This window comes from Heterodontus francisci, chromosome 48, assembly GCF_036365525.1.
Source record: "Heterodontus francisci isolate sHetFra1 chromosome 48, sHetFra1.hap1, whole genome shotgun sequence".
Taxonomy (NCBI): domain Eukaryota; kingdom Metazoa; phylum Chordata; class Chondrichthyes; order Heterodontiformes; family Heterodontidae; genus Heterodontus; species Heterodontus francisci.
Window position 1 is genome coordinate 11,915,244 of NC_090418.1, and position 144,179 is coordinate 12,059,422.

The window sequence follows — 144,179 nt, forward strand, 5'->3', positions numbered from 1 at the left end:
TGCACTGTCTGAGAGTGTGGTGGAGGCAGGTTCAGTGAGTGTTTAGAATCTGGAATGCACTGCCTGAGAGTGTGCTGGAGGCAGGTTCAGTGAGTGTTTAGGATCTGGAATGCACTGTCTGAGAGTGTGGTGGAGGCAAGTTCGGTGAGTGTTTAGGATCTGGAATGCACTGTCTGACAGTGTGGTGGAGGCAGGTTCAGTGAGTGTTTAGGATCTGGAATGCACCGTCTGAGTGTGTGGTGGAGGCTGGTTCAGTGAGTGTTTAGGATCTGGAATGCACTGTCTGAGAGTGTGGTGGAGGCAGGTTCAGTGAGCGTTTAGGATCTGGAATGCACTGTCTGAGAGTGTGGTGGAGGCAGGTTCAGTGAGTGTTTAGGATCTGGAATGCACTGTCTGAGAGTGTGGTGGAGGCAGGTTCAGTGAGTGTTTAGGATCTGGAATGCACTGTCTGAGTGTGTGGTGGAGGCTGGTTCAGTGAGTGTTTAGGATCTGGAATGCACTGTCTGAGAGTGTGGTGGAGGCAGGTTCAGTGAGCGTTTAGGATCTGGAATGCACTGTCTGAGTGTGTGGTGGAGGCAGGTTCAGTGAGCGTTTAGGATCTGGAATGCACTGTCTGACAGTGTGGCGGAGGCAGGCTCAGTGAGCGTTTAGGATCTGGAATGCACTGTCTGACTGTGTGGTGGAGGCAGGTTCAGTGAGCGTTTAGGATCTGGAATGCACTTTCTGACTGTGTGGTGGAGGCAGGTTCAGTGAGCGTTTAGGATCTGGAATGCACTGTCTGAGTGTGTGGTGGAGGCAGGTTCAGTGAGTGATTAGATCTGGAATGCACTGCCTGAGAGTGTGGTGGAGGCAGGTTCCGTGAGTGTTTAGGATCTGGAATGCACTGCCTGAGAGGGTGGTGGAGGCAGTTTCAGTGAGTGTTTAGGATCTGGAATGCACTGTCTGACTGTGTGGTGGAGGCAGGTTCAGTGAGCGTTTAGGATCTGGAATGCACTGTCTGACTGTGTGGTGGAGGCAGGTTCAGTGAGTGTTTAGGATCTGGAATGCACTGCCTGAGAGGGTGGTGGAGGCAGTTTCAGTGAGTGTTTAGGATCTGGAATGCACTGCCTGAGAGGGTGGTGGAGGCAGTTTCAGTGAGTGTTTAGGATCTGGAATGCACTGTCTGAGTGTGTGGTGGAGGCTGGTTCAGTGAGTGTTTAGGATCTGGAATGCACTGTCTGAGAGTGTGGTGGAGGCAGGTTCAGTGAGCGTTTAGGATCTGGAATGCACTGTCTGAGTGTGTGGTGGAGGCAGGTTCAGTGAGCGTTTAGGATCTGGAATGCACTGTCTGACAGTGTGGCGGAGGCAGGCTCAGTGAGCGTTTAGGATCTGGAATGCACTGTCTGACTGTGTGGTGGAGGCAGGTTCAGTGAGCGTTTAGGATCTGGAATGCACTGTCTGACTGTGTGGTGGAGGCAGGTTCAGTGAGCGTTTAGGATCTGGAATGCACTGTCTGAGTGTGTGGTGGAGGCAGGTTCAGTGAGTGATTAGATCTGGAATGCACTGCCTGAGAGTGTGGTGGAGGCAGGTTCAGTGAGTGTTTAGGATCTGGAATGCACTGCCTGAGAGGGTGGTGGAGGCAGTTTCAGTGAGTGTTTAGGATCTGGAATGCACTGTCTGACTGTGTGGTGGAGGCAGGTTCAGTGAGCGTTTAGGATCTGGAATGCACTGTCTGACTGTGTGGTGGAGGCAGGTTCAGTGAGTGTTTAGGATCTGGAATGCACTGCCTGAGAGGGTGGTGGAGGCAGTTTCAGTGAGTGTTTAGGATCTGGAATGCACTGCCTGAGAGGGTGGTGGAGGCAGTTTCAATGAGTGTTTAGGATCTGGAATGCACTGTCTGACAGTGTGGTGGAGGCAGGTTAAGTGAGTGTTTAGGATCTAGAATGCACTGTCTGAGAGTGTGGTGGAGGCAGGTTCAGTGAGTGTTTAGGATCTGGAATGCACTGTCTGAGAGTGCGGTGGAGGCAGGTTCAGTGTGTGTTTAGGATCTGGAATGCACTGCCTGAGAGTATGGTGGAGGCAGGTTCAGTGAGTGTTTAGGATCTGGAATGCACTGTCTGAGAATGTGGTGGAGGCAGGTTCAGTGAGTGTTTAGGAAATGGAATGCACTGCCTGAGAGGGTGGTGGAGGCAGTTTCAGTGAGTGTTTAGGATCTGGAATGCACTGTCTGACTGTGTGGTGGAGGCAGGTTCAGTGAGCGTTTAGGATCTGGAATGCACTGTCTGACTGTGTGGTGGAGGCAGGTTCAGTGAGTGTTTAGGATCTGGAATGCACTGTCTGAGAGTGTGGTGGAGGCAGGTTCAGTGAGTGTTTAGGATCTGGAATGCACTGTCTGACAGTGTGGTGGAGGCAGGTTCAGTGAGTGTTTAGGATCTGGAATGCACTGTCTGACAGTGTGGTGGAGGGAGGTTCAGTGAGTGTTTAGGATCGGGAATGCACTGTCTGAGAGTGTGGTGGAGGCAGGTTCAGTGAGTGTTTAGGATCTGGAATGCACTGTCTGACAGTGTGGTGGAGGCAGGTTCAGTGAGTGTTTAGGATCTGGAATGCACTGTCTGACAGTGTGGTGGAGGGAGGTTCAGTGAGTGTTTAGGATCGGGAATGCACTGTCTGAGAGTGTGGTGGAGGCAGGTTCAGTGAGTGTTTAGGATCTGGAATGCACTGTCTGAGAGTGTGGTGGAGGCAGGTTCAGTGAGTGTTTAGGATCTGGAATGCACTGTCTGAGAGTTTGCTGGAGGCAGGTTCAGTGGGTGTTTAGGATCTGGAATGCACTGTCTGAGAGTGTGGTGGAGGCAGGTTCAGTGAGTGTTTAGGATCTGGAATGCACTGTCTGAGAGTGTGGTGGAGGCAGGATCAGTGAGTGTTTAGGATCAGGAATGCACTGTCTGAGAGTGTGATGGAGGCAGGTTCAGTGAGTGTTTAGGATCTGGAATGCACTGTCTGAGAATGTTGTGGAGGCAGGTTCAGTGAGTGTTTAGGAAATGGAATGCACTGTCTGACAGTGTGGTGGAGGCAGGTTCGGTGAGTGTTTAGGATCTGGAATGCACTGTCTGACAGTGTGGTGGAGGCAGGTTAAGTGAGTGTTTAGGATCTAGAATGCACTGTCTGAGAGTGTGGTGGAGGCAGGTTCAGTGAGTGTTTAGGATCTGGAATGCACTGTCTGAGAGTGCGGTGGAGGCAGGTTCAGTGTGTGTTTAGGATCTGGAATGCACTGCCTGAGAGTGTGGTGGAGGCAGGTTCAGTGAGTGTTTAGGATCTGGAATGCACTGTCTGAGAATGTGGTGGAGGCAGGTTCAGTGAGTGTTTAGGAAATGGAATGCACTGTCTGACAGTGTGGTGGAGGCAGGTTCAGTGAGTGTTTAGGATCTGGAATGCACTGTCTGACAGTGTGGTGGAGGGAGGTTCAGTGAGTGTTTAGGATCGGGAATGCACTGTCTGAGAGTGTGGTGGAGGCAGGTTCAGTGAGTGTTTAGGATCTGGAATGCACTGTCTGAGAGTGTGGTGGAGGCAGGTTCAGTAGGTGTTTAGGATCTGGAATGCACTGTCTGAGAGTGTGGTGGAGGCAGGTTCAGTGAGTGTTTAGGATCTGGAATGCACTGTCTGAGAGTTTGCTGGAGGCAGGTTCAGTAGGTGTTTAGGATCTGGAATGCACTGTCTGAGAGTGTGGTGGAGGCAGGTTCAGTGAGCGTTTAGGATCTGGAATGCACTGTCTGAGAGAGTGGTGGAGGCAGGTTCAGTGAGCGTTTAGGATCTGGAATGCACTGTCTGAGAGTGTGGTGGAGGCAGGTTCAGTGAGTGTTTAGGATCTGGAATGCACTGTCTGAGAGTGTGGTGGAGGCAGGTTCAGTGAGTGTTTAGAATCTGGAATGCACTGCCTGAGAGTGTGCTGGAGGCAGGTTCAGTGAGTGTTTAGGATCTGGAATGCACTGTCTGAGAGTGTGGTGGAGGCAAGTTCGGTGAGTGTTTAGGATCTGGAATGCACTGTCTGACAGTGTGGTGGAGGCAGGTTCAGTGAGTGTTTAGGATCTGGAATGCACCGTCTGAGTGTGTGGTGGAGGCTGGTTCAGTGAGTGTTTAGGATCTGGAATGCACTGTCTGAGAGTGTGGTGGAGGCAGGTTCAGTGAGCGTTTAGGATCTGGAATGCACTGTCTGAGAGTGTGGTGGAGGCAGGTTCAGTGAGTGTTTAGGATCTGGAATGCACTGTCTGAGAGTGTGGTGGAGGCAGGTTCAGTGAGTGTTTAGGATCTGGAATGCACTGTCTGAGTGTGTGGTGGAGGCTGGTTCAGTGTGTGTTTAGGATCTGGAATGCACTGTCTGAGAGTGTGGTGGAGGCAGGTTCAGTGTGCGTTTAGGATCTGGAATGCACTGTCTGAGAGTGTGGTGGAGGCAGGTTCAGTGAGTGTTTAGGATCTGGAATGCACTGTCTGAGAGTGTGGTGGAGGCAGGTTCAGTGAGCGTTTAGGATCTGGAATGCACTGTCTGAGTGTGTGGTGGAGGCAGGTTCAGTGAGCGTTTAGGATCTGGAATGCACTGTCTGACAGTGTGGCGGAGGCAGGCTCAGTGAGCGTTTAGGATCTGGAATGCACTGTCTGACTGTGTGGTGGAGGCAGGTTCAGTGAGCGTTTAGGATCTGGAATGCACTGTCTGACTGTGTGGTGGAGGCAGGTTCAGTGAGCGTTTAGGATCTGGAATGCACTGTCTGAGTGTGTGGTGGAGGCAGGTTCAGTGAGTGATTAGATCTGGAATGCACTGCCTGAGAGTGTGGTGGAGGCAGGTTCAGTGAGTGTTTAGGATCTGGAATGCACTGCCTGAGAGGGTGGTGGAGGCAGTTTCAGTGAGTGTTTAGGATCTGGAATGCACTGTCTGACTGTGTGGTGGAGGCAGGTTCAGTGAGTGTTTAGGAAATGGAATGCACTGCCTGAGAGGGTGGTGGAGGCAGTTTCACTGAGTGTTTAGGATCTGGAATGCACTGCCTGAGAGGGTGGTGGAGGCAGTTTCAGTGAGTGTTTAGGATCTGGAATGCACTGTCTGACAGTGTGGCGGAGGCAGGCTCAGTGAGCGTTTAGGATCTGGAATGCACTGTCTGACTGTGTGGTGGAGGCAGGTTCAGTGAGCGTTTAGGATCTGGAATGCACTGTCTGACTGTGTGGTGGAGGCAGGTTCAGTGAGCGTTTAGGATCTGGAATGCACTGTCTGAGAGGGTGGTGGAGGCAGGTTCAGTGAGTGATTAGATCTGGAATGCACTGCCTGAGAGTGTGGTGGAGGCAGGTTCAGTGAGTGTTTAGGATCTGGAATGCACTGCCTGAGAGGGTGGTGGAGGCAGTTTCAGTGAGTGTTTAGGATCTGGAATGCACTGTCTGAGAGTGTGGTGGAGGCAGGTTCAATGAGTGTTTAGGATCTGGAATGCACTGTCTGAGAGTGTGGTGGAGGCAGGTTCAGTGAGTGTTTAGGATCTGGAATGCACTGTCTGAGAGTGTGGTGGAGGCAGGTTCAGTGAGTGTTTAGAATCTGGAATGCACTGCCTGAGAGTGTGCTGGAGGCAGGTTCAGTGAGTGTTTAGGATCTGGAATGCACTGTCTGAGAGTGTGGTGGAGGCAAGTTCGGTGAGTGTTTAGGATCTGGAATGCACTGTCTGACAGTGTGGTGGAGGCAGGTTCAGTGAGTGTTTAGGATCTGGAATGCACCGTCTGAGTGTGTGGTGGAGGCTGGTTCAGTGAGTGTTTAGGATCTGGAATGCACTGTCTGAGAGTGTGGTGGAGGCAGGTTCAGTGAGCGTTTAGGATCTGGAATGCACTGTCTGAGAGTGTGGTGGAGGCAGGTTCAGTGAGTGTTTAGGATCTGGAATGCACTGTCTGAGAGTGTGGTGGAGGCAGGTTCAGTGAGTGTTTAGGATCTGGAATGCACTGTCTGAGTGTGTGGTGGAGGCTGGTTCAGTGTGTGTTTAGGATCTGGAATGCACTGTCTGAGAGTGTGGTGGAGGCAGGTTCAGTGTGCGTTTAGGATCTGGAATGCACTGTCTGAGAGTGTGGTGGAGGCAGGTTCAGTGAGTGTTTAGGATCTGGAATGCACTGTCTGAGAGTGTGGTGGAGGCAGGTTCAGTGAGCGTTTAGGATCTGGAATGCACTGTCTGAGTGTGTGGTGGAGGCAGGTTCAGTGAGCGTTTAGGATCTGGAATGCACTGTCTGACAGTGTGGCGGAGGCAGGCTCAGTGAGCGTTTAGGATCTGGAATGCACTGTCTGACTGTGTGGTGGAGGCAGGTTCAGTGAGCGTTTAGGATCTGGAATGCACTGTCTGACTGTGTGGTGGAGGCAGGTTCAGTGAGCGTTTAGGATCTGGAATGCACTGTCTGAGTGTGTGGTGGAGGCAGGTTCAGTGAGTGATTAGATCTGGAATGCACTGCCTGAGAGTGTGGTGGAGGCAGGTTCAGTGAGTGTTTAGGATCTGGAATGCACTGCCTGAGAGGGTGGTGGAGGCAGTTTCAGTGAGTGTTTAGGATCTGGAATGCACTGTCTGACTGTGTGGTGGAGGCAGGTTCAGTGAGTGTTTAGGAAATGGAATGCACTGCCTGAGAGGGTGGTGGAGGCAGTTTCACTGAGTGTTTAGGATCTGGAATGCACTGCCTGAGAGGGTGGTGGAGGCAGTTTCAGTGAGTGTTTAGGATCTGGAATGCACTGTCTGACAGTGTGGCGGAGGCAGGCTCAGTGAGCGTTTAGGATCTGGAATGCACTGTCTGACTGTGTGGTGGAGGCAGGTTCAGTGAGCGTTTAGGATCTGGAATGCACTGTCTGACTGTGTGGTGGAGGCAGGTTCAGTGAGCGTTTAGGATCTGGAATGCACTGTCTGAGAGGGTGGTGGAGGCAGGTTCAGTGAGTGATTAGATCTGGAATGCACTGCCTGAGAGTGTGGTGGAGGCAGGTTCAGTGAGTGTTTAGGATCTGGAATGCACTGCCTGAGAGGGTGGTGGAGGCAGTTTCAGTGAGTGTTTAGGATCTGGAATGCACTGTCTGAGAGTGTGGTGGAGGCAGGTTCAGTGAGTGTTTAGGATCTGGAATGCACTGTCTGAGAGTGTGGTGGAGGCAGGTTCAATGAGTGTTTAGGATCTGGAATGCACTGTCTGAGAGTGTGGTGGAGGCAGGTTCAGTGAGTGTTTAGGATCTGGAATGCACTGTCTGAGAGTGTGGTGGAGGCAGGTTCAGTGAGTGTTTAGGATCTGGAATGCACTGTCTGAGAGTGTGGTGGAGGCAGGTTCAGTGAGTGTTTAGGATCTGGAATGCACTGTCTGAGAGTGTGGTGGAGGCAGGTTCAGTGAGTGTTTAGGATCTGGAATGGACTGTCTGAGAGTGTGGTGGAGGCAGGTTCAGTGAGCGTTTAGGATCTGGAATGCAGTGTCTGAGAGTGTGGTGGAGGCAGGTTCAGTGAGTGTTTAGGATCTGGAATGCACTGTCTGAGAGTGTGGTGGAGGCAGGTTCAGTGTGTGTTTATGATCTGGAATGCACTGTGTGAGAGAGTGGTGAAGGCAGGTTCAGTGAGTGTTTAGGATCTGGAATGCACTGTCTCAGAGTGTGGTGGAGGCAGGTTCAGTGAGTGTTTAGGATCTGGAATGCACTGTCTCAGAGTGTGGTGGAGGCAGGTTCAGTGAGTGTTTAGGATCTGCAATGCACTGTCTGAGAGTGTGGTGGGAACGGGTTCAATTGTGGCTTTCAAAAAGGAATTGAATAGTTATCTGAAGAGAAAAGATTTGCGTGGCCATGGGGAATGGATGGGGGAGGGGGACTAGCTGAGCTGCTGTTGCAGAAACTCGGCATGGACCCGATGGGCCGAATGGCTTCCTTCTGTGCTGTGACCATTCGATGAGTGTATGATTCTGTGAAAATGCCATTGATAAACTTTTAGAATTGATTCAGATGTTATAATATGATCAATGACCTTTTTTTAAACTAGATTTGGGCTATATAAATTGGCGCAGTGGTTAGCACCGCAGCTTCACTGCTCCAGTAACCCAGGTTCAGTTCTGGGTGCTGCCTGTGCGGAGTTTGCAAGTTCTCCCTTTGACCGCGTGGGCTTCCGCCGGGTGCTCCGGTTTCCTCCCACAGCCAAAGACTTGCAGGTTGGTAGGTAAATTGGCCAATGTAAATTGCCCCTAGTGTAGGTAGGTGGTAGGGAATATGGGATTACTGTAGGATTAGTCTAAATGGGTGGTTGTTGGTCGGCACAAACTCGGTGGGCCGATGGGCCTGTTTCAGTGCTGTATCTCTTAATAAATAAATAAAATGCTGTGCATGAACTTTTGTAATAGATTGGGGTTTGAAATGCAATAAATGATTTTTTATGAACAGATTCGGGATTTTAAATGTTGTAAATTAAACTTTTTTAATTGATTAGGAGTTTAGCAATATGATTAAACTTTTTTTTTAATAGATTAGGGATTTAAAATGCGTTTTTAATAGTTTATGTGATAGATTAGGGGGTTTATGAAAGCTGTAAATTAACTTTTTTAATAGATTAGAAGTTCAGAAGCTGGCTGAGCGTGTCTACCCTGAGGCACAGTGTGGCTTTCGAGCAGAGAGATCCACCATTGACATGCTGTTCTCCCTTTGTCAGCTACAGGAGAAATGCCATGAACAACAGATGCCCCTCTATGTTGCTTTCATTGATCTCACCTAAGCCTTTGACTTCGTCAGCAGACGTGGTCTCTTCAGACTACTAGAAAAGATCGGATGTCCACCAAAGCTACTAAGTATCATCACCTCATTCGATGACAATATGAAAGGCACAATTCAGCATACCGGCACCTCATCAGAGCCCTTTCCTATCCTGAGTGGTGTGAAACAGGGTTGTGTTCTCGCTTCTTCTCCCTGTTGCTCTCACTTGCGTTCAAGTCTTCAGAAGAAGGAATTTTCCTCCACACAAGATCAGGTGGCAACCTGTCATAGAGTGAAGACCAAAGTACGGAAAGTCCTCATCAGGGAACTCCTCTTTGTTGACGATGCTGCATTAACATCTCACACTGAAGAGTGTCTGCAGAGACTCATCGACAGGATTGCGGCTGCCTGCAATGAATTTGGCCTAACCATCAGCCTCAAGAAAATGAACATCATGGGACAGGACAGGACGTCAGAAATGCTTCATCCATCAATATTGGCGACCACGCTCTGGAAGTGGTTCAAGAGTTCACCTACCTAGGCTCAACTATCACCAGTAACCTGTCTCTCGATGCAGAAATCAACAAGCGCATGGGAAAGGCTTCCACTGCTATGTCCAGACTGGCCAAGAGAGTGTGGGAAAATGGTGCACTGACACGGAACACAAAAGTCCGAGTATATCAAGCCTGTGTCCTCAATACCTTGCTCTACAGCAGCGAAGCCTGGACAACGTACGTCAGCCAAGAGCGACGTCTCAATTCATTCCATCTTCGCTGCCTCCGGAGAATCCTTGGCATCAGGTGGCAGGACCGTATCTCCAACACAGAAGTCCTCGAGGTGGCCAACATCCCCAGCAAAAACACACTACTGAGTCAGCGGCGCTTGAGATGGCTTGGCCATGTGAGCCGCATGGAAGATGGCAGGATCCCCAAGGACACATTGTACAGCGAGCTCGCCACTGGCATCAGAACCACCGGCCGTCCATGTCTCTGCTTTAAAGACGTCTGCAAACGCGACATGAAGTCCTGTGACATTGATCACAAGTCGTGGGAGTCAGTTGCCAGCGATCGCCAGAGCTGGCGGGCAGCCATAAAGGCGGGGCTAAAGCGTGGCGAGTCGAAGAGACTTCGAGTTGGCAGGAAAAAAGACAGAAACGCAAGGGAAGAGCCAACTGTGTAACAGCCCCGACAAACAATTTTATCTGCAGCACCTGTGGAAGAGCCTGTCACTCCAGAATTGGCCTTTATAGCCACTCCAGGCGCTGCTCCACAAACCACTGACCACCTCCAGGCGCTTACCCATTGTCTGTCGAGATAAGGAGGCCAAAGAAGAAGGAGTTTAGAAATATAATGAAACTTTTTTAATAGATTAGGGATTTAAAATGCGAAACATTAAGTTTTTAATAGATTAGGAGTTTAGAAATGCGATTGATGAACTTTTGTTTAATAGACTTGGAGTTTAAAATGCTCCAAGTCCATTTTGGGTGTGTGCAGGTTTTGAATTCGTTGTCGCGTTTCTCTTGTGGACCGAGGCTGCACCCGTAGTCCTGCTGGCCCCGCCCCACCCTGACCCCATTGGTCGCCCCCACTGTTGACCCCGCCCATCACTTTACGGCTGTAGCCCCGCCCCCGCCGGCGCCATTGGCTCCGCCCACCACCGCCCCGTTCCCCCCGACGCGCGGCAGCCCCGCCCCCTCTGGCCCCGCCTCCTCCGACGCACCGTTGGTTCCGCCCCTCACGGGCCCCGCCCCGCCCCTGGCGGTGATTGACGGGCGATGGCGGCGCGGCGGCTGTGAGGGAGAGTCAGCGAGAGGGAGACCCGGAGAATCGACCCGCCGCCCCGGCCCCGGCATGTCGGCCACGGCCCGCCGCAAGCAGGAGGAGAAGCACCTGAAGCTGGTGCGGGAGCTGGGAGCCCGGCCCCACAACCGGCAGTGCTTCGAGTGCGAGCAGCGCGGCCCAACCTACATCGACATCACAGTCGGCAGCTTCGTCTGTACCTCCTGCTCCGGCATCCTGTGAGTAATCCAGCCCGAGGCCTGCGGCCTGGGGCCTGGGGCAGTCAATATATCCAGGGCCCGAGGCCTGGGTCAGTCAGCCTACCCGGGGCCTGGGAGGGGGGGGGGGGACAGGGCACAGTCAGTATATAGACTATCCAGTCAGGGTGTGCCTCCTCCTCTGGTATCCTGTGAGTAATCAAGCCCGAGGCCCAGAGCCTGAGGGCAGGGATAGTCAGTCTACCCGGGGGGGTGGGGACTGGGACTGGGGGAGAGGTGGGGGATGGTCACTATCTGCATGGTCAGTAATGGCCGGCACAGACACGATGGGCCGAAGGGCCCCCCCCCCCCCCCCACTCCCACTCTCTTGTGTTGTCCGGCTCTGTGACTCCGATGGACTCAGGGGTTGTGGCCCAGGTGGGTCCGTGGCCCGGCACTGGGACAGTCCCTGCCCCTGGGACTGGGGACAGGGAAGGCAACGTACCAGGAGACTGGGGTCTGGAGGACAAGGATAGTCAGTGTCCCCGGGCCGGGGCAGTCAGTTAACAGAAGGACTAGGGGACGATGGAGGAGGGGGTGGTAGGGGATTTGGGGATAACTAATGTATACATTATCCAGTCAATATCCACCTCCTGTGGCATCCTGTGAGTACTGGGGGAACGGGGCAATATCTACATTATGCAGTCTATATATACCGCCTGCTCCAGCATCCTGTGAGTTAAATACCCCAAGGACAGGCAGTGTATACTTTACGCGGTCATAAGTTGTGTGGTCGTTCTATTTCAGTGCATTATACAGTGGGGGCAGTCATTATCTGGAGTATGGAGTGATTCCATACATTATGCACTCATTACGTCCCAGGGCTGTCGTCATATACTGTGATTATGTACAGTATACCATGTACAGTGAGCATGTTCAGTGTTCTCTGTCTACATGGCTCATGTCGGGTATGCCAAGAGTGTAACATGTTTGTGGGGATCATATGCAGAGACTGTATCCACTATACTGAGTGTTGCATGTATCGAGGGATGATATGCAGTATACTGAGAGTTCAGCTCTAATGCAGTACAGTGTGAATACAGCACATATACAGGGATCATAAACAGTGTAGGGGATCATAGACTGTATACTGGAATTGCATGCAGTGTGTATGCAGATTACTCTGAGTGTAGCACCTATACAGGGGAACATACAGTGCACAGAGAGAGGGGGGCGGAGAGGCTTTGATTGCTAAAAGCATGGCCGCCAGTGTTGGATTGCTGGAAAAGCGGGGATGCGAAAGAGGGCAGAATTGGGGGAGCGCAGAGATCTCAGGGCTGTAAGGCTGGAGGAGATTAGAGGTATGGAGGGTGAGAATTTTAAAAATGAAGATGCTGCTTAACTGGGAGCGCAGTGGTAGGTCAGTGAGCGCTGAGGGTGGTGGCTGAGTGGGACTTTGGTGTGAGTTAGTGTGTAGAAAAGTGACATAAGAATGTAATCAAGCCAAAATTGAGGCTGAGCTGCTGAAGTTTGTTGTGGATGAGAGACTAGCCAGGGAGAATTGAAAGGAATAATATACAGCCTACTGGGCATATTGCACATGTACCGATACTGTACCACCCCAATATGTCATCGATTACAGACTGTCACAAGGATTATAGTGAAACTTATGGAAATTTTGCCCTGTCTACTTGAACTAAGAGCAAAGTGGTGTCTGGAGAGTGCGGTTTGAGCTGCATTGTACCAGAGTGGAGCATTAGAGGGTACGCAATTTGAGGTGATGGGGCATAGTCGAAAATAGCCATTATCTACGCAGCCTCACCTCTTAAGTTCAGGCCAGCAGTTCTGTCTTTAGAAGAACACAGAGCCTCCGGTTCCATCTCCTATCCTCGATGTGACTGGGACTAACAGCTGAGAGTATCATAGTGCTACCAGAGGAAGCTGCAGAATCACTAAGATTGAGCCAAGACGTGCTTGCTTTGGGAACACAGGGCAGGTACATGAACTAGGCCAGTGGGAGGCCTGTGCGTGAGAGTCTAGGAGAGCAGAACTAGCAGGAACAGATGAATGAAACCACAATATCACTTCGACTTGTTGGGGTTTTGCCTTGATGTGTCAGAGTGAAATTCAGTGCAGTTTGTTACTAAGGATGGGTCATAATGTCACAATACCTGATGCACTGTTAGAGAGAATAAAGGGAGACGGAGCGAGAGACAGACAGACACGGGAAGAGAAAAATAATGCCTTTACCTTTGCATTGCTAATGTTCAACAGTAGCCAACTTGCATTTATATAGTGCCTTTAAAATAAAACTTGCCAAAGTGCCTTCTAGGGGCGATTATCAAACAGAATTTGACACTGAGGCATGTGGTGACATAAAGATGGCCAAAGAGGATAGTTTTAAGGACTGTCTTAAAGGAGGGGAGAGAGAGAGAGAGGTTTAGGGAGGGAATTCCAGAACCGAGGGCCCAGGCAGCTGAAGACACAGCCACCAATAGTGGAGCAATGGAAATCGGGGATGCAAAAGAGGCCAGAATTGGAGGAGTGCAGAGATCCTGAAGGAGATGTCAGAGAGTGTGTGTGTGTGTGAGTGAGAGAGAGGAGGCGGGTGCAGATGAGGCCATGGAAGGATTTAAAAACTAGGATTAGAATTTCAAAATAGAAATGTAGGTCAGTGAGCACAGTGGGTAATGGGTGAACAGGACTTGTTGTGAGCTGGGAGACGGGCAGCAGAGTTTGGGATGAGCTCCAACTGAGAGAGGGTGCAAGCTGGGATGTCAGCTCGGAGGTCATTGGAATAGTTGTATCTGCAGGTAACACATGCGTGGGTGAGGGTTTCAGGAGCAGATGAGCTGAGATGGGCGATGTTACGACTTTGGAAGTAGGCGGTCCTGGTAATGGAGAGGATTACAGGGCCGGAAGCTCAGCATTATAATAGGACATCAGGCGTGTGAGCAATCTGGTTCAGCCTCAGTGGCAACAGAGAGGGATGTTCAGTTGAATGAAACGCTATTTTATAACAACAGGGTGTTATGAAATGCAAGGCATAATGTACTCGTTGAGACTCCGGTGTTTAATGTGTCCTGTCTCTTTAAGGACTCATGGTGAGGCTTGGCAGGATGACTGCTAGTTGATGAGCGATTTAGGGATCGCAAATTTCATGTAAATGTCCCACTGCAGGCCTGATAAAACCAGCAGGAAGCAACAGCCTACATTGGCACTTATGGAATAAGCCTTTACACAGCCAGCATGAAATAATTGCCTGTCTTTCCAGTTTTTCAAAATACTTCTGACACTTTAAGTGGAATACCTGAAGAGTGACTGAATTTTGATTGGAGGTGAAAGTGTATCCAAAATAGCTGACATAGCATCAGAGAATCGTGCAGCACAGAAGGAGGCCGTTCAGCCCATCAAGTCAGCGCCAGCTCTTTCCCCATAATCCCTACAATTTTTTCTCCTTCAAGTATTTATCCAGTTCCCTTTTAAAGTTACTATTGAATCTGTTTCCACCGCCCTTTCAGGCAGCGCCTTCCAGCGGTATATGGGAGACAGGGAGACTTACAACGATGCTGTCACCGGAAGCTTTGTGTATGACTCCTGCTCCCGATTAAAGGTCAGACTTCCATTTATTTGGTCCTTTCACGTGCTCACATCCCAAAGCTCTTCGCGGTCACTGAAGTCCCTTTTAAATCTGAGATTGATTAAATTTTTGTTATCTGAAGGTATTTAAGGGATATGGGGCAAAGGTGAGTATCTGGAGTTAGTTCGCGAATCAGCCATGATCTCATTGAATGGCGGAACAGGTTCGAGGGGCTGAAGTACTCCTGAAGTGTTCCTGCGAAGTACTCTGAAACATAACTGCTTATGTTGCATAGACAAACAGAGCAACCAATTTGTGCACAGCAAGGTCCCACAAACAATGAGAAAGTGAATGTGGGCGAGTTGTGGACCAGGTCACTACGAGAAGTTGCCTTCGCTTCCGACCTTGTCAAGCGATCTTGAACATTGATTAGAACGGGCTGATGGGGCTTTTGGTTTTATGTCTCACCCAATGGGCAACATCTCCAGCATAGCGGCGTTCAGTACTGCGTGAGACTTTGTGCCCAAATTTGAAGCCGGATTTTAACTTGTCTCTAGTTGACGCTGTGGAGACAAGACTGTAATATATTGTGCAGCTGAATCTAAAAATACATTAAACTCTACTCAGCGATGCACTGTTATCTTGAGAGCTAATTTAATTAGTCCACAATATGACACACACAGCATTTATTTTTAATTGCATTGCTTTCCGAAGCCATGAGCTGTTAACAATGCCAGGTGTGACGATCTCCAGCATCTGTCCCACCGCGCAGTCGGGTGTCAGGAACTTCTTTCTGGTGTGTTTCTGGTATTACCTGGAGCCCTCAGTTAGTTGACATACTTTAGCCTATCATATGTCTGTGTTCGTGGCCTTTCTGTTAATCACCTATTGATTATCACTCAACGCTGTTAACTACATTATAAGAATTCTTGGAAGCAGTGGGAATACCTTTATCTGTAATGTTCTCTCCTGAAGATGCTTTCTCTGGGGTACAGTCCCACAGGTGCTGAATACCTTCCTGTATCCTAACCCTCACCAAGTCCTGTTCAGCCATCACCCTCTGTGTTGTTGACCTATGTTGCCTCCTGGGCCAGCAACACTAGATTTAAAAATTCTCCTCCTCGTGTTCAGGTCCCTCCCATGGCCTCGGCACCCTCCTTAACTCTGTAATCTCCTCCAGCCCTACAACCCTCTGAGATTTCTGTGCTCCTCCAATTCTGGCCTCATGCAACTTCCTGATTTCTACCATTGGCAGCCGTGCCTTCAGCTGCCTGTGCCGCTAAGCTGTGGAATTCCCTCCCTAATCCTATCCACCTCTCTCTCTCTCCTCCTCGAAGATGCTGCTTAAAACCTACAAGCTTTTGGACACCTGTCCTAATTGCTCCTTATGTGGCTCGGTGTCAAATTTTTGTTGATCAACTCTTCTCTGAAATGCTAAAGGCAGGGTGGGGCTTCTGTGAGTTGTGTGGCACGTGTTCGTGTGCAAGTGTATACGTGCACACATATCTGACAGAGCCTCGTGGCCTGTCCTCACCCACTGTCCAGGAGCGGGAGAACCCTTGGCTTACTTTTCTTCCCTCCTCTCCTGCACTGAGGCCAATTGTAGAACCGCCCAGAGGTGTGATCAACTGACTCCACACAGACTCGGAAATCAAACCTTCACCTGTCTCTGAACCGCACAGCTCAACCCCTCACTGCTTTCAGCAGCTGAACCACCATAGAGGCTGCTGTGGGCTTACTGGCACCGTGTGGAGTAATCTGAAGTGAGGAAAGTGGAAGGGAATGTACATTGCCTAGTGGGAGGGACCTGATTATTAATCTTTGAACATCAACATTACAGCAATCACCTGCACATTGTACTCCAGGGCACTCAACTGTATCAGGTGAATGAAGAGTGAGCTTGCCAGCTGTTGCTGCTACGGAAAGTGCTGAGGGTGGGTGGCTTGTGTCCTTGAATTTATATTCCACCCCCAACCCCCCCCCCCCCCCGCCATTCACAATTGTTTAAAGTATTGTTTTTGCTCTTTCCTTAAGGTGTTTCCCTCCCGCTGGCTGACAGATCAGGCAAGGCACCCTCCGTTTTGACCTCCAGCGTTCTGCCCCTCCACCCAGCAGCTGAGTCAAGTGGCTCAGCGAGTAGCACAATCGGCCCCAAGTCACAAGGTTGTGGGTCCGAGCCCCATTCCAGAGACTTGAGCGCTGAATCCAGGCTGACGCTCCCAGTGCCAGCACTGTGGGAGGTGCCGTCCTCCAGATGAGACGTTAAACCGAGACCCTGACTGGTGCCTCAGGTGGACGTAAAAGTTCCCACTATTTCGAAGATGGGCAGGGTTCTTGTGAAGCACAAGCGCACTTGTCAACATTTATTCCTGCACCCAACACCTCAAAATCAAATAATCTGTTATTCCATTGCTTTTCTGTGGGGGCCTTTCTGTGTACGAACTAGTTGCTTCATTTGTTTACATAATAAGTGATTAAACTTAAAAGCTGAAGCATTTTGGGATGCTTGAGATAAGGTGCTATATAAATGCAGCCTATGAGTGTGGTGTGTAGCCGTTGCTCACACTCTCGTCCTATAAAAGTGCTCATTGGGCTTTTTGTTTGGCCTTGGTTAAAATATTCCCCCCCCCCCCCCATGCATTTCTATAGCCCCTTTCACGACCTTAGGGCGCTCATAGCGCTTCAAAGCCTATGCAGTACTTTTGAAGTGCAGTTACTGTTGTAATGTAGGAAGCGTGCCAGCTAATCTGTGCACAGTAAGCTCCCACAAACAGCTGTGACATGACATAACCAGATAATCTGTTTCTGGTATTGTTTGTTGAGGGGGAGACGATGGCTAGGCCACCAGGGGGAGCTTTCCTGCCCTCCTTTGAATAGTGCCGTGTGGTCTTTTATGTCCAGCTGAGGTGTCTGGTGGGTTCTCGGTTTCACATCTCATTTGAAATACAGCGCAGCACTCCCTCACTGCAGGAACTGGGAGTGGCAGACAAGATTGTTTTGTGCTGAAGTCGCCGGAATGGGGCTCCAACCCTACTGACTCCGAGGTGAGAGAGTGCTACCTACTGCGCCATGGTGGACACACCCGTCCTCTGTGTCATGCATCATCCGTAGTGAAAAGTCCAGGCCAGGATTGGCACAGAGGTCCCCTCCTCATCTGCAAGGTGCTGCTGAAGGCTCTGCCCAAATTGGCAGCAGTTTTTGCTGTCATTAATCTTTCCCACCAATCGCATCTGCTGAAAGCCTTGACTCTGGTTGGGGTACAAGTTCAAGAACTCAAGCAGCCCTCTGGTACCAGCTATTTCTGTGTCAACCCGGAACCTGAATGTTGGCGAGCTGTTTGACTATGTACCCAATATTGTCCTCGCTACATGTTTACAGGTGAAATTTCGAACTGGGATCATTGGACAGGAATAAAAACGAGAAATGCTGGAACCACTCAGCAGGTCTGGCAGCATCTGTGGAAAGAGAAGCAGAGTTAACGTTTCGGGTCAGCGACCCTTCATCGGAACATGCTGACCCGAAACGTTAACTCTGCTTCTCTTTCCACAGATGCTGCCAGACCTGCTGAGTGGTTCCAGCATTTCTTGTTTTTATTTCAGATTTCCAGCATCCGCAGTATTTTGCTTTCATTGGACAGGAGTCTGGCTGACTTCAACTCACCCCACTGTAGCTTTAGGGTGTTGCGATGTATCTCAAATTCCCATATTTGTTGGAGTTCAGGAAAGGCACCCGCACAGATGGATGTTTTTATCTGTTCAGAAGAAGGGTCACTGACCTGAAACGTTAACTCTGCTTCTCTCTCCACAGATGCTGCCAGACCTGCTGAGTACTTCCAGTATTTCTTGTTTATATTTAAGATTTCCAGCATCTACAGTATTTTGCTTTTATGTTATTATATTGGATGTTTTTATATATTGTTTGTAGATATTTTAAGGTGTAAAAGCCTTATTGCAACAGCTAACCACCAAATAGGATTAGAACTCCGCCTCCCCCCCTCAGAAATTCTCTGACAATAGCTCACATTACAGGGGTTTCCTGTGGAGATGCATTTGTGTGTGCACGTGCGTCTACGTGTGTGTGCACATGCGTCTACATGTGTGTGTGCACGTGTGTCTACATGTGTGTGTGCACGTGCGTCTACATGTGTGTGTGCACGTGCGTCTACATGTGTGTGTGCACGTGCGTCTACATGTGTGTGTGCACGTGCGTCTACATGTGTGTGTGCACGTGCGTCTACATGTGTGTGTGCACGTGCGTCTACATGTGTGTGTGCACGTGCGTCTACATGTGTGTGTGCACGTGCGTCTACATGTGTGTGTGCACGTGCGTCTACATGTGTGTGTGCACGTGCGTCTACGTGCGTGTCTACGTGCGTGTGCACGTGCGTCTACGTGTGTGTGTGCACGTGCGTCTACGTGTGTGTGTGCACGTGCGTCTACGTGTGTGTGTGCACGTGCGTCTACGTGTGTGTGTGCACGTGCGTCTACGTGTGTGTGTGCACGTGCGTCTACATGTGTGTGTGCACGTGCGCGCGGGATATTAGTACAGTTATTTTTAATGCAGGGGTTTGTTAGGATATTGAATACCTGACCAGAAAGAATGGTGGCAGGAGATTTCTGAATAGCATTTAAAAGGAAAGTGGAAAAATAGTTGATAAAGGTAAAAGTAAGGAGGAAGGGCTGGAGAATGGGGCTCCGTGGATGGCTCTTTCAGAGAGAGAGAGAGAGAGCCAGCAAAGGCGCAATGGGCTGAATGGTCCCCTCCTGTGCTGTAAAAGTTGATGTGTACATACTCTGAGTGATAAATTCGATTGCCTGATCAATGCTTTGCAAATGTTCGAAGGGACTGTGTGGATTGTAAAATGTAGTTGAAGGAGATTTTTCTAACTCTGTTTGAAACAACTTTGGTGACCTTTTCTGCTGTGGGCCGATTACATAACGCAGTTCTTAAAGGGGATTGTTTTTTTTTTGCCTGTTTGCAGGAGAGGCCTGAACCCCCCTCACCGAGTGAAGTCCATCTCCATGACAACCTTCACTGAACAGGAAATTGAATTCCTTCAGTCGCATGGCAATGAGGTGAGTTAGGAACTTGGTGGGAGATCTTAGTGCACGGGTTGGGGAGAGGGGGGGTGGTGGGGGGGGTGGGAATTGGAGGTGGAGAGTTAGGGCCACTAAAGGGAGAAGAATATGCAAGGCTCTGGCCAGCTTATGTAATGCTTCCCAGGCTATTGAGAACTGTTGTACAGTGCTGAATTTTGCCATATGACCAGGAGTTATCAGCATCCACCCTGGATGCAGAAGGGGAAGAATCCACTGCAGCTCTGACTCCTGATTGGATGCTGGGTTGTTGAGCAACTACTTCGGGCAGAGCCAGCCTGGCTGCACTGTGCAGGTTGATGCTGACGCGATGTAAAAATGCCTTCAGTCTCACGGCTGCATTTCCCCCCCCCCCTCGACGGCAGTAGACTTATGGGGTACAGTTCCATGGGTCCTGGGCACCCTCTGGTACCAAACCCAAGGTGTGGGCATGGGCAGTGAGAAAGGTCAGAACAGGAGGAGATCATTCAGCCCCTCTAACTTGCTCTCCCATTCAGTTTAGACCACAGCTGGTTTGTATCTGAATTCCATTTAACTGCGTTGGTTCCGTGACATTTGCCTAACAAATCTCAATCTCAGTTTTGAAATTTTCAGTTGACCCCCCCCAGACTTTTCTAGGGGAGAGAGTTCCAGATTTCCACTCCCCTTTGTGTGAAGAAGTGCTTCCTGACATCACCCCTGAAAGGCCTGGCTCCAATTTTAAAGTTTTACCCCCTTGTTTTGGACACTGCCCACCAGAGGAAATATTTTCTCCCGATCGACCCTGTCAACTCCTTTAATCACCTTCAGCACCTCAATTAGATCACCCCTTCCAAGGCCAGTATCTCCTTCCTGTGGTGCGTGCCCAGGATTGAATGCTGTGCTGTAAATGTGGTCTAACCAGAGCTTTACATAACTGTAACTGTGAACATCGACAGACTTTAACAGTGACTCAGATCACTTGCTACTCTTTGCATGTGACACCTTTTGTCCTTTTCTTTTTCCTGTTGTTTCATGTCCTCACTCCACTTGGCACTTGCGCTTCTGCAGCTTTACAGATTGGATACAGAAAGATTACACGCCTCTGTGAAACCTGTCCTCGTAACTTAACCCTTTTAGCCCCTGTATCAGCCTGGTGATCCTGCACTGCACCCTCTCCAAGGCCAACGTATCCTTCCTGAGGTGCGGGACACAGAACTGAACGGCTAAGCTTTCATGCTCCTCTATTTTGTCCCATATTGGAAGACACTGCAGTTGTGCAGTTTTCTGCGGCTTGGGAACAAGCTGCAAGGACTCTTGAAGAGTTTAGCATCTCCTGCATTTCTTTCTTGGTGTGTTCCTGTAAATGACACTGGATGCCCAAGGTACCTGTATGCTGTGAGCCCAGGCAAGCAGGTCCCTGGATCCTGTGCAACTCAGTTCTACTTGTGCACATAGTTCCTACTTGCTGGTTTGTTCTGTTTGAATTTCTTTGGCCTGAAGTTTTGTGAAGGCTTGTTCTGAGTGCTGTTGCCTTATTGACAAACTGAAACCAACACAAATTCGAGCAACTGTTACCATTCCTGCTCTATTGACTCATTCCCAATGCAAAAGTCCACTTCCACTGGCAAGTTCTCCTTCCTTACGCGTTGAAGCATGACTGTTATCACAAAATGAAAATGACTGGAACTGCAGCCCAAAGAGTGAACGATAAACCCTTCTTCTGTTGGGGTGTGCACAGAAAATGAAAAAGGCTGCACATGTATATTCCTGATCTCGAAATCAGCTGCAAATATCGTTATAACATGGCATGTAACTCTGGCTAAAGCTATGAATCAAGTTTATTCAGAAATATGATTACACAGAAATAAGATCCCTCTAGAAATAAACCCTAGTTCTGGGTTTGCTTTCTTCATGATATTATTAAGCTGTGGCTTTGTACACCCATTTAGATTCTTATTTTTCAAGTAATGTGCCTTATTCCCAAGGTATCATTTCTATAGTCTGGTATGTGAATGGTGTTTATGCTCCACACGAGCCACCTCCCATCCTTCCTCATCCTACCAGTGTGCCCTTCCATTCCTTTCTCCTGCGTGTTTATTCAGCTTCCCCTTAAATGTATCTCTGCTATTCAGCCACTCCCTGTGGTAGCGAGCTCCACATTCTCACCACTCTCTGGGTAAAGAAGTTTCTTCTGAATTCCCGATTGGATTTATTTGTGACTGTCTTATATTGATGGCCTCTAATTTTGCTCTTCCCCAAAATACGAAACAACACACACACTCTCTCTCTCTTACTCTGTCTGCTGTATCAAAAGAACGTTTAAAAAAAAACAATTATCGTTAATCAGAGCTGGCAATCAAAATAGAGATTGCAAAGGCTTGGTTAGACAAACTAACAACTGTCCAAGTAGAAGACCCTCTGATGGTGTACTAACTGCAATCAGTGGGCTTGCATCTGCCCTCTTCCATTCATTGACACTTGTTTCATAAGAATTCCCCAAAATGGAGCAGCTATTATTCTCAAATAATGAAGAACTTAATTAGTAAAGATTAAAGGTTGACTAAGGCGCCAAACTATATGAACAACTTCACATACCAGGCTGTAGAAATGATACCTTGGGAATAAGGCATATTATTTGAAAAATAAGAAACTAAATGGGGTAGAGGAAGAAACTGTTCTGGGTGTACAAAGGCACAGCTTAGTAAGACCATGAAGAAAGCAAACTCAGAACTAGGGTTTATTTCTAGAGGGATAGAATTGAAAAGTCGAGAAGTTGTGCTAAACTTGTGTCGATCCTTGGTTAGATCACACTTGTAGTAATGTGTACAGTTCTAGTTGCCATCTTATAAAAAAGAATATAGGGGCACTGGAGAGGGTGCAAAAAGGATCTGCTAGGATGATAGCAGGACTGAGAGGTTACACCCATCAGTAAAGGATGAGCATGCTGAGTCTCTTCTCTTGGAGGCTAAGTGGTGACCTAAGTCTTCAAAATTATGAAAGGTTTTGATGCAGTCGATAGAGAGAGAGAGTGTGTGTGTTGTTTCGTTTTTTGGGGAAGAGCAAAATTAGAGGCCGTCAATATAAGACAGTCACAAATAAATCCAATCGGGAATTCAGAAGAAACTTCTTTACCCAGAGAGTGGTGAGAATGTGGAACTCGCTATCACAGGGAGTGGCTGAATAGCAGAGATACATTTAAGGGGAAGCTGAATAAACACGCAGGAGAAAGGAATGGAAGGGCGTATTGATAGGATGAGGAAGGACGGGAGGTGGCTCGTGTGGAGCATAAACACCATCACGGATTGTTCGGGCTGAATGGCCTTTTCTGTGCTATAAATTCCATTATGTTATGTAATCTATTTTAAAGGAAAATTTGGCAGACTTGCCTTTCACATCCTTGGGATGTCCCAAAGTGCTTTCCAGCCAATGAAATATGTTTCTTTGAAGTGTAGCCACTGGTGTAAGGTAGGAAATATGGTAGTCCATTTGTGCACAGCAAGCTCCCACAGACAGGAATGTGACAACGAACAGACAATCTGTTTTTCAGTGTTTGTGGTTGAGGGATCAATATTGGCCAGAACAACAAGAGACACTCCCCTGCTCCTTTACGTTCATCTGAGAGGACGGAAAGGGACCCAGTTTAATGCCTGATCTGAGAGATGGGGCCTCTCACCGTACAGCACTCCCTCAGTATTGCACTGGGAGTGTTGGCCTGGAATTCACGCTCAGGTCTCTGGAGTGGGGCTTAAACCCACAACCCCACAACCTTCTGACTCCGAGGCAAGGGTGTTACTCACAGCCAGGAGTGTTCTCAGTATAAAGGCACTGGATCGCTGAGTGACGCTGAGTCTCATGACAGTCACCTCCGGAGTCTCACCGTGCTTAACTCCTGCAGCCAATTGGGACCTCCTCGGGTTACTTGAGATTAGTTGAGCTGCTATTTGACACTGTGGGTTTGGTATCGGGTTTTGTAAGTCTACACCTGCAGTATAGTATCACATTGTTTGTTTGAGGGAGTAGGGAAAGGAGGATCTTGCCAGTGGTACATTTGAGTCCGTGGTTTCGATGGAATGATGTCTGGAATCCTTCTGACAGACGAGTTGGGGCAGCATTCGCTTATTTTAAATTAACCTCACCAGTCTGCAGTGCAGCCCTGAGACTCTGGGTGTACTCTAGTTGGAGGTAGGAGCCATTGGTCTGCACGCTTGACTGTCCTGTTTGAAACAATTGTGGTTTTCCTTCACGTCTCTCTTTTGCAAGGACTTGGTCTCTGTTTTGAGCTGATCAGGGTGAAGCCTTTGCATAAGAGACATTTAAATCTTTTGTTCACCTACAAAAACAAGTGCTCTATAGTGTCCTGGAGACATGGGTGACAGATTATTGCCCTCCCTCAGTTGCCCTGAGAAGGTCTTGGGTTTTCTCCTTGAACCTCTGCGGTCCGTGTGATTAATGGTGTTGGGTCCAGGAACTGCAGGATACTGACCGAGATATTGAAGAGGATTTGCTGTGTTGTTTCTGGGCTGCCAGTTAAGTGTAACGTGTACTTTTTGTGCTCTGCTCACGTGAGAAACAGTCACCGCTTAGGAAGTATAGAAAGAAAGACTTGCATTTATATAGCGCCTTTCACGATCTCAGGACATCCCAAAGCGCTTCACAGCCAATGAAGTACTTTTTGAAGTGTAGTCACTGTTGTAATGTAGGAAACGTGGCAGCCAATTTGCACACAGCAAGATCCCACAAACCGCAATGTGATTATGATCAGGTAATCTGTTTTAGCGATGTTAGTTGAGGGATAAATATTAGCCGGGACAATGAGGAGAGCTCCCCTGCTCTGCTTCCAAATAGCACCGTGGGATCGCTTACGTCCAGCTGAGAGGGCAGAGGGGCCCTGATTTAGGAGAGGGTGCTTTGAGCTGTATAAACTCAGCTGAAGTGCTGGTGGGCACAGGTTTGTCACTGACGGTAGAACAGTTTGAGGTGATGGGTTAAGAGGATCGCACAGGAAGCGTAACAGCTTTTCAGTGAGAATTTTCTTCACTGTGGAGTGCATTTAATGACACACTGAAACATCACGTCCTGACGGTGGTGTGTTAGCCTTCAGTAAACGTTCATCCTCTTTTGCTGCTTATAGTATTCGCATGGTTCCAAGTTTTCCCTCTTACGCTGGAACTTGTATGAACCTATTCAATCGGGCCATTTATTTTTCCGTCAGTTTTCGCCTTCGTTTTGTTTAGACTTCTTCTCTCGTCATCTTGCCTTCTTTCTGGATGCGCAGTTCCTGGCCCAAGGACTATCATTCAAACGGGACCCTTGATGATGAGGCTCAGCGGGATGTTGGCCTGTGGGGATATAACAGCCCAAGCTTCACCCAGTGACCCTACATGCGCACCCATAAGTTTGGGGAGAGTCGGGGGAGTCCCTGTGTAATAATCAGGACATCACGTAAGAAATAGGAGCAGGAGTGGGGCACACAGCCCTTCGAGCGTGCTCCGCCACGCAGTAAGATCACGCCTGATCATCTACCTCCACTCCACTTTATCATTGGCGGCTGTGCCTAGGCCCCAAGCTCTGAAATTCCCTCCCATGACTTCTACATCTGTCTGCGTGTCAGCCATGGCCCAGTTGGTTGTACACTTGTCTCTGAGTCAGAAGGTTGTGGGTTCCAGTCCCACTGCAGTACTTAAGCACAAGATGCAAAGCTTTGGTGCTGCACTGTCGGCGATGCTGTCTTTTGGATGAGACGTTAAATAGAGGCCCCATCTGCCCCCTCGCGTGGACTTAAAAGAACCCATGGTGCTATGAAGAAGAGCAGGGGAGTCCTCCCTGGTGCCCTGGCCAATATTTATCCCTCAACCCAGTTCACAAAAACAGATGATCTGGTCATTATCACATTGCTGCTTGTGGGATCTTGCTGTGTGCAAGTTGGCTGCTGCCTTTCCTACATTACAACAGTGACTACACTTTTTTTGAAATAAAAAGTACTTCATTGGCTGTAAAGCACTTTGGGATGCCCAGTGGTCACGAAAGTGCAAGTCTTTAAAACATTCCTTATTTTCAGAAGGCATTTGACAAGCTGCCACATAAAAGGTCATTGCGCAAAGTAGGAGCTCACGGTGTAGGGGGTAACATATTAGCATGGATAGAAGATTGGCTGGCTGGCAGAAAACAGAGAGTATGCATAAATGGATCCTTTTCTGATTGGCAGGATGTGACGAGCGGAGTCCTGCAGGGGTCTGTACTGGGCCTCAACATTTTACAATTTATATCAATGACTTAGATGAGGGGAGCGATGGCTTGGTAGCTAAATTTTCAGATGACACAAAGATAGGTAGGAAAGTATGTTGTGAAGAAGACATGAGGTTGCAGACCGATATAGATAGGTCGAGTGAGTGGGCAAATATCTAGCAGATGGAGTATAATGTGGGGAAAATGTGAAGTTGATCACTTTGGCAGGAAGAATAAAAAAGCAGAGTATTACTTAAATGGAGAACGACTGCAGAATTCCGAGGTGTAGAGGGATCGAGGTGTTCTAGTGCATGAGTCACAATAAGTTAGTATACAGATACAGCAAGTAGTAAAGAAGGCTAATGGAATGCTATCCTTTATTATTTTATTGAAAATAAAAGTAAGGATGTTCTGCTTCAGTTATACAGGGCATTGATGAGACCACCTCTCGAATACTGTGTGCCGTTTTGCTCTCCTTATTTAAGGAAGGATGTGAATGTGTTGGAGGCGGTTCAGAGGAGGTTTACGAGATTGATACTTGGAATGAGTGGGTTGTCTTATGAGGAAAGGTTGGACAGACTGGGCTTGTTTACACTGGAGTTTAGAAGAGTGAGGGGAGAGTTTATAAGATCCTGAACGGTCTTGACAAGGTGGATGTGGAAAGGATGTTTCCTCTTGTGGGGGAGTTCAGAACTAGGGAGCACTGTTTTCAAATTAGGGGTCACCCTTTTAGGACAGAGATGAGGACAACTTTTTTTCTCTCTGAGGGTTGTGCAATTTTGGAATTCTCTGCCTCAGAAGGTGCTGGAGGTGGGATCACTGAATATTTTTAAGGCGGAGGTAGATAGATTCTTGTTAGGCAAGGGAATCAGAGGTCATTGGGGATAGATGGGAGTGTGGAATCTGAGACACAAACAGATCAGCCATGATCTTATTGAATGGTGGAGCAGGCTCGAAGGGCCGAATGGCCTACTTCTCCTAATTCGTATGTTCGTAACCTACCTCTTTCATGTCCTAATATCTCCTATGTGACTCGGTGACAAATTACGTTTGTTTATGCTGCTGTGAAGCGCCTTGGGATGCTTGACTCTGTTAAAGGCGCTATATAAATGCAAGATGTTGTTGCCTGTTATCCATCCATAACCCAACTCTGGCATTCAATTGTGTGTTGACATGAGCGATATTAGCGAGGAATGACCATCAGAAAATGTTATCTTTATTTGCATGGTCTGACTATCCATCCTTGTTTCTCTGGGATCCTCAGGCTGAAGCAGGAGGATGGGATCTGTGTCCCGCCATTTTGTAGCCCCAATCAGTTCTGCACCATCTTTAGTATAGATGTTGAGGGCCATTTAGCATGAAAACCATAATGCCCACAGCCCCCTCCACTGAGCCATTGGGAAAACTCCCAAGTGGAGGAAAGGAGATCACTTGTGTGGAGCAGGTTTTGCTGAACTAGCTTTAAAAGCCGGTCTGACCTGACTGCCGTCTTGGCCTCGTCACCCAATCTCCAACCTGCCCTTCCTTGCCAGGGCCACCCAGTTCTGTGCTGCTCGTTATTCAGGCCCATCCGGTCTGCATCCTGCCCTTCCCACAGCGATGAGACCAACCTGGTCCAAGCAGCCGGTAACCTTCGGGGTGGCCGCGACCGTCTCCCTCCTCGCCTTCCCGAGGATGGTTAACTGTTCCAACCCCACTCTTATCGATTTAGAAATTGTGCTCCGGATGTTTCCCGAAGGCTGACAAGCTCCACCTTGAGATTGAGGTGGTTTTCTTTTTCAGCTCCAGAGTTGGAAAGCAGCCCAGTGTTTGTACAGTCAGTTTTGTTTGGCTGCGGTGTGCATTTGCTGTGCCAACAGTGCCAAGTCCAGTGAAACCATAGTACAGCACAGAAGGTGACCACTCTGCCCATCAAGTCTGTGCTGGCTCTTTTGAAGAGCAATCCAGTTCGTCCTACTCCCCTGCTCTTTTCCCATATTCCTGCGATTTTTTTTTCTTCTCTCCGTTTCCCTTTGAATCTAACCTCATTTGTATCAGGCAGTACATTCCAAACCCTAACCACTTGTTGGGTAAAAAGGTTTTTCCTTGTGTTGCTTCTGGTCCTTTTGCCAGTCACCTTAAATCTGTGCCCTCTGGTTATCTACCCTTCTGCCACTGCAAACAGTTTCTCTTTATTTACTCTATGTAAACCCTTCATGATTTTAAAGACCTCTCTCAGATCTTCTCTTGGCTTTCTATGCTGAAAGCAGAACAAACACAGCTTCTCCAGTCACTCCATGTAACTAATCTCTCATCCCTGTGGAAGAACCATAGAAACTTGCAGCACAGAAAGAAAGACTTAAAATTTATATAGCGCCTGAGAGGGTGGGCGGTGGGGTGGGGTCTTGGTTTAACATCTCATCCAAAAGACGGCACCTCTGACAGTGCAGCAGTCCCTCAGTACTGCACTGAGAGTGTTGGCTTAGATTTTGTGCTTCAGTCTCTGGAGTCGGACTGATTCCAAGGCAGGAGAGTGCTACCAACTGAGCCGTGACTTAAAGGAGGCCCTTCAGCCCATTGGTGTCTGTGCTGTCAATTCAAAACAAATCTCCTGCCTGTCCCTGTCTCTGCCTCTCCCTCTCCCTCCCTTTCCTTGCATGTTCCTCTGCTTCAAATACGTATCTACCCAGCTCCCAAAAGCTGCAGTCATCTCTGTATAGGCAGATCAATGTTTGAACCTTCTCCACAGAGTGTGCCTCACTTCACGAACACAGCTTGTGCTATTTAATATTTTACATTGCCAAACCTGTCTTGCTAAATTCCATCTGAGATTTTCGCACACTGCCCTGTGTTACGCAGCTGAATGTTTAGGGTTTCTGGATTCCAGTTTAAACTAAAGATCAACGCCCAAGTGAAAGTTATTTTTAGAAAATAAAAAATTCACTGGGAAAGTGCTCCTCCCTTTTCTTCACTCCTTTTGCTTTAAGGAGTTTGCAGTCTGTGTACTCACTGGGCTGGTCATGAGACCTGGTGTGAGGTCAGTGCAGTGAGCATTCAGTGAACAGATAAGAGTCAATGACAACACCAATAAGAAGTTGCATTGAAATAGCGCCACTTAGCAAAGTAAAAGGTGCTTCACAGGACCCTAATCAAACAAAATTTGACCCCAAGCCAAAGAATTAGGACAGGTGACCGAAAGCTCGGTAAAGGAGGAACATCTTAAAGGAGGAGAGCGAGTTGGAGGTTCAGGGAGAGAATTCCGGAGTTCGGAACCCAGGCAGCTGAAGGCACGGCTGCCAATGGTGGAGCAATGGAAATCGGGAGATGCACAAGAGGCCAGAATTGGAGGAGCGCAGAGATCTCGGAGGGTTGTGAGGCTGGGAAGGAGGTTACTGAGATGTGGGGGGGGCGGGGGGGGGGTAGGGGGTAAGCCATGGAAAGATTTGAAAACAAGGATGAGAACTTTAAAACTAAGATGTTGCTGGACCGGGGTCTAATGTTGGTCGGCAAGCACAGGGTGGGGGCTGATGGGTGAACAGGACTTGATGCGGGTTGGGACACGGGCAGCAGAGTTTTGGTGAATGTTGTCATTTTAACACTGGACAAAACCAGAGACTGCAGTCCCACGTGCTTTCAAAAGCTCTTACCGGTGGCCAATTTGGCAAGCTATTGCCAGCAATCCGCTTATCGTAGTCCTTCCTTTCCCCTCCTGACTGTGCGCCTCACTTCCATGGTGATGACTGCCTTCCAGTGTCTCGGTCAAGCGATAATTTTTCAGGGGAGTCTTCCGACTATTCGACTGCCGAGTGGGGGTGGAGTGTCAGACCAAAACTGATCATGCCCTGAGCTAATATTCACATGATTCCCCTTTCCAGCAGTGGCCAGTGGATATTAGGAGAATCTCCTGCTGATTTTTTTTTTTGTTCCCATTCTTGGTGGGGCGGGGAAAATCCTCAAATCCTAATTCTCTGCAGGAGCCGAAAGCTGATTTTTGCAATTAAAGATTGCACTCCCCAAGCTTTGCTGCTGCTGCCCCATTTCAGGGGGGGACTGGACTTGACTGCCCTTCATCTGCTGCCACTCGCCCCCACCTTTACCTTCCCGCCAATGCCCACTATCTACCAGACCCCCTGCTGATGGAACACACCTGTCCATTTCCATGTGTAAGTAGATGGCAGAAATTTGCCACAAGCTGCGCGTCTTATCACTCCAAAAAAAATAGGACCTTTTGACTGCCTGGCTCTCCCCTGTCCCTCCGGCGCCAGGTTTGCCCAGGAGCCCCTGATTTTTCCATCTGTTCCTCTCAGCAGCCCGTAACAAGATATGCCGCCTCCTGCTGCATTATTCACTGCTTTCCAACAGAGTCTCGCTATCCGAGCTGCACGCTTTCAGCTCTGCAGAAAGCAGCCACGTCAGCAGCTGCTACTTGTGTGTTCATACTCCATCACTGATGTGGTGAAGTACATGACAGCAGTGAGTCCACTTCAAAAGTACTTCGTTGTGACGATGTCCTATGGTCGTTACAGGCGCTATGTAAATGCACCTGGCTTGCACCACACTTTATCACTGGTACTTGATTCGCTGGTTATTTTCAAGAGTGGTGTTTGACTGAGAGTAGGTAACGGAGTTAATGTACAGGGCTGCTATGCTGTTTCCCTGAACCTGTGATACACTTCCACAGATGCCAGTACCTTATCCAGTCATCTCGTGTATGTCCAGACGGAGTACATTGACAGGCTGGTCGACCGCAGTGTGCATCATAACCCATATAATCTGTTTTAATGTTGGTCGAGGGATGAATGTTGGCCAGAACTCCCCTGCTGTTTTTTGGAATATTGCCATAAGGATCTTTTAATTCTGCCTGAGACGACAAACAGGCCCTCGGTTTACGGTCTCGCCCGAAAGGCGGCACCGCCAACAGTGCAGCACTCCCTCAGTACTACAGTGGGAAGGTGAGGCTGGGTTTTGTGCTCGGGTCTGCGGAGTGAGACTTGAACCCCTGACCTTCTGACGTGGAGGCTACCGACTGAGTCACTGACACGTAGCAATTAAACCAGTTGTTACTGCCAAGCCAGCTGAAATGAGCTGACTCATTACAGACTGGGGATTGAGCCTGGGGCCTTGTGGCCTGTGGCTCACATACTCTCTGCTCAGTGAGAATGCATGGAATGGGTGTTTCCCAATTACGAAGAGCTGTCAGTGTAAAGAGGAAGTCTCGGTTGAAACCTTAAGAAGCAGAGGAAATCCTGGCTGCAACTCCAGCTTTTTGCGCTCACTCTCTCTCTCTCATTTCTCTCTCTCTCTCTCTCTCTCTCTCTCTCACCCTGCTCTTTCTCTTCCTTCCTCTTGCTTGCTCTTACCCCCCCCTCCCTCCCTCCTTCCCCTGCCCCACAGCAGTCTCCTCTTCTCCAGCCCCCGCTCCTCCTCCGCCAGCCCCCTCATTCCCACTCTTTCCCCCCCCCCCGCCCCTTTCTCCTCCACCCCCCTGCCTCTCCCCACCTCAGTACCACAATGGGGCATCAGTCTAGCCTACAAGCAGCCTATGTTTCGTGGCTAGTTCCATAGTGGGGTTTGCGGTGGCCAGCTGCTGTGTTGGGCAGGACGGCTGCCAAAGCTGATGCTGGAGACTGAAGGAGAGAAGGAGTTGTGTGGTTAAAGGACAGTGAGTTGATTCCGACACAGCAAGGACACAGGGAGGAGGTCCAGCATGTGGGAAATGTGTGAAAGCTTCGCCCTGAGGTGATGGTAGCTTTTACACCTGAGATTTCAGCAGTCTCCTCCAGGCAGTACAGACATCAACACCTGCCGCCCGAGAGAAAGTCAGTCAGGCGTTGGCAGCTTCGTAATAAGGAAGTTGTGAACAAGGAGATGATTTGCTTAATTTGTGACAGTTTGCGGTGAAGGTCATTGAAGTGGCATGGTAAATGCGTTCGTAATATCATTGAGCAGACACTGTGTAAGCAAGGAACACAGGCCAGTTCCTTCAAATGGATTCCAGAGCGAGCTACATTTGTCATCATATTTACACCTCCTCGCTAACCGCCCCGTTCCCAAAAGCTTTTAGTAATTTTAAAAGATAATTTCAAACAGCAAAAAACCGCAGATGCTGGAATTCTGAAATAAAACCAAAAAAAGGTGCTGGAGAGCACTATAGCAGGTCTGGCAGCATCTGTAGAGAGAGAAACTGAGTTAATGTTTCGGACCGATGGCCTCCCCTCAGCACTGAGCCATGTTAGAGTTTGACTGCTTTTATGCGAGTACAGAGCCAGGGTTAAGGGGAATTGGGGGGGAGGCGCGCAAGGGAAGGTCTGTGGAGAGATGGAAGGACACAAGGGGATGATAGTGCAAGGGAAAACGCCTCTTGGGTAGGGAGAGAAACCTCTGCACGAGCACCTCTTGTTCCTCTTGCAGTGCTGCTGCTGTGTAATGCTGAGTCTGCGGTTGTTTTATCGATGATATATCTGGGAGAGCAGGTTCCCATGTGTTCACAGGGAGTTGGATTCAGATTGCTAAGAGTGCGTTCTGCAGTTGGCTTGACAAGGTTCTGTCAGGGTGTTCATATGAAGGGAGGTGTGGGAACCAGGGTGTTTCTGTTGAATGGGGGGAAGGGGAGCCGAGTGTTCCTGCTGACGGGGGGAGAAAAGGTATTTATACTGTGAACTGGGGGAGGGAGGCGGGTGTTCATATTTTGAACTGGGGGAGGCGGGTGTTCATATTTTGAACTGGGGGAGGCGGGTGTTCATATTTTGAACTGGGGGAGGCGGGTGTTTATCTTGTGAACTGGGGGAGGCGGGTGTTTATACTGTGAACTGGGGAGGCGGGTGTTTATATTGTGAACTGGGGGAGGGAGACTGGTGTTTATATTGTGAACTGGGGAGGGAGACGGGTGTTTATATTGTGAACTGGGGGAGGGAGGCGGGTGTTTCTATTGTGAACTGGGGGAGGGAGGCGGGTGTTTATATTGTGAACTGGGGGAGGCAGGCGGGTGTTTATATTGTGAACTGGGGGAGGCGGGTGTTTATATTGTGAACTGGGGGAGGCGGGTGTTTATACTGTGAACTGGGGAGGGAGACGGGTGTTTATATTGTGTACTGGGGAGGGAGGTGGGTGTTTATATTGTGAACTGGGGAGGGAGGCGGGTGTTTATATTGTGAACTGGGGAGGGAGGCGGGTGTTTATATTGTGAACTGGGGAGGGGGGTGTTTATATTGTGAACTGGGGAGGGAGGCGGGTGTTTATATTGTGAACTGGGGAGGGAGGCGGGTGTTTATATTGTGAACTGGGGAGGGAGGCGGGTGTTTATATTGTGAACTGGGGAGGGAGGCGGGTGTTTATGTTGTGAACTGGGGAGGGAGGCGGGTGTTTATGTTGTGAACTGGGGAGGGAGGTGGGTGTTTATGTTGTGAACTGGGGAGGGAGGCGGGTGTTTATGTTGTGAATTGGGGAGGGAGGCGGGTGTTTATATTGTGAACGGGGAGTGAGGCGGGTGTTTATATTGTGAACGGGGAGTGAGGCGGGTGTTTATATTGTGAACGGGGAGTGAGGCGGGTGTTTATATTGTGAACGGGGAGTGAGGCGGGTGTTTATATTGTGAACTGGGGAGGGAGGCGGGTGTTTTCCTGTGAACTGGGGGAGGCAGGTGTTTATATTGTGAACTGGGGAGGGAGGCAGGTGTTTATGTTGTGAACTGGGGAGGGAGGCGGGTGTTTATATTGAGAACTGGGGGAGGTGGGTGTTTATATTGAGAACTGGGGGAGGCGAGTGTTTATACTGTGAACTGGTGGAGGCGGGTGTTTATACTGTGAACTTGGCGAGGTGGGTGTATATATTGAGAATCGGGGAGGTGGGTGTTTATATTGAGAACTGGGGGAGGCGGGTGTTTATATTGAGAACTGGGGGAGGCGGGTGTTTATATTGAGAATTGGGGGAGTTTGGCCTTTATTGGTAGCAAGATGTGCGTTGGGTGTGCTCTGCGAGCGAGCCACTCACTCTGACAACTGTGGCCCATCGGAGAAAAGATGGGAGGTAAACTGGTTGATTCTCAGAATGAAGACTGTATTTGTCATAGAAACGGGTTCCTGTTTACACAGCATGCCAGGGAGAGGATGGACAATGGCTTGGGTGTTTTGCCAACTGAACTGAAAAAGGTCATTTGGAAGTTACAAAATGCTAATGTGCAGTATCAGGCTCCCACATAGCCTTGTGGTTGTCACCATACCTGCGTGCACTGGTATCCTGCACAGACCCCAAGATGCCAGTATCAGTTCTAGGGCACAGCTGAGGCACTGCCATTGGCTGCAGTGCCAGGTGGAGGGGGAAGCGGTCGGCTGGGGGACCATTCCTGGCTGCATCCACAATGAGTTCCCATTTTCAAGAGCATGCGTGCATTGTCGAATCTTGCAGCACAGAAGGAGGCCATTCGGCCCATTGTGCCTGTGCCGACTGTTTGAAAGTACAATCAAACTAATGTCGCCCTGACCCACCTGCCCCACCACCACCTCCACACTCCAGTCTGTCTTCATAGCACTGCCAATTTTTCCCCTTCAAGTATTTCTCCAATTCCCCTTTTGAAAGTTGCTATTGAATCTACTTCCACCGCCCTTTCAGGCAGCGGGTTCCAGATCACAACAACTCACTGCGTAAAAAGAATTCTCTTCATCTCCCCCTCCCCCCCCCGGTTCTTTTGCCAACTATCTTATATTACTAAACCTCCTGCCAGTGGAAAGTTCCCCGTTATTTATCTTATCAGTTCAGCATGCATGGAATCAGTCTTGGCTCTCCACAAGAGACAGAGTAGATAAAGAACGACTAGCACTTTTCACAACCACCGGATGTCTCAAAACACTTTACAGCCAGTGAAATACTTTTTCAAGTGTTGTCACTGTTGTAATGTAGGTGATGCAGCAGCCAATATGTGCACAGCAAGATCTTGCAAACAGCAATGTGATACTGACCAGATCATCTGGATTTTATGATCTTGGTTGAGGATCTTGGCCAGGACAGCTTCCCTGCTCTTCTGCAAATACTGCCAAGGGATCTTTTGCACCCACCGGAGAGGGCAGATGGGGCTTCAGTTTAACGTCACATCGGAGAGGCAGCACCCTCTCGGTATTGCACTGGACTGTCAGCCTTGATTTTGTACTCAGGTCCTGGAGTGGGATTCGAACCCAGAACCTTGTGACTTAGAGGCAACGGCCGACACCAAAGAGAAGCTGTTTCCAATGGCTGAGGGGGCGATAACCAGAGGACACCGATTTAAGGTGATTGGCAAAAGATTGACATACTTGAACAAATTAGCATTGAAAGGGAGGAAGTATTAGCTGTTTTAGCGGGCTTAAAGGTGGATAAGTCCCCAGGCCCAGATGAGATGAGGCTGTTATGTGAGGCAAGGGAGGAAATAGCAGGGGCTCTGCCACAAATTTTCAAATCCTCTCTGGCCACAGGAGAGGTACCAGAGGATAGCCAATGTGGTACCATTTTCAAGACGGGTAGCAAGGATAAATCAGGTAATTATAGGCCAGTGAGTCTAACATCAGTGGTAGGGAAACTATTGGAAAAAATTCTGAGAGACAGGATTAATCTCCACTTGGAGAGGCACGGATAGTCATCATGGCTTTGTCAGGGGGAGATCGTGTCTAGCAAACTTGTTTGAATTTTTAGAGGAGGTGACCAGATGTGTAGATGAGGGTAAAGCAGTTGATGTAGTCTGCAGGGACTTCAGTAAGGCTTTTGATAAGGTCCCACGTGGGAGATTGGTTAAGAAGGTAAGAGTCCATGGGATCCTGGGCAATTTGGCAAATTGGATCCAAAACTGGCTTAGTGGCAGGAGGCAGAGGGTGATGGTCGAGGGTTGTTTTTGCAAGTGGAAAGCCTGTGACCAGTGGTGTACCACAGGGATCGGAGCTGGGACCCTTGCTGTTTGTAGTGTACATTAATGATTTAGACGTGAATATAGGAGGTATGATCAGTAAGTTTGCAGATGACACAAAAATTGATGGTGTTGTAAATAGTGAGGAGGAAAGCCTTAGATTACAGGATGATATAGATGGGCTGGTAAGATGGGCCGAGCAGTGGCAAATGGAATTTAATCCTGAGAAGTGTGAGGTGATGCATTTTGGGAGGTCTAACAAGGCAAGGGAATATACAATGGATGGTAGGACCCTAGGAGGTATAGAGGGTCAGAGGGACTTTGGTGTACTTGTCCGTAGATCACTGAACAAGGCAGCATAGGTAGATAAAGTGGTTCGGAAGGCATATGGGATACTTGCCTTTATTAGCCGAGGCATAGAATATAAGAGCAGGGCGGTTATGATGGAGCTGTATTAAAAAAACTAGTTCGGCCACAGCTGGAGTACTGTGTATAGGTCTGGTCACCACATTATAGGAAGGATGTGATTGCACTGGAGAGGGTGCAGAGGTAATTCACCAGGGTGTTGCCTGGGATGGAGTAGTTCAACTGTGAAGAGAGATTGGATAGGCTGGGGTTGTTTTCCTTGGAGCAGAGAAGGCTGAGGGGGGACCTGATTGAGGCATACAAAGTTATGAGGGGCATTGATAGTATAGATAGGAAGAAACTTTTTCCCTTAGCGGAGGTGTCAATAACCAGGGGGCATAGATTTAAGGTAAGGAGTAGGAGGTTTAGAGGGGAGTTGAGGAAAAATGTTTTCACCCAGAGGCTGGTTGGTATCTGGAATACACTGTCTGAAGAGGTGGTAGAGGCAGGAACCCTCACAACATTTAAGAAGTATTTAGATGAGCACTTGAAACGCTGTAGCATACAAGGCTATGGGCCAAGTGCGGGAAAATGGGATTAGATTGGATGGGGTGCTTGATGGTCGGCGCGGATGCGTTGGGCCGAAGGGCCTGTTTCTGTGCTGTATAACTCTGTGACTTTAACCAGTGCTGACATGTGGAGCATAAACACTGGCTTGGACCAGTTGGGCCGAATGGCCTGTTTCTGTGCTGTATCGTGCTCGGCTTCTATGCTGGTAGACTTGCTGTGTATCTCCAGCATCCTAGCTTTACCCTTTTTAATTTTGTCCTTGTCTGGAGATTTGTCATTTGACCTGGGTGAAATACCAGCGATTTCAGATCTGCTGCTAGTGCCAGCAACAGTACACATTGAGGTGGCAGAGTAAGACTTTCACTCTGGAGCCATTGCTTGCATCTGTTTTGAGAAGTGTCCGTCAAACCTCAGGCCTGACGGCTGCCGTGCTTAAAAAGTACCAGGGGAAAGGAAAGCCCATTCCTTCCCGCTGGTCTCTTCTGACCTCGGGAGGAGCTGCACGTTTTACAAGCAGCCGCCTGTCTACAGGGAAACATCCCCAGCTGCAAGCAGACACCCTCCGACAGTTCACTGTAAGTAAACATTAACAGACTTGCCGTGAGCAATGCCGGAGGTGATGGACTAGATTAATATAGGAGTATCAATATATTAAATGCACATGGTGACCGATGCTGCTTGTTCCGACACAGGACAGTGTTGTTTGAGTAGACTCAATCATTGTGCCTACGCGCTTGGCCCACGGTACCCATCGCTCCAACTGAGGGGGGGATTCACGGGGGTGGGGAATTATTTAAATGGAAATTTATGTAGAATTAATCAAATAGGCTGAAGTCTTGATCATTAAGGGTTAGAGGCAGCACCTTGATAAATTTTTCATCCTTCATCTCCATGGCCTCGACACCGGCCCCTCAACCCCACCCCCCGGCCATATCTCTCATTTCCTCCAGCCCTACAACCCTCCGAGATTAGATTAGATTTAGATTAGATTAGAGATACAGCACTGAAACAGGCCCTTCGGCCCACCGAGTCTGTGCCGACCATCAACCACCCATTTATACTAATCCTACACTAATCCCATATTCCTACCAAACATCCCCACCTGTCCCTATATTTTCCTGCCACCTACCTATACTAGTGACAATTTTATAATGGCCAATTTACCTACCAACCTGCAAGTCTTTTGGCTTGTCGGAGAAAACCCACGCAGACACAGGGAGAACTTGCAAACTCCACACAGGCAGTACCCAGAATCGAACCCGGGTCCCTGCAGCTGTGAGGCTGCAGCGCTAGCCACTGTGCCGCCCCTGCGCTCCTCCAGTTCTGGCCTCTTGAACGTCCCTGATTTCCATTGCTCCACCATCGGTGGCTGTTTCTTCAGTTGCCTGGGCCCTAGGCTCTGGAAAGCCCTCCCTAAACCTCTCTGCCGCTCTCTCCCTCCTCCTCTAAGACGCTCCTTGTGTAAATTCAAGATGCTGCAGAATTTGATAGAGTGCAGATACCGGAAAAGAAAAATGAAGGTAGAAATGTAGAGAGCTGACAGCCTCCAGGGGGGAGTTATTTATGATATACCTGAGACCGGTGTGTTGCTGATTTAAGCAGATCTGGTTATTTTCTGTAAGTAGAATCCTGATTGCACGATGGTTCTGGGTGGAGAAAGTCACTTGATCCACCCGAACTTGGCCATTCAGGCAAAACGCCTCCAGTACTCCCTCCCCTGCCACCTCGCTGCACAACAATTCGATGTTTGGATCTTCACTGCCCTCCCCCAGAAGTCTGTTCCACACTTCAATCGCTTTTTGTGTGGCTGCAGACCATCGGCCAGTTTGAACTTGCATTCCCTTGTCCTGATCACAATTACTTTGAGGTAGATGAGGTAGAAAAGAGTGATGTTTTCCTGCCAGCCGCCAAGGCTGAACGGTGCCTGGCTTTTCTTCAGAACTCTCGTGCTGGAGGATCAACAGCAATAACTACCCGCATTTATGTAGCGCCTTTAACGTAGTGAAACATCCCAAGAGGTTTCAGAGGGGCGTTATCAAACAAACTTTGACACGAGCCGAATCGGGAACTATTAGGGCAGGTGACCAAAAGCTTCAGCAAAGAGGTGGGCTTTAAGGCAGAGAGAGAGCGAGAGAGAGAGAGAGGCGGAGAGGTTTAGGGAGGGAAGTCCAGAGCAGCTGAAGGCATGGCCGCCAGTGGTGTAGCGATGGAAATCATGTATGTGCAAAAGGCCAGAATCGGAGGAGTGCGGAGTTCCTGGAAGGCTGGAGGAGATTACAGATATAAGGAGGGGGGCAAGGGCTCTGGAGGGGTTTGCAAACAAGGATGAGAATTTTAAAATCGAGGTGTTGCTCAACCAGGAACCAATTTGGTTAGTGGGCACGGTGTTGGGGAGTGGATGGGTAATGGGTGAATGGTACTTGGTGCGAGTTGGGATACAGACAGCAGAGTTTTGGATGACTCCAGGATCCCCTTTCAGTGGCCGAAGCCTGACTCAGTGCAGCTTGATCACAGCGCTGTGCAGCTCTAATGTGGCAACCTCTGACTTGTGCCCTGCTGCAGAAAGGAGCCCTCCTTCATGCCAAGGAAATGGACCCGATCTATCGTTCCAGTGTACTAATTGTACACTGGGTAGGAGCTTTTACATAGAATTAGCAGCACAGAAACAGGCCATTTGGCCCATCTGATCCGTGCTGGTGTTTACGCTCCACACAAGCCTCCTCCCACCCCCTACTTCATCTCACCCTATCAGCATATCCTTCTATTCCTTTCTCCCTCACGTGTTTATCCAGCTTCCCACTAGATGTATCGACACGATTCACCTCAACCACTCCCTGTGGGAGCGTGTTCCACATTCTCACCACCCTCTGGGGAAAGAGGTTTCTCCTGAATTCCCCATTGGATTTATTAGTGACTGTTTTATATTGATGGCCCCAAGTTCTGGTCTCCCCCCACAAGTGAAAAATACCTTCACTACATCTACCCTATCAAACCCCGTCATAATTTTAAAGACCTCTGTCAGGTCATTTGTCTGTTCTGTGCTTTCCTGACAGTGTTCGGTCCGTAGCTTTCTTTCTTTAAAAAAATATTGTCAGGTTGTGTAAAAGGGAGGGGAAGGGGATGCGGTCAGAGTGTAGGTTAACTTGTGAGACCTGACGTGGAAGTGGGAGGGAATGGGAGTGTGGATGACTTTTATCATCGGGGCTGCCTGTTTTCTGTGGAATGAGTGAGCAAGGGATATTTGTGGACTAGTACATAGCTCTGGTGGGGGGGGGGGGATGTCTACAACAAGGGGGCTGAATCTTAAAATTAGATCGAGGCCGTTCAGGGATGATGGCAGGAGCTATGCAGGGTACTGGAAATCTGAAACACCTTTCCCTCAAAGACTGTGAATTTTGGGTCAGTGGAAATTTACAAGGCTGAGATAGATGGATTTTTTGCAGGGTTAGGTTAGCGCGATCAGCCCTGATCTAATTGAATGTCAGAATGAGCTGAATGGCCGTCCTTGGTTCCTGTTATTCCCATGTATTTACGTGCTGTGCAACTTGGATGTAGTGGTGGAGGGGATGGGGGTGGCAGTGGCATTGGGATCCCCGTTATTTCGCATTTTTAAAAAATTCATTCATGAGATGTGGGCGTCGCTGGCCAGGCCAGCATTTATTGCCCATCCCTAATTGCCCTTGAGAAGGTGGTGGTGAGCTGCCTTCTTGAACCGCTGCAGTCCATGTGGGGTAGGGACACCCACAGTGCTGTTAGGGAGGGAGTTCCAGGATTTTGACCCAGCGACAGTGAAGGAACGGCGATATAGTTCCAAGTCAGGATGGTGTGTGACTTGGAGGGGAACTTGCAGGTGGTGGTGTTCCCATGCATCTGCTGCTCTTGTCCTTCTAGTTGGTAGAGGTTGCGGGTTTGGAAGGTGCTGTCTAAGGAACCTTGGTGCATTCCTTTTCTACTTGGTGAGTAGCTGCAGTGCATCTTGTAGATGGTACACACTGCTGCCACTGTGCGTCGGTGGTGGAGGGAGTGAATGTTTGTAGATGGAGTGCAAATCAAGCGGGCTGCTTTGTCCTGGATAGTGTCGAGCTTCTTGAGTGTTGTTGGAGCTGCACCCATCCAGGCAAGTAGAGGGTATTCCATCACACTCCTGACCTGTGCCTTGTAGATGGTGGACAGGCTTTGGGGAGTCAGGAGGTGAGTTACTCCCCTCAGGATTCCTAGCTTCTGACCTGATCTTGTAGCCACGGTATTTATATGGCTACTCCAGTTCATTTTCTGGTCAATGATGACCCCTAGGATGTTGATAGTGGGGGTTTCAGCGATGGTAATGCCATTGAATGTCATGGGGAGATGGTTAGATTCTCTCTTGTTGGAGATGGTCATTGCCTGGCACTTGTGTGGCACGAATGTTACTTGCCACTTATCAGCCCAAGCCTGGATATTGTCCAGGTCTTGCTGCATTTCTACACGGACTGCTTCAGTATCTGAGGAGTCATGAATGGTGCTGAACATTGTGCAATCATCAGCGAATATCCCCACTTCTGACCTTATGATTGAAGGAAGGTCATTGGTGAAGCAGCTGAAGATAGTTGGGCCTAGGACGCTACCCTGAGGAACTCCTGCAGTGATGTTCTGGAGCTGAGATGATTGACCTCCAACGACCACAGCCATCTTCCTTTGTGCTAGGTATGACTCTAACCAGCGGAGGGTTTTCCCCCTGATTTCCACTGACTTCAGTTTTTCTAGGGCTCCTTGATGCCATACTCGGTCACATCCTTCAGGCAGGGGGGTTTATATGATGATGCAACCCCCTCTTCCCCTCTCCAGCCAGCTGATGTTGTGTCCAGCGAGGATTGACACAGATCCTGCCACGGCTTGCGAAGGTATGACAGCCAAAGGCCACCCCTGCCCTGTGGCTCAAACTAGAGTGCGTCACCCTGGTCTGGGTGATGAGCCATTCAGGTCTGAAGAGCAGAGCTTCGGGTCGGCTGCTGTCAGTGCGGACAGCAATTGAGCTGTCGATGCTAGGGATCGGTTGAACTCTTCGAGACTCGGGTCGATTTTCGTTGGGCACGGGGAATGGTTGGATAAGGGAGCCAAGGCAGGGAAATGGAGTTGTGGTGTCGATCAGCCATTATCTGACAGAATGACGAATGGGCCCGAGGGACTGCAGAGTCCGCTGCTGTTTCCATGAATGTAAAGTTCTCTCGCCATCTGTCCGTTGGTCCTCCATCCTGGCAATCTAATCCTGTTCCAGAAAAGTCTCACTTGTTCAAACTGTGGAGACTAGCAAGAGACAGACGACTGCGTGCACAGAGACCCACTCTGGAAGTGGCCGCAGTTGAGGCCTGGCTTGTGGCCTCCTCGAGCGGTAATATGGTGCTTGCTAATTGGAGTTACTGCCAGTAAGTAGACGACTTCTGGGCTTTTTCCATCCATTCTTGGCAGCGTGGGAGCAACTGAAACCCACGTAACCCGATAACAAGGAGTTAATCATCAAACAGTGCAGCGACATCCCAGCCGTGCACACATTCCACCTCACTTCAATAAAACTCAGTAGACCAGCACTGATTCCCGCTAAGGCTCTCCGTTATTGCAGGAGAATACAATTGTCCATTGAGGATTTGCTCCTGAGGTTGCAATGAAGACTGCCCAGTGCAAACTTGTAGGCTCATGAACGATATGAATGATTATTTTTCTGCCTTGCTCCTCTGAATGTTGCCCAGAGTCAGCAATCATATTGAAATCTAAACTCACTGCTTCACGTCTCGCTCTGAACTGGTTCGTTCTCCGGACTTTGAAACTTTCTCTCATTCCCACAGTCCAGAAATGTTTAAAGCCAGGGTTGGCACCATTTGAAAGCATTTCACGATTTACTTTTTTTTTAACCCCTCCCTGTCCTCCCGCAATCTCGCTGGTGGTCTGCACTATGGCCTTTGACCCTTCCCCTTGGTTTCATAATGAAGACAAATGGCCAATGCCCAGTGGGTGTTCCTGGCAATGCTGATGCAGGAATCTCTCTCCCAGGGCTGCAGTGAAATACCACATTCAATGCTTAGCCGCCCTACAAGTCTTTCCACGTTACTTTTCCGAAAGCAAACACATTTTGTACAGAAGCTCTCTTTCAGGCTGTGCCTACTTTCTGCTCCACCACCCCACCCCACCACCCCCCCCCCCCCGCCCCACTTACGTGATGTGGCCACTATGTTAGTCGCTGTTGATTGAAATATCAAAAATTTACACTTCTATAGCGCCTTTTACACAGTAAAACTCCCAAAGTCATTAACAGGCACAAATTGACACCGAGCCACATAGGGAGATATTAGGGACAGGCGGCCAAAAGCTTGGTCAAAGAGCTAGGTTTCAAGGAGCGTTTTAAAGGAGGAGAGAGAGGCGGAGAGGTTTAGGGAGGGAATTGCAGAGCTTGGAGGTCTAGGGAGCTAAAGGCACAGCTGCCAATGGTTGGGCGAAAGAAATTGGGCTTCATAAGTATAGAATTGGAAGAACAGAGAGTTCTTGCAAGGTTGTGCGTGGGGGGTAGTCGGGTTGATGTGCTTGAGGAGCTGTAACTGAAATGACCTTTTGTCTGTTTTGTAATCGTACTGCCAGCCGTCTGTCTGCTGTCTTGCTGCAGCTTATCCTGCTCTCAGTCCTGCTCACCACCCCTTTCCTGTATCGCTGTGACCTCGCTCCTTGCCAAGGGTTCTCGGCTGACTCTCCCTACCACTGCGTCCAGATGCTCATTCTCCGATTCAGGTGCCTCGTGCTTTGTCTAAGCAATCTCCTTCAGCCGGCACCTTCCGATCAGGAATTACAGCTTGTTCCCCGCTCCCTCTCTTCTTCCGAGACTGATCTCTGTCCCAACTGCTGGTTGGGAACTCTCTCCCAAAGCAACTTCACCCAGCTGCTAGCATTGTCTCCTGCAGAATCCTCCTGTAAACCTCTCACTTTGGCCGTACTGTAGGTTCCCCTCTGGTACACTTAACTGTAAAGCGCTTTGGGATGACCTGAGGGGCTGTATCAATGCACGTCATTTTCTTTGCTGTCCTTGTAATCTGGGTTACTGTTTCTTGGGCACCAGACACCCTTTTTTGACTTCTCCTCAAATGGCCATTCTCTCTGCATGAGTGTCAGCAGGATATTTGATTTTTTGGGTGGGGGGGGGCATCGCAGCTGGGCCCGGCCTCGCCTGAAGCTGACTTGCGCGTCACCTCTCAAGTCACGCGAGAGCGATCAGGAGCTGATGTCTTGAGAGACAATGTACAGATGCGCGCGTGTCTGTGGAAGGAAAGCTTAATCTTTGTGTTTGATTTCTCTGCACAGGTGTGTAGACAGATTTGGCTGGGCCTGTTTGACGCCCGATCGTCAATTATCCCAGATTACAGGGATCCACAAAAAATCAAGGAATTCCTGCAGGATAAATATGAGAAGAAGAGGTGGTGAGTAGTCGTGCTTTATATTGTCACTGTGCTGAGGGCGATTTCAGTTACTGAGGCTCTGCGTGTTGCTGTAATAATTTAGATGCAGGTTGGATGAGAAGTCGTGCCTAAAGGAACACCTATTTCAATTTCAATTATATATTCCTTCCCGATATTTACCCGTCTCCTGAAGATGCTGCCCAGCCTAGGGAAACGTGCTCCAGGACGCCCTTTGGTAATTTTCCCAACTAACCATTTTTCGTGTGAATCCAGGCTGCTATTTAACTACAGTGTGCATCTCAAGCAGAAATGATCCTGTCCTCCTCCAAATACCAGCAGCAGTCACTGGACAGAGACTGGGGATCAGCAGCAGAAACCCCAGCTGATCATCTCCCCTGCCTCCCCCCTTTCTCCCTTCCCTGGGGTCTCTGAAATCAGTCAGCATCGGCTGGGAACCAAAGCCGGAATCTTCCTGCTTTAGCGTCTTTCACTCAAATGCTTTCTTCATCGTCGGGGGAAGTTAGGTTGCGAAAACAGATGAATTTTGCCCTCAAACAAGTGGATTTCCTGTGGCATTGTGCATGCTGAAGCAGAGGGTAGATTGTAGTGCAGCCTCTGCTGTGTGATGTTTACCGGATGTGTGCACTGCATGATTACTGTTGCATGGGTCTATAATATACTAAACAATATTAGGATTTGGAATTGCTAAACGGGTGCTGTGAGCTGAAAGCGATGCGGGAAAATGTGTTGTCGGCTTAATATGTTCCAGTTTCGAGAGCAGATTCCGTCTGCCGTTCCCGTTAAATGCAGTCGGTCTGGTCTTTAATTGCAGGTATGTTCCTCCAGAGCGTGTAAAGGTATCTGCAGCCACGTCTGCTACGACTTCCCTTAGCAGCAGGAGCAGCACGCCCGACATCAAACCCCTCAAGACCCTCATGGGAGAGTCCGCACCAACCCTGAACATCACGAGAAGCACCAGCCAGGTACCAGGCAGCGGGAATGTTGGATGTTTTCCCAGTTCAAGAGCAGCAGCGACAGCTTGCAATTATGTGACGCCTTTGGGTGCAGTAAAGTGTCCCGAGGCGCTTCACCGGAGCGATTGTCAAATAAAATTTGACACCGAGCCACATGAGGAGAGCGAGGCGGAGAGGTTTAGGGAGGGAATTCCAGAGCTCTGGGCCTCAGCAGCTGAAGACACGGCTGCCGGTGGTGGCATAATTAAAATCGGGGATGTGCACGAGGCCAGAATTGGAGGAGCGTAGCGATCTCGGTGTGTTGTGGGGCTGGAGGAGGTGACAGAGATAGGGAGGGGTCAGGCCATGGAGGGATTTGAAACCAAGGATGAGAATTTTAAAAGTTCCTCCCCTATTCTCCCAATAATGCACGGACCTTGCTGGAAAGCAGTTGCTCGGGCTCTGGCCACCCTCCAATACCTTGTCTAAGTGGCTGCTCTTCACCAATGAGCTTCATTTTGGCTGGCTATTTGACTGTGACGGGCATCCCGATCCTAACCTCACTTGATGTTCGCACAAGTGCCACGTTCCCTCCTTTAGACAGAGGTTGCGGAGCCCAACTACAGCGTCTCTACCTACTGAGTCGGAAGGTTGTGGATTTAAGTCCCACTCCAAGCACTTGAGCCCATATTCCAGGCTGACACTTCAGTACTGAGGGAGCGCTGCGCTGTTGGAGGTTCTGTAATTTGGATGACATGTTAAACTGAGGGCCTGTCTGTCCCACCAGGTGGATGTGACAGATCCCTTGGCCACTATTGGAAGAAGAGAGGGGCGTTCTCCTGGGTGTCCTGGACCAATGTCTATCCCTCAACCAACATCATTTAAAATAAGATTCTCCGGTCATTGCCCTGTTGCTGTTAATGGGATCTTCCTGTGCGCAAATTGGCTGCCGCATTTCCTACATTACAACAGTGACTGTAAAGCGCTTTGGGGCATCCTGAGGTGGTGAAAGGCGCTATAGAAATGCAAGTTCCTCTACTTTCTTTACCAATCCACTGTGGCACCTTGTGTTGCATCAACCAGGCCACAAAGTTTGTAGCAGCTGGAGGTTACCAAATTACCACCGAACGTAACGCACTGGAAGTTTTAACTTCCCGATTCTACATCGCTGAGCCATCAGAGCATCGTCTTTGTTCCCTACCTGCCCAGAAGGGAATTAAATGTTTCTCCCCAATGGGTCAGCTGGTGACTGCTCAGTCAGTATGATACTGAGCCGCATGGGTCTGACAAGCATCAGGCTCACGTGAACAGGAGGAGGCCATTCAGTCCCTCAAGCTCCTTTCGCCGTTCAGTTCGATCATGGCTGTTCTGTACCTCTACTCCATTTACTTGCCTTTGAGTCATAAACTCTTAAACCTTCACGTAATCAAGATCTGTCGATCTCCACCTTGAAAGTTTCAGTTGCCCTGCTCCCCACATCGGCAGCTTTTTGGGGGAACAGTCTTGTATATTTGCACCTCCCTTGCTGTGAAGAAGTGCGTCCTGGTTTCTGAATGGCCCAGCTTGAAAAGCTAACGCCCCCTTGTTCTGGACTCCCCCACCAGGGAGAATAGTTTTTCTCGATCTGCTGTGTCAAGTCCTTGTAGCTTAATTAGTTCACCCCTCAATCATATAAACTCAAGGGGAGCCCAAACCAGGTCTATCGATCTTATCATAATTTAACTCTTTTATTTAAAACCCCCCCAGGTCACTCTGGTGAATCTGCGCTGCACCCCCTCAAAGACCAGTATCCTTCCTGAAGTGTGGTGTCCCTGAATGCAGTTACTCCAGATGGGGTCTAACCAAGTCTCTGTACAACTCAAGCCGAACTTGCACTCCTTTGTATCCCAAACCCCTTGAGATAAATGCCAACATTGCAGTCACCTTTTTGATTACTTTAGAAACCTGTCCCCTAGCTTTTAGTGGTCTGTGTACATGGACACCTGCATCCCTTTGCTCGTCCACAGTTTCTAATCTTTTCCATTGAGAAATATGTTGCAGTTTGTCTGTCTTGGATCCAAAGTAGATGATCTTGCACTTGCATAGAATTCCATCTTCCAGCATATTGCCACTCTCTTAATCTGTCTATGTCACTTTGTAACTTAGAAGATAAGAAATAGGATCATGTGTAGGCCATTTGGCCCCTCGAGCCTGTCCTGCGGTTCAGTAAGATCACAGCTGATCATCTACCTCACCTCCACTTACCTGCCTGATGCCCATATCCCTTGATTCCTTTAGTGCTGAAAAATCTATCAATGTCAGTCTTCAGTGTATTCATCGATCGACCGTGCAGAGCCCTCTGGGGTAGAGAATCCCAAAGATGCACAAAATCCTCTGAGTGATGAAACTTCTCCTCATCTCAGTCCTAAATGGCCGACCCCTCATCCTGAGTCTCTACATCTCCAGCCGCTGGTTAGGCAGCCTCTCTGCGTGTACCCGGTCAAAACGTCTAAGACGTTTTTTACATTTCAGTGAGATCAACTCTCATTTTTCTAAACTCCAGAGAATACAGGCACATTCTACTCAATCTTTCCTCATGGGACAACCCGGTCATCTCAGAAATCAATCTAGTGAAGCTTTGTCGCACTCCCTCTAAGGCAAGTATGTCTTAACTTACTGCTCTTATCTACATGACTTGCTGATCCATTAATGGCCTAGCAGTGTCCATGTTCTTCAAGGGGATGATTGTTATCTAGGACATCCTACCCTTCATGTAGTGATGTGGGATCTGTTTTATGCACCCTCCTGAACAAACAGATGGGGCCTTCCTAGTCTGTTCTAAAAGGCGGAACCTCTAAAACTGCAGCATGCTCTCTGCACTGCACTGAAGTCTCTGCCTAGATTATGCACTTGACTCTTCACTTGCCTGAATGAGTTCAGCTCCACCAATACCCAAGAAGCTCCAGGACGAAGCAGCCCACTTGATTGGCACCCCATCCACCACCTTCATCAAATCACTCCCCCCACCGCTGACGCACAGTGGCAGCAGTGTGTACCATCTACAAGATGCACTGCAGCAACTCGCCAAGGCTCCTTAGACAGCACCTTCCAAACTCACGACCTCTACCACCCAGAAGGACAAGGGCAGCAGATGCATGGGAATATCACCACCTGCAACTTCCTCTCCAAGCCACACACCATCCTGACTTGGAACCATATTTTTTTTTATTCATCCGTGGGATGTGGGTGGCACTGGCCAGGCCAGCATTTATTACCCATCCCTAGTTGCCCTTGAGAATGTGGTGGTGAGCTGCCTTCTTGAACCGCTGCAGTCCATATGAGGTAGGTATACCCGCAGTGCTGTAAGGAACAGAGTTCCAGGATTTTGACCCAGCGACAGTGAAGGAACGGCGATATAGTTCCAAGTCAGGATGGTGTGTGACTCGGAGGGGAGCTTGCAGGTGGTGATCCCATGCATTTGCTGCCCTTGTCTTTCTAGTTGGTAGAGGTCGCGGGTTTGATTTGATTTAGATTTTAGATTTAGAGATACAGCACTGAAACAGGCCCTTCGGCCCACCGAGTCTGTGCCGACCATTAACCACCCATTTATACTAATCCCACATTCCTATCACATCCTCACCTGTCCCTATAGTCCCCTACCGCCTACCTATAGGGGAAATTTATAATGGCCAATTTACCTATCAACCTGCAAGTCTTTTGGCTGTGGGAGAAAACCGGAGCACCCGGAGGAAACCCAAGCAGACACAGGGAGAACTTGCAAACTCCACACAGGTAGTACCCAGAATTGAACCCGGGTCGCTGGAGCTGTGAGGCTTCCACTGTTGTCTGAGGAGCTTTGGTGAGTAGCTGCAGTGCATCTTGTAGATGGTACACACTGCTGCCACTGTGTGTCGGTGGTGGAGGGAGTGAATGTTTGTGGATGGGGTGCCAATCAAGCGGGCTGCTTTGTCCTGGATGGTGTCGAGCTTCTTGAGTGTTGTTGGAGCTGCACCCATCCGGGCAAGTGGAGAGTATTCCATCACACTCCTGACTTGTGCCTTGTGGATGGTGGACAGGCTTTGGGGAGTCAGGAGGTGAGTTACTCGCTGCAGGATTCTAGCCTCCGACCTGATCTTGTAGCCACAGTATTTATATGGCTACTCCAGTTCAGTTTCTGGTCAATGGTAACCCCTAGGATGTTGGTATTGGGGGATTCAGCGATCATAATGCCATTGAATATCAAGGGGAATATCACTGTTCCTTCACTGTTGCTGGGTCAAAATCCTGGAACTCCCTTCCTAACAGCACAGTGGGAGTACCTATACCACATGGACAGCAGCGGTACAAGAAGGCAGCTCGCCACCACCTTCTCCAGGGTAATTTAGGGATGGACAATAAATGCTGGCCTGGTCAGTGGCACTCACATCCCATGAAAGAATTTTTTAAAAAATGCTGGTGTTGTGCAGCCACTTCATTAGCAGCTGAGGAGAGAGATGCAGATTTGAGCCTAGAAAATGGTACAGCACATGAGGAGGTCATTCGGCCCATTGTGTCTGTGCCGGAGCTATCCAATCAGTCCTGCTCCTCCGCCTTGTCCCCATTGTCCTGCAGGTTAGTCCTCTTCAATTACCTACCTGTCCACTGCCTTTTGAAAGTTTTTGTGGAATCTGATTTCACCACCTTTTCAGATAGTCTGTTCCGTATCATAACATCTCCCTATGTGAAATAATCTCTTCCCATTAATCTCCTTGTTTCCCCAGTGGTTTTTTTTTTTTTTGCCAATTACTTTAAATCTCAGTGCTCTGGTTACTGACCCACTTTCCAGTAGAAATAGTTTCTCACTACTAGCTCCAGCAAAGCCCCTTGTAATTTTGAACACCTCTCTTAAATGTCCTTTTAACCTTCTCTGTGGGAACAATCCCACCTTCTCCAATCTCTGCACACAACTGATGTCCCTCATCCCTGGTATCATACTGGTAAATCTCATCCGCCCCCCCCCCCCCCCCCCCCCACCTCTCCAAGGCCTTGACATCCTTCCGAAACTTGAGCAAAATACACGCAAAGCAGACAGTGGATATAACCCTTGCCCCTCTCTCAGCCTTTCCTTCTCTCTCTCGTTCACAGGCGTCATTGCTTAGAATCTTACGGCACAGAAGGAGGCCATTCAGCCCATCACGTCTGTGACGGCTCTTTGCAAAAGCTGTTCAATTAGCCTCACCCTCCCCTGCCCTTTCCCCATGAGCCCTGCAAAAATGTTCCTTTTCAATTATTTATCTCATTCCCTTTGGAAAGTTACTGTTGAATCTGCTTCCACCGCCCTTTCAGGCAGCGCGTTCCAGATCATCATACTTTGCTACGTTTAAAAAAAAAAAATTTCTCCCGATAGAGGTCTTTTTGAAACCTCAACGTGCGTTTCTGTCTTCAGTTACTGATGGCTCTGCTGTGTGTTTTCAGAATTTTCTGTTAAATTAAGAACAGCTTGGTACAGCGCAAATGCTGGCCAAACAAGGAGCTTTGAGCTGAAGGTAAGGAAACTGTTATGACTGTCCCTGGGCAGGCAGGGTGCGGACACCTTATCTTATCTTAAAAGCTATTCTAAATTCCTTTTCAAACTTCTCAAGGGAAGGATCTCGATGATACAGGGCAGAAAGCATTTCATTTTAACCAGCCTGTGTTGGCGTCATGCAGTGCAAGGCTGAGTGCAGCAAGGCTCAAGGTGCAGATTGTAGCTCCCTCTGGTTCTCCCCCGCAACCTTCCTCTGCTCCCATCTCCGAAGAGTGCCCACCCCCACATCCCCACCACACCGGCTTGATATGTTTCCTGTTCTGTACCAGCCAGCCTGTGGCCTCTCCAGAGACTTGACAGAATCCAGGCTGACAACTCCCAGTGCAGTACTGAGGGAGCGCTGCTCTGTCAGAGGTGCCGTCTTTCGGGTGAGGCATTCAACCGAGGCCCCATCTGTCCTCTCAGAAAAGGTTCCACGGCCACTGTCAGAACAAGTCAGGGGAGCTCTCTGCCCACCCCCCAGTGTCCTGGGGCCAATATTTATCTTTCAGTCAACATTGCTAGAAACGTAGATGATTTGTCTCATTGTGTGTGGGATCTTGCTGTGCGTAAACCAGCTGCTGCGTTTCCTACATTCCAACACTTCAGAAATACTTCATTGGCTGTGAAGCACATTGGGACGTCCTGAGCTCATGAAAGGCGCTATTGTAAACGGTGGCACGGAGTCAATTCCCCCTTGGCCCCTTTATTCCCTTCATCCACTTGATCCTGGCCGTCGCGTGGGACTAAGTCCTCTTAATTCAGGCTCAGGCTGGGTGTTTGGGATATCGGGGTTACAGGAGAGCCACCCTCCACCTAATCCACCAGCTACTGTTAATGGCTTAGTACAAAGAGGGGGAAACTGAGTTCTTTCTTTAACTATCCATTTACTTTATTCATGTGATGTAAGAATAAGGCTTATACACTTGGTTAGACAAAAGCATGCAACTCAAACTGGGTTATACAGTTAAGAACAAAGCTAGCTAGAATTGATAAGCACACCCACTAGGTTCCTCTGACCTTTCCCTGACCTAGTCACAGAAAACAAAGGATAATACCCGAAAAAGGGGAGAGCTGACGCTGGCCAGGCGTTCCGTTCTCTCTTTTACGTCGTCGCCGCGTTGCTCACGCAGGGTCTTGCACTTCCGCGATGGTTGGTCTCCGGAGTTTCTCGCTGGCTCTATGCCTGAGATTCTCCATACTTATTCTCTTTCTTATCTCTTCAAACTGTGCTGTTTCTTTCCGGTTGGTTTAGGCCTGCTCACCTCGTTCGTATCTTCTCCTTATTGGCCCAGGCCCAAAGACCCCGGTATCACACCGTGTCCAAATAAGGCTCTATTCCTGTGATCTCTCCCTTGTCTGTCACATAAATTAATTAGTTCAAACTGGTTTTTACCAGCACTAGCCAGTGTCTGAGCTCAGGTTACTTGAGTTTACAAACAATCCAGCAGTTTGTAACAGATTCTGTACTTCTTGCAGCCCCTGGCCAACACTATATAAATGCAAGTGCTTCCCTTATTTCTTTCAACAAAACTGCCGGTTATACCCTTTGAGCACGTGCGTTCCCATAGCTTGATAGAGACTGCAAAGCTCAATGTACTGAGGACCGTGACTGCCCGCAGACTGATTTGAACCCGGGTTGCAGGGTAAAAGAGACATTATTCATCAGTACATTTGAATGGAATGTCCAGGTTTCTGCACCGGGATATGTTTGACATGGTCCTTGGGGTGTTTCACTATGCTGAAGGCACTATGCAGGTGCAAATTATTGTTGTTCCCATTGAAGAAAGAATTGCATTTATATAGCGCCTTTCACGACCTCGGGGTGTTCCGAAGCCCTTTGGCGGCCAATTTGTGCGCAAACTGCAGTGTGGTAATGATGAGATCGTCAGTTTTAGTGATGCTTGTGGAGGGATAAATATTGGGCCCAGGGGCTGGAGCTGCTGTTCGTAGGCCGCAAGGCTCTGTGTTTTACCTCCTGTTTTCTTCACTCCACCCCCTGACTCCCCTCCTAGGTTGCCAGCCAGGCACCGATGCAGCAACAAAATCAGCAACAGACAAAGAAGTCGCAGCTTGATCTTCTGGCGGACATTGGAGGTGACCCTTTTGCTGCCCCCGCACCTCAGCATGCTGCTGCACAGGCCTTTGGGGCCTTCCCCGGCTTTGGAGGTAAGATTTTGTGTATTGAACTGAAACTGGGGGGGTGGTGGGGGGGTTGGCGGGAGGGGTTGCGCCTCCCCCATCCCCTCTTACCTCCAGCAGTTTGGTCTATGAAAGCTACTGCTGTTTGTGTTGAGTTTCACATGTATCTGCTGAGTGCGCGAGTCTAGATGGCGGACTATTCGACCATGAAGGGACAGTGGCAGCAGAACCTGGTTTTATCATTGTCCGATGCCTCGGACCAAGGGGCGAGCGTCGGATGAAGACGCACCAGGCTCAGCTGCGACGTCCCTCCCACGGTTGAATAGCCTGCCAACGCTCACCAGATTCCAGAAGGTGGTCATGATTAGGAGTGAGAACCCTGTTTTTTTCTCTGGAGCGCCTCAGGCAGGATGTATTAGCCTTGGAGGGGGTGCAGTGCAGATTCACCAGAATGATACCGGGGTGAAAAGAGTTAAATTACGAGAATGTAAGCTTGGCTCATGTTCCCTTGAATTTAGATGGTTGAGGGGTGATTTAGTTGAGGTCCTTAAAACAATAAAGGGATTCGATAAGCTGGGTACAGAAACAGTATTTCTGTCCCAGGCATGATTCTCAATGGAGGGATTTATATTGGCCATGCTCACACGTGTGTCGGAATACGTGTCAAATATACCCGTGATGTCAGTTCAGCCTCTACGACTGAATAAAACAGGTAGAGGTCCAAGGTTGTCCCACGTCTAGAAATGCGAGTGCTGGATGAAAGTGCCCTGCAGTTGCAGCAGCAAATGGTTCCGTTTTCCTTTCAGCTCAGCAAACAGCACATCCGGGTTTCCCCGGCTTCAATGCGTTCACCGGCGGCGGAGGTCCGGGCAGTGTTGGAAATTTCCCCTCGGCCAACCAAGCTGCTTTCCAGGCCCAGTCCGCAACCTCAGGTATGGCACCTTGTAACATTTACTCAGCTCCTAGTTTGTCGGGGCCTTTAAATTTATGAAGGACGTTGATAGGGTAGATGTAGAGAAGATGTTTTCCACTCGTGCAGGGAGTCTAAAACTGGGGGCCATCAATATAAGACAGCCACTAATTAATCCAATGGGGAATTCAGGAGAAACCTCTTTCCCCAGAGAGTGGTGAGAATGTGGAATACGCTACCACAGGGAGTGGTCGAGGTGAATTGTGTCGATACATTTAAGGGGAAGCTGGATAAACACATGAGGGAGAAAGGAATAGAAGGATATGCTGATAGGGTGAGATGAAGTAGGGGGAGGGAGGAGGCTCGTGTGGAGCATAAACACCAGCACGGAGCAGATGGGCCGAATGGCGTATTTCTGTGCTTTCATATCACTTGGTCTCACACGCACATACACACTCTCTGGGACACACAGCTTATAATCATATAACATCTTTAATGTAATAAAGTGTCCCAAGCTGTGTCACAGAAGCATTATGGAACAGATTAGAATCCGAGGTACGTGACCAAAAGCTGAATTAAAGAGGTAGTTTTTAAGGAGTGTCTTAGAGGAGAGAGGCAGAGAGGTACGGGGAGGGAATTCCAGAGCTTTGGGTCCAGACAGCTGAAGGCACGGCTGCCAGTGGTGGAGCGATTAATATCGGGGATGCTCAATGGACCATTTGTGGACCGCATGGATCTAGGGAGGGTTATGTGGATATGGAGGAGGGCGAGGGCATGAAGTGATTTGAAAACCAGGATGATAATTTTAAAAACGCTTGACCGGGAGCCAATGTATATTCGCGAGCACAGTGGAGATGGGTGAGCGGGACTTGGCGCGAGTTAGGGCACAGGCGGCAGAGTTACGAATGACCTCAAGTTTGCAGAGGGTAGGATATGGGAGACTGGCCAAGAGTGTGTGGAATAGTCAAAGACTAGAGGTAACAGGTTTGGATGAGGATTTCAGCAGCAAATAAGCTGAGGCGGGGGAAAAGTCGGACGGTGTTATGGAGGTGGAGATGAGAGATCTTAGTGGTGGTGCGGATGTGTGGTCGGAAGCTCATCTCGGGGTCAGGTATAACACCAAGGTTGCGAACAGTCTGGTTCAGCCTCAGACAGCTGCCAGGGAGCGAGGTGGGGTTGGTGGCTAGGGAGCAGAGTTTGCGATGGGGACCAAGAACGGTGGTTTCACTCTTCTTGGTATTTTGTTGGGGGAAATTTAATCTCATCCAGTGCTGGATGTCCGACAAGCAAACAGCCAGTTTAGAGGTGGAGGAGAGGTAGAGCTGAGTATGGTCAGCCTGCATGTGGAAACTGATTTTGGATTATGTTACCTTGGGTCACACAATCCAGCAGGCCTTGGGTGTGTCATCCAGATCTCTCTTTTTGTGTACTAGCCTATGAATGGTGACATGGCTGTTCGACCAGAGGGGGCATCGCAGCCCTTGGTTATAGTGCCTGCACGGTGCGCTTTCCGGCAGGGGTCACCTGATCGCAAACATGAGCCTTGGCTGGTTGTTACCCTCTCTCTCCCTCTCTCTCTCTCTCTCTGTCTCCCCCAGTAATAACTGAGGTCAAGTGTAAACACCGCTAACAATATTACAATGGGGGCGGAGTGGGGTGCAGATTCAACCTGAAACCTTCCTGGTCTGTCTAGCTCAGTACTGCAGTGATGGGGGGAGGTGGTGGGGAGCTCTGTAGCTACTATCGGATGTTTTGGTGGTCTTTAAAATTAGGGCAGGTTTAAAGTGTGTACATGGAGAAACTGTTTCTGCTTGTGAGCGGGTTCACAGCCAGGAAGTATAAATATAAGGTGGCCATGGCAGATCAAATAAAGAATGTCGGAAGAAATTCTTTACTCAGAATGTAGAACTTGCTGCCATAGGAAAGAGTGTTGATGTATTTAAGGTGAGGCCTGATGTATGCATGAGGGAGAAGGGAACAGAGGGACATGAGGGCCGAGTATGGGAAGCTTGTGTGAAGTGTTAGCACCAGGATAGACCAATTGGGCCCAAATGGCCCGTTCCTGTGCTGTAAATCCTGTGTGGTACCTAGTCAAAAAGTACCACTTCACAGTGAGACTTGTCCCCCACTCTTTTTATTGAGAGGAGGAATGGAAGGATGCAGGATGCGATCATTTGCAGCCTCGACACTTGCCATCGCCCGACTTGGAGACTTGAGAGCTCGGATCCCACTCGGAGCCTATTTGAAGCATGCTGCTTCCCAGTCTACAACATCAGGAGTTTTGGGAAGTGAGACTCGGAGGAATGTGGGAGGAGGGGTAGGAAACACAAAGTGACTCTTGCCGCTCTGGCCCTGACCTCCCAACAGCTTCTGTTGCAAATTCTCTGAACAGTATTTTTCTCGTTAAATATTGTTCTGTTTGTATTTTGACTTTCCCAGATTATAGGGGTCTTCAGGGTAGAGAATGAAAGTATTAAGGTACTTGCTAAAAGGTAACAGCTTGCTCTCCCAAATGCGCAGCCCCTGAAGTCTACCAGTGTCGCACTGCCAACTGAAGACTAGGAGAGATGAGAAAGTGGCTCAGGGCAACTCTGCCACTTTATCCCTAGCTTCAGCTTCTCTCCTTGAATGAGACTAAGTCGGGGACCATGTGCACCACTATTTCAGCTCTGTGATGTGTACGGGAACTTGCAGTGATGGGGTCCATGTCTTTCCCTTCACAAAGACAGCGACTCTTGCTGGGTGTAGTTCCAGGACTGTCAGTAGACTTCCAATACCTCACTTCCCTGCCCCTCGCCCCCATTAGCTTAGTAGTGAAAGGGGGAGGGAAAGGAAAGCAGCTGTTGCTACCTTTAACCATTCACTCCCTCCACCACCGGTGCACAGTGGCAGCAGTGTGTACCATCTGCAAGATACACTGCAGTAACTCACCAAGGTTCCTTCGGCAGCATTTTCCAAACCCACGACCTCTACCACCTAGAAGGTCAAGGGCAGCAGACAAGCTTTCCAAGCCGCACACCATCCTGACTTGGAACTATATCGCTGTTCCTTCATCGGCGTTGGGTCAAAATCGTGGAACTCCCTCCCTAACCGCACTGTGGGTGTACCTAGACCACACGGACTGCAGCGGTTCAAGAAGGTGGCTCACCTCCAGCTAGGGGTGGGCACTAAATGCTGGCCTGACCAGTGACGCACCCATTCCGTGAATGAATCTTTAAAGAATGGAGTGAATATTGACACCACTGCTGCTCATGCACAGGGTGTCGCTTGAGACCGTTCTGACTGTTGGTGCTTTGCTGAGTCGAAATGCTACCCATTGTTGAGTTCTGCACTTAGTCATGTGGAGAACTTCAGTGCAGTCCTGCCTGTCTACAGCCTGTTGGCATCAAGTTACTCGTTACACCACTTCATTAATTGTCTGCACACGAGGGGGTTTCTCACCATCTTTCTTGACGGCGTTGGTGAGTGCCGGGGTTGCGGTTAACATCCTGCGGTCTTGTGGAAGGGAGGTGGCCGAGAGTTAGGCCCCTTTGTGCAGTACAGCTCAATAGTGCTGACTGCATCACATTATTCCTTCCAGGCAAAGTGTTGGGTGATGTTTGTCTCCCCACAACATCTTGGCAGTGCAACTGCAAATCTTGTTAAATTACACTGGGTGGTATCGCTAAGTGCAGGCATTATATTTTTAACAAAGTGCTGCCTCAGCTGAGATGCACCAACTCCATACAAACTGAGGATGGAACATGGGACCTTCTTTCCTGTACTTTTTAGTACCAGCTTCTACTGATCAGACATCCAGGCGAGTAATTGAAACAAATCTGAGCCTTCAGGTGTTGTAAGTTTGAGACCTATATTGGCGAATGTGTCTGGATTAGGGAAATGTGCTGGGTCGGTGGGGTGCAGGTTAATCAGCTTCCTCCTATCGGTTCAGTTTGAAAACAAATGCTTCAGTACCTCCCTGCCACTATACAACCACTACCACTACCTTCAATCCTTTGGCACAGCTCTGACTCGGGAGAGTTTTCACTTCTGATTGGCATCCAGTGGCTCCTTCCTCCATGTGGGCATTGGTGCCTTGCCTCTGTGGTGGAGTAGCTGCTGGCACATGTTGCCTTGGATGAAGAGCTGGAGGGCGGCCAGCACTCGTGATGCCCCCCCCCCCCCCCACCCACCCTTCCCCACCGGTCCACGCAGCAAGAGCCAGGAGCTGAATAGAGAGGGGGGTCGGGAGAGAATGGGATATGGGATCAATGGGTCAGGCAGCAGAGGAGGGGGGTCTCCATGTAACCAGAACCTAAGAATCTGCATCTTTGGTAGAGGAGGGGAGAAAAATGAGGGGACTACATTTCCCCGGGCAATGCTTGGTCATTTATTTAGCTTTCCCTGGCATCTGGTTCCCCAAAACATTTGCCGTGGGACCAAAATTGGCATCTCAGAGCTCAGACTAAGGCCTTGCTTTTCTTTGACTCAGCAAGTAACTGTTTCAGTGCGGACGTTTTAAGGAACAGGGTGATCTTTTGACTGGATGATTGTCTGTGTATGTTAGAGTGTCCGGGTGAACGCAGTGGCTGTCTGGGTTGAATGTGCGTGTGAGAGTAGTGGGTCTGGCCACGTGTGTCTGTGTGAGTGAGTCATTCGCACGCTTTCACCATTTGACTTCATTGTTTTCCCATCTTGTGGACAGGGAGTTCCACTGGTGAATTGAGCCTGATAAGATTGTACAAGGATCCCATCTGTGGACTGCAGTACTTCGGCGTGATGGTTGTAATACAGTGATCCTCAGCCTGAGTAGTCTTTGGTTTTGATCTGAATGCTGTTGACTTGGTGCCCATCTTGCAGTGGTTGGGGAATGGTGAGGTGGGGCGTGGCGAGGAACGGGGGTAGGGTAAATCCAGGGTCACCAGATGCCTTACCCGGGGCAGAGTTAACACAACACACAGCATCCCACAAACCCAGTTTTGATTCGACGCTATATCAAACCCCCTTAGAAAGCTCTAAGTGGCGGAACCGTTGGACTTGGAGACTTGCGAGGCTGTGCGTGCCCCCGTGTAAACATTGGTTCTTGTGTCAATTTTTTTTATTTTTGTTGCTTTGTTTTTGTTTTTATTTTAGTTTTTTTTCCTCCCATTCCTTTTTGTTTTCTTCATTTGCAACAGGTGGTTCGAGCAGCGCTAACTTTGCAAACTTTGATACCTTCCCAAAATCTTCCAGCACTAGTTTCGGATCGTTCAGTAGCCCTCAGGCCACGTCCGTGCCCGCAAGTTCAACGGTCACCACCTCCGGTAAACAGGCCGCCTCACAAGCCGACAAATACGCGGCGCTTGCAGATTTAGAAAGCATCTTTAATACCCCTAAGTCCACTCCAGGTAAGCTACAGTGAAATGGTGGGGAGGGATCTCGGGTGGGGGGTGGGTGGCGTTGGCGGGGGAAATGACAAGAATTCCAGACAGATGAGAGAGGCGAGCGTGTGGGCGTGGAGTCACGCAGGCCAGGGAGGTCCCCTCGTCCAATTCCTGGTCGGTCCTGAGTTAGCTGACCTCGGGTCAGGCCGGCATTTGAGGTCCTGTAGTTGTCCTGGAATAGGAAGGGAGATATTGGCCAGAGTTTGCACTTCTGATTTAATCAATCAACCTTCTGACTTGGAAGCAAACTTGTGCATTGGATTTGACCATAACAGCTGTTAGAGCGATCTGCAGCGGCGCTTTGCACCTAAGGCTGCCTCTTCGACCGAACCGTGTCTTGCTTGACGGGGGAGGGGCTGGTGGGGGCACTTGGGATCTCGCGTCACACAGCACTGGCAAAGAGGGCTGCCCAGTAAGACCATCCCTAATAAGGATTTGTTCCACCGGATCCATCCTCTGGATGAGATCCGAACATACGAAATAGAAGCAGGATTCGGCCACTCGGCTCAGTGGTTAGCACCGCAGCCTCACAGCTCCAGGGACCCGGGTTCGATTCCGGGTACTGCCTGTGTGGAGTTTGCAAGTTCTCCCTGTGTCTGCGTGGGTTTTCTCCAGGTGCTCCGGTTTCCTCCCACAAGCCAAAAGACTTGCAGATTGATAGGTAAATTGGCCATTATAAATTGTCACTAGTGTAGGTAGGTGGTAGGGAAGTGTAGGGACAGGTGGGGATGTTTGGTAGGAATATGGAATTAGTGTAGGCTTAGTATAAATGGGTGGTTGATGTTCGGCACAGACTCGGTGGGCCGAAGGGCCTGTTTCAGTGCTGTATCTCTAATCTAATCTAATCTAATCACTCGGCCCTTCCAGCCTTATCCGCCATTCAATATGTTCATGGCTGAACTGATTACTCCACATTTCCACCTACCCCCGATAACCTTCCATCCCCTTGCTTATCAAGAATCTATCTATCTCTGCCTTAAAAATATTCAAAGACTCTGCTTCCACTGCCATATTGAGGAAGAGAATTCCAAAGACTCACGACCCTCAGAGAAAAAATTTCTCCTCATCTCTGTCTTAAATGGGCGACCCCTTATTTTTAAACAGTGGCCCCTAGTTCTAGATTCTCCCACAAGGGAGGAACATCCTTTCCACATCCACCCTGTCAAGACCCCTCAGGATCTTGTATGTTTCAATCAAGTCGCCTCTTACTCTTCTAAATTCCAGCAGATACAAGCCTAGCCTGTCCAATCTTTCCTCGTAAGACCGCCTGCCCATTTCAAGTATTAGTCTAGTAAATCTTCGCCGTACTGCCCCCAACGAATTTACATCCTTCCTTAAATAAGGAGACCAGTACTGTACACAGTACTCCAGATGTGTTCTCACCAATGCCCTGTGGAGCTGAAGCAGAACCTCCCTACATTTGTATTCAATTTCCCTCGCGATATACGATAACATTCTATTAGCTTTCCTAATTAGGTGCTGTACCTGCATACTAACCTTTCGCGATCATTGCACTAGGACACCCAGATCCGTCTGCATCTCAGAGCTCTGCAATCTCTCGCCATTTAGATAATATGCTTCTTTGTTATTCTTCCTGCCAAAGTGGACAATTTCATACTTTCCCACATTATACTCCATTTGCCAGGTCTTTGCCCACTCACTTAACCTATCAATATCCCTTTGTACCCCCCCCCCCCCCCACCCCCTTATATCTTCACAAGTTACTTTCCTACCTATCTTTGTCTCATCAGGAAAGTTAGCAGCCATACCTTTGGTCCTTTCATCTAAGTCATTTATATAAATTGTAAAAAAAATTGAGGCCCCAGCACAGATCCCTGTGGCACACCAGTTGTTCCATATTGCCAATCAGCAAATGACCCATTTATGTCTACTCTCTGTTTCTTGTTAGCTAGCCAATCTTCTATCCAATGCTACCCCCTACACCATGAACTTTTATTTTCTGAAATAACCTTTGTGGCACCTTAAATGCCATCTGGAAATCTAAGTACAATACATCCACTGGTTCCCCTTTATCCACAGCACATGTAACTCCCTCAAAGAACTCCAATAAATTGATTAAACATGATTTCCCTTACACAAAAACATATTGAATCTGCCTGATTAACTTGAATTTTTCTAAATGCCCTGCTATAACGTCTTTAATGATTCTAACATTTTCCTTAAGACAGATGTTAAGCTAACTGGCCTGTAGTTTCCTGCTTTTTGTCTCCCTCCCTTTTTGAATAAAGGAATTGCATTCGCTATTTTCCAATCTAATGGAACTGTCCCCAAATCTAGGGAATTTTGGAAAATTAAAACTAATGCATCAACTATCTCACTAGCCACTTCTTTTAACACTCTCGGATGAAGTCCGTCAGGACCCAGGGACTTGTCAGCCCGCAGCTCCAACAATTTGTTCAGTACCACATCCCTGGTGATTGTAATTTTCTTGAGTTCCTCCCTTCCATTTCCTGACTTACAGCTAATACTGGGATGTTACTTGTATCCTCAATAGTGAAGACCAATGGAAAATATCTGCTTAATTCATCTGCCATCTCCTTATTATCCATTATTAATTCCCCAGACTCACCTTCTGTAGGACTAACGCTCACTTTGTTGGCTCTCTTCTTTTTTAAATACCTATTGAAACTCTTACTGTCTGTCTTTATATTTCTAGCTAGCTTTCTCTCATACTCTAATTTTACCTTCCTTATCAATCTTTTAGTCATTCTTGCTGTTTTTTATATTCTGTCCAATCTTCTGACCTGCCTCCCATCTTTGCGCAATTATAGGCTTTTTCTTTAAGTTTAATACTATCTTTAACTGTTTTAGTTAATCACGGATGGTCCCACCCTTGGAATTTTTCTTTCTCGTTGAAATGTATCTATTCTGTGTGTTCTTAAATATCTGCCACTGATATTGACCTATCCCTTAACCTGATTTGCAAGTTCACTTTATCAAGCTCTGCTTTTATGCCCTCATAATTGTCCTTATTTAAGTTTAAATTACTAGTCTTGGACCCACTCTTCCCTCTCTCAAACTGAATGTAAAATTCAATCATATTATGATCGCTGCTACCGAGGGGTGCCTTAACTATGAGGTCATTAATTAATTATCTCATTGCACAATACCAGGTCTAGTAAATCCTGCTCTCTGGTTGGCTCCAGAACGTATTGTTCCAAGAAATTATCCTGAAAGCATTCTATGTACTCCTCATCTGGGCTACCTCTGCCCATCTGATATTTCCAGTCTGTATGTAGACTAAAATCCCCCATAATTATCACTACCTTTCTGACAAGCTGCTATTAGTTGTTCCTTTATACCCCGTCCAACAGTGTGGTTAATGTTAGGTAGCCTGTACTCCACTCCCACAAGTGACTTCTTGCCTTTGATTTCTCATTTCCATCCAAACTGCTTCTACGTCCTGGTCTCCTGAACTTAGGTCATCCCTCTCTATTGCGCTAATACTATCATTAATTAACCTGTTTCCTAGCTTCCTGACCTTCCTAGAAGCCATGTACTCTTCAATATTCAGGTCCCAATCTATGTCATCCTGCAGCCATGTCTGTGTAATGGCTATCAGATTGTACTTATTTATTTCTATTTGTGCTCTCAGTTCATCTGTTTTGTTTCGAATGCTACATGCATTTAGATACGGAGCCTTTAGTTTTGTGCTTATATTATTTTTGTAACCTATAGCCTTATCTGTTGATTTACTCTTAGATTTGTATGCTCAGTCCCTTCCTGTCACAGTATGTTTGTCATTTCCCATATTAATATCTTTCTCTCTTGCCTTGTCTCTACTCCTTGATTTACCATATCTTCCCAAATTTGATCCCTTGACCCCACTATTCTGTTTAAAACCCTCTCTGCTTCCCTTGTTATGCTGCTCGCTAGAAAACCGGCCCCAGCACAGTTCAGGTGTAGACCCAATGGTACAGTCATCACTTTCCCCAGTACCGGTGCCAGTGCCTCATGAACCGGAACGCACTGCTGCTGTTTATTAATCACTTCAATCAGTACAGTGACTGAAATTATCAATAATGGGATTGACATCGATGTTGCTGCACCCTGTACCTCTAGTTAATTTAATCGAGCTGTCGTTATTCCTGTATTGTAGACTAGGCAGTAGCGGGCCGTTGAATAAATTGCTTTGCCGTCTCGGGCTGCTTCGCTATCAAAACTCGACTGGTGGTTTGAAGCAACGACTAAAAAGAAAGGGCAAAATGTCGCAGGTGCTGGAAATCTGGAATAACAGAAAATGCGGCAAATATGCAGCACGTCTGGCAGCATCAGTGGAGAGAAACAGAGTTAACGTTTCAGTTCAGATGAAAGGTCACAGACCTGAAACGTTAACTCTGTTTCTCTCTCCACAGATGCTGCCAGACCTGCTTTGTATTTCCAGCACTTCCTGCTTTCGTAATAAAATAAAGTCTTTGATCTACCATTTTGACAGTTGGAGGAATGGCACCTCCTCTTAGACTTTACGAGCGGTGGGTTCCTCGGGGATTCTTCCACAGGAGTCAGTGTCTTGTCTTCATGCGGGCGTCTTGGCTCCAGCAGTAGCTGTTTCAACACGGCCGCAGAAAATAATTAAAATATTTTGGAAATGCAATCCGCAATGTATGTCAAATTTCCTCTCTCATCACCTGGTCATCTCTTCATCACTGGTTTCACTACGTCAACTTCATCAGCCTCTGACTATCAATCTAGTTTTACCCATGTGTTATTCTCCTTTGTACTCCCACATCCATTTCAAAGCCACAGTTATCTTGTGTGTGTGACCATGCTGTCTACATAGCTTAGTTTCCCCGTCCATTTGCTCACCCTTTGTGATTGCCACTCTGCACCTCTTTTCTCTCCCTTTTCTTCTTTTCTCTCCCTTTTCTTCTTTTCTCTCCCTTTTCTTCTTTTCTCTCCCTTTTCTTCTTTTCTCTCCCTTTTCTTCTTTTCTCTCCCTTTTCTTCTTTTCTCTCCCTTTCCTTCTTTTCTCTCCCTTTTCTTCTTTTCTCTCCCTTTTCTTCTTTTCTCTCCCTTTTCTTCTTTTCTCTCCCTTTTCTTCTTTTCTCTCCCTTTTCTTCTTTTCTCTCCCTTTTCTTCTTTTCTCTCCCTTTTCTTCTTTTCTCTCCCTTTTCTTCTTTTCTCTCCCTTTTCTTCTTTTCTCTCCCTTTTCTTCTTTTCTCTTTACTCCTCTCTGCCTCCTTTTCTCCACACTGCACAAATCCCGATTCTTCTTCACCCATCACCTTTCCAACTCTCTTGCTGTCATCCCAGGCTCACCATCTGCTTAAATAAGCCTACAGCTTCCCTCTTGTCATCCTGCAAAAAGGCCCACCGAGGCATTCGGCGCCGCCTCTGAACAAGCAGCAACCCCCATTGTCCCATCCTACTCCATCCCCACCCTGCACACCTGCCAGGAGCTAATCCTGCCAACTTCCTCCTGTTCCTCTCATTAATCCCCACTCTGAGTCTGTAGTCTCTGCCAGTAGATCGGTTCTCACTGCTCCTCTGCACAGCTACCTCCAACATGCGCGTTCACCTGTGTACGAGGCCCTTGCTGTCCATGAGCTTATTGTGGATGATCATATTCACATGATGGCCTTGACTGAGACATGGCTGAAGGATGGTGACACCTTTCCTCTTAACGAAGCTTCCACTGGCCATACCTTCCCCTACTTTTCCCTCAAACCTCTACGATGGTGGTGTAGCCCTCATCTCTAAATCACACCTTAGTCCGTCTCCCTATTCCTCTGGCAACCTCTCCTTGTTGCGCATCTCACCTGTTTCACGCCTCTCATTTAAAATCCTTGTTTTTTTATCACCCATCCAAATATGGGCGGCACAGTGGTGCAGTGGTTAGCACCGCAGCCTCACAGCTCCAGGGACCCGGGTTCGATTCTGGGTACTGCCTGTGCGGAGTTTGCAAGTTCTCCCTGTGTCTGCATGGGTTTTCTCCGGGTGCTCCGGTTTCCTCCCACAAGCCAAAAGACTTGCAGGTTGGTAGGTAAATTGGCCATTATAAATTGTCACTAGTATAGGTAGGTGGTAGGGAAATACAGGGACAGGTGGGGATGTTTGGTAGGAATAGGGGATTAGTGTAGGATTAGTATAAATGGGTGGTTGATGGTCGGCACAGACTCGGTGGGCCGAAAGGCCTGTTTCAGTGCTTGATCTCTAATCTAATCACTTCAAGTTTCTCAATGAGCTATCTGCTCTGCTTTTCTCCCTTAGCCTCTGCACTGAGTGACTTCTCATCCTTGGTGATTTTAACCTCCATCTCAACTCTTCTTGCTTGCTCTGCTCTGAGTTCACTGCCTTCCTTTCCGACCTAAATCTCTCCCTCCATATAAACTCTCCTACCCACATTCAGGACCACCCACTCGACCTTGTTATCTCACGTGGCTTCACTGCGCCTATCGTTGCTATCACTGATAAGGGAATCTCTGATCATTCCCTGTATTGCTCTGTATCCATGTTTCCTCCCCATCCCTCTCCACCCCACTTCTTTCTGTGTCCACTCTCTGGAACAAAACTCTCCCTCAAGTCACTTAGCTCACTTTCTAATTTCCAGCATTTGGTCGACAATTCACAGGTCATTTCTGCAGCTCTCGATTTACTAAATCATACCTTCTTCACTAAAACTGTGACTCTCTCTTCCCCTCATCGCTCCCCCCCACCCCCATTATACCCCTCATCTCCGCTCCCTTAAGCCCGAGGAACGCAGATTTGAACATCTTTGGTGAACAATTGGTTCAGCCATCCATCGCCAGATCTGGCTGGAGCACATTATCGGGCTACGCTTGCTGTGACTAAAACTGCTCACTGTTCGAAGACTATTCAGCAAAGAAAATCCCCACTGCCTTTTCTCTACTGCACATCTCTCTATCACACTCCACTGCCTCCCTCATCCTCACCTCCAGCAATAAGTATGAGGAGCTCGTGGACTTTGTTGTCACAACGATGGAGAGCATCCGATCAGCTGCCTCTGCTGCTTCCTTCCCTTTCTCCTTGCCCACCGGGCCAAACTTCTCCTGATGTTCCCGCTGCTGATACTGTTATTGGTTCCCTGTCCCCTGATACTGACTCCCTCCACTTCAAATCTGCCGTCATCCACCCTTCTCAAAAAAAAAAACCTACTCTGGACTCCTTTGTACCTGCAAACTCCCACCCTATCTCCAACCTCCCTTTTCTCTCCCAAGTCCTTGAACGAGTTGTTGCCTCCCAAATCCGCGCCCGTCTTTCCCACAATTCCATGGCTGAATCCCTCCAGTCAGGTTTGCAGCCTGGCCACAGTACTGAAATGACCCCCATTAAAATCGCTAGTGACATTCGTTATGACTATGACCATGATAAACTATTCCTTCTAGACCTGTGTGTGGCCTTTGACACGGTTGACCACACCTTCCTCCTGAAACTCCTCTTCTCCATTGTCCAGCTGGGTGGAACTGCCTTAGTCTGGTCCCACCTTGATCTATCTAATCGTAGCCAGAGAATCACCTGCAGTGGCTTCTCTTCCCACTCTTGCTCTGTTTTCCCTAGAGTCCCCAAGCATCTAACTTTGGCCCCCTTCTATTTCTCATCTACATCCTACCCTTTGGCAATATCATCCAAGAACACAACATCAGATTCCACAATTATGCCAGTGACACTCCGCTCTCTCTCACCACCACCTCTCTCAACCCTTCCACAGGCTCTAATTTATCATACTGCTCGTCCGACATCCAGAATTGGGTGAGTAGAAATTTCTTCCAACTAAATATTGCGAAGACATGGCCTTTAGTCCCTGCCACAACCTCCGTTCCCTATCACTGTTGCCATCCCAAATCTCAATCATCCATCACCTCCTGTGCTGGGCTCCCCGTCTTGCCAGTGGTTCAGTTTTTAAAATCCTCACCCTTGTTTACATATAATCTTGGGCCTCTCCTCTCCCCCTCCTTAGCTCTGTAATCTCCTCTCAGCCTTACAACCCTCCGAGATCTCTGCGCTCCTCCAATTCTGGCCTGTTGCGCATTCCCGATTTCTATCACTTCACCATCATGGCCGTGCTTTCAGCTGCCTCATGCCAAAGCTCTGGAATTCCCTCCCTGAATCTTTCCGCCTCTCTCACCTCTTTAACACTCTCTTTAAAACCTCTGCCACAACCAGGTGAGAAACCAAGGCTCCCTTTCCACCTTCACCTGGTCTTAGTGTAACAGGGTTTAATTTTAAACACACTTTTTAGCTCCCCCTTTGGTGAACTCTTGTTCACCGCTTTCCAATTATAAGGCGAAGAAACCAGCGCAAGCAGGCTTTCTTAGGTTTAAAGAAGAAAAGTTGAAGTTTATTAAATTTAAACGCTAATTCGGTTAATGCCTACGGATACACGACACGCCCCACGCTAGCATGCATACGCGATACACACATGCAAGTAGAGACAGAAAAGAGCAGAAGAAAAATGAAGTGGAAAAGGTTGAGGCAATATCAGAAGAGTTTTTGTTACGGTTCTTTGATATCATTGTAGAGTCCTTGACTGCAGGTAGATCTTGCTTTTCATTGGGGCCCAGTATTCTTCTTAAACCTTGTTCACTGTAGGAGACCTTTTTCTCTTGGGGTTCATGTGTCTCCAGTGGATTCAGAGGCTTGTGAGAAAGAGATGGGAGCCGACAGGAGAGATCTTCTCAGTCCAGGAGCAAACAGACTTTCTCGGTTCAAACTGTTTGTACAATTCAGAAAAACCCTGGTAGCCAAGCAGGTTCGTCATGTGGCTAACTAGTCTGACCACGTCTTGGATTGTATATAACAGTCTCTGGAATGCTCCTGTTACACACAATACCTGATGATCAAGGTCTATTGTGGGTTGAATGTGTCAGGGAATGGTCAAATGTCCTTCCAGTCACTGTCTGTTAATATGCAAATGTAATTTCCAGCCACAGCTGATTTGTGTAACAAGTCCTTTCTTCACTCCAGTAACAGTTTAAAATCACTGTTCATGTCAAAATTAATGTGCCTCATTCTTGGCAGGTGGGAGCCTAGTATGACGCCTTCCTTATTGATCAAACTTTTGGTCATCTACCCTAATATCTCCTGTGGATCGGTGTCAAAATTGTATTTCATTGATTAGGTTCTTGCTTTTGTTTTACTATGTCAAATGCACTATATAAATGTAAATTGTTGTTGGCTAGATGATTGTAGCATTAGGTCCTCCGTGTACCCCCTCCCGTAGTTGAATAGTGAGTCAGCACACACTGTTGAACGGCGGATATTTAGTCGAGACACGGGCGATTGACTAGCGTCAATGGAACTGTGCCTTCGCACTTTCAGGAGAGAAATGTTGAGAAAACTGGAGGAGGCATGAAAGATTAAGAAAAAAAGATGCGCATAGACCCGAAGGAAGAATGGAATGATGGGGTCAGGGTGCAGCCCCAGTACAGATCTCCAGCACTGCTCCCAACTCTCCAATGTGTGCAAACACAGGCTTTTGCTAATATGGCCACAGTGTAATGAGGACCAGAGCTAGACCCTTGCAGAAAGTAATGGAAAAAAATGTTTTTGACCCATCTACTCCAGTACATCCAACTCTCATGGCGAGGCTTTAAGTACTACCTCTGCTTCCCATCCCCTCCCCCCTCCCCCCTTCTCTTAACACCCTTTGGTGCTCAGGTTATGTTGGTAAATCCCCCCCACTGAGACCTGTCTGAACATGGACATTGAGTAATGCCTGGCTATTGACGCCATTGGTTACCTCCTGGATGGATGTTGGGTGCAGAATCTCCCGGTTGATTTTCCACTCCCATTCCAGAGCTGCTGAATCCGATTCAGCTGCTGTGCTGACTTGAGATGCCAGCCCAGGTCAGCGAGCGCGCTTCATATATGGTCTTGTCCCGCACCGTGCAGCGCAGTTATCCATCAGTTGCATTTTGGCCTCGTTGTGTTGTCCACCCTGCTTTTTTTTTTTGTTGAAAAAGCTTGCATTTAAAGGGTGCCGCCGCCTCGTTCCCTGACTTGTTCATTGCACAAGGTTTGCCTGGTTACAGGCTGGTTCACTTCAGCTGTGCAGCCTGTAACATGCAAAGGGCTTAGCTCTTAAAGGACACACCACAGCTGTTCCAGAGTCTCCCGGGTCATGCCTGCCCGCCGCGACCTCGTCTCTCCATGACCCTGAAGGAGCTCAGTCGAAAGATCTGTCTGCAGCATCAGGTACAGGGTCCTCGTGCAGGCGATCCAGCAGCCTTCTGTGTCGGGTGTGAGAGTTGTCAGATTGAGTGTGATGGGCAAGCCTGGACATCTGAGTTACCCAACCTTCTGCATGTCTGTATCTCTAATAGCAGCTCTCCTTGATATCTCCCCAGGTAGATAGGGAAGTTTCCTGGCTCAATCCCAGGATGAATTGGCAGTGACTGGGAACTATAGTCACATTTAGCTGTTTTGGGGCCGTGGCACATTTTTGGTACAATTTTAGATGGAACTTTACTCTGTATCTAACCCCGTGCTGTGCCTATCCTGGGAGTGTTTGATGGGGACAGTGTAGAGGGAGCTTTACTCTGTATCTAACCCCGTGCTGTGCCTATCCTGGGAGTGTTTGATGGGGACAGTGTAGAGGGAGCTTTACTCTGTATCTAACCCCGTGCTGTACCTGCCCTGGGAGTGTCCTGATCCTAGCATTGGATACTTAAAAAGGGGAAGATATTTTTTGCTCTCCACTATTTGGATCACCATCTCTGGTCAGCTGAGCTTTGCAATCACTGTCCTTGACCCATTTAGTTAGTCATTGATTCATTCCAAGCAGGGGACGGATTCCACTTCACAGATGATGTACGTTGCTGACATTACTGGAATGTGCTGCCTTTTTCGTGAAAGGGTCGGGCACACCTTGTGTACTGAATATTTATCATTTTGTTACGGAAGGATATTGAGGATTAAGGAGCAAAGGCAGGTAAATGGAGTTAAAAGGAACATGCTCGAGGGGCTGAAGGGCCTGTTCCTGTTCCTATAACTCTGTCGTGCTGGATGATGAATTGTCTGCGTAGTATGACTGGCTCGGGTGTTTGCCAGTCTTTATCAGACGCAAGTCGTTGGCATATTCTGGGTCAGCTCATGACGTGCCATTGTTGACTGAGGCTTATTTGAGCCTTGGGTTTTCCCTAGCACACAAAGGGTTAGCCCTGCCACTGAGTCAGGGTCAAATTTCACCATGGCAAATTGTAAAATCAGATTCAATTATATCTGGTCTTTTGTGGACTGGCGCCAGAGTAAACTGAGCCTGGAAGCTGGGGGAGTGTGGTAAAGCCCCAGTTAGTTCACAAGTTGCCTTCAGGGAACTGGAACTGGCATTGGCATGCATGTGCTATGCTAATCACGCAATTCCTACTCAAACAGCCGAACAGGGCACTCAGTTGTGTTTATATTAAAATCTCACTACCACCACAGGCCCGCAATCTGTCCAAGCTGTAGACACACACAACTTCTCAAGGCAACTAGGCATGGGCAGCCGATTGGTGGCTTGGGGACATGAAACGTGGTTTCAGTTATTTGCCATCCTCGGAGATTCTGACGGGCACCTGCCCCGACTTCTGCCGATCACTGATCCTGCTGTTGGAGACCTGGCGGTCGCCCGCTGTCACTTCAAACCCCCACATGCCCTTTAAACCCTTCCCATTCACTCCTGTTGGACAGAAGCCCAATGGACCAAATTCCTCCCCATTTACTCCCGTTGCATGGAATCCCAATGGACCAAACCCCTTTCCCTTCACTCTCGTTGGATAGAATCGCAATGGACCAAATTCTCTCCCATTCACTTCCACTGTACCGAATCCCAATGGACCAAACCCCATTGTATGGAATCTTGAAACTATCCAGGATAACTAAATCAAAATTTGGGTCTGGATGTTAATATACCAAATCCTGATGAAAGCAAAGATATTTCTAGTTTTCTGATTTTTAACTGCACCATATACGTTCAACCCACGGCCAAAATCTCTCTCCTCCCCTCCCCAAGGGGCGGCACCATTCGGAAGTTTAGTTGTAATTTTGCCAAGTCTGTTTTTTACTCCATTCCTGCGCTTTTGTTCGATATTCAATAACTGATTGTGCTGTGGAATGAAGCTTTACTGACCGGCCATTTTCACTTGTGAAAATGCAGATCAACTCTGTCCATTCCATCGGCCAGTAGAGGCTCAATATATCAGCCTCACCTATTCTTGGGTCATTTCAACTTCTCTAAGTGACTCTCTGTGGCTTAGCTAGTAAAGCGTGGAGTCATGCTATAACCTGACCCATCCCCTGCCTCAGCTCCCGTTGCTGCTGAAACCCTCATCCATAGAACCATAGAAAAACTACAGCACAGAAGGAGGCCATTCAGCCCGTCATGTCTGTGCCGGCCGAACAAACTAGCCCCCCCAATCTAATCCCACCCTCTAGCACCTGGTTCATAGCCCTGCAGGTTACAGCACTTCAGGTGCATAATCAGGTACCTTTTCAAAGAATTGAGGGTTTCTGCCTCCACCACCAATCCTGGCAGTGAATTCCAGACACCCACCACCCTCTGGGTGAAAAGGTTTTTCTTCATGTCCCCTCTAATCCTTCTACCAATCACCTTAAATCTGTGTCCCCTGGTAACTGACCTCTCCGCTAGGGGAAACAGGTCCTTCCTGTCTACTCTATCTAGGCCCCTCATAATTTTATGCACCTCAATTAAGTCACCCCTCAGCGTCCTCAGTTCTAAGGAAAACAACCCTAGCCTATCCAATCCTTCCTCATAGCTGCAACTTTCGAGCCCTGGCAACATTCTTGTAAATCTCCTCTGTACTCTCTCCAGAGCAATTATGTCCTTCCTGTAATGTGGTGACCAGAACTGTACGCAATACTCCCAACTGTGGCCTAACCAGCGTTTTATACAGTTCCAGCATTACATCCCTACTTTTGAATTCTAGACCTCGGCCAATAAAGGAAAGCATTCCATATGCCTTCTTCACCACTCTATCTACCTGTCCTGCCACCTTCAGGGACCTGTGGACATGCATCCAAGGTCTCTCACTTCTTCTACCCCTCTCAATACCCTCCCGTTTGTTGTGTATTCCCTCGCTTTATTTGCCCTCCCCAAGTGCATTACCTCACACTTACCTGGATTGAATTCCATTTGCCACTTTTCTGCCCACTCAACCAAACCATTGATATCATTCTGGAGTCTACAGCTATCCTCTTCGCTATCAACTACACGGCCAATTTTTGTGTCATCAGCAAATTTCCCAATCATGCCTCCCACATTTAAGTCCAAATTGTTAATATATACCACAAACAGCAAAGGACCCAACACTGAGCCCTGTGGAACGCCACTGGAAACAGCTTTCCATTCACAAAAACATCTGTCAACCATTACCCTTTGTTTCCTGTCACTGAGCCAATTCTGGATCCAACTGATCACATTCCCCTGTATCCCATGGGCTTTCATTTTACTGACCAGTCTGCCATGTGGGACCTTGTCAAATATCTTACTAAAATCCATGTAGACCACATCCACTGCACTACCCTCATCAATCCTCCTTGTTACTTCCTGAAAAAACTCCATTAAGTTAGTAAGACATGACCTTCCCTTAACAAATCCATGCTGACTATCCCTGATTAATCCGTGCCTTTCTTACCCCCAGACTCGACTATTCCAATGCTTTCCTGGCCAGCATCTAGCCTTCCACTTTCTGTAAACTTCAGCTCGTCCAAAAGTCTGCTGCCCATGTTTAACTCGCACCAAGTCCCGTTCACCCATCACTCCTGGTCCGGCCATGTCTCGGTTTTAAAAATTCTCATCCTCGTTTCCAAGCTCCTGCATGGGCTTTGCCCCGTCCTTATCGATCTGTAAACTCCTCCGGCATTACAACCCTCTTGTGCTCCTCCAATTCCAGCCTCTTGTGCATCCCCGATTTCCATTGCTCCGCCAGTGGCAACTGTGCCGTCGGCCACCTGGGCCCAAATCTTTTGGAATTCCCTCCCTAAACCCCTCTGCCTCTCCAGCCCTCTCTCCTCTTTTAAGATGCTCTTTAAAACCTCCTTTTGTTCGCCTGTCCAAATATCTCCTCACGTGGCTCGGTGTCAAATTTTGTATGGTTATGCCTCTGAAGCGCCTCGGGACATCTCAGTATGTGAAAGACGCCATATAAATGCAGGTGAGTTCCAGGTTTGTTGTTCAGCGGGGCTTGTGACATGAAACTTGAGCTCTGTAGCGTGGGTTAGGGAGGTGGAAGGAAATGGGCCTACTCCTGGTTCATACCCCACAAGCCCTGCTGAATGATGCTGAGCTTGAGCCTGGGTTGTGATGTTCTCCTACAGTTGAGTGACTTAACGTGAGGACTGATCCCTTGGGTGAAAGGTGGAGGGAGGCACGGGATGGTGCCTGTGGCACTGAGCCCCAGGACCTGTGGGGGAGAAGGGCAGCACATTAACTTAGTTTCCTTCTTCCCTGATATTTCTGAGCAGCAGGTGGTCAGATGTCTGGTTTCACTTTCACCTCATCGGCGTCCACCGGCCAGCCTACCGTCCCGTCGAGCCAATATACAGGAGCTGAATACAGCAGTGTCTTCAGTATCGGAGTGCCTTCAAATAATGCCAGTGCTGGCACTAGCAGGTATTGTGGAGACCTCTCTTCCCTCCCTGCCTCTCCTTTCCACAGCGAGCCTTCCTTTTGTTGTTTATTGTATTTGTCAAGTTGAATGATGTCAGTGCTGAGGAATTGAACGCCTTGGGGTAGATCTTGGCCGCACGTAATCGTGCAAAAACAGGTGAGAGTGAGTTGGCAGCCCGTTTCACACCTCTCCCTGTCTCTATTCCTAATAACTTCAGTATTAGCATCACAGCTGGTATCTGGCTCACACCATCTCACGCAGTCAAGCACCATCCCATTGAGCTGTCAACATCAAACACTCTCAGACCAAGTACAACCTGGGTTAGATACAGAGTAAAGCTCCCTCTACACTGTCCCATCAAACACTCCCAGGACAAAAAAAAAAAATGGGGGTTAGATACAGAGTAAAGCTCCCTCTACACTGTCCCCATCAAACACTCCCATGGCAGGTACAGCACGGGGTTAGATACAGAGTAAAGCTCGTTCTACACTGTCCCCATCAAACACTCCCAGGACAGGTACAGCACGGGGTTAGATACAGAGTAAAGCTCCCTCTACACTGTCCCCATCAAACACTCCCAGGACAGGTACAGCACGGGGTTAGATACAGAGTAAAGCTCCCTCTACACTGTCCCCATCAAACACTCCCAGGACAGGTACAGCACGGGGGTTAGACAAAGGGTGATGCTGCCTTTATGTTGTTGGAATAAGTTACCAACTGCTAAAAACTTCTGTTCTTATTTTGGTTTTAGTATCTCCGGGACAATGAGTGGAAGCCAAGTGCCTACACATCAAGCTGCCACCACCAACACGTCTAGCTTTGGAGGTATCTTTATAAACAATTCACTTTTACAGTTTTATTTTCTTGCTCTTCAGTTCTTAACTTCCGGACGTATATCATTCCCCCACCCGAAGAACAGAAGTTTGCATGCCAGGAGGGCCGGGAATGTTAACTTTGAGAAAGGACCCCACCACCTTGTGCTTGTGCTTGAAGTCTCTGTGGTGGTTTCAATGCTCTGTGCTTGGTTGCTCTCCCTGGTGAGGTGTATTGTTCACTGTGCATCATTAACCTTCTCTCCCCCGTTTTTTTTCTCTCTCTCTCTGCCTTGCGTTTCAGCTTTCAGTAATCCATTTGCTGCTTCGTCTGCTACGCCGCAGGCAGCTTCTACCAACCCTTTCCAGAGCAACGGAATGGCGCCAGGTAAGTCTTTGCAACCCCTCTCTCCCCCCCCCCTCTTCCCCCACCCCCTCTTCCCCCCTCCTCCCCCCCCTCTTTCCCCCCCTCTTTCCCCCCCTCTTTCCCCCCCCCTCCCCCCCCTCTCCCCCCCCCTCTTCCCCCCCCTCTTCCCCCCCCTCTTCCCCCCTCTTCCCCCCCCTTCCCCCCCCTTCCCCCCTCTTCCCCCCCCCTCTTCCCCCTTCCCCCCCCTCTTCCCCCCCCTCTTCCCCCCCCTCTTCCCCCCCCTCTTCCCCCCCCTCTTCCCCCCCCTCTTCCCCCCCCTCTTCCCCCCCCTCTTCCCCCCCCTCTTCCCCCCCCCTTCCCCCCCCCTTCCCCCCCCTCTTCCCCCCCCTCTTCCCCCCCCTCTTCCCCCCCCTCTTCCCCCCCCTCTTCCCCCCCCTCTTCCCCCCCCTCTTCCCCCCCCTCTTCCCCCCCCCTCTTCCCCCCCCCCTCTTCCCCCCCCCCTCTTCCCCCCCCCCTCTTCCCCCCCCCCTCTTCCCCCCCCCTCTTCCCCCCCCCTCTTCCCCCCCCCTCTTCCCCCCCCCTCTTCCCCCCCCCTCTTCCCCCCCCCTCTTCCCCCCCCCTCTTCCCCCCCCTCTTCCCCCCCCCTCTTCCCCCCCCCCTCTTCCCCCCCCCCTCTTCCCCCCCCCCTCTTCCCCCCCCCCTCTTCCCCCCCCCCTCTTCCCCCCCCCTCTTCCCCCCCCCCTCTTCCCCCCCCCCTCTTCCCCCCCCCCTCTTCCCCCCCCCCTCTTCCCCCCCCCCTCTTCCCCCCCCCCTCTTCCCCCCCCCTCTTCTCCCCCCCCTCTTCCCCCCCCCCTTCTTCCCCCCCCCCTCTTCCCCCCCCCCCCTCTTCTCCCCCCCCCCCTCTCTTTCCCCCCCCCTCTCATATATCGGTGAAAAGTCGCACTGACCTTTTGCTTTCTTACCACCTCCGATTATTCTCCTCCTCCTCATCTTCCTCCTGAGAGCACTGATTGTCGCCAGGTTGCGGGTCCTTGGCTGCTGGCCGCTTTTTTGAACAAACGCCCATCCTTTCATGGGTTGGCCGGGAGGCTCAGCGGACAATTCGACCTGGGTGGTTGGGTGGGGCATTGGCAACCCTTACCCTTCCTGTACCCCGCGCCCAACGGCGGAGCACTGGGGCTAACTGCAGCTCCTTGCAAGCCACTGCCCTGGCTGGGATCAGCTGACTCCGTAGCGACGATGCAATGAGAGGGTTTGAAAATGATCTTGTCTGTCCTGGAGGATTAATGACGGCACAGCCGTTGCTGCAAGTTAAATGCCACATTACTTGCAGTGCTTCCTCGGAAATTGTACAAAGCAGCTAGCATGAATATTAACCGTCCCAGGGTCGCAGTCTCAGGCAGTGGGTAGGACAGAATGCACAAATTCTGCACTCTGCCTGGCACTTCAAGATATTTGTCCGAAGAGGTTACCCTCCTCCATGTACTGCAGTATTGTCACAACAACACCATTGCATTTATATAGTGCCTTTAACGTGGTAAAATATCACAAGGCGCTTCCCAGCAGGGACAATTGACCACGTAAGGAGACATTAGGATAGGTGACCAAAAGCTTGCTCAGTTTGGTAGGTTTCAAGGAGCCATTTAAGGAGGGGAAGGTTTATGGAGGGAATTTCAGAGCCGAGGCTGTTGAGGACATGACCGCCAGTGGGGGATTGAAAGAAATCAGGTCATTAACATCTAACTTTCTCCTTTGGGATGTATTTAGTGAATGTTATGCCAAAACTGCAGTGTATAGTCAATAGTAATGATGTACTGTGTTCGTATCATCAGTATTGGTTTCAAGATTCTAGTAAATTCTCCATATTACCTGCAGGCAGTTTACGGATATGCTTTTTCTTCATGTACGGGATTGCAGTCTTCAGAAAGTTGCCCAACAGCACCACCTCCTGGCCAGAGCCTGCACTGTGACAGGCAATTGTTTACATACAGGATTTTTCTATGCTGCATGTTTGCAGAAGGGGTTTCATTGTTAAATGTTGCTGTAGAAGTGTCACCATAAATAGATAGCTGTAAGCAGGATCCAGAACCAGAGGACACCGAATTAAGGTGATTGGCAATAGAAGCAAAGGTGACATGAGGAAAAACATTTTTTTTAAACGCAGCGAGTGGTTAGGATCTGGAATTCACTGCCTGGGAGTGTGGTGGAAGCAAATTCAATTGAGGCCTTCAAAAGAGAATTGGATTCTTATCTGAAGAGAGGTTTGCAGGGCTACGGGGAGAAGGCAGCGGAGTGGGACTACAAGTGTTACTGTTCCAGAGAGCAGCACAAACAAGACGGGCCGAATAGCCGCCTCCTGTGCTGGAACCATTCTATGATTTGTTGGGGCTACTGTCTGAGGTTAAAGAACCCTCCGAATCAATGCGTGAATGGTTGTCTCAGCTGTGGGTTTGCAGGGATGCGGCATATCCTGGTGCAGCGACTGAGGAAGCCGTGAGATTGTATTCCAGCCCGGAGAGACTGTAAGAGAAGCTGGGCCTGCACCTTCGGGCTCAGGCAGAAACAGGAGGTAGAGGGCTCGGCGCAATCCTCAGCAGCGTAGGAGTGAGACTGCTTCTTGCGCACTGGGGCTTGCTGGCACCCCTCCCAGGGTCCGGGTCCATAGGGGAGCTAGGATGTTCATTGCACCAAGCACTGAGTTTGCGGGGAATGTGGTGAGGGTGGGGAGTGGGGCAAGAATGAAGGGGTGTGGCTGGCTTTGTGACTCATCGACTGGGCTGGTTATCAGAATACATTTATAAGATTCACAATTCCATCCAGCATAATTTTATTGAAAAATTACTTGCTTTTGGCACCCAATGTTATTACAATTGCTGGATCTTCCGTGCGTTACTGAGCACGCCTGGGGGAACCGCATTGCGGGTAAACAAGCGATCCTTCCCCTGACGCCTTTTTTCTTTTCACTCAGCTCCGATGTACGGCGGAGTGCCCGCGGGGTACGGATCTGTTCCAGCCACCTCTGTCCCGGGGGGTTTCGCAGGATTCCCGCAGCACCCCTTCTCCCAGCAGCAGGTGTATGCCCAGCAGCAGCAGTCCTACCCGCAGCAGCAGCAAGGCTACACGCAGCAGCAGCAGTCCTACCCGCAGCAGCAGCAAGGCTACACGCAGCAGCAACAGGCTTTTGCCCAGCAGCAGGCATTCCTGCAGCAACAAGCCTTTGCCCAGCAACAAAACGGTAATGTTTATAAATCCCCCCCCCGCCCCCCTGCTCCCTTTAGAGTAGTGTGCATCGTGATATAAATACTCCTGTTTCGAACACTACATTCGGTTCTGGGCCCTGGATCTCAGGAAGGATATATTAGGTGGAGGGGGCGCAGTGCAGATTCACCAGAATGACCCCAGAGCTAAAAGGGTTACATTAGGAGGCCTATCGATGGCAGAGTGAAGGATATTGGGTTGCTGTCCCATAACCTTCCCCTTTGGGAAGTATTAGTCAGCGCTGTACCTGTAGTCTAGGCTTGTATTCCCTCGAATGAAGAAGGTTAAGGGGTGATCTAATCGAGGTGTTTAAGACGATTAAAGGATTCGATCGGGTCGATAGAAACTATTTTCTCTGGTTGGGGGGTGTCCAGAACAAGGGGGCAGAACCTGAAAATTTGAGCCAGGCCGTTCAGGGGAGTGGGAATCTGGAAGTCTCTTTCCCCCCCCCCCCCCACCAAACAAAAGCTGTTGAGGCTGAGGGTTAATCGAAAATGTTGAAAATAGAAGTTATAGACTTTTGTTGGGTAAGTAACTCTATGACTCTAATATAAGGGTAGTATGGAACCAAAGCCAGTAGATGAAGTTAAATACAAATCAGCCACAATCTAACTGAATGACGGAATGGCTCGAGGGGCTGAATGGCCTCCTCCTATTCCTGTTCAGAATGACTGCAGACCTGCCGATTTACTCAGTGGGTTCGCAAATGATTCCTGGGATTCAGCTGTTGGTTCACCTCTGTCTATCCCATGAGGGTGAATTAAGAAGGGCTGAATGGACTTCCTCAGTGTGTAGTTATCCTGCAATAGTAAATGGGGGGAACCTCCCTTTCTGTAGCCCAGCCACCTGGACACAGATCTTGGTCTGCGCGTTCTCTGGAGCAGCATCTCAAGTTTGCCATCTTCCCTGATTTATCAATGTGTCTTTACTTCCCACCTCCCCCCATTGGTTTACGTACATGGAGCGAGGCTATTCAGCCTAACCAATGCTTCAACCCCTTGTCCTTCATGCACCCTATCCCATCTAATCTGTTGACGCAGTTTCACCTTCAACCTCTAAACCTCGAGGTAAATTCCACAGCTTCATAACTCTGTGTCTCAGAGGCGTTCTCCTGCCCTCTGTTCTAAACCTCTTGCATTTAATTTTGTATTCATGGCCTCTTACTCCTCAACTACTCCTCCTACCTGCCTTGTCCTGGCCCTTCATAATTTTAAGCACTTCTATTGTATCGCCCCCATAATCTGCGTTGCTGAATAAAAAGGGACCCGGTTTTTCAGTCTTTGTCTTTGTCGATATATTGACTCCTGGTCCCTCTTGTATGTGTGTGTGTAGGAGCCGGGTTTGGTGCCTTTGGGCAACCCAAAGCAATGCCGCGACTGATGGGGCCATTGATACAAGGAGGTGGAGTGCCGAGCAACCCGTTCATGGTACGTGTCCCACTGACGTCTTTCAAAGGGGGAGATGGTAAACTGTGCACTAACCAGCAACGTGCTCAGGCCACAGCACTGTAGTGTCGCGGTCACATCACTGCGTTAAGTGACTCCGAGCTGGTTTACTGACCGGCATTAGGGCAACAAGCAGAAGAAAGCAACCCTGTAAACTGTGAGGATTGTTCATGAAACTGTCTCGCGAAGGGGACCTGTCTCCCTTGCCCAGTTTGGCTCATGTGTCAACCTTGGATATACATGGTTGACCCCGAATGCCCTCTTAAGTGACCACTCGGTTGTAAGAATTAAGCAAGAAGGTCCCCCCCCCCCCCCCACCCCGCTCAGCCCCTAATGGTGATAAGTGATAAATACAGCCATGCCCACATCCTGAGTGCAGTTTTTAAAGAGTCGGACTCAAGTTCACACCTGTCACTTCCCTTATCATGGGTTCGATTGCAACTTTGTTGATGTGGAGCTGCTCCTCTAGGGAGGGGGGGAGAAAATAGGAGGGGGCTAAAATGGCAGGTAGGCTAATCAGACCATGACAGCAGGCTACAGACCAGGATTAGAAATGTGTTGGTGACCGTGAAAGAACCCACAGCCACTGTTATGTAGAAAAGCCGGGAAGTGTTCACACACAAGTGAGACTGCTTTGGGATAAGCCTAATTGGCACATGTTTATCAAGCTTTATCTCAGTATGTTCGGGACAGGCAGGTGAGCTAATAATGTTTTCTTAAGGTTTTAAGCATCAATTTTTACAGCACAGAAACAGGCCATTCAGCCCATCTGCTCCGTGCTGGTGTTTACGCTCCACACGAGCCTCCTCCCACCCCCTACTTCATCTCACCCTATCAGCATATCTTTCTATTCCTTTCTCCCTCACGTGTTTATCCAACTTCCCCTTAAACTATGAAAAAGCAGAATTTGGAAGGTGGTTCAGGAGAAGATGATGTACCATCCAGGACAAAGCAGCCCGCTTGATCGTCACCCCATCCACAAACATTCACTCCCTCCACCACCGGCGCACAGTGGCAGTAGTGTGTACCATCTCCAAGATGCACTGCAGCAACACACCAAGGCTCCTTAGACAGCACTTTCCAAACCCGCGACCTCTACCACCTAGAAGGACAAGAGCAGCAGACGCATGGGAACACCAGCACCTGCAAGTTCCCCTCCAATTGCCATCCTGTCTTGGAACTATATCGCTGTTCCCTCACTGTCGCTGGGTAAAAATCCTGGCACTCCCTAGCCGCACTGTGTGTGTACCTACACCAAACGGACTGCAGCGGTTCAAGAAGGCGGCTTATCGCTGCCTTCTCGAGGGCAGTTAGGAATGGGTAATGAATTCTGGCCTAGTCAGCGATGCCCACATCCCAGGAATGTATTCAAGGTAAGTTAAAGTGGGAAATAACCTGATTTGACTTGATTTAGATTTAGAGATACAGCACGAAACAGGCCCTTCGGCCCACCGAGTCTGTGCCGGCCATTAACCACCCATTTATACTAATCCTACACTAATCCCATATTCCTACCACATACTCACCTGTCCCTATATTCACCTACCTATACTAGGGGCAATTTATAATGGCCAATTTACCTATCAACCTGCAAGTCGTTTGGGTGTGTAAAAATAAATAAATAAACTTGAGACTTTAAAAAAGCACTTGCTGCAGAGGTTAAGGATTTGAATGAAGTGCCTTTACCCGAATGCTTGAACCATCAGGAATAAAATATCGGAACTGGAGCAGGTCTAAGCGGGACAGTGCCCCTGGTTGTTGAGCTGGGTGGGGCTATGTTTGACCTCAGAATCTCCAGTCTGGGCAGTGGTAGTGGCAGTGTAAAAAAAAAAAACAGCATCCCCGTCTCCTCATCACTGACCCCTGTTGGCAGATGTGATGCCTTCCATGGTCGAATAGGCTGCCAAGCGCTCGCCAGTGAGGACTGGCCAACAGGGCGAGGTAACGGATAGATGTTATCAGAAGGTGGGCTCCCAGGAAGAGGAAGTGGGAAGAAAACAGTTGAGGGTGGGGATTGAAACATCACTGATATTCACTGGTTAATCATTAACATGTTTCTTTCTCTCTCTCTCTCTCTCGTTCTTTCTCTCTCTCTGAAGACTGGAGCTGCGCCTGGACAGTTTGCAGCAGGAAGCACATCCACCAACCCCTTCTTATAGTGACCTGTAATACTTCCAGCATGTGACTCTTCCAAAAATCGCCTTAAACCACAAGAGTCGACCAACAGCTGTAACATACTTAATGCCAGTACACACACATTTCTATACTTTGGGGGAGGGAGGGAGTGGGGTGGGGGAGATGAGGCATTGAAATATTTCAATACTGTAATCGGCGAGCCTATTAGCAACCAAATACCAGTGCAGGCTCTACCGGGATCTCCTGACACAGCTCGGGGAAGGGAGGGGGAATTAGGCAGTTCAACAGAAGCTACGACTCTCTCTCAGACAGCATTGGACTCTGCAGGGGGGGTGTTTCTTTTGAGGGTGGGCGTTGGGGAGAAAGGGAGGTGGGTGGGGGGCGGTTAAAGGATTAAATAGCTGCGGGTCTCGGGATGAAGGAACCCATGGACTCGAGTGAAAGCCCGGCTATTTAACAACCGGTAGAACACTCTTGGGGCAGGAGTGTCCAAAACTTCTGTGCTGGTGGGGTTTGTACTGTGGAACCTTGGGGTGGGGAGTGGGGGGGGGGGGGGTGAAATGTATAATCCCGTTAATTTGCATACATCTCTGCCTAGGTGCTGTTAACTGTCCAGTTTCTAGGCATGAGACTTGGAGGGGCCAGCAGTCTCCACTCCCTGCTGGGGTTTGGACAATTCTCAGAGGCTGGTTTTTAGAGTAAAGGAGTTTTTAATCTCTCACCATTGTTAACCCGCCCCCCCCCCCCCCCGCCACCCCACCCTGAGATTGAAGGGGAGCTGGAGAACCCAGTATTGCGGGTTGCCCGGCTGGTGCCTGTGTTCGTTGCAGGGAGGGCCTGATGCAGAGGGGGCAGAAACGACAGGTTTCGAAACTGCCACACGCCTTCTGCAGAAAACAATCACCTGCTCGTAGGTGGGGGAGGCCACGGCCACTGCTATCTACAATAGAAAGCAGAAACTCAACTCTTTTTTTAAATTTTAGGTCTCTACTGATTTACTGATAATGAACAAACTCTCCCCAGTTTGTTCCTCCCACCTGCCCCTTCCCAATGCTTAACGCCCACTGCGTTCCTCCCACTTCTGTGACAGCCCCTCCACCTGATCAGTTTTGCGTCTCGAAAGGCACCTTTCCGTTCCAAAGACTAGAGGAATAACCTGGTGGGGATGGGACCCGGAGTCAGTCCGTCCCATTGTTACTGTTTGACGAGCTGCTCTGTTGGTATCTCGGGCTTGTTTCTGTGTCTTTTTATTTTTTAAAACTGTTACACCAATTCCGCTGTGTTCTACCGTTCATTCAAAATATATATTTTGTTCATCTACCGATGCATGGTGCACCAATCCTCTTGATTTGGTTCAACACTCCAGGCGCGCTTGCACACACCCAACTCTGTGAGCTGAGGGAACAAAAATCGCAGCCAATTCAGGTACAGGCGTGGAAGCTGCAAGATCCTGCGGCAGTATGGGGAGAGCCGGGAAGCTCTTCACTCAACCAACCCGAGAAAGTGTTATCTCGCTGTTTGTGTCTTGCTGTGCCCGGGAAACCTTGCTGCTTCTGTCAACATCATGAGTTGCTGCTCCTCAATGCAACGCACAGTGCACAAAGCGATTTGGAGGGTCTGCGGGCGGAGATACCCCAGCACAGCACTTGAAGCCAAAAAAATATATAATTTGCAGGGCTATGGGGAAAAGTGACCGGAGATTGCTCTTGCCAGAGAGCTGGCATAGCCTCGATGGGCTGAATGGCCTCCTGTGCTGGAGCCATTCAGTGATGTCCTGTAGCAGTTGGGCCTGTCAATGACCGACCATTTCCCCACTCCTCTTTGCGTCCTTATCTATTTTTTTGTTCACCTTTATTTCTGATCTGTTCCATTCTGCCCATATTAAAACGTGCAGGTTCACCATCTCGAAAGACAAACCACTGGTTCAGGATTGGGGTGGGACTCCTTCCCCTGACACCCCTCCTTCCCGCCCAACCACTGTAATGCTGGTCTTCTTTCAGGTGCCACCCTGTCCCTCCATCCAGTCCCACACTGCTGCAGCACTGGGCACTGCCACCAGAGGCCTGGCAGAGAAATGAGCAATTGTTACAGTTCCCTCTATCTCCGGGTTGTAACTAATGCAAGGATTTAAGTGACCCGTAGCTGAGAAAGGGCCTTGTTCCTGTAGTCAGCCAGCAAACCTTTCAATGTCTGGTGCATTGCAGGTTGTTAATACTGTCTGAGAGATCACATTCATTGTTACTCTTTGTACCTTTTTTTAAAAAGCGATTATTGTGTCCCATCTCTGCTTGAAATGTTTGACAGTGTATTAACGTTAGTCACTGTAACACAGAACGAGGCCATTTGGCCCATCGTTATGATACAACAGTGCCGGCTGGGGCGCTCCCAGATAGTTATATCCCTGGTCAGTGATCACCCAGTTAATGTCAGCCCGGGTAGTGATAGGAGCACTACACTCGGCATGAGCTAAGGCCGTGGTGCCGCCCCCTCCTCTGCTGGGAGGGGCACCGTGTGGGAATCAGCTGAGGGTAGGAAAGGTGTTGGGTGTGATGCCCCCCGCAATGGTCAGATAGCTTGTCCGCTGGTAGAGGAGGAGAAAACAAGAGGCCCTTGCTCCTTAGCGTATCTGACCCTCATGGCTTCAGAGGGGAGTGTCATAACTCTGTTGCAGTAGCAGAGTGGCCATTTTCGTCATGGCAAACACTGGAGAGGGGAGACACGTCCGACCCAAGACCCCTGTCCTTTTTCCAGCTACTTCAAGTGTCTCCAAATCAAGCCTTTGGTTGAAACTGATGAGTCACTTGATGCAATGGAAAGCCTTCCACGGCCTCAGGGCTGTCACCCCAGACATTCTTGGGTGCACCTCTGGACCAAAGTCATGCGAAAGTGGGGGGCTGTCTATGCAGAACCTACCCTCCTCCCAACTTCGAGTCCCTGGACTCAGAAACTGGGCAACACCACCAGCCCCCCCTCCCCCCCCACACCCCGTCCCTTGGCCACTTGACAAAGACGAGTTAGAATGAACTTCGATAATCAAGAATTGAAAGACTGGCTGAGGGGGGGAATAACTTTTTCCGAGATTGTTGCTCCTTCCTGCGATGAGATTACAAGCAAACCACAAAGGCACCTGCACTACTCTCAACATGGGTGAAGCCTGCACTAAACTCCGCGTGGAATCAACCTGGGCCTAGCATCACAGAGGAAGCCTGCATTGTTACTGAAATTTGGAACATGTAACAGGCCAGATCTCTGCTCAACACAAGTTGTGGTAACAATTTTTAAAAAAAAATACTTTTCTCTCTTGGGCCTATCGACAATGGACAATGAAATCCCCTCCTCTGTAAATTGAAATTTAATTCTTCCATGCTGTGTTTATGCTTCACCGAGTGGCAGACCCCATGTAATCCCATTAAATGTTGCACATTGAAATATTCAAAACTATTTAAAGTCAGTCTGATAACTTACATGTTTATATCCTGCCTGCAGTTGGACCTGGTTTTATTTAACCCGTTAAGATGTTTGCAGTTTGCAGAATGTCAAATCTGTTACTCCAGAGGAGGAGCAGGGAGCGGTTTATTTGTTCTTGGGATGTGGGTGTCTCTGGCAAGACCTGGCAGTTATTGCCTGTCCCTGGGTGCCCTGAGAAACCGATTGTGATGGGTCGCTTTCTTGAGCAGTTGCATTCCTTGTGGTGATGGTGCTCCCAGTCAGTCATGACCCAGTAATGATGAAGGAACAATTGCATCCCCAGAGCAGAATGGCATGTGACTTGGGAGGGGATGTATGCTGCTTACGTTCAGCCAATCAGCAGGATGCGATGCCTAGCCAGTGTCTCCCTGTGCCATGTTTGCCCAACGCATTGCCCTTTATATTGCAATCGTTCCACCCCAAGGGGTGAGCTGCCTGGGAGAGGGAGGGGCCAGTGATTATCTGAATGAACATATGAGATTGACAGGGAGGGAAAAGTCAGCTGGTTCATGGGGCCTACCCCACATTCATGATGGCCGGCGTATCACAACGAGAAACCCCCTCCCCCAAAACCATGTAATAGTTTGAGGGGCAAAAAGACGGAGATAAACTCGGACCAATAGAGGAAAAATAATACTGTGGCAAAATTCCTTTCCGAACCCCTCAGGTGATCATCCCGATTAAGTGCTTTCTATAAAGACACCTACTCTATGATGCACTCTCTGCCCCAGTCAGGAACCGGTCCAGTTCCTTCTCCAGTGAGCTGGTGTCTCCAACACCAGCCAACAGCACATTCCAGAGGTGGGGAAGGCTCCAAATTCTTTCGCTCCCTCGATTCGAGAACCATTCCTTTAGATTGGAAAACTGCTCATGTCAATCCAGTATTTTCACAAAGATGAGAGCGGGAAACCAGTGAATTATAAAGATATTAGGAGATTAAATGAATGCCAAATGGATTTCATTGTTGGCAAATGTGAGGTCATTCTAAAAAGGATAGAACGAGGTTCTTCTTAAATGGTGAAAAACAGTGGGGACGCAAAGGGACTTGGTCAATGTATGCATTAAAATGTCATGGACAGGTACAGAAAATAATCAAAAAGGCTAATAGAATACTGGCCTTTAGGTCTAGACAACTAGAATACAAGCTGGTAAAAGTTATGCTATGATAACTATACAAATCCCTGGTTCAACCGTGCCCGGAGTTACTGTTTTCAGTTCTGGACACCACGCCTTAGGAAGGATATATTGGCCTTGGAGGGAGTGCAGTGTAGATTTACCAGAATGATACCCGGACTCCAAGGGTTAAATTACGAGGAGAGATTTTACAAGATAGGGTTGTATTCCCTGGAATTTAGAAGTTTGAGGGGTGATTTTCTTTAAGTTTTCAATACATTAAGGCAGTGGTTCTCAAACTGTCTCATCCACGGACCAATTAGGTAAGGCAAAAGACCCCGCAGACACCTACCAGTCCTAGTGCACCCGCTTTCACTTGCCCCTGTAAAGAAACTCATCAGAATTAATGGGAAGCATGGCTCTGCTTTTGATGAGACACCAATGAGTTGAGGTCTGGTTCCAAGCTGGAGAGTTTCAATCTCAGGTCGGTCTCCGCGTTCAGCCGGTTCCCCTTTGTTTCCAGCTCCGCAAGTGTTGAAAATCCCATCTCGCATGCATATTGTAACAGTAACATAAATCTTGCTTATAAAACTACATTGTTGTTGCTCAGGCTTATGGTGACTTGTGCTGCGCTGTGCACCCGGGAGCCAGTCTGGTTGTGTGATGTCACGCATGTTGGGGCTGGATGAGGTTTCTGACCTGTTTTCTCGCGTGTTGTTGGCTGTGATGCTGAGCGCCAGTGGCTTACATTGTTGACCAACTGGAAGACCCCGTGAACCACACTTTGAGAACCACTGTATTAAGGGGAACAGACGAGGTGGATAGCAATTATTTCTGCTGGTTGGGGAGACGAGGACTCGGGGGCACATTCTAAAGATTAAAGCCAGACTTTTCGGGAGTGAAGTTAGGAAGCACTAATGCACACAAAGGGTGGTAGAAGTTTGGAATGGTCTTCCGCAAATGGCTAGATAATTAATTTTAAACCTGAAATTTATAGATTTCTCATAACCAAAGGCATTAAGGGATATGGGACAAAGGCAGGTGTATGGAGTTAGGTTGCAGATCAGACATGATCTCATAAATCCAGTACCAGCTCCTCAAAGGGCGAAAATACAACCTAAAGTAGGTAAATTGGCCATTATAAATTGCCCCTAGTATAGGTAGGTGGTAGGGGAATATAGGGACAGGTGGGGATGTGGTAGGAATATGGGATTAGTGTAAGATTAGTATAAATGGGTGGTTAATGGTCGGCACAGACTCGGTGGGCCGAAGGGCCTGTTTCAGTGCTGTATATCTCTTTTTAAAAAAAAAGTAGACTTTCCGGCATTCGTTGACCACTGGGCCCACTTGTACGAGACCTGCTTGTCGAGTTTGCACCCTATCATGAGTCCAGTGGAATATATAAAGCAGTTAGCTCGTCTTGATATTAGCTACAATGGTCAGGAGAACACACAGAGTTTTATAGAAACAATTCATGCGTGTTTGCTCTCAGTTTCTCTCTCTCTCCCTCTTTCTATCCCTCTGTTTCTCTCACCATGGTCCTGCCCACGGCTCTCGTTTTGTATTATTGCGCCTTTTGTGTCAGTTTCTTATTGTCATGCCAATATTTCCCATTTAATTTTGCTACTGTCAACTTTCGCCAGTTTCTCTGTATCCTTTCTTTCGTACGGAGACCAGAACTGTTGAAAATAGCAAATACTTGGCACACGAGTTTAAAAGTTAAAGGTTGGGTGTGACGACCTCCTTTCTGGTCAACTTGTGTGTTCCATCAGCCTCCAGTTGGACCTGCTGTACAGTTCCTGTGTACATTTGGACAAATTTGGATGAACAGAGAGGGCAGTAGGCTGGAATAACGTTCAGTTTTTGATTTTGTTTTTAATTGAATTCAAATTCTTAATTTTCCAGCACTCTCATCTGTCTGTGCCATCTCACCTGAACCCAGCCCAACCCCCGCTTTGTAAGGAAAGCACCATTTTTCTTCTCTGTGATCGCCTTTGCTATTAGTCCATTGACTGTTCAAGGGTGGGCAAGACTGGCCCTGGGAGGGCAGGCATGGTTTTGTCCTTGGCTCGGGGACTGGAAAGGTGGGAGTGGTGCCGAGACAGGGAATCGCAGATCTGAACCCACTAGTCCCATAACCCCAGGTTTTTGTCCATAACTCTCTCCATTCCTTATCCTCGAGTACCTGTCCAACTCCCTTTTAAAATTATTCCTAGAATCAGCTTCCACCATCTTTTCAGGTTGAATGTTCCAGATTCCGACAACTCTGGGTGACGAAAAATTCTCCATCTCCTCTCTAAATCTGTTACCAATGATTTTAAATGTTTGACCTCTGGTTTTTGACCCACTCGCCAAAGAGAATCCATCTACTCTGTCAAAACCTCTCCATCTTAAAAATCTAATAGTTCACCTCCAATGCTCCCTCTGATGCCTCTTTGCTGAGCAGGGCCTGTTTGTTGCAATGCGTAGTCCCTTTAAGATTACCATGTGGCTACACATGCACATATCTTAAAGGGACCGCTTCTTGTACGTGTCTTTTTTTGTCCCCGGCACGGTAAGTTCTAGACTTCTGAGCAGCTTGGAGGGAACGCTGATCACTTCTTAACCTTCTCTGTTCCAGGGAGAGCAATCCGACCTTTTCCAACCTCTCCTCATAACTGAATCCCTGGTAAAGCCTCCTCTGAACCCCTTCTAAAGCCTTTACGTAGTTCCTGAAGTGTGACGTCCCATATGCACTTCAAGGGAACGGCAGACATAGGAACAGGCGAAGGCCTTCAGTCCGATTGAGGCTGATGACACACATCTCGTCTTTCTCAGCATTACTTGGCATCAGAACTTTTAGGAAATACTCAGTATTGTGAACAGCTCTGGGCACCACAGCCTTAGGAAGGATATATTGGCCTTGGAGGGAGTGCAGCGTAGATTCACCAGAATGATACCTGGACTCCAAATTATGAGAGATTAAACAAAGTAGGCCTGTATTCCCTGGAATTTAGAAGGTTAGGGGATGATTTTATCAAAGCTTTCAGGATATTAAGGGGAACAGATAGGGGAGATAGAAACTATTTCTGGTGGTTGGGACTGGGATTTGGGGGCAGAGTCTGAAAATTAGATCCAGACCTTTCAGGAGTGAAATTAGGAGACACTTTGACACACAAAAGGGCAGTAAATATTTGGAACTGTCTTCCACAAATGACAATTAATGCTGGATCAATTGATAATTTGAAATCTGAGATTGATAGATTTTTGTTAGCCAAAGGTATTAAGCGATATGGGGCAAAGGCGGGTGTATGGGGTTAGGTCACAGATCAGTTATGATCTCATCGAATGGCAGAACAGGCTCGAGGGGCTGAATGGCCTCCTCCTGTTCCTATGTTCAAGAAGGCTGAATCGAGTCGGAACGTCTGCAAGCAACTTGAGGGTCAGGGGCCATGTACATTTGCCTTCTGCAAAGGTTAGTGGAATTGGGGATTATGTTTTGCCAAATGCTGCTGAAGATTAATTATTAAAATGTAGGTTTTTATATCCCTGCTTAGCAAGGAAGTAAAGTTACAAGCAATGGTGTCACTGCCTTGCAAATTCTGATTTCCTGTCACATGGCTTGCCTCAAACATTCACTCCTTCCACCACCAATGCACAGTGGCAGCTGTATGTGTCATCTATAAGCAATTAGGAAGGCAAATGGTATGTTGGCCTTTATTGCAAGAGGATTTGAGTCCAGGAGTAAAGAGGTCTTGCTGCAATTGTATCGAGCCTTGGTGAGACCGCACCTGGACTATTGTGTACAGTTTTGGTCTCCTTGCCTAAGGAAGGATATACTTGCCATAGAGGGAGTGCAACGGAGGTTCACCAGACTGATCCCTGGGATGGTGGGATTGTCCAATGAGGAGAGATTGTGGAGACTGGGCCTGTATTCTCCAGAGTTTCAAAGAACGAAAGGTGACCTCATTGAAACTTCCAAAATTCTGACAGGGCTCGACAAGGTTGATAGAGGAAGGATGTTTCCCCTGGCTGGGGGATCCTAGAACCAGGGGACACAGTCTCAGAATAAGGGGCAGGCCATTTCAGACTGAGATGAGGAATTTCTTCACTCAGGATGGTGAATCTGTGGGAGGGTGGGAAGCTTTGAGTACCAGACTGTCTGGCAGGTCTGTTGAACTGTTAATAGAATGACCCCAAAAGGGACTACCCAATGCCTGTCCACCATCTACAAGGTACAAGTCAGGAGTGTGATGGAATACTCTCCACTTGCCTGGATGGGTGCAGCTCCAACAACACTCAAGAAGCTCAACACCATCCAGGACAAAGCAGCCCGACTGATTGGCACCCCATCCACAAACATTCACTCCCTCCACCACCGATGCAGTGGCAGCAGTGTGTACCATCTACAAGATGCACTGCAGCTATGCACCAAGGCTCCTTCGACAGCACCTTCCAAACCCACGACCTCTACCAACTAGAAGGACAAGGGCAGCAAATACATGGGAACACCACCACCTGCAAGTTCCCCTCCAAGTCGCACACCATCCTGACTTGGAACTACATCGCCGTTCCTTCACTGTCACTGGGTCAAAATCCTGGAACTCCCTTCCTAACAGCACAGTGGGTGTACCCACCCCACATGGACTGCATCGGTTCAAGAAGGCAGCTCACCACCACCTTCTCGAGGGCAATTAGGGATGGGCAATAAATGCTGGCCTGGCCAGCGACGCCCACAACCAATGAATGATTTAAAAAAACATTTTAATTGATCATAATTACTGCCTTTGGTTCATGCTTTACTCTGTATCTAAACCATGCTGTTTGATGGGGACACTGGATGCCTGAAATGAAAATTATTCTTTATCCCTCACATTGACAAACATAAAACATATATAACCCAAAAACCAAAAAGGGGGTGTTGATCAGACATTGATAAAGAGATGTTGAGTCCTTGAAAATTATTCATTTCATGTATGGATGAACTGAACCCTTTCTGAAACCTCTGTGCTTACCTTTAATTTAATCTAGATATAAGATTTTTTTTAAAAACATGTAACTTCTACAAATATTACTTTGGGGTAAAGGGCAAATTCAAACACAAATAGGAATTTTTTTTTGATGGGATTCTTTTGCCTATTTTTGAATAAATTATCTTTAATTATTTTCCATTGCAGTAATAAATATATTTCATGATCCGCGTACCTTTTCTCTGTGCGTTCAAAATTATGAGAGGTAAATAGCATAGAATGTACAGCACAGAAACAGGCCATTCGGCCCGTCTGCTCCGTGCTGGTGTTTATGCTCCACACGAGCCTCCTCCCACCCCCTCTCCATCTCACCCTATCAGCACATCCTTCTATGTGTGTATCCAGCTTCCCCTTAAATGTATCGACACTATTAACCTCAACCACTCCCTGTGGGAGCGAGTTCCACATTCTCACCGCTCTCTGGGTGGGAGGGGGCTCTTTATGGAGCACGAACAGCAGCATGGAGCAGTTGTGCCGAATGGCCTGTTTGTGTGCACTACAGCTGAGGCGTGGCAGGGGCAGATTACCCGAACGATCTATGCATGTCACCAGCTTTCTGAGTCACGGTCTCCAGCAGAGGATACAATATCCATTAATTCAACAGAGGGAGGAGGAAGCGCACGTAAGAGAGCAGGTTGGGCCCTTAAGGACCAATCTAGATAAAGTAGAGCGACGAGGCAAGCTGGAGGAAAGAATCCCAGAATATGCATATGGCCAGATTGATAGTTTGGTCATGAATATGGATTAATTTGATTGTGCAATTTGCAAGGGGCTTCCTTCCACTAGCCCAGATCATTAACATGAAACCATAGAGGTTTACAGCAGAGGGAGGACTATTCAGCCCATCATGTTTGTGCCAGCCCACTGCCCCGCTCTCTCCTCATAGCCCTGTATCAATCCCAAGCTAATCCCACTGCCCCGCTCACTCCCCATAGCCATGTATCAATCCCCAAACTAATCCCACTGCCCCACTCACTCCCCGTAGCCTTGTATCAATCCCAAACTAATCCCACTGCCCCGCTCTCCCCATAGCCCTGTATCAATCCCAAACTAATCCCACTGCCCCGCTGTCTCCCCATAGCCCTGTATCAATCTCCAAACTAATCCCACTGCCCCGCTGTCTCCCCATAGCCCTGTATCAATCTCCAAACTAATCCCACTGCCCCGCTGTCTCCCCATAGCCCTGTATCAATCTCCAAACTAATCCCACTGCCCCGCTCTCTCCCTATAGCCCTGTATCAATCCCAAACTAATCCCACTGCCCCGCTCTCTCCCCATAGTCCTGTAATTTCCTCTGCATCAAATATTTGTGATATTTTCTCTGAGAAGATGCAGGTCTCTGCCTCAGCCACTTCCTGTGGCCTGGAATTCTGTGCTCCAACTACCCTCCATGGAAAGAAACTTTTCTCTCCCTGTTGTCTTAGTGACGACGCTAAATGGATTGCCCCGTGTCAAAAAAAAACCCATGTACCAAAGGAGAAATATTAATTTCATCAGTTGGAAACTTACATTAGACTGTTAATGGAAAAAAAAAACCTACAGTTACTTTTTTAAAAAAGCAGCCAAGATGGCCACTTCAATTTGCATCTGAAACACCTTTTCATGTTCAAAAGATTCACCTGGAGCCAGAGGTTTGAGCAACGTGGACCCAGGACAATGGCTTTCTCTAAGTGATTGAATTACCCAAAATGGCATAATTAGCATGACAGTCAAAGCACAGTTTTGTGACAGGTAGGTCGTGCCTCACAAAACTTATTGAGTTTTTCGAGAAGGTGACCAAACAGGTGGATGAGGGTAAAGCCGTGGATGTGGTGTATATGGATTTCAGTAAGGCGTTTGATAAGGTTCCTCACGGTAGGCTATTGCAGAAAATACGGAAGTATGGGGTTGAAGGTGATTTAGAGCTTTGGATCAGAAATTGGCTAGCTGAAAGAAGACAGAGGGTGGTGGTTGATGGCAAATGTTCATCCTGGAGTTTAGTTACTAGTGGTGTACCGCAAGGATCTGTTTTGGGGCCACTGCTGTTTGTCATTTTTATAAATGACCTGGATGAGGGTGTAGAAGGGTGGGTTAGTAAATTTGCAGATGACACGAAGGTCGGTGGAGTTGTGGATAGTGCTGAAGGATGTTGTAGGGTACAGAGAGACATAGATAGACTGCAGAGCTGGGCTGAGAGATGGCAAATGGAGCTTAATGCGGAAAAGTGTGAGGTGATTCACTTTGGAAGGAGTAACAGGAATGCAGAGTACTGGGCTAATGGGAAGATTCTTGGAAGTGTAGATGAACAGAGAGATCTTGGTGTCCAGGTACATAAATCCCTGAAGGTTGCTACCCAGGTTAATAGGGCTGTTAAGAAGGCATATGGTGTGTTAGCTTTTATTAGTAGGGGGATCGAGTTTCGGAGCCACGAGGTCATGCTGCAGCTGTACAAAACTCTGGTGAGACCGCACCTGGAGTATTGCGTGCAGTTCTGGTCACCGCATTATAGGAAGGATGTGGAAGCTTTGGAAAGGGTGCAGAGGAGATTTACTAGGATGTTGCCTGGTATGGAGGAAAGGTCTTACGAGGAAAGGCTGAGGGACTTGAGGTTGTTTTCGTTGGAGAGAAGGAGGAGGAGAGGTGACTTAATAGAGACATATAAGATAATCAGAGGGTTAGATAGGGTGGATAGTGAGAGTCTTTTTCCTCGGATGGTGATGGCAAACACGAGGGGACATAGCTTTAAGTTGAGGGGTGATAGATATAGGACAGATGTCAGAGGTAGTTTCTTTACTCAGAGAGTAGTAGGGGTGTGGAACGCCCTGCCTGCAGCAGTAGTAGACCCGCCAACTTTAAGGGCATTTAAGTGGTCATTGGATAGACATATGGATGAAAATGGAATAGTGTAGGTCAGATGGTTTCACAGGTCAGCGCAACATCGAGGGCCGAAGGGCCTGTACTGCGCTGTAATGTTCTAAAAAAAAAAAATCCTAACACATTGACTGTGAAAAAGCAAACCCCCCCCCCCCCCCCCCGCCAAGTGTAAATTGGCATCCTGGGGCATGTGGAGCCAATTCCTAACCTTGAATTTCATTAGAAGGTTCCAGAAAACCTGAAGCAGCAGACCGTCTGTCCATGTTGGGGAGGGGGAGCTGGTTTTGTTGCCTTTGGAGAAAGAGACAAGCAGAAACTGAGAATGTCGCTGCAGAGAAAGCTGAGTGCTTCCCTTTCCCCAGAAAACATCAGGTTTGAAAAACCGTCTGCGACTGTGGACCCTCCAAGCCTACAGACTGCTACAGCCAGAGACCAGGGGAAGAGAGCCAACAACAATTCTGCCTTCAAGAAAATCCTGAGCAAAGCAGGCCAACCACAATGTGCACTTTGACCATCGAGGACTTCAAGAATACAGCTTCAGCTGAGGATTTCATCCACTTCACAGACTGTGTATTTAAATTCTATTTATTCTGGAGTCCAATCCAACCACCAAATCTATTTTTCCCTCTGTAACCTATTTGTGTGTGTGTGCGATTCTTGTGTGAATGTGTAGCATATTTTTTTAGTATTTTTCAATCGAGGTTAGAGTGTTAAGTATAATAAACTTACTATAAAAAACTTGTTTAGACTCAAGAAAACTTGTCCAATTGGTTCCTTCAAGATCACAGTGAAAGAAAAAAGGTAAAACACTCACAGAGGTCGTAAGCACAACCACTGCTTAAAAGGAATAAACCCTTTTGCGGTCAAATGAGAGGAAAGGGCCAGAGGGGAGCCCAAGACCCCCTCCTCACCTGGCCCTAACAACTGGGCGTTCACCCCGAGTGACAAAGCTGCCTCTTAATTAAAGCACTTCTCTGCAGTGAAACTTTTATTGAGTTTATTTTTTTAATGACATTGAATGCCTAGATCGAAATAGTCTTCCATTTATTCCCCTGTGTTGACGTTCCTCATCTTCATAACCATCAGTAGTCACTGTAAAAAATCAATTTTAGAAAGAATCTTTTTCAGAGATAACACTTTGTCTCCACATATATGTACAATTTGGTAACGGAGGAACTTTCATTGCTGTAGTGCCTTCTATGACCTGAGGACACCCCAAAACCCTCCACAGCCAATGAAGAACTTTTTGAAGTGTAGTCACTGTTGGAATGTAGGAAAATCGGCAGCCAATTTATGCACAGCAAGATCCCAACCACAGCAATGTGATGATAACCAAATATTCTGTTTTTTCAGTAATGTTGGTTGAGGGATAAATATTGGCCCCAGGACATCGGGGAGAACTCCCCCCCCCCCCCCCCCCACACACTCTCCCCTGCCCCACTCTTCTTCCGATAATGGCCGTGGGATCTCTTCTGTCCACCTTGGAAGGCAGTGGGGCCTTGGATTTACATCTCGGCTGAAAGAGGGCACTTCCGACAGTGCAGCACCCCTTCAATACTGCCCTGAAACATCAGCCTAGTTTATGGGCTTGCGTCCCTGGAGTGGGACAGTTCACTTGTCGAACAATTGTACCTTCTAAAGTATTGAATTCCACCACTGCCCAGTTTCCTCTGACTCCTGATCCCTGCTGGGATATTGTTCCACAGTCTCCTGAGTGACTGTCAGCCCAGAACTCAAGTCTCGGCCTGGTTGCTGTATCGGAACTTCCATCCGGTCCTAGGCCGAATGCCACGCACCCACTCTCTCTGCTCGGCTTGTGGGTGGGTGAGGCGGTTACAGGCTGCTGGCCGGGAGCAGGGACCCTGGCTGAGTTATCCCATTCTGGACCAGCAGAAAACTGCAGCGCTTCCGCTGCTGGAGATCAGCTGGAAAACAGATGTCCAAGCTCGGTGAGATGGTTAGCTGTGGAGCATACAGTCTCAGGGGCTTCGTATGAAGGTCCATTCCCTGAAATCTCAAGCGACTGGGTCACTAGACGATCCCGGAGTTTCCAACATTACAATAGTGACCAGACTGAAAAAAAAACTTCATTGGCAACAGTGCAGAGGCCCTGTCCAACCCCAGTCCCATTCTCTGCTATGACTCTCGCGGGTTTTCCTGCTGGATAAACTGCCTCTTCCTCCCTCTGGTGGTCTGTCCCCTCCTGCTCTGCGCCCTCTTTGTCAAGCGGATAAAGCCAAACAGTCTGCTCGCCCTCCCCTCTTCCGTCCCGGCCTGTCCCTAACTCCGGAGGTCTCCCGCCCTCCCTTCCATAATCTCCCAACCTTTTCCTGCCAAGGGTCGGGTGAAGAGGCTGAGCGGGAAAATGGTGGCAACACACACGGCAGATTGATCCGTGTCGGAAAGTGTTGCGGCCCAGCAGTTATTTGCCTGTTAAATTGGGGAATTTTCTCTCTCTCCCCTCGCCCCGAGGCTGACCAGGCCAATTGTCAACAGCCCCACTTCAGACTGGGAATGCCAACCCTCCAGGATTAACAACCAATCTCCTGGACGCTGCTGTGAGTATCACAGGAGAAATAGCATAGGGACGTTAAAATAAAATGGTTATGTTTGGAGGCAGTCAGAATGTGGAACCTCCAGGGTTATGTCCAAAGTGGAGTTGGCAACCCCTCCTGCAGCCTTGGCTGAGACAGCACGAGCAAGTGGGAATCCAAAAGGGACCTTCATAGCATCCCCCCCCACTCCCCCTCTGCCTCCACCCCACCCTGCCGAGCCAGGAGGGAGAACCAAAGGGGACAGCAGGAGGCCTTTCAGCCCATTGAGCCTGTTCTGCCATTGAATGAGAACATGGCTGATCCTGTGTCCGAACTCCAAATACCCACCTTTGCCTCATATCCCTTCATGCCTTTGGTTAACCAAAATCTATCACTCTTCAATTTAAAATTAACAATTGATTCAGCGTCAATTGTCATTTTCGGGAGAGAGTTCCAAACTTCTCCCGCCCTTTGTGTGGAAAAGTGTTTCCTAATTTCACTCCTGAAAGGTCTGGCTCGCGTTTTTAGACTCTGCATCCCCTCGTCCGAGATTCCCCGACCAGCAGAAATAGTTTCTCTCTCTATCTCAGAATCACAGAATTGTTCCAGCACAGAATTGGGGCGGCACAGTGACGCAGTGGTTAGCACCGCAGCCTCACAGCTCCAGCGACCCGGGTTCAATTCTGGGTACTGCCTGTGTGGAGTTTGCAAGTTCTCCCTGTGTCTGCGTGGGTTTCCTCCGGGTGCTCCGGTTTCCTCCCACATGCCAAAGACTTGCAGGTTGATAGGTTAATTGGCCATTATAAATTGCCCCTAGTATAGGTAGGTGGTAGGGAAATATAGGGACAGGTGGGGATGTGGTAGGAATATGGGATTAGTGTAGGATTAGTATAAAGGGGTGGTTGATGGTCGGCACAGACTCGGTGAGCCGAAGGGCCTGTTTCAGTGCTGTATCTCTACTACAGTAAACAGAATGAGGCCATTCAGCCCATCAGGTCTGCACTGGCTCTCCGAAGGAGCAGTTTACCCAGTGCCACTCCCCTGCCTTCTCCCATAATCCAGCACATTCTTCCTTTTCAGATGACAATCCAATTCCCGTTTTGAAGGCCTCGATTGAACCTGTCTCCACCACACTCTCAGACAGTGCATTCCAGATCCTAAACACTCACTGAACCTGCCTCCACCACACTCTCAGACAGTGCATTCCAGATCCTAAACACTCACTGAACCTGCCTCCACCACACTCTCTGACAGTGCATTCCAGATCCTAAACACTCACTGAACCTGCCTCCACCACACTCTCAGACAGTGCATTCCAGATCCTAAACACTCACTGAACCTGCCTCCACCGCACTCTCAGACAGTGCATTCCAGATCCTAAACACTCACTGAACCTGCCTCCACCACACTCTCAGACAGTGCATTCCAGATCCTAAACACTCACCGAACCTGCCTCCACCACACTCTCAGACGGTGCATTCCAGATCCTAAACACTCACTGAACCTGCCTCCACCACACTCTCAGACAGTGCATTCCAGATCCTAAACACACACTGAACCTGCCTCCACCACACTCCCAGACAGTGCATTCCAGATCCTAAACACTCACCGAACCTGCCTCCACCACACTCCCAGACAGTGCATTCCAGATCCTAAACACTCACTGACCCTGCCTCCACCACACTCCCAGACAGTGCATTCCAGATCCTAAACACTCACTGAACCTGCCTCCACCACAATCCCAGACAGTGCATTCCAGATCCTAAACACTCACTGAACCTGCCTCCACCACACTCCCAGACAGTGCATTCCAGATCCTAAACACTCACTGAACCTGCCTCCACCACACTCCCAGACAGTGCATTCCAGATCCTAAACACTCACTGAACCTGCCTCCACCACACTCTCAGACAGTGCATTCCAGATCCTAAACACACACTGAACCTGCCTCCACCACACTCTCAGACAGTGCATTCCAGATCTTAAACACTCACTGAACCTGCCTCCACCACACTCTCAGACAGTGCATTCCAGATCCTAAACACTCACTGAACCTGCCTCCACCGCACTCTCAGACAGTGCATTCCAGATCCTCAACAGTCACAGAACCTGCCTCCACCACACTCTCAGACAGTGCATTCCACATCCTAAACACTCACTGAACCTGCCTCCACCACACTCTCAGACAGTGCATTCCAGATCCTAAACACACACTGAACCTGCCTCCACCACACTCTCAGACAGTGCATTCCAGATCCTAAACACTCACTGAACCTGCCTCGACCACACTCTCAGACAGTGCATTCCAGATCCTAAACACTCACTGAACGTGCCTCCACCACACTCCCAGACAGTGCATTCCAGATCCTAAACACACACTGAACCTGCCTCCACCACACTCTCAGACAGTGCATTCCAGATCCTAACCACTCCCTGCGTGAAAATGTTTTTTCTCATGTCGCCATTGCTTATTTTGCCAATCACCTTAAATCTGTTCCCTCTCATTTTCCATCCCTCCACCAATGGGAAGTTTTTCTCTATCTACTCTGTCCAGACCCATCATGATTTTGAACACCTCTATCAAATCTCCTCTCAGCCTTGTCCTCCAAGGGAAACAGTCCCAACTTCTCCAATCTATCTACGTAACTGAAGTTCCCCATCCCGGCAACCATTTGTATAAACCTTTTCTGCACTCTCTCTAACGCCTTCACATCCTTCCTAAAGTGTGATGCCCAGAACAGGACACAATACTCCAGTTGAGGCCGAACCAGTGTTTTATACAAGTTTAACATAACTTCCTTGCTCTTGTACTCTCTGCCCATATTAATAAAGCCCAGGATACTGTATGCTTTATTAACTGCACTCTCAGCCTGTCCTGCCACCTTCAATGATTTGTGCACATACACCCCCAGGTCCCGCTGCTCCTGCACCCCCTTTATTCTATATTGTCTCTCCATGTTCTTCCTAACAAAATGAATCACTTCACATTTCTCCGCATTGAACTTCATCTGCCACCTGTCTGCCCATTCCACCAACTTGTCTCTGCCCTTTTGAAGTTCTACACTATCCTCCTCACAGTTCATAATGCTTCCAAGTTTTGTATCATCTGCAAACTTTGAAATTTTTCCCTGTTCACCCAGGTCTAGGTTATTAATATATATCAGGAAAAGCAAGAGTCCCAACACTGATCCCTGGGGAACTCCACTACAAACCTTCCTCCAGCCCGAAAAACATCCATTAACCACCACTCTCTGTTTCCTGTCACTCAGCCAATTTCATATCCATGTTGCGACTGTCTCTTTTGTTCCACGATCTATAACTTTACTCACAAGTCTGTTGTGTGACATTGCCTTTTGGAAGTCCATGTACACCACATCAACAGCATTACCCTCATCAACCCTCTCTGTTACCTTCTCAAAAAACTCCCGTGTTAGTTAAACATGATTTGCTCTTAACAAATCCGTGCTGACTTTCCTTAATTAACCTGCATTTGCCCAAGTGACCAACCTATCTGTTCCCCTTAATATCTTAAATGTGGATAAATCGCCTGTAGACCTTCTAAATTCCAGGGAACACAACCCGAGTTTGTGTAATCTCTCCTCGTAATTTAACCCTTGGAGTCCAGGTATCAATCTGGTAAATCTACACTGCACTCCCTCCAAGGCCAATATATCTTCCTAAGGTGTGGTTCCCAGAACTGCTCACAGTAACTCCAGGGGTGTTCTAACCAGGGCTTTGTACAGCTGAGCCTCTCATTCCTGTCGGGGACTTGGTCAACTCTTTAACATTGACTGGAAGGCTCTTCAAGGAAATCTTTGATGCCCCCCACCTCAGGGAGGATATATCGGCCTCGGAGAGGGTGCAGTGCAGATTCACCAGACTGATCCCCGGGGCTGAAGGGTTAAATCACAAGGACAGGTTGCACAGACTCGGCTTGTATTCGCTCGAGTGTCGAAGTTTAAGGGGGTGATCTAATCGAGGGGTTTAAGATGATTAAAGGATTCGATCGGGGTCGATAGAGAGAAACTATTTCCTCTGCTCGGGGGGAGAGTCCAGAACAAGGGGGCAGAGCCTGAAAGTCAGAACCAGGCCGTTCGGGGGTGATGTCAGGAAGCACTTCTTCACACAAAGGGGAGTGGGAATCTGGAACTCTCTCCCCCCAATAAAAAGCTGTTGAGGCCGGGGGTCAATTGAAAATATCAAAACTGTGATTGATAGATTTTTTTTGTTGGGGAAGGGGATTCCGGATTATGGAACCAAGGCGGGTGGATGGAGCTCAGATACAGATCAGCCAGGATCTCATTGAGCGATGGGACAGGCTCGAGGGGCTGAATGGCCTCCTCCTGTTCCCAGTGCTCCCTCCGAATACAGCTTTGCCGAGCCCGCTAACCCATTCCCTTCTGCGTTCAGTCAGCAGCACGTTTCCGAGGACAGGTTCCTCCCTGAAACCTCGCCCGATTGGTCCCTCCCGGAGGCTGATGGGCCTGCCGCGCTTTTCCACCCTTGACCTTCGGCCCGAGACTCTATTGACCTGATTGACAGAGGGCGACAAGCAGACTGGCACACAGCAGCGCAGTAACGGTCCACAGGAGCCCCTCGGGATTGGGGGGACTGGTGTCTCAGCATCTCCTCCGTTGTCTCCGATATCTGACTGGAGTCGGGGGTCGGTTGTCTGGAAAAACATGACAACAAATCTCCCAGCATCAGCAAGTGGATTTTGTCTAGTCTTTACCCTCTTAATCCCAGATTCCCACAGCTTGTAACATGCATCAAAACACCCAACTGGAAGAATTAGGCAGGCTCACTTCTCACTCTCTCCCAGGACACACCACCACCACCCCCGCAATTCCTTCATGGTCGCTGGGTCTAAATCCTGGACACCCCACTTCCCCACCTCTCGAACAGCTCTGTGGGTGTACCGTCACCACACGGTTCAGTGGTTCAAGAAGGCAGCTCCCCACCACCTTCTGAAGGGCAACAAATACCAGCCTTGCCAATGTTGCCCACCTCCTGAGAATAGGTTCATTAAAAAAAAAAGTGCCAATTTCAGGCAGCTTGACAACGGGCACGGTAATTCACGGGGATTCGGATGGGATGGCACCCTTGGGATATCAGCGGGAGGAAGCAAATGGGAGCAGGGTGTGGCAACGTGGTGTCGTCACGTTACCGGACTCGCAAAGCTGGAGATCCGTGAGTCCAAACCCTGCGACGAATCTGGGAAATGAAGTGACCGTTGTCGTGTTAAAAAAACCCACGTGGTTTACCAATGTCCTACAGGGAAATGGAATCTCCCCCCATTCCCCCACCACCCCCCCTCTCCCCACCCCCCCCCCCCCACCTCAACCGACCCAGCCCCCCGACCCTAGCCTGGTCTGGGCCTACACGCGATAACATGCGATTGACCCTTAGTTGCCCTCAGTTTGTGTAGATAATTGGCTTCGAGGTGAGGGTCTGCTGCCCTGCTCGGGGTGACTAGGGATGGACCCAAGTAAGTGACAGTGCCACCCGCAACCTGAGAGTAAAAGGGATACAAAGAGTTAGCAAGTAGTACTTGCGTTGCAAACAGGGACATATAGTTGGCTCACGCTGGCGGGACAGGGCGGGAATGACGGTACTTAAGTGATGGAAAATTGGAGAGCCAGTTAGGGTGCACTTGGGGCCAAGGGGAACTATCAGGAACCTCTGACCGATCACTCAAAAGAGGGGTATCAGAGGAGAGCTGGCAATAGTGGAAGACCTGGACTCTCGGGACCTCCAAAAGCTCTCTGTAGCCACTGAAATACTTTGGAAGACAATGTTGTTACATAGACATAGAGTCCAGCCAATTTGTACCCGGCAAGATCCTACTAACAGCAATGCAATGAATGGCCAGTTAATTTGGGTTTATTTTTAAATGATGTCAGTTGAGGGGTTAATATTGGCCCAATGACACTTGAGGGGGAGCTCCACTGCCCCTCTCCCCATTGTGGCCTTGGGATCTTTTTACATCCAGGCGAGAGGACACATGGGGCTTTGGTTTAACGTCTCATCCAAAAGACGGCACCTCCGACAGTGCAGCACTCCTGCACATACTGGAACTGAGAGCATTGTCTTGAATTATGGGCTTAACTCTCTGCAGTGGGTCTTCAGACTCAGAGGTAAGAGCACCAGCCACTGAGCCATGGCTGATATTGAGGGACTAAATGTAAGACAGAAATGAACTATTTCTCAGAGTGCTGCAGTTTCTTACTTTTTTTTAAACCTGGGCCCTCTATCTATGATGTGGGTCACTCTCACAGCCCTGTGAAGGACCCACTGTACGCTGATGGTGCAGATTTGATCTTCTCACTTTTCAAGTGAAAGCATATATAGATTTGTCCCAGCAACCACCCTCCCTATGTGATACAAGACAGTGCACGGTGACATCGTTCACTTCAGAGCACGTTGGAGCTAAGCCACATTCTATTCACAATTGACATCCACAAATCTCTGGAAACACACACACACACAGACACAAATATACAACAGACACGCAAATATAGAACACACACACACAAATATACAACACACACACACAAATATACAACAGACACACAAATATACAACACACACACACAAATAGGCAACACACACACAAATATACAACACACACAAATATACAACAGACACACAAATATACAACAGACACACAAATATACAACACACACACACAAATAGGCAACACACACACAAATATACAACACACACAAATATACAACAGACACACAAATATACAACACACACACACAAATAGGCAACACACACACAAATATACAACACACAAATATACAACAGACACACAAATATACAACAGACACACAAATATACAACACACACACACAAATATACAACAGACACACAAATATACAACACACACACACAAATAGACAACACACACACAAATATACAACAGACACACAAATATACAACACACACACAAATATACAACACACACAAATATACAACAGACACACACAAATATACAACAGACACACAAATATACAACACACACACACAAATATACAACAGACACACAAATATACAACAGACACACAAATATACAACACACACAAATATACAACAGACACACAAATATACAACAGACACACAAATATACAACACACACACACAAATAGACAACACACATACAAATAGACAACACACACACAAATATACAACAGACACACAAATATACAACACACACACACAAATAGACAACACACATACAAATAGACAACACACACACAAATATACAACAGACACACAAATATACAACACACACACAAATATACAACACACACAAATATACAACAGACACACAAATATACAACAGACACACAAATATACAACACACACACACAAATAGACAACACACACACAAATAGACAACACACACACAAATATACAACAGACACACACAAATAGACAACAGACACACAAATATACAACACACACACACAAATAGACAACACACACACAAATAGACAACACACACACAAATATACAACAGACACACACAAATATACAACACACACACACACAAATATACAACACACACAAATATACAACACACACAAATATACAACATACACACACACAAATATACAACATACAGAAATATACAACACACACACAAATATACAAAACACACAAATATACAACACACACACACACACAAATATACAACACATACAAATATACAACACACACAAATATACAACACACACACAAATATACAACACACACACACACAAATATACAACACATACAAATATACAACACACACAAATATACAAAACACACAAATATACAACACACACACACACAAATATACAACACACAGACACAAATATACAACACTGACACAAATATACAACATACTCAGACACAAATATACAACACACACACAAATATACAACATATACAAATATACAAAACACACAAATACACAACACACACAAAAATATACAACACACAGAGAAATATACAACACAGACACAAATATACAACACTAACACAAATATACAACATACTCAGACACAAATATACAACACACACACAAATATACAACATATACAAATATACAACACACACACAAATATACAACACACACAAATATACAACACACAGAGAAATATACAACACACAGACACAAATATACAACATACTCAGACACAAATATACAACACACACAGAAATACACAACACACACAGACACAAATATACAACACACACACACACAAATATATAACATACTCAGACACAAATTATACAACACACACACACACAAATATACAACACACACACCACAATATACAACACATATACACACAAATGTGCAACACACACAAAAATATACATCACACACAAATATAACACACACACAAATATACAAAACACACACAAATACACAAAATACAAAACACACACATACACATATACAACACAGTGGCGCAGTGGTTAGCACTGCAGCCTCACAGCTCCAGCGACCCGGGTTCAATTCTGGATACTGCCTGTGTGGAGTTTGCAAGTTCTCCCTGTGTCTGCGTGGGTTTCCTCCGGGTGCTCCGGTTTCCTCCCACATGCCAAAGACTTGCAGGTTGATAGGTAAATTGGCCATTATAAATTGCCCCTAGTATAGGTAGGTGGTAGGGGAATATAGGGACAGGTGAGTATGTGGTAGGAATATGGGATTAGTGTAGGATTAGTATAAATGGGTGGTTAATGGTCGGCACAGAATCGGTGGCCCGAAGGGCCTGTTTCAGTGCTGTATCTCTAAACTAAACTAAACTAAACACACAGACACAAATACACAAGTAAACTAAACACACAAATATACAACACACATATAAATGTACAACACACACAAGTACACAACACACAAAAATATACAATGCACAGACACAAATACACAAGACACACACAGACAAATATGCAACACACATAAATATATGACAAACACACACACAAATATACAGCACATGCACACAAATATACAACACGCACAAATGTACAACACACACACATAGACAAGACAGACACACACAAATAAACAACACACATAAATATACAACACACACATAAATATATGACACACAAATATATAACACACACACAAATGTACAACACACACAAATATACAACACACACACAAATATACAACACACACACACACAAATATACAACACACAAATATACAACACACACACAAATATACAACACACACACAAATGTACAACACACACACAAATATACAACACACACAAATATACCACACACAAATATACAACACACAAATATACAACACACACACAAATATACAACACACACACAAATATATAACACACACAACTCAACAACACACAAATATACAAATCACGCACACACAAATATACAAAATACACACACAAATATACAACACACACAAATACACAAATATTCAAAACACACATACAAATACACAAGACATACACACAAATAAACAACACACACAAGTACACAACACACAAAAAATATACAACACACACACACACACAAATACACAAGACACACACAAATATTCAACACACACACACACAAATATGCAACACACACATAAATATATGACAAACACACACAAATATACAGCACAGGCACACAAATAAACAACACACATACAAATAGACAAGACAGATACACTCAAATACACAACACGCACACATAAATGTACAACACACACACACACAAATATACAACCCACACACAAATAAATGACACACACATACACACAAATATACAACACACACACACAAATACACAAGACACACACACAAATATACAACACACACATAAACATACAACAGACACACAAACACACACCAACACAAATATACAACACATACACACCCAAATACAGAACACACAAATATGCAATATACACACAAAGATACAAAACATACCAACACAAATAAACAGCACACACACAAATATAAAACACACAAGTAAGCAGCACGCATGTACAGATGCACAAAACATATAACACATGCACACACAAATATAAAAAAGCACATATATATGCATCATACAACAAATATACAACACACAGAAATATACAACACAGACACACACATCAATATACAACACAGAAAATCCTTCCAGGAGAGGCCCGCCATGACCCCCGACGCCGAGAAGGCCATATTTTACCGGTGGCGGCGAGGGTCTCGGTGTTGTTTATTTGTGTGTTGTCTGTTTGGATTACTGTGGATCATTTCTAATTCACTGATGCATAAGTAAAGATGTAGAACTTTACAGCAGGGCACTTCCCTTCTTGCTTGCTGGATTTCTCCCAGCCCAATAGCTGAAAACAAGCTCCTTGGTGAGGATTCTTTCTGGGTGTCTCCCTCCCTGTCTTCAGGGACCTACCTCTAAGGTCAAAAATGGTTTCATACCTCTGCCTCTGTTGAGAGATGCAGATCGCCCTCCCTGTGGCAACCAACAATGGCCCAGGATGTGGCTACATCACAACTTCTTTGTTTCAGAAGAACCCATTCAATTCAAAAGTGTCTCTTCATGGGTTCAGGATGAGAAAAATCCGGTTATGATATTTCCACTTTATACCTTCTTTTTTTCAGAAGAACCCATTCAATTCAGAAATGTTTCAGAATGGGTGTAATTGACCTCTCCCAGTTCAAAAGCTATTCCTTTGTTCCTGTCAGACAGCCTGAGTCTGTAATTTTTCCATCGTCGCACTTCTTGTATACGCGACAAAATATACAACACAGTCACACAAATATGCAAAGCACTCACACACAAATATACATTGCACAAATATACAACATATTCATGCACAAATATACCACATGCACAAATATTCAACACAGGCACAAAAATATACAAAACATGCGCACACAAATACACATCGCACACATATACAGAAATATCCAACATAGCGCACAAGTACACAACAGAGACATTTACAAGACTTATATGACACACACAATGCACATACACATACTGCATATCACTCACATTTACACAAAACCACATGCAGCACACATTGACACGAATGTGCACACACACATACACACACAGCAGGTATACTTACATAGCATACACATGTACAACAATTGCACCACACATGCATACATATACACAAACTTGCACACTTACAACAGACACATATAACACACACACACGCACACACACACAATACACAGTGCGTGCACCCTCTCTCACACAAGGATTTTACAGCAGGATGCAGTGATCAGGAGGAACCCTCGCTAATCCCGGGGGCAGCAATGGTAGTTCCTCTGCCCCCCGCCTCCCCACCCCCAACACTGCCACCCCATCCCAGGGGTAGCTAACTCAACACAGACCAGGTATTGGACCAGGCCTTCCCCTGCCCATTGCAGATGTAGCCTGAAGTGCCATCAGAACTGAGCACTGCTATCATTCCAGTTCTGGATCCTGAGGGGAAGGTTCTACAATACAAAACAGACACGCCTTTTAGCAAAGAGATGCCACTTGCCCCTCTTCCCCGCCCAGATCCGTCTCTGAAGGAGGCCATTCGGCCCATCGTGCCTGTGCCAGCTCCTTGGAAAGAGCCAGAACAAAGCGTCCCGCACTTTTGGGAACGGAGACTCTTGCACGGCAAGCACGCCTAACGCCGCCGATCGACACGGTTTAGTTATTTGCAAAAGATCACCAAAAAAAGGATAATCAGCAGCAGGAAAACAAATACCAGCCGTGAGCCCACCTCGGTCAAGCTCCTCGTCCAGACACAGACTCCGGGAGTGGTGGCAGCACTCTGCAAATCGCACATTACCATATTCTTTTCCTGTAAACCAATTTATTATTATCTTCAGGGGTCCTTTCACATAGGCTAGGCCAACCAGGATGCCTGCTAAGTGGCCAACGAAAGAAGATCTGAAATCAAAAGAAATAAAACAACCAATCCTCATGGAACATGCAACATTATATATATATCTCAATTTAATCTAGTAGATTACTGCCTTGCTTTTTCTTTTTTCTAATGTTTTTCTCTCTAAACTGGAGCATTGGTTTAAACTAGGAGGCAGGAATTTAAAAAGTTCGAACGGGTGAAGTAAAACAGTCAGTGCATTAAATAATTAGAGTATTAGCTCAGAGCAGCTTCACCTGAGTGCAGCTTTCACCAAAGTGTGAGGGAATTTGGTGAGCGTGGGAATTCGGTGAGCGAGGGAATTCGGTGACTGTGGGAATTGGGTGAGGGTGGGAATTCGGTGAGCGAGGGAATTCGGCGAGTGTGGGAATTCGGTGAGTGAGGGAATTCGGTGAGCAAGGGAATTCAGTGACTGTGGGAATTGGGTGAGGGTGGGAATTCGGTGAGCGAGGGAATTCGGTGAGTGTGGGAATTCGGTGAGCGAGGGAATTCGGTGAGCAAGGGAATTCAGTGACTGTGGGAATTGGGTGAGGGTGGGAATTCAGTGAGGGTGGGAATTCAGTGAGGGGGGATAAGAGGTGCTGCTTGATATATGAAAATAAATGTAAACAAATAGGTTTAAATTAGGACTGTGGGTTAATTCCAGTAAAGACCTAAAGTATACAACTAAATTTAATAAATTAAATAAGGTTATTACTGAGATTAAAAACTATAAACAGATGATTGAGTGATATTTCAGAATTTAAAAACCTAATTAGTTAAATAAAATAAGATAGAGATGGCAGGGCAGGGGATGTTTTGCAGCTGTAGCATGTGGGAGCTGGTGGACACCTGGGTGAATCACAACAACCACTACAGTAAGTGTCTGCAGCTCAAGGAACTTCGGCTCAGCGTTGATGAGCTGGAGAGTGAGATTCGGACACTGGGAGGGGTTACGTTATCTGGACACTTTGCTCTTGGAGGCAGTCACACCCCTTAGGTTAAGTTCTTCAGATTTGGTCCATGGTCAGGGACAGGAGGGTGTGAGTACGGGTGAGGCAGGACTGGGGGGGGGGGACCAGAAGGTGGAATGGAGGCACCTCAGCCTTTATACTTGTCCAACAAGTGCAAGGTTCTTGCAGCTTGTATGGGCGAGAGCAGGGGCTGCAGGGAGGATGAGAAAACTGAACACAGCACCATAGGGAAGGGGGCCATTCATGTTGGGGTGAGTAAAAAGGAATGTAGTTGTAGTAGGGGACAGTATAGTTAGGGGGATAGATACTGCTCTCTGCAACCGAGAGCATGAGTCCTGAAGACCGTGTTGCCTGCCTGGTGCCAGGATTAAATCATCTCCTCGGGGCTAGAGAGAAACTTGAAGTGGGAGGGAAAGGATCCCGTTGTCATGGTCCATGTAGCTACCAATGACATGGATCTCTGGATTAATACCTCAGCCACGTGAAAATTGGCATTGGGCCAATAAGGTCAGAGAGCTGTACGCATGGGTCGAAGATTGGTGTGGGAGAAATGGGTTTCAATTCATGGGGCTCTGGGAGAAAGAGGGATGGGTTCCATTTGAACCATGCTGGGACCAGTGTCCTGGCAAATCAAATAACTAGGGCTGTAGAGAAGTTTTAAACTAAATATTGGGGAGAGGGTTCAGCTGAAATTTGTAAAGTTAACGAGAAAGGACAAGGCAATAGTGCAGGGTAGCGACATGGGTAATAATAACCAGAGTGTGACAGGAAGGGACAGAGCATACAAACATAAGAGAGCACCGGCAAATAAGGTCAGAATAGGAAAAAATGGTAAAAAAAAGAATGAAAGACTCTTTCTCTGAATACATGCAGCATTTGTAACAAGATTTATGAATTGCTGGCACAAATAGAAATAAATGGTTATGATATGACAGCCTTTACAGAGACATGGTTGCAAGGTGACCAAGGCCGGGATGAATATTCAAGGGTACTTGACATTTCGGAAGGATAGGAAGAAAGGGAAAGGAGGTGAGGTAGCTCTGTTAATAAAGGATGAGACCTGTACAGTGGTGAGAAATTATCTTGACTTGGAAAATCAAGGTGTAGAATCAGTTTGGGTGGAGATAGGAAATAGCAAAGGACAGAAGTCACTAGTGTGAGTAGTTTATGGGCCGCCTAATAATAGATACACTGCAGGACAGAATACAAATCAAGAAATAATGGGAACTTGTAAGAAAGGTACTGCAATAATCAAGGGTGACTTTAAACTTCATATACACTGGACAAATTAAATTGGCAAAGGTAGCCGCGAGGATGAGTTCATAGAGCATATTCAAGACAGATTCTTAGAACAATACATTGTGGAACAGGCTATTTTAGACCTGGTAATGTGTAATGATACAGGATTAATTAATGATCTCATAGTAAAAGATCCTCTAGGGAAGAGTGATCATAACATGACAGAATTTCACAGGTGAGAAACTTGGGTCTGAATCTAGTGTCTTAAACTTAAATAAAGGCCATTATAAAGGTAGGGAGACAAAGTTGGCTAAAGTGGACTGGGAAAATAGATTAAACATTAAGACGGTAGAGAAGCAGTGGCAGACATTTAAGGAGAAGTTCGTAATTCTGAATAAAGATATACTCCATTGGGAAAAAAAGACTATGAGAAGGATGAACCATCCATGGCTAACTAAGGAAGTTAGGATGGTATTAAGTTGAACGAAAAGGTATACAATGTTACGAAAATTAGTGGTAAGTCAGAAGATTGGGAAAATTTTAGAAACCAGCAAAGGATGACAAAAAAAAGAGGGAGAAATTGGAATAATAGAGTAAACTTGCAAGAAGTATAAAAACAGACAGCAAGAGCTTCTACAAGTATATAAAAAGGAAGAGAGTAGCTAAAGTAAACGCTAGTCCTTTAGAAGATGAGACTGGGGAATTAATAATGGGAAACAAGAAATGGCAGAGACTTTGAACAAATATTTTGTATCTGACTCTATTCAAGAAGACACTAAAAGCATCCCAATAGTAGTAGAAAATCAGGGAGCAAAAGGGAGGGAAAAACTTAAAACAATCACTATCACTAGGTAAAAAATACTAGGAAATCTAATGGGACTAAAGGCTGACAAGTCCCCTGGGTCAGATGGCCTGAATCCTAGGGTCTTAAAAGAAGTGGATGCATTGACTCTAATCTTCCAAAATTTCCTAAATTCTGGAAAGGCCCCAGCAGATTGGAAAAACACAAATGTAACACCTCTATCCAAGAAAGGCGGGAGACAGAAAGCAGGAAACTATAGGCCAGTTAGCCTAACATCTGCCATTGGGAAAATGCTGGAATCCATTATTAAGAAAGTGGTAGCAGGACATTTAGAAAATCATAATGCAATCAGGCAGAGTTTTATGAAAGGGAAATCGTGTTTGACATATTTATTAGAGTTCTTTGAGGATGTAACAAGCAGGATAAAGGGGAACCAGTAGATGTAGTGTATATGGATTTCCAAAAGGCATTCGATAAGGTGCCACATAAAAGGTTACTACACATGATAAGAGCCCACGGTGCTGGGGGTAATATATTAGCATGGATAGAGGACTGGTAACTAACAGAGAGTCGGGATAAATGGGCATTTTCAGGATGGCAAACTGTAACTAGTGGAGTGCCACAGGGATCAGTGCTGGGGCCTCAACTATTTACAATCTATATTAAATAACTTGGATGAAGGGACTGAATGTATTGTAGCCAAATCTGCTGATGATACAAAGATAGGGAGGAAAGCAAGTTGTGAAGAGAACACAAAGAGTCTGCAAAGGGAAAGAGCTAGGTTAAGTGAGTGGGCAAACATTTGGCAGACGGAGTATAATGTGGGAAAATGTCAGCTTGTCCACGTTGGGAGGAGGAATATAAAAACAAAATATTATTTAAATGGAGAGAAACTGCAGAATGCTGCAGCACAGAGGGATCTGGGTGTCCTCATACATCAAACACAAAAAGTTAGCATGCAGGTACTGCAAGTAATTCGGAAAGCAAATTGAATGTTTGCCTTTATTGTAAGGGCGCTGGAGGATAATAGGGGAGTTTTGCTACAGCGGCACAGGGCAATGGTGAGACTGCATCTAGAGTACTGCGGACAGTTCTGGTCTCCTTACTTATGGAGGGATATACTTGTATTGGAGGCAGTTCAGAAAAGGTTAACTAGGTTGATTTCTGGGATGAATGGGTTGTCTTATGAGGAAAGTTTGAGCAGGTTGGGTTCGCGTTAAGGTTAGGGTACTCATTGGAGTTTAGAAGGACGAAAGGTGATCATATTGAAACATAAGGTTCTGAGGGGACTTGACAAAGTAGATACAGTGACAGACCTGTCCCCACCAGTACTGTACCCCAGTGTTATACAGTGACAGACCTGTCCCCACCAGTACTGTACCCCAGTGTTATACAGTGACAGACCTGTCCCCACCAGTACTGTACCCCAGTGTTATACAGTGACAGACCTGTCCCCATCAGTACTGTACCCCAGTGTTATACAGTGACAGACCTGTCCCCACCAGTACTGTACCCCAGTGTTATACAGTGACAGACCTGTCCCCACCAGGACTGTACCCCAGTGTTATACAGTGACAGACCTGTACCCACCAGTACTGTACCCCAGTGTTATACAGTGACAGACCTGTCCCCACCAGTACTGTACCCCAGTGTTATACAGTGACAGACCTGTCCCCATCAGTACTGTACCCCAGTGTTATACAGTGACAGACCTGTCCCCACCAGTACTGTACCCCAGTGTTATACAGTGACAGACCTGTCCCCACCAGGACTGTACCCCAGTGTTATACAGTGACAGACCTGTCCCCATCAGTATTGTACCCCAGTGTTATACAGTGACAGACCTGTCCCCACCAGTACTGTACCCCAGTGATATACAGTGACAGACCTGTCCCCACCAGTACTGTACCCCGGTGTTATACAGTGACAGACCTGTCCCCACCAGTACTGTACCCCAGTGATATACAGTGACAGACCTTTCCCCACCAGTCCTGTACCCCAGTGATATACAGTGACAGACCTGTCCCCACCAGTACTGTACCCCAGTGTTATACAGTGACAGACCTGTCCCCACCAGGACTGTACCCCAGTGTTATACAGTGACAGACCTGTCCCCACCAGTATTGTACCCCAGTGTTATACAGTGACAGACCTGTACCCACCAGTACTGTACCCCAGTGTTATACAGTGACAGACCTGTCCCCACCAGTATTGTACCCCAGTGTTATACAGTGACAGATCTGTCCCCACCAGTACTGTACCCCAGTGATATACAGTGACAGACCTTTCCCCACCAGTCCTGTACCCCAGTGATATACAGTGACAGACCTGTCCCCACCAGTACTGTACCCCAGTGTTATACAGTGACAGACCTGTCCCCACCAGGACTGTACCCCAGTGTTATACAGTGACAGACCTGTTCCCACCAGTATTGTACCCCAGTGTTATACAGTGACAGACCTGTACCCACCAGTACTGTACCCCAGTGTTATACAGTGACAGACCTGTCCCCACCAGTATTGTACCCCAGTGTTGTACAGTGACAGATCTGTATCCACCAGTACTGTACCCCAGTGTTATACAGTGACAGACCTGTCCCCACCAGTATTGTACCCCAGTGTTATACAGTGACAGACCGGTCCCCACCAGTACTGTACCCCAGTGTTATACAGTGACAGACCTGTCCCCACCAGTACTGTACCCCAGTGATATACAGTGACAGACCTGTCCCCACCAGTACTGTACCCCGGTGTTATACAGTGACAGACCTGTCCCCACCAGTACTGTACCCCAGTGATATACAGTGACAGACCTTTCCCCACCAGTCCTGTACCCCAGTGATATACAGTGACAGACCTGTACCCACCAGTACTGTACCCCACTGTTATTCAGTAACAGCCCAGTACTTGCAAGTGGCCTCCTGATTTTTGGAACATCTCTCACAGCGGCTATTGGGGTGAAACCATGAGCAAAAGTACTGGGAAATCAACCTTTCTAAGATAAACACAATAACAATCGCAGATGCCGCAGCATCATACATCACAGGAGCAGAAGTCACGCGATCAGACGTCATGTGATCAGTTATTACGTGATTAGACAGTGCGTGAGCATATGTCACATGACCAGACGTTACAAGATGAAGCGTCACATGGTCAGATGTCGCACGGCCAAACGTGACTTGATCAAGATGTCGTGTGGTCTGAGCGTCACGTGATCAAATGTCCAGCAACGTCACTCATGGGATTGACTAGCCAAACCAGGACTGTACCTTTCTGCAACTTGCAAGGCCCTCCTTCCAGAAACAGCCCACGTTTGGGATGGAGAGAATCGAGAATTGTTTCTTTGACTAATTCCCATGCCTCCATTATACCTCACTCAATAATAACACTGCTTTCATCACTGTTCCTCCTGTCAAATAATACTGCCATCACAATCGAGGATTCCATATGGAGGTGGGAGTTGAAGGAAACCAGACTGAGGTAGAGGATCTGACCAGGCTGAGCGATTCGAGGCGAGGGGCCCGAGGTGGAGGACCTGTCTGCATAAAGCGTCTTACCAATTCGAGGATCCCCAAATGCTGTGAAGCGCAGAAATTCTTTTGCAGGGAGGCCATTTTTGTGCACAGTGAGATCCCACAAACAGGCAAATGGCCAGTCAATCTATTTGTGGGGTCGATGATGGAGGGTGGGGGCATAGAGAACAAGAAAGATGGTGGCGATCCTTGTGCCTTCACCGCGTCCCATACCGTTTCATAGTCAAGGGATTACGGAGATTGTACAGCGCAGAAACAGGCCATTCGGCCCATCTGTTCCGTGCTGGTGTTTCTGCTCAACACGAGCCTCCTCCCACCCTCTACTTCATCTCACCCTATCAGCGTATCCTTCTATTCCTTTCTCCCTCGTGTGTTTATCCAGCTTCCCCTTAAATTACTTTTTGAAGTATAGTCACTGTTATACTTACGCAATTGTGGAAATGAATCTATACACAGCAAGATCCCATCAACAAAATAACGTTATATGACCAGTTAATCAGCCTTTTTTTGGTGGCGGTGTCAGGGAGATAATGTTGATCGAGGACACGGGAGGGATTTCCCTCATCTTAGAAATGTGCCTGGGAGCGTTACACCCAGGTGAGATAAAAGATGGCAACCAGGTTTAACCTGCTCATTTGAAAGGCCGTTTAGTCCTTCCTCAGTACTGCACAGAATGCCAACCTGCGCTACATGCCCTCGTCTCTGCAGTGGCACAGCAGCAGGTCCAATTTATGATAACACCACCAAATTAACAATCGTACTCAGAGAGGCCAAGAAATGGCAAGATATTGCATTGGGGCAGGCAGTGAAACAGTGACTGAGGCAAATTATTGGGGAAACAATGGAGGGAGCTTTACTCTGTATCTAACCCCCGTGCTGTACCTGTCCTGGGAGTGTTTGATGGGGGACAGTGTCGAGGGAGCTTTACTCTGTATCTAACCCCGTGCTGTACCTGTCCTGGGAGTGTTTGATGGGGACAGTGTAGAGGGAGCTTTACTCTGTATCTAACCCCCGTGCTGTACCTGTCCTGGGAGTGTTTGATGGGGGACAGTGTCGAGGGAGCTTTACTCTGTATCTAACCCCGTGCTGTACCTGTCCTGGGAGTGTTTGATGGGGACAGTGTAGAGGGAGCTTTACTCTGTACCTAACCCCCGTGCTGTACCTGTCTTGGGAGTGTTTGATGGGGACAGTGTAGAGGGAGATTTACTCTGTATCTAACCCCCGTGCTGTACCTGTCCTGGGGAGTGTTTGATGGGGACAGTGTAGAGGGAGCTTTACTCTGTATCTAACCCCCGTGCTGTACCTGTCCTGGGGAGTGTTTGATGGGGACAGTGTAGAGGGAGCTTTACTCTGTATCTAACCCCCGTGCTGTACCTGTCCTGGGAGTGTTTGATGGGGACAGTGTAGAGGGAGCTTTACTCTGTATCTAACCCCCGTGCTGTACCTGTCTTGGGAGTGTTTGATGGGGACAGTGTAGAGGGAGCTTTACTCTGTATCTAACCCCCGTGCTGTACCTGTCCTGGGGAGTGTTTGATGGGGACAGTGTAGAGGGAGCTTTACTCTGTATCTAACCCCCGTGCTGTACCTGTCCTGGGGAGTGTTTGATGGGGACAGTGTAGAGGGAGCTTTACTCTGTATCTAACCCCGTGCTGTCCCTGTCCTGGGAGTGTTTGAAATCCCTCACATGATAAGCACAAAATATACTTTGACTGATATACATACCAATTTGCTGTATGGAATGGTTGGAGTCAGGGATAATGCAAATAAAATTAAGGACCGCAGTGTTCAAATGTGACGTCCTCAAAGATTTACCTCTGAGTAGCCTAGTATTTACATCAGTACAGACGACACAGACTAAACGCAGCTCAGCGAAACCCATTTTCAATCTTCAAAATCAAACCTCCCCCGTCATTTTGAAAGTTCCTGAACTGCCGCACTTGTTTGTGAATCGCACTCGGAAATTACCATTCAGTAAGGGGGGGGTGATTTATGAAGATTGAATGAAAGCTGCAGAGCAAACAGTAAAGGAGTGGACAGGGGGATGGTGGGTCCCCTGAGATTGTCGACCCACTCAATCCAGTTTATGTGCCCTTTTGTAATTGGCATCGATGGTAATGATGAATGGCCCGGGCTGTATACCCGAAGCTGGCTGCAGACTGGGGTAAGCGGGCCTGGTGCAGGTGGCAGGGACTGAGGCACGTTGTGTAAAAGTAACAGGTTATTGTGTGGCACCAGTAAGTGTGCGCAACATCCTCTCACCCCTGCTGTCTACAGCAGCCATTGTGCCAGTACGGAAGCTTCCCACCAAAACTCGCAACCTCTGCCAACCCAGGCGGGCAAGGCCAGCTGTTGGCTCGGTGGGGAGCCCTCTCCCCTCTGAGCCGGAAGGTTATGGGTTCACGAGAAGGAGTGCCGCACTGTCGGGGGGTGCTGCCTTTTCGGATGAGGCGTTAAACCGGGGGGCCCCGTCGGCCCTCCAAGTAGATGTAAAAGATGCCAAGGTCACTGCTTTGAAGAAGAGCAGGGGGGCATGTGGGGGTGGGGGGGGGTCTCCCCAGTGTCCTGGCCGATAATTATCCGTCAACCAACATCACCAAGAACATTATCTGGTCATTGTATTGCTGTCTGTGGGATCTTGCTGTGCGCAGGTTGGCTACGTTTCCTATGTTACAAACAGTGACTACGCTTGCAAAGTGTTTCCTTGGTTGCAAAGTGCTGTGGCACGTCCTGAGGTGGAGAATGGCGCTACATAAATGAAAGTCTTTCCTTTATTCCATTCGTCTGACTCTCCTGCCCTTTCCTCACGGACCTGGAACTGTCGCCCCCCCCCACCTTAGGTCGTCGCTGGGTCCAAATACTGGAGCTCCCGTCCCCAACAGCGCTGCGGCCGATCCTTCAGCCCGCGCACGGCACCACCTTCTCAAGGACAGTAAATGCTGGGCTTGCCAGCGATGCCCAAATCCCCGAGAGTGGAGATCCCTGCACAGTGCCAAGCCAGTACAGGTCTCAATGCACACAACAGCTCATCGTTCAATTAACTGGTCAGAAGCAAGGGAATCAGGAAGCAGATTGGTTAGCCTGGGAAATTACTCACTCGTGCGTTAAGTCCTGAGGTCATGCCCATGTACTCTAAACCAAGAAGCCATGATGCACCCAACACCATAGCCGCGTGACACACATACATCCTGCTCCTGTCTCAGTGTCGGCGGAGCAGCAGAGGACACGTTACCTTGGGGACAACAGATGGATAAGGACAAGTTCTGCCCAGCAAGCATCTCGTTTTTTGATTTGAAACGGTCCCGGAATATCTCCATCGGCGCTATGGCCATTATTTATCACCTTCAGGGCAAAAAGAATCCCTGTTGGGAAAAAGAGAACAGTAACACAGTAAAATGCAGATTGCATTCCCCCCTCACACTGTGTTGAATGTATTTTTAGACATCATTCTTCTTTCGGAGCGTTATTCGTTGGGCAAGTCATGATTTAGGGAAGGGAAAAAGGGAGGAGGGGAGGCAGTTTTGGAAAGAGAGGATGTCCTTGAGGGTGAGAGAGAGAGAGGAGCAACTCAGCAGGGAAGTCACAGAGATGTCCAAGAACTATAGAGTGGTGATATTGGGGGACTTTAATTAGCCAAATATCAATTGGGATAATGGTCGAATAAAGGAAAAAGGAGGGGGAGGAATTTCTGAAATGTGTTCAGGGAAACTCCGTGACCAGTATGTTCTCGGTCCAACTAGGAAGGAGGCATTGCTGGATCTGGTGCTGGGGAATGGGGTGGGCCAAGTAGACCAGGTGTCTGTGGGGGAGCACTTGGGTAAGAGCGATCATTGTATCATAAGGTTTAGATTAGTAACGGAGAAGAGCAAGGAACAATCTAAAGTTGAACTTCTAAATTGGGAGAGGGCTAACTTCCCAATGGGATGAGAGGGGATCGGGCCAGAGTGAAATGGAACCAAAGATTTACAGGAAAAGCTGTAACGGAACAAAGGGTTATCTTTAAAGGAGGGGAGGTTTCCGGTACAGGCTCGGTACATTGCAAACAAGGGGGAAAGGTAGGGGAACCAAAGCTAGGTCTCCATGGATGTCAAGGGAGAGAATATGATGAAACAAAAAAAAGAGGGTGTATGATGCAGGTCAGGTGAATTCTCGAACAAGAACCGGGCCAAATACAGTGAGCTGAGAGAGGAGGTGAAGAGGAAAGTAAGACTGGCAAAGAGCAAATATTGCGGTTAACACAAAAGGGAACCCGATAATCTTCTACTGGCGTGGAAATAGTAAGCAGGTAGTAAGAGGCACTGTGGGTCCTATTAGGGACAAAGAGGATGATATATGCTTAGAGACACAGGGCAAGGCTAGAATACTTAATGAGTACTTTGTCTTGGTGTTTACTAAGGAAGAGGACACTGGAAAAATATCGGCTGAAGTAGAGATAGCAAAGGTAATGGATGGAGTTAAAATTGATAGGAAATATGTACTGGAAAGGCTGGCTATGCTTAGAGTGGATAAGTCACCAGGTCCAGATGGCTTGCATCCCGATTGTTAAGTGGGGGGGGGGAGATAGGGGAAGGGCTTGCCATAATCTTCTGATCTTCCCTAGATATGGGGGAGTTGCCAGAGGATTGGAGGGTGGCAAATGTGACATCCTTATTCAAGAAGGGGTGTAAGGACATTCTTACAACTACAGACCAGTCAGTTTAGCATCAAGGTGGGTATGTTTTTAGAAACAATAATCAGGGGGGGATAAAATCAACAGGCACTTGGAGAGATTTGACTTAATTAAGGAGAGCCAGTGTTAATTTGTAAAAGGCAGATCATGTTTGACTAATCATATTGAATTTTTTGATGAATTAACAGAGAAGGTTGATGAGGGGAAAGCAATGGATGTTGTCTATATGGATTTTAAGAAAGTGTTTGACAAAGTACCACATAAAAGGCTGGTTAACAAAACTGAGGCTCATGGAATAGGAGAGTCAGTGTCAGCTTGAATGAAAAACTGTCTTAAAAACAGAAAGAACAAGTTGTGGTAAATGGTTGTTTTTTATATTGGAAGATGGTAGACAGTGATGTTACCCAAGGTTCAGTGCTCAGACCCCTTTTTTTAATACACGTTGTTATAGCCCTGTAGATTTTTAATTAGAATATGCGGTTTGCCTTTAAGGCTGGCAAGGGATCAGTATTGCTTTAAGAACCAGCAAGCCTCAGGAGTTACAGGAAGGTGCATTTTCATTGCCTTAGAAACAGCCATTTGGAGATTACGATTCAAAGGGTGCATTCTCGTTACCATAGATATAGCCATTGGGAGTGAGCCTTATGCGATACATTTGTTACAATTGAGTTTTGAACTGGCTTTTAGTTGAAGACAGTTTGTTCTAACACAACACAGACAGAAGACACAGCTGTGATGACAGCACCAGGAAAAAGAGCTCTCAACCATTTAAACTGAAGGAAGAGGATTTTAGTCAGTTTAATTATTATCTCTCAAAATTCAAAAAAAAAGTCAAGCCAAAACAGAGATCTCTGGTAATTTAAACTGATAGGAGAGAAGTTAGACTGTGACAATCTTTTACCCCTCAAAAACTCTAAAGTCAGATTGATTCTGTTGAAAGTGTTTGCAAGTCGTTAATCGTTGAAATTCGCTGGAGAAGGAAAGCAACATTATGTGAGGACTTCAAGAAACATTCTGAGAGGACTTCAAGCAACATTGGACTGTAAATTTGCAAGGACTCTATTTTTTTCTATTTTATATGTTGTTTATATCTCCACAGTGTTTAAAAATTTAGTTTTTCTAATTAAAGAGTTAATTTGTTGATTTAAAGACACCTAGTTTGGTTAGCCTCATTCGGGGTTAATAGACGGTACAATTTGGCTGGGTCTTTCTTTAATTTGGAAAGTTTTAAATGATATGTTAGCCGATCTGTGGAGCGACGGGATTGAATTAACAGTGCGTTGGTCCCCCCACAATCAGAATCGTATATTTTGATTGGGGGCTTTGACAGGAGCGGTCAGTCATAACAATGTAAATGACTTGGATATTGGAATACAGAGTAGAATTTCAAAAATTTGGCCGATGATACCAAACTTGGAGGTGTGAATGATACCAATCGACTGCAGTAGGACATAGATAAGGATAGCAGAATGTGCAGACAAATGGCAGCTGGAATTTAATATAGAGAAGGGTGAGCTGATGCATTTTGGCAAAAGGGATGGGGAGAAGCAATATAGTCTTAGTGACACTGTTTTAAAGGGACAGAGGGACCGGGGGCTCATGTGCATAGCTCTTTGAAGGTGGCAGGCCATATCGAAAGAGTGGTTAGCAAAGCATATGGGATCTTGGGCTTCATAAATAGAGGCATTGAGTACAAAAGCAGGGAACTTATGCTGAACCTTTTTTAAAGCTCTGGTTAGGCCACAGGTAGAGTATTGCGCCCAGTTCTGGTCACCACACTTTAGGAAGGAGGTGAGGGTCCTTGAGAAGGTGCAGAGGAGATTTACCAGGATGGTTCCAGGGATGGGGGATTTTAGCTACAAGGTTAGGTTGGAGAAGCTGGGGTTGTTCTCCTGGGAGCAAAGGAGATTGAGGGGAGATTTGATGGAGGGTGTACAAGATCGACAGGTTTAGATAAGGTAGACAAAGAAAAGCTGATCCCATTGGCTGATGGTACAAGGACTAGGGGAGACAGATTGAAGATTTTGGGTAAGAGATACGGCAGGGGTGGGGGGGGGGGGGGGTTTGCGGAATGTGAAGAACAGTGAGTGTTAATGACCTGGAACTCGCTGCCCACGAGGGTGGAAATGGAGACGATGAATGATTTCAAAAGGAAATTGGATGGGCACTTGAGGGAAATAAAACTTGTAGGGATACGGGGATCGATGGGACTGTCTGGAGTGATCCGCAGAGAGCTGGCATGGACTCGATGGGCCGATTGGCCTCCTAATGTGCCATAATGACTCTATGGATCTATGACTAGGTACAATCTCAAACATCTAAGGCTGAGGGATAGGCTCCTCTCGTGGGGCCTCCCCACCGTTACACACGCTACACCTGAGGGTCCATCCCTGCGCACACAGCAGGGGGGCCGAGCAACGTAAGTGTGAGGGAGCCTCCGACTCTCATAGTAAACAGGGTACGCTCTCACCCTCGAGTTGTCACATTGACTGACACCTCCTCCCTCATCTCGTGCCACACACTGATGTAAACAACCTGCTTAATTCCGATTCCTGTGCATCCCCTACCCTCTCCTTCGTGGGTCCCACCTCACATTGGACAAATCTCTTTTCACTCTTATTGGTCCAAAATGGCGCCATCGTCAATTTCAGTTTATTTTCTCTCAATCTCTTTATTTGTCCGTGAAGCTGAAACTGGCTCCCTCTTTATATAAAAGCAAAATACTGCGGATGCTGGAAATCTGAAACAAAAACAAGAAATGCTGGATTCACTCAGCAGGTCTGGCAGCATCTGTGGAAAGAGAAGCAGAGTTAACGTTTCGGGTCAGTGACCCTTCTTCGGAACTGTTCCGAAGAAGGGTCACTGACCCGAAACGTTAACTCTGCTTCTCTTTCCACAGATGCTGCCAGACCTGCTGAGTGAATCCAGCATTTCTTGTTTTTGTCCCTCTTTATATATCCATTCTGTACTTTTAAACTCATTCTTCAAATCACCCAGTGTTAAATTACTGCCCTCTTACTCCAATTTTACATTCTCCATACATCAATGGGTAAGTCCTCATCTTTCCAAACACTGCCCTGTTCCTCTCGGGCGCTTTTGTTGTTTTGCTAACTCCTTCAGTGTACCTCACCCTCCGATACCCATATACCCTGTGTACCTCACCCTCCGATACCCATATACCCTGTGTACCCCACCCTCCGATACCCATATACCCTGTGTACCCCACCCTCCGATACCCATATACCCTGTGTATTCCACTCTCAGATACCCATTACACCCTGTGTACTCCACTCTCGGCTACCCGTTATACCCCATGTACCCCACTCTCGGAGGTACCTGAGAAGCCTACTGCGCAGTCCATGTTGAACCTCTCGGTCAGAAGGCAGGCGAGGGCCGCTTTGATTGACAGGTAGGTGACGCCTGTCAGGATACCAAAGATGAGGGTGGAGAAGACGAAGCGGGCGCTGCCAACCCTGCGCTCCATCTTGCTGCCCTTCCAGACCAGCGAGGCCATGTTGAAGCCCAGGTGGTCGATGTCGATGTGGTGCAGGGGGGCCAGGACGAGCCGCTGCCACTCGCAGGCGTAGAAGGTGGTGTGGACGCTGAGGCAGACCTCCGCCACATTGAGCTCGGGGGCCAAGAAGATGAACATGTTGAGAATGATAATGGCGAGGGTGATGGGGGGTATTCCCTTGGTTTCAATGAAGAGCAGGATGATAAAGATTATGTAGCTGCCCAGTAATTCCTCCATTGAACATTTTCTGACACTGCTCGATGCCGGAGATGTCACGCAATAGTCTCTCAGTGCCCTTTCTAATGGTCCACTGTCTGCGGGGGAGAAACAACATCCCATTTAATGAGGGGGAAGGCTGCAACTAGCTCCTCCTTCTCAGATAAAGAACTCTTCTCCTTTTAACTCGGTGCATTTCCCTCAGGATGACCCGACGGGGCTTCACAGGCCCCGCCCTTATGTGGGAGAGCATGGCGGCCATTTTGGGCACAGCAAGATCCCTCAAAGCAGCAATTTTTTTTTTGGTGCGTGAGGCGGGGGGAATGTTGGCCCACAACACAGCGAGAGCTCCCCTTTCCCTCCCCCCGTCCCCCCCCCCACCCCTTCTCCTTCATATAATGCACGGGGCCTGGGTTTACCATCCCATCTGAAAGACCTCGGGCGACGCACTCTCCCCTCAGTGCTGCAATGGCAGCATCAGCCCGCACTGTGGGGGTGAATTTCCCCGGGGATCGCGGACGTCCAACAGGAAAGCGTCGGACCAGTGGAAGTTCATCCCTGTGTGTTCAGGTCCTCATGTGGGACTGCAGCCTCTCCCTATCTCCCTCACATCCTCCAGCCCCACAACTCATTCCCCTCCCCGGCCTCCTTAACTCTGGCTTCTTGCACATCCATCCATTTCCTGCTGTTATTGGCCGTGCCTTCGCTGACTAGGCCTCATGCTCTGGAGTTCTCTTCCTAAATCCTTTCCACCTTCCTCTTCCCAAAAGACCCTCTTTGACCAAACTTTCGGCCGGTGTTTCTCCCGACACCTTTCTGAAGCACCTTGGGACTATTTTCCGCATTAAAAGGCGCTATATAAATTTACACTGTTGTCATAGGTGCTGCGGCTGACACAGGGTGTGTCAACTGGAGTAAAGGAAATGCACAGACTTGCATTTATATAGCGCCTTTCACGACATCCCAAACTTCGCTGCCGATTCCATCTCCCCTTCCCGGCCAGTCACAGGCCGATCGCAGCCTCGCTGTGCTCCTGGGCCCTCAGCCAAGTCTCTGACCCCAGCTCATCGCCGTCCCAAGGTCTATCACCGAGGCAACGCCGCCCGTCTCTGCCCCTGCCCGTCCGCTGCCGAAACCATCGCCCGCGCCCCCGCAGCCCGTTTTTGCAGCGTCGGAGGCGGGGCAGGCAACTTGAACGCAGCAAGATCCCACAGAGAGCAACGTGATCAATAGCCCAGCTAATCCCCTTCAGTGATGTTGGCTGAGGGGCAAACGTGGGCTCCAGGGTCACCGGGAAGGAGTGTCGGCCTGGATTCTGTGCTGAAGACTCAGGAGTGGGACTTGAACCTACAAACGTCCGATTCCGAGGTGAAAACTGTGCCCACTGAGCCAGGGCTGACACCCAGCTTATAAGTAGGAACCTAGCTCCGTAACTGAGGGTTGCCTATCATTGAGGCCTTCGCTGTGATTGGTTCACTCAGCACAAATCAGCAGTGTCCTGCTTGCTTACCACCTTATATGATGCAATTCCTCCCAAGGGGACAGATGCCTCCTTTCTAGTTGCCTCCCCTAACCTGTGCCATTGACATCATACTGGTTTATTGTTTCCATTATAAATACAGGCCTATCTCTCCCTCTTAGAAAAAGTCTTGCATCCACCATATCTGTCCCAATGGAAAGTGTCACACATGCAAAGCCCTGTGTCATACTCAAACCCGATTGGCTCCAATCTCAACTCCCCAGATGGGGAATCTACCAATGAGCAAAGGAGCTCCTTTATATATATGTGTACACCACTTAAAAAAAGGCAAATCCAGGCATTTCTTGCTGGTTTTTATGACCTAGCTAACCTGGCTTTTCCCTTGGTGAGAGAAGCCGGAATTTACAAGCACCCGCCAACCTAGCGGCAGACGTCCTCCGATTGGCCTTCGGAGGAGCCGAGGTGTTTTTTTTCGATTTGGCGGGCTGCAAGGGACGAGGCGGATTTCCCCCCTAGCACCACCCCCCACCACCTCCCCCCCCACCCCGCCTTTATGCAAATTCGGAAAAAAAGAGTTACCAAAATGTAAAACGCACCCACGTTATCACACAGTGTGTCACAGAACATGATGCTCATGCCATCATAGAACAGCACGTCCTCAACTCATCCAGAGCACTGCCAGGGGAGGTCGGTCAGTGGAGAAATAGTTCCGGGTTCCCGATGGCCCTTTATGACCTGGCCTCACGAAGGTCTGAATGGTTTGGAATTTTATATATTATTACCTTAATTCACTTCTGCAAATTATGAGTTCATTGAGAACAAATGAATTTCTCCTCTACATCTATATCTCCCTTGTATCTGTTCGTGAGCTTTGAAGGTCCCCTAAGCCTTGGCCTACCCTCCCCACAATGAGGTGGCACAATGGAGGGTGAGGTCATCTGTTTGTTAGCTCACATGATGTTTCATGAAGTATTTAGCCTTTCCCCCCCCCCCCCCCCTCCCCTCCCCTCCTCCTCCAGTTCTGGCCCCCTTGCACATCCCCCGACTCCCATGGCTTTGCCATTGGGGGGGACCGCGCCTTCAACTACCCGGGGGCCCCCGAATTCCCTGCCCAAACCTCTCTCTCTCTCACCTCCTCCTTTAAGACACTCCTGAAGAAAAACCGACCTCCGCCACCGGCGTTTCCGTTCACCCCCCCTCCTAATATTCTGATGGGGCTCCTTGTCAAACATATGCTTGGCAGTCGCTGCCGTGAGACGGCTTGGGAGGGCGAAGGCGCCATACAAAGTGCAGGTTGTTGTTGTCTCCCCTCTCGGGAGTTGGGGTCCGAGCTCGGTGCGGTCTCGGCCTGGTTGACCTGAGGGCGTTGGATGTTCTCACTCAGACCGACCGCGAAGACGGCACAGAGGTCGGGACACGGACGAGGCCGTGGAGCAGAATCTTCATTCTGCGTCTATTCCACCGTGGGGTGACATGGCTGTCACCTCATAGAATCTGACAGCACAGAAGCAGGCCATTCGGCCCATCGTGCCTCTGCCGGCTCTTAGAAAGAGCCAGCCAATTAGTCCCAGTCCCCCCTGCTCTTTCCCCATAGCCACTGGAAACAGTTTCACCTCAGTTAATCTATCAAAAATCAGCTGCCAGACTATGTGAGGACCACCAGGTGGCAGGAGCGAGTAAGCCTCGCCTGCTGGGAAAGGAGCAGCTTGTATTTAAAGGGGAGGTGGCGTCTCATTCAGGTCAATATTAATGGGGCTAAAGTGGACTAAAAGCAACACCTCTCTCTCCTCCTTTAAGATGCTCCTTCAAGCCGACCTCTCCGACCAAGCTTTTGGTCACCTGTCCAAATATCAGCGGGCTCCAGTGGTGGGGGAGTTGCCCTCCTTTACGGACACTCCATGACCCACGGAGGGGGACCCCGGGTGGCAATGGCTGCCCTTGTGACAGCGCCCCTGCCAGTGTTTCACCCCTCCCCCCCACCACCCCCCCCCCCCCCCCCCCGTGCCCCCCCACCGGCCGATCGCTGGAGCCTGGCTGCCAGGACCCAGAGCGTGCCCCGCGGTCGAGGTACCCTCTCCCTGGGGTGGCACACTTAGCCATGGGGGGCTGCGAGCGAGACAAGAGGGGCACAATCAGCCCGCGTGATCACTGACTGATTTAATCCCTCCACCCTCTGGGTAGCAGACCAACAGGAGGAGGCCATTCAGCCCCTCAAGCCCGTTCCACCGTTCCGTTAGCTCACGGCCGGTCTGCATCTCAACGTCATTTTCTTGCCTTGCTTCCTAACCCTTAATCCCCTCGCCCAACAAAAGTCCTGGTTTGGGAATTTCCAATTGGCTCCCAGCCTCAGCAGTCTTTTCAGGCTCTGCCCCCTTGTTCTGGACTCCCCCCCCCCCACCCCGCCCCCGCACCAGAGGAAATAGTTTCTCTCTATTGACCCCGATCGAATCCTTTAATCATCTTAAACCCCTCGATTAGATCACCCCTTAATCTCCGACACTCGAGGGAATACCAGCTGAGTCTGGACAACCTGTCCTCCTAATTTAACCCTTTAGCCCCGGGGATCAGTCTGGTGAATCTGCACGGCACCCTCTCCGAGGCCAATATCTCCAACCTAAGATGCGGAGGCCAGGACTGAACACAGATACTCTGGTTGGGGTCAAACCAGAGCTTTATACAACCGAAGCATAACTTCTACCTCCGGATATTGCAGCCCCTTGAGACAAAGACCAACGTTCCATTCGCATTAGCTTTGTCTTAGTCCAATAGATTTTAGTGATTTGCGATCAGTTAATTCGGCACAAACCAGGGGTGTAGACAGAACTCTCTGTGCCTTTGCAGCTGAGCAAACCTACTGATATTGTGGCGGGGTAAGGGGGCCACTGTATCAATGTTAATCATCAAAACAAGTACTGTACCCCAGTGTTATACAGTGACAGACCTGTACCCACCAGTACTGTACCCCAGTGTTATACAGTGACAGACCTGTCCCCACCAGTACTGTACCCCAGTGTTATACAGTGACAGACCTGTCCCCACCAGTACTGTACCCCAGTGTTATACAGTGACAGACCTGTACCCACCAGTACTGTACCCCAGTGTTATACAGTGACAGACCTGTCCCCACCAGTACTGTACCCCAGTGTTATACAGTGACAGACCTGTCCCCACCAGTACTGTACCCCAGTGTTATACAGTGACAGACCTGTCCCCACCAGTACTGTACCCCAGTGTTATACAGAGACAGACCTGTACCCACCAGTACTGTACCCCAGTGTTATACAGTGACAGACCTGTACCCACCAGTACTGTACCCCATTGTTATACAGTGACAGACCTGTCCCCACCAGGACTGTACCCCAGTGTTATACAGTGACAGACCTGTACCCACCAGTACTGTACCCCAGTGTTATACAGTGACAGACCTGTACCCACCAGTACTGTACCCCAGTGTTATACAGTGACAGACCTGTCCCCACCAGTACTGTACCCCAGTGCTATACAGTGACAGACCTGTACCCACCAGTACTGTACCCCAGTGTTATACACTGACAGACCTGTACCCACCAGTACTGTACCCCAGTGTTATACAGTGACAGAACCGTCCCCACCAGTACTGTACCCCAGTATTACACAGTGACAGACCTGTCCCCACCAGTACTGTACCCCAGTGTTACACAGTGACAGACCTGTACCCACCAGTACTGTACCCCAGTGTTATACACTGACAGACCTGTCCCCACCAGTACTGTACCCCAGTATTATACAGTGACAGACCTGTCCCCACCAGTACTGTACCCCAGTGTTATACAGTGACAGACCTGTACCCACCAGTACTGTACCCCAGTTTTATACAGTAACAGACCTGTCCCCACCAGTACTGTACCCCAGTATTATACAGTAACAGAACCGTCCCCACCAGTACTGTACCCCAGTGTTATACAGTGACAGACCTGTCCCCACCAGTACTGTACCCCAGTATTATACAGTGACAGACCTGTCCCCACCAGTACTGTACCCCAGTGTTATACACTGACAGACCTGTCCCCACCAGTACTGTACCCCTATGTTATACAGTGACAGAACCATCCCCACCAGTACTGTACCCCGGTGTTATACAGTGACAGACCTGTACCCACCAGTACTGTACCCCAGTATTATACAGTGACAGACCTGTCCCTACCAGTCCTGTACCCCAGTGTTATACAGTGACAGACCTGTCCCCACCAGTACTGTACCCCTATGTTAAACAGTGACAGAACCGTCCCCACCAGTGCTGTACCCCAGTGTTCTTCAGTGGCAGACCTGTCCACGCCAGTACTGTACCCCAGTGTTATACAGTGACAGACCTGTCCACGCCAGTACTGTACCCCAGTGTTATACAGTGACAGACCTGTCCCCACCAGTACTGTACCCCGGTGTTATACAGTGACAGACCTGTCCCCACCAGTACTGTATCCCAGTGTTATGCAGTGACAGACCTGTCCCCACCAGTACTGTACCCCAGTGTTATACAGTGACAGACCTGTACCCACCAGTACTGTACCCCAGTGTTATACAGTGATAGACCTGTCCCCACCAGTACTGTACCCCAGTGTTATACAGCGACAGACCAGTCCCCACCAGTACTGTACCCCAGTGTTATACAGCGACAGACCTGTCCCCACCAGTACTGTACCCCAGTGTTATACAGCGACAGACCTGTACCCACCAGTACTGTACCCCAGTGTTATACAGTGATAGACCTGTCCCCACCAGTACTGTACCCCAGTGTTATACAGTGACAGACCTGTCCCCACCAGTACTGTACCCCAGTGTTATACAGTGATAGACCTGTCCCCACCAGTACTGTACCCCAGTGTTATACAGCGACAGACCTGTCCCCACCAGTACTGTACCCCAGTGTTATACAGCGACAGACCTGTCCCCACCAGTACTGTACCCCAGTGTTATACAGCGACAGACCTGTACCCACCAGTACTGTACCCCAGTGTTATACAGTGACAGACCTGTCCCCACCAGTACTGTACCCCAGTGTTATACAGTGACAGACCTGTCCCCACCAGTACTGTACCCCAGTGTTATACAGTTACAGACCTGTACCCACCAGTACTGTACCCCAGTATTATACAGTGACAGACCTGTACCCACCAGTACTGTACCCCAGTGTTATACAGTGATAGACCTGTCCCCACCAGTACTGTACCCCAGTGTTATACAGCGACAGACCTGTCCCCACCAGTAATGTACCCCAGTGTTATACAGCGACAGACCTGTACCCACCAGTACTGTACCCCAGTGTTAGACAGCGATAGATCTGTCCCCACCAGTACTGTACCCCAGTGTTATACAGTGACAGACCTGTCCCCACCAGTACTGTACCCCAGTGTTATACAGTTACAGACCTGTCCCCACCAGTACTGTACCCCAGTGTCATACAGTGACAGACCTGTATCCACCAGTACTGTACCCCAGTGTTATACACTGACAGACCTGTCCCCACCAGTACTGTACCCCAGGGTTATACAGCGACAGACCTGTACCCACCAGTACTGTACCCCAGTGTTACACAGTGACAGACCTGTACCCACCAGTACTGTACCCCAGTGTTATACACTGACAGACCTGAACCCACCAGTACTGTACCCCAGTATTATACAGTAACAGAACCGTCCCCACAAGTACTGTACCCCAGTGTTATACAGTGACAGACCTGTCCCCACCAGTACTGTACCCCAGTGTTATACACTGACAGACCTGTCCCCACCAGTACTGTACCCCTATGTTATACAGTGACAGAACCATCCCCACCAGTACTGTACCCCGGTGTTATACAGTGACAGACCTGTATCCACCAGTACTGTACCCCAGTATTATACAGTGACAGACCTGTCCCCACCAGTACTGTACCCCAGTGTTATACACTGACAGACCTGTCCCCACCAGTACTGTACCCCTATGTTAAACAGTGACAGAACCGTCCCCACCAGTAATGTACACCAGTGTTCTTCAGTGGCAGACCTGTCCACGCCAGTACTGTACCCCAGTGTTATACAGCGACAGACCTGTCCCCACCAGTACTGTACCCCAGTGTTATACAGCGACAGACCTGTACCCACCAGTACTGTAGCCCAGTGTTATACAGTGATAGATCTGTCCCCACCAGTACTGTACCCCAGTGTTATACAGTTACAGACCTGTCCCCACAAGTACTGTACCCCTGTGTTATACAGCGACAGACCTGTCCCCACCAGTACTGTACCCCAGTGTTATACAGCGACAGACCTGTACCCACCAGTACTGTACCCCAGTGTTATACATTGATAGACCTGTCCCCACAAGTACTGTACCCCTGTGTTATACAGCGACAGACCTGTCCCCACCAGTACTGTACCCCAGTGTTATACAGCGACAGACCTGTACCGACCAGTACTGTAGCCCAGTGTTATACAGTGATAGATCTGTCCCCACCAGTACTGTACCCCAGTGTTATACAGTGACAGACCTGTCCCCACCAGTACTGTACCCCAGTGTTATACAGTTACAGACCTGTCCCCACAAGTACTGTACCCCTGTGTTATACAGCGACAGACCTGTCCCCACCAGTACTGTACCCCAGTGTTACACAGTGACAGACCTGTCCCAGCCAGTACTGTACCCCAGTGTTATACAGTGACAGACCTGTCCCCACAAGTACTTTACCCCAGTGTTATACAGCGAGAGACCTGTCCCCACCAGTACTGTACCCCAGTGTTATCCAGTGACAGACCTGTCCCCACCAGTACTGTACCCCAGTGTTATACAGCGACAGACCTGTACCCACCAGTACTGTACCCCAGTGTTACACAGCGACAGACCTGTACCCACCAGTACTGTACCCCAGTGTTATACAGCGACAGACCTGTACCCACCAGTACTGTACCCCAGTGTTATACAGTGACAGACCTGTCCCCACCAGTACTGTACCCCAGTGTTATACAGCGACAGACCTGTACCCACCAGTACTGTACCCCAGTGTTATACAGTGACAGACCTGTACCCACCAGTACTGTACCCCAGTGTTATACAGTGACAGACTGTCCCCACCAGTACTGTACCCCAGTGTTACATAGTGACAGATTTGTCCCCACCAGTACTGTACCCCAGTGTTCTACAGTGACAGACCTGTCCCCACCAGTACTGTACCCCAGTGTTACATAGTGACAGACCTGTCCCCACCAGTACTGTACCCCAGTGTTATACAGTGACAGACCTGTCCCCACAAGTACTGTACCCCAGTGTTATACAGCGACAGACCTGTCCCCACCAGTACTGTACCCCAGTGTTATACAGTGACAGACCTGTCCCCACCAGTACTGTACCCCAGTGTTACACAGCGACAGACCTGTACCCACCAGTACTGTACCCCAGTGTTATACAGCGACAGACCTGTACCCACCAGTACTGTACCCCAGTGTTATACAGTGACAGACCTGTCCCCACCAATACTGTACCCCAGTGTTATACAGCGACAGACCTGTACCCACCAGTACTGTACCCCAGTGTTATACAGTGACAGACCTGTACCCACCAGTACTGTACCCCAGTGTTATACAGTGACAGACCTGTACCCACCAGTACTGTACCCCAGTGTTATACACTGACAGACCTGAACCCACCAGTACTGTACCCCAGTATTATACAGTAACAGAACCGTCCCCACCAGTACTGTACCCCAGTGTTATACAGTGACAGACCTGTCCCCACCAGTACTGTACCCCAGTGTTATACACTGACAGACCTGTCCCCACCAGTACTGTACCCCTATGTTATACAGTGACAGAATCATCCCCACCAGTACTGTACCCCGGTGTTATACAGTGACAGACCTGTCCCCACCAGTACTGTACCCCAGTGTTATACACTGACAGACCTGTCCCCACCAGTACTGTACCCCTATGTTAAACAGTGACAGAACCGTCCCCACCAGTACTGTACCCCAGTGTTCTTCAGTGGCAGACCTGTCCACGCCAGTACTGTACCCCAGTGTTATACAGTGACAGACCTGTCCACACCAGTACTGTACCCCAGTGTTATACAGTGACAGACCTGTCCCCACCAGTACTGTACCCCAGTGTTATTCAGTGACAGACCTGTCCCCACCAGTACTGTACCCCAGTGTTATACACTGACAGACCTGTACCCACCAGTACTGTTCCCCAATGTTATACAGTGACAGACCTGTCCACACCAGTACTGTACCCCAGTGTTATACAGTGACAGACCTGTCCCCACCAGTACTGTACCCCAGTGTTATTCAGTGACAGACCTGTACCCACCAGTACTGTACCCCAGTGTTATACATTGATAGACCTGTCCCCACAAGTACTGTACTCCTGTGTTATACAGCGACAGACCTGTCCCCACCAGTACTGTACCCCAGTGTTATACAGCGACAGACCTGTACCCACCAGTACTGTAGCCCAGTGTTATACAGTGATAGATCTGTCCCCACCAGTACTGTACCCCAGTGTTATACAGTGACAGACCTGTCCCCACAAGTACTGTACCCCTGTGTTATACAGCGACAGATCTGTCCCCACCAGTACTGTACCCCAGTGTTATACAGCGACAGACCTGTACCCACCAGTACTGTACCCCAGTGTTATACAGTGATAGACCTGTCCCCACCAGTACTGTACCCCAGTGTTATACAGTGACAGACATGTCCCCACCAGTACTGTACCCCAGTGTTATACAGTTACAGACCTGTCCCCACCAGTACTGTACCCCAGTGTTATACAGCGACAGACCTGTACCCACCAGTACTGTAGCCCAGTGTTATACAGTGATAGATCTGTCCCCACCAGTACTGTACCCCAGTGTTATACAGTGACAGACCTGTCCCCACCAGTACTGTACCCCAGTGTTATACAGTTACAGACCTGTCCCCACAAGTACTGTACCCCTGTGTTATACAGCGACAGACCTGTCCCCACCAGTACTGTACCCCAGTGTTATACAGCGACAGACCTGTACCCACCAGTACTGTACCCCAGTGTTATACATTGATAGACCTGTCCCCACAAGTACTGTACCCCTGTGTTATACAGCGACAGACCTGTCCCCACCAGTACTGTGCCCCAGTGTTATACAGCGACAGACCTGTACCCACCAGTACTGTAGCCCAGAGTTATACAGTGATAGATCTGTCCCCACCAGTACTGTACCCCAGTGTTATACAGTGACAGACCTGTCCCCACCAGTACTGTACCCCAGTGTTATACAGTTACAGACCTGTCCCCACAAGTACTGTACCCCTGTGTTATACAGCGACAGACCTGTCCCCACCAGTACTGTACCCCAGTGTTACACAGTGACAGACCTGTCCCCGCCAGTACTGTACCCCAGTGTTATACAGTGACAGACCTGTCCCCACAAGTACTGTACCCCAGTGTTATACAGCGAGAGACCTGTCCCCACCAGTACTGTACCCCAGTGTTATCCAGTGACAGACCTGTCCCCACCAGTACTGTACCCCAGTGTTATACAGCGACAGACCTGTACCCACCAGTACTGTACCCCAGTGTTACACAGCGACAGACCTGTACCCACCAGTACTGTACCCCAGTGTTATACAGCGACAGACCTGTACCCACCAGTACTGTACCCCAGTGTTATACAGTGACAGACCTGTCCCCACCAGTACTGTACCCCAGTGTTATACAGCGACAGACCTGTACCCACCAGTACTGTACCCCAGTGTTATACAGTGACAGACCTGTACCCACCAGTACTGTACCCCAGTGTTATACAGTGACAGACTGTCCCCACCAGTACTGTACCCCAGTGTTACATAGTGACAGATTTGTCCCCACCAGTACTGTACCCCAGTGTTCTACAGTGACAGACCTGTCCCCACCAGTACTGTACCCCAGTGTTACATAGTGACAGACCTGTCCCCACCAGTACTGTACCCCAGTGTTATACAGTGACAGACCTGTCCCCACAAGTACTGTACCCCAGTGTTATACAGCGAGAGACCTGTCCCCACCAGTACTGTACCCCAGTGTTATCCAGCAACAGACCTGTACCCACCAGTACTGTACCCCAGTGTTATACAGTGACAGACCTGTCCCCACCAGTACTGTACCCCAGTGTTATACAGCGACAGACCTGTACCCACCAGTACTGTACCCCAGTGTTACACAGCGACAGACCTGTACCCACCAGTACTGTACCCCAGTGTTATACAGCGACAGACCTGTACCCACCAGTACTGTACCCCAGTGTTATACAGTGACAGACCTGTCCCCACCAATACTGTACCCCAGTGTTATACAGCGACAGACCTGTACCCACCAGTACTGTACCCCAGTGTTATACAGTGACAGACCTGTACCCACCAGTACTGTACCCCAGTGTTATACAGTGACAGACCTGTACCCACCAGTACTGTACCCCAGTGTTATACACTGACAGACCTGAACCCACCAGTACTGTACCCCAGTATTATACAGTAACAGAACCGTCCCCACCAGTACTGTACCCCAGTGTTATACAGTGACAGACCTGTCCCCACCAGTACTGTACCCCAGTGTTATACACTGACAGACCTGTCCCCACCAGTACTGTACCCCTATGTTATACAGTGACAGAACCATCCCCACCAGTACTGTACCCCGGTGTTATACAGTGACAGACCTGTCCCCACCAGTACTGTACCCCAGTGTTATACACTGACAGACCTGTCCCCACCAGTACTGTACCCCTATGTTAAATAGTGACAGAACCGTCCCCACCAGTACTGTACCCCAGTGTTCTTCAGTGGCAGACCTGTCCACGCCAGTACTGTACCCCAGTGTTATACAGTGACAGACCTGTCCACACCAGTACTGTACCCCAGTGTTATACAGTGACAGACCTGTCCCCACCAGTACTGTACCCCAGTGTTATTCAGTGACAGACCTGTCCCCACCAGTACTGTACCCCAGTGTTATACACTGACAGACCTGTACCCACCAGTACTGTTCCCCAGTGTTATACAGTGACAGACCTGTCCACACCAGTACTGTACCCCAGTGTTATACAGTGACAGACCTGTCCCCACCAGTACTGTACCCCAGTGTTATTCAGTGACAGACCTGTACCCACCAGTACTGTACCCCAGTGTTATACATTGATAGACCTGTCCCCACAAGTACTGTACCCCTGTGTTATACAGCGACAGACCTGTCCCCACCAGTACTGTACCCCAGTGTTATACAGCGACAGACCTGTACCCACCAGTACTGTAGCCCAGTGTTATACAGTGATAGATCTGTCCCCACCAGTACTGTACCCCAGTGTTATACAGTGACAGACATGTCCCCACCAGTACTGTACCCCAGTGTTATACAGTTACAGACCTGTCCCCACAAGTACTGTACCCCTGTGTGATACAGCGACAGACCTGTCCCCACCAGTACTGTACCCCAGTGTTACACAGTGACAGACCTGTCCCCGCCAGTACTGTACCCCAGTGTTATACAGTGACAGACCTGTCCCCACAAGTACTGTACCCCAGTGTTATACAGCGAGAGACCTGTCCCCACCAGTACTGTACCCCAGTGTTATCCAGTGACAGACCTGTCCCCACCAGTACTGTACCCCAGTGTTATACAGCGACAGACCTGTACCCACCAGTACTGTACCCCAGTGTTACACAGCGACAGACCTGTACCCACCAGTACTGTACCCCAGTGTTATACAGTGACAGACCTGTCCCCTCCAGTACTGTACCCCAGTGTTATACAGCGACAGACCTGTACCCACCAGTACTGTACCCCAGTGTTATACAGTGACAGACCTGTACCCACCAGTACTGTACCCCAGTGTTATACAGTGACAGACCTGTCCCCACCAGTACTGTACCCCAGTGTTATACATTGATAGACCTGTCCCCACAAGTACTGTACCCCTGTGTTATACAGCGACAGACCTGTCCCCACCAGTACTGTACCCCAGTGTTATACAGCGACAGACCTGTACCCACCAGTACTGTAGCCCAGTGTTATACAGTGATAGATCTGTCCCCACCAGTACTGTACCCCAGTGTTATACAGTGACAGACCTGTCCCCACCAGTACTGTACCCCAGTGTTATACAGTTACAGACCTGTCCCCACAAGTACTGTACCCCTGTGTTATACAGCGACAGACCTGTCCCCACCAGTACTGTACCCCAGTGTTACACAGTGACAGACCTGTCCCCGCCAGTACTGTACCCCAGTGTTATACAGTGACAGACCTGTCCCCACAAGTACTGTACCCCAGTGTTATACAGCGAGAGACCTGTCCCCACCAGTACTGTACCCCAGTGTTATCCAGTGACAGACCTGTCCCCACCAGTACTGTACCCCAGTGTTATACAGCGACAGACCTGTACCCACCAGTACTGTACCCCAGTGTTACACAGCGACAGACCTGTACCCACCAGTACTGTACCCCAGTGTTATACAGCGACAGACCTGTACCCACCAGTACTGTACCCCAGTGTTATACAGTGACAGACCTGTCCCCACCAGTACTGTACCCCAGTGTTATACAGCGACAGACCTGTACCCACCAGTACTGTACCCCAGTGTTATACAGTGACAGACCTGTACCCACCAGTACTGTACCCCAGTGTTATACAGTGACAGACTGTCCCCACCAGTACTGTACCCCAGTGTTACATAGTGACAGATTTGTCCCCACCAGTACTGTACCCCAGTGTTCTACAGTGACAGACCTGTCCCCACCAGTACTGTACCCCAGTATTACATAGTGACAGACCTGTCCCCACCAGTACTGTACCCCAGTGTTATACAGTGACAGACCTGTCCCCACAAGTACTGTACCCCAGTGTTATACAGCGAGAGACCTGTCCCCACCAGTACTGTACCCCAGTGTTATCCAGCAACAGACCTGTACCCACCAGTACTGTACCCCAGTGTTATACAGTGACAGACCTGTCCCCACCAGTACTGTACCCCAGTGTTATACAGCGACAGACCTGTACCCACCAGTACTGTACCCCAGTGTTACACAGCGACAGACCTGTACCCACCAGTACTGTACCCCAGTGTTATACAGCGACAGACCTGTACCCACCAGTACTGTACCCCAGTGTTATACAGTGACAGACCTGTCCCCACCAATACTGTACCCCAGTGTTATACAGCGACAGACCTGTACCCACCAGTACTGTACCCCAGTGTTATACAGTGACAGACCTGTACCCACCAGTACTGTACCCCAGTGTTATACAGTGACAGACCTGTACCCACCAGTACTGTACCCCAGTGTTATACACTGACAGACCTGAACCCACCAGTACTGTACCCCAGTATTATACAGTAACAGAACCGTCCCCACCAGTACTGTACCCCAGTGTTATACAGTGACAGACCTGTCCCCACCAGTACTGTACCCCAGTGTTATACACTGACAGACCTGTCCCCACCAGTACTGTACCCCTATGTTATACAGTGACAGAACCATCCCCACCAGTACTGTACCCCGGTGTTATACAGTGACAGACCTGTCCCCACCAGTACTGTACCCCAGTGTTATACACTGACAGACCTGTCCCCACCAGTACTGTACCCCTATGTTAAACAGTGACAGAACCGTCCCCACCAGTACTGTACCCCAGTGTTCTTCAGTGGCAGACCTGTCCACGCCAGTACTGTACCCCAGTGTTATACAGTGACAGACCTGTCCACACCAGTACTGTACCCCAGTGTTGTACAGTGACAGACCTGTACCCACCAGTACTGTACCCCAGTGTTATTCAGTGACAGACCTGTCCCCACCAGTACTGTACCCCAGTGTTATACACTGACAGACCTGTACCCACCAGTACTGTTCCCCAGTGTTATACAGTGACAGACCTGTCCACACCAGTACTGTACCCCAGTGTTATACAGTGACAGACCTGTCCCCACCAGTACTGTACCCCAGTGTTATTCAGTGACAGACCTGTACCCACCAGTACTGTACCCCAGTGTTATACATTGATAGACCTGTCCCCACAAGTACTGTACCCCTGTGTTATACAGCGACAGACCTGTCCCCACCAGTACTGTACCCCAGTGTTATACAGCGACAGACCTGTACCCACCAGTACTGCAGCCCAGTGTTATACAGTGATAGATCTGTCCCCACCAGTACTGTACCCCAGTGTTATACAGTGACAGACATGTCCCCACCAGTACTGTACCCCAGTGTTATACAGTTACAGACCTGTCCCCACAAGTACTGTACCCCTGTGTGATACAGCGACAGACCTGTCCCCACCAGTACTGTACCCCAGTGTTACACAGTGACAGACCTGTCCCCGCCAGTACTGTACCCCAGTGTTATACAGTGACAGACCTGTCCCCACAAGTACTGTACCCCAGTGTTATCCAGTGACAGACCTGTCCCCACCAGTACTGTACCCCAGTGTTATTCAGCGACAGACCTGTACCCACCAGTACTGTACCCCAGTGTTACACAGCGACAGACCTGTACCCACCAGTACTGTACCCCAGTGTTATACAGTGACAGACCTGTCCCCTCCAGTACTGTACCCCAGTGTTATACAGCGACAGACCTGTACCCACCAGTACTGTACCCCAGTGTTATACAGTGACAGACCTGTACCCACCAGTACTGTACCCCAGTGTTATACAGTGACAGACCTGTCCCCACCAGTACTGTACCCCAGTGTTACATAGTGACAGATTTGTCCCCACCAGTACTGTACCCCAGTGTTCTACAGTGACAGACCTGTCCCCACCAGTACTGTACCCCAGTGTTACATAGTGACAGACCTGTCCCCACCAGTACTGTACCCCAGTGTTATACAGGGACAGACCTGTCCCCACCAGTACTATACCCCAGTGTTATACAGTGACAGACCTGTACCCACCAGTACTGTACCCCAGTGTTATACAGTGACAGACCTGTCCCCACCAGTACTGTACCCCAGTGTTATACAGTGACAGACCTGTCCCCACCAGTACTGTACCCCAGTGTTGTACAGTGACAGACCTGTCCCCACCAGTACTGTACCCCAGTGTTATACAGTGACAGACCTGTCCCCACCAGTACTGTACCCCAGTGTTGTACAGTGACAGACCTGTCCCCACCAGTACTGTACCCCAGTGTTATACAGTGACAGACCTGTCCCCACCAGTACTGTACCCCAGTGTTATACACTGACAGACCTGTCCCCACCAGTACTGTACCCCAGTGTTACATAGTGACAGATTTGTCCCCACCAGTACTGTACCCCAGTGTTCTACAGTGACAGACCTGTCCCCACCAGTACTGTACCCCAGTGTTACATAGTGACAGACCTGTCCCCACCAGTACTGTACCCCAGTGTTATACAGGGACAGACCTGTCCCCACCAGTACTATACCCCAGTGTTATACAGTGACAGACCTGTACCCACCAGTACTGTACCCCAGTGTTATACAGTGACAGACCTGTCCCCACCAGTACTGTACCCCAGTGTTATACAGTGACAGACCTGTCCCCACCAGTACTGTACCCCAGTGTTGTACAGTGACAGACCTGTCCCCACCAGTACTGTACCCCAGTGTTATACAGTGACAGACCTGTCCCCACCAGTACTGTACCCCAGTGTTGTACAGTGACAGACCTGTCCCCACCAGTACTGTACCCCAGTGTTATACAGTGACAGACCTGTCCCCACCAGTACTGTACCCCAGTGTTATACACTGACAGACCTGTCCCCACCAGTACTGTACCCCAGTGTTGTACAGTGACAGACCTGTCCCCACCAGTACTGTACCCCAGTGTTATACAGTGACAGACCTGTCCCCACCAGTACTGTACCCCAGTGTTATACAGTGACAGACCTGTACCCACCAGTACTGTACCCCAGTGTTATACAGTGACAGACCTGTACCCACCAGTACTGTACCCCAGTGTTATACAGTGACAGACCTGTACCCACCAGTACTGTACCCCAGTGTTATACAGTGACAGACCTGTACCCACCAGTACTGTACCCCAGTGTTATACAGCGACAGACCTGTCCCCACCAGTACTGTACCCCAGTGTTATACAGTGACAGACCTGTCCCCACCAGTACTGTACCCCAGTGTTGTACAGTGACAGACCTGTCCCCACCAGTACTGTACCCCAGTGTTATACAGTGACAGACCTGTACCCACCAGTACTGTACCCCAGTGTTTCCACTGACAGACCTGTCCCCACCAGTACTGTACCCCAGTGTTATACAGTGACAGACCTGTCCCCACCAGTACTGTACCCCAGTGTTATACAGTGACAGACCTGTCCCCACCAGTACTGTACCCCAGTGTTATACAGTGACAGACCTGTACCCACCAGTACTGTACCCCAGTGTTATACAGTGACAGACCTGTCCCCACCAGTACTGTACCCCAGTGTTATACAGTGACAGACCTGTACCCACCAGTACTGTACCCCAGTGTTATACAGTGACAGACCTGTACCCATCAGTACTGTACCCCAGTGTTATACAGTGACAGACCTGTCCCCACCAGTACTGTACCCCAGTGTTATACAGTGACAGACCTGTCCCCACCAGTACTGTACCCCAGTGTTATACAGTGACAGACCTGTCCCCACCAGTACTGTACCCCAGTGTTATACAGTGACAGACCTGTACCCATCAGTACTGAACCCGTGTTACAACCTCCAGTCTTAACCTGTGACACTGTGTTTGATTGCCCCACATGCATTGAATATCACACATCACAACTTTGCCACTCCGCTCTGTGTGTCTCTAAACTGGCCGACATCAAACCGTGTCAAAGTCCCCTGCCCAGTTTGACATCTGAAAATGTGTCCATCTGGTTCTGCAATGATCGCTGCCATTGGCCCATGCTCAATGGGGGTTGGCCAAATAGGAATACAGCAATGGTCCTGATTGGTTGACACAGGCACTGCCCTACTCATTGTATTTTCAGACTGTGTGAGGCCACTGGGTCCTAGTGCCCCCCGCAGCTTCTTACATCACCATCAGCATCTTTGTCGCATTGATATCCCTCAAGATTGTGAGACCAACCTGGTGAGGAATGGCCACTGTGAGAGAAGCATGGCTGGGAGGGGGAGCAGGTCCCAGTGGATCTGTCTCCCAGGGAGAACCAGGGAAAAGGGAAGGGGAAAAAAATAAAATCTTGACCCTTTTGACTCCAAGTTTGGGTCTTCGGAGTTGCTGGGTAGAGTGCAGCACTGCGCCTGCTGTTTTGTGCCTGTAGATCCCATGGCTGTGCCCTTGAGAGGAGGCAGTTGAGTGAGTTTCCCACTCTCCTGCCATGGCGGGACAATGAACAACAACTTGCATTTATGTAGCACACTGTATGAACGCATCGCAGCGTCTCCGACTGAGCCTTCGTTTCGTCATCTCCTCTCTTTCCAATCTTCCAATCTCCGCCCTCACACCTCCCTCCCCCACCTACCCTTCCCAAAACCCACCCAAAACAGCCCCACCTGTTACCAACCCCTCCCCGTGCCCTTCACTCCGACGACTCTACAAGGTTAAGTGATGAAGATGGGTTGCACAGGTTCGGATTGCCTTCCCTTGAGTAAGGAAGATTAAAGAGTGTTCCAATTGAGCTGTTGAAGATCATTGAAAGGATTCGATAGGATCGATAGAGAGAAACTATTTCCTCTGGTGGTGGTGAGGGGGGGGGGGGGGGCGGAGCCCCGAGCAAGGGGCAGAACCTTAAAATCAGAACCAGGCCATTCAGGGGTGATGTCAGGAAGCACTTCTTCACACAAAGGGGAGTGGGAATCTGGAACTCTCTTCCCCCAAAAAAGCTGTCGATGCTACGGTTGGTGGGAGATCTTCATAAGAGAGGTTGATAGACTTTTTATTAGGTGAGGTTATTGAGGAACTGAGGCAGGTAGGTGGAGTTGGGGGTACAGATCAGAGATGATGGGCTGAATGGCCTCCTCCTGTTCGTTTAAGCTTCTGACGGAGGCAGCGGAAGTGGAGGCAGGGGAGTCCCTCCCATCTATATCTCGTATCACCAGAGTCTTTAGCCCATTAGCACGATCCTGGCTGGGGCCAAGCTTGCTTCCAACAGCAGCAGCTACCTTGGAATACATCATTGTCAACGTGTGCAATCTTCGAATGCCGATTGCAAGAGAGGTCAACGACAACAAACTAGCCTGCAGGCGTGTCGCGGGAATAACTAGGGGACCGAAACTGACATTGAGCCACATCAGGGACTATAAGGACGGGTGATAAAAGAGGTAGGTTTTGAGGAGCATCTTAAAGGAGGAGAGAGAAGCTGAGGGAAATCCCGAGCTTGGGGCCCCAGGCAGCCGAAGGCACGGCCGCCAATGGTGGAGCGATGGGAAATCGGGGCATGTGCAGAGATCTCGGAGGGATCTGGGGCTGGAGGGGGGGTTGTCAGAGATGGTGGGCGGGGTGGGGGTGGGGCGGGGGGGGGGGGGGGGGGTGAGACCATTGAGAGATTTGTAAACTAGGATGAAAATGTTAAAATCTAGACAGACCGGGAGCTAAGGTAGCCAGCGAGCATGAGGAGGAATGGGATTTGGTGTGAGTCGACGCGGGCAGTGCAGTCTTGGAAGAGCTTAGTGTTACGGAGGGTGGGAGCTCTGGGAGTCCGGCCAGGTGGACATTGGAATCGCTGAACGAAACCAAGCTCTATTTGCACTGGGTCACTGAGAAATTGGTCACTTCTCTCCCACCAGCAAGTTTGGGACAATGAAACTGAGTGTCCCACGTGCACACTGTGCATGAATGAGCAGTGAGTGGTAGACAGGACCCAGGGAGCACAGAAATCCTTTATGTATGTATGTGTATCCTCTGCAAGATCCTCCAAATTCGCTGGCCAACACCAGCGTCCTTTCCCGAACCAACCTGCCCAGTATCAGGGCACTAATCACCCAATACCAGCTCTGCGGGGCAGGACGTGTTGTCCGCACGCCAGACACCAGACTCCCGAAGCAGCTGTTCGACTGGGAACTTGGTCAAAGAACAAAGAACAGTACAGCACAGGAACAGGCCATTCGGCCCTCCAAGCCTGCGCCTGCCTAAACTAACACCTTCTGCACTTCCAGGGCCTATATCCCTCTATTCCCTCCCTATTCATATATTTGTCAAGATGCCTCTTAAACGTCGCTATCGTATCTGCTTCCACCACCTCCCCCGGCAGCAAGTTCCAGGCACTCACCACCCTCTGTGTGAAGAACTTGCCTCGCACATCCCCTCTAAACTTTGCCCCTCTCACCTTAAACCTATGTCCCCTAGTAACTGACTCTTCCACCCTGGGAAAAAGCTTCTGACTATCCACTCTGTCCATGCCGCTCATAACTTTGTAAACCTCTATCATGTCGCCCCTCCACCTCCGTCGTTCCAGTGAAAACAATCCGGGTTTTTCCAACCTCTGCTCATAGCTAATGCCCTCCAGACCAGGCAACATCCTGGTAAACCTCCTCTGTACCCTCTCCAAGCCTCCACGTCCTGCTGGTAGTGTGGCGACCAGAATTGCACGCAATATTCTAAGTGCGGCCTAACTAAGGTTCTGCACAGCTGCAACATGACTTGCCAATTTTTATACTCTATGCCCCGACCGATGAAGGCAAGCATGCCGTATGCCTTCTTGACTACCT

General features: G+C 48.6%; 2 protein-coding genes across 5 annotated transcripts; one reads left to right on the top strand and one right to left on the bottom strand.

Annotated features, from left to right (window-relative positions):
* The first annotated feature begins 10,410 nt into the window (after nt 1-10,410).
* On the top strand, nt 10,411-82,558 carry LOC137357357 (arf-GAP domain and FG repeat-containing protein 1-like). 4 transcript variants are annotated; one of them, XM_068023622.1, is made up of 13 exons: nt 10,411-10,697; nt 19,217-19,310; nt 43,600-43,715; nt 44,527-44,677; nt 52,187-52,340; nt 53,120-53,245; nt 58,380-58,589; nt 73,071-73,218; nt 73,968-74,041; nt 74,333-74,416; nt 77,364-77,630; nt 78,986-79,080; nt 81,198-82,558. In XM_068023622.1, the coding sequence occupies exons 1-13, from the start codon at nt 10,531-10,533 to the stop codon at nt 81,255-81,257; spliced, it is 1,746 nt and encodes a 581-aa protein (XP_067879723.1). In that variant the 5' UTR covers nt 10,411-10,530; the 3' UTR covers nt 81,258-82,558. The 4 variants fall into 4 exon arrangements, with proteins under 4 accessions (XP_067879723.1, XP_067879724.1, XP_067879725.1 ...); XM_068023623.1 differs by lacking the exon at nt 74,333-74,416 and having other exon boundaries at nt 10,413-10,697; XM_068023624.1 differs by lacking the exon at nt 58,380-58,589 and having other exon boundaries at nt 10,413-10,697.
* A 19,015-nt stretch (nt 82,559-101,573) lies between these two features.
* On the bottom strand, nt 101,574-123,071 carry LOC137357472 (rhomboid-related protein 4-like). The gene is made up of 4 exons (XM_068023817.1): nt 122,657-123,071; nt 117,884-118,013; nt 107,833-108,133; nt 101,574-101,723 (listed from the first exon to the last, which is right to left on the bottom strand). The coding sequence occupies exons 1-4, from the start codon at nt 123,069-123,071 to the stop codon at nt 101,574-101,576; spliced, it is 996 nt and encodes a 331-aa protein (XP_067879918.1).
* Nucleotides 123,072-144,179: the final 21,108 nt, after the last annotated feature.

What these genes read in the sequence shown, in the direction of transcription:
- LOC137357357 (XM_068023622.1), top strand. Translation starts at nt 10,531, where the DNA reads ATGTCGGCCACGGCCCGCCGCAAGCAGGAGGAGAAGCACCTGAAGCTG. An exon ending in ACCTCCTGCTCCGGCATCCT is followed by an intron (nt 10,698 to 19,216) that starts GTGAGTAATCCA and finishes GCCTGTTTGCAG; the next exon opens with GAGAGGCCTGAACCCCCCTC. An exon ending in GGCCTTCCCCGGCTTTGGAG is followed by an intron (nt 52,341 to 53,119) that starts GTAAGATTTTGT and finishes TTTTCCTTTCAG; the next exon opens with CTCAGCAAACAGCACATCCG.
- LOC137357472 (XM_068023817.1), bottom strand. Translation starts at nt 123,071, where the DNA reads ATGGAGGAATTACTGGGCAGCTACATAATCTTTATCATCCTGCTCTTC. An exon ending in CTGCGCAGTAGGCTTCTCAG is followed by an intron (nt 118,014 to 122,656) that starts GTACCTCCGAGA and finishes TTTTCCCAACAG; the next exon opens with GGATTCTTTTTGCCCTGAAG. An exon ending in ATCCATCTGTTGTCCCCAAG is followed by an intron (nt 108,134 to 117,883) that starts GTAACGTGTCCT and finishes TTTTGATTTCAG; the next exon opens with ATCTTCTTTCGTTGGCCACT.